Source organism: Chanodichthys erythropterus, chromosome 24, assembly GCF_024489055.1.
Source record: "Chanodichthys erythropterus isolate Z2021 chromosome 24, ASM2448905v1, whole genome shotgun sequence".
Classification (NCBI taxonomy): Eukaryota; Metazoa; Chordata; class Actinopteri; order Cypriniformes; family Xenocyprididae; genus Chanodichthys; species Chanodichthys erythropterus.
In genome coordinates, this window is record NC_090244.1 from 2,362,729 (window position 1) to 2,506,907 (window position 144,179).

Consider the following 144,179-nt stretch of genomic DNA (forward strand, 5'->3'; position numbering starts at 1 on the left):
GCGCGTTACACTTTCTCCCATTCAAAACAATACGAGTGACACGTCTTGTGTTATTCTAGTCTTTGGATTAACCTCGGAGGACTTGAACTTGAAAAACTGTGTATATTTACATCTTTCTGCGTTTTAAACAACATTCCTTCTGATGTTCATTCATGTTTATTTGATGCAATAAATTAACAAGTAGGAAGAGATGATCAGTTCACGAGCCGTTTGAGCTGAGGCGCTACAGCGATCTGTCACGACACTTTAAAGAGCCACAAAATGTTTTTTATTGTTCTAATTTCTTAAAAAATTATACAATTTGAAAGATGGGACTTTGTTTAATATCATAAGTAAGCTGTTCTGTCTTGTCTGTCGACGTGTTGTCAGTGTCCTCTTTTCACTCTGTGTGGCGTGACAGCGGCTTGTCGGACAAAGCAACAGTAACTAAGGGGGGCGGGTCTTTGCGAAGGTTCAATTTCAACTGAAACAGGAAGACAGGGCGATATATCGATGAGCCCCGCCCATTTTTTAAAATAGCCAATAGCGTTTTGTTTATGTTACAGCTTGGCCAGAGCCATTAGACTCTATAAAACCTCAGTTTCCTTCTAATCTCTAACCGTTTCTCCTCATAATGTCCCTTATATCGCTTATATACAGCATTCTGTGCAGAATTCAAATGGGTCCGATACCTTTTGTGGTCTGTGCCGACTTGCGCATATGATTCGCTCTGTGCTCTCGTCTCGTGTCTATGGACCACTGCTCGTGTTGCGGTGGTTCATGTGACCCTAACGCGAAAACTGACTTGTTTAAGCATATTTACACTATCTGAATCGTTCCCTATTCTCTATATAGTGCACTATGTGCCATTCACCATGTAGAAACTAGTAAATGTGTGAGCAATTATGTGCGGCTTCAGCGTCTGTAAGAGTGTAGGAGGAGGCGGGACTTCAGATTCTATAGAGCGTTTGATTGGACAGAAGATTTGATGAGAAGCTGAAGTGCGATGTGATGTCATGAGAATTCGTGATCCATTTTAGCGGAAGTGAGAGACTGTACGTTTTGAATGCTTATCTCTCCTAAATGCAAATTTTGTCATTGTTTTAGAGCGTACCAGCTTATTCATAACATTAAATCATACATATTCATACTAAAAGCTAAAAAACATAATTTTTGATTTCAGGGGGACTTTAAAACAGTATGCGAAAAGTCCCCAGATGACCTACTACTTCCGAGATTCTGACACTTTACTATCCCATGAGGCCACGGGAGGAGATTTATGAATGGCAGTGAAGCGACTCAACTGACTTGGTAGGTCACATGACAGCAACAACATGGCATATGTAGTGCATCTGGATTACATTCATACTATCAGAACACACTTTTTTAACGGTCGTGAAGTAAATTCATATGTAGTGATGTTCTGTTGATGTTACTGGAGGAATATAACTTTGAGAGAACCTATCCAGAACGTTCTGAGAACGTTAGCTGGGTGTGTACAGCAGGGCCACATGCTTTTACACCATCGTCCGATGAAATGTCAAGATGTGGCGAGCAGCTGCTTCTGGCTAAAAATGTATTTTACAGCTCCTGCGGGACCCAGTATGTGTCTTCCCCTAATGCAGTCATCTATTCATGGATTTTATGATAATGAGACTCCATAAAGAACCGAAATATCAGGCTCAGAGTTTACTTTGGACCAGTGAAACAGAAAAGTTAATTATAAGAAATTATAATTAGACATTTACTCAGTTTTTTATCAGCATGCAGGGCAAATGACAGGACATGTCCGATTCAAAGGTCATGATCTATCAAAGGCTATTGTGGGAGATTATTTTAGTTTTATGGTGGTACTTTTGTGATCTTCAGGGTAATTTGGGTTACTTACTTTGATCAAACCACAAACATTAAGTCTTAAAAGTTTAACCTGCCACAGTAGATGATGAAACAGGTGAAAAAATCCCACAGATGCACATTGAAGGAGAGAGAAACGTCCAACCAACCCGTGTGTCTACATCTGTAACGAATCCACAACTTTAAATTCTTTACAAAATGATGTTCCTTCCCATTTGCCAAACAATTTTTCTCTGTTTTTTTCCTCTTCTATTTTTTGTCTCGACAACAGCTCGCGTGCTGTGTGAGCTAACCAAGATGTTGAAAATGCAAATATTTTCCAAATGTCTGGGGATTTTGTCTATGAAGTATCGAGTTTTGTGGTCTCAGCTGCGCTGCACATTGATGTTTTATCAATGACATTGGGATCGTGGCATTCGGGGGCCTGAATGAGTCGGGACGCACAGCCTCCGTGTGTTTCCAGCCTTAATGAGAAGATGTTTGGACACGACTATCCGTGTTTGAAGTCGGCTTATAATGGCGCCCTGTTGTTTGAAAACAAAGCGCCTGTAAGTCAAACAACAGTTGAGTATTGCGCTGTAAATTATTGCTTTGTAAACCCATGGTAACTATTTGTGTGCAAACAGCTTCACAAACATTACAAATCAGAAGCCGGTGGTCAGACTTAAAACAGATTTCTCTTCAAAGACGTGTTTGCGTGTGCATTTAAAGCTGAGAAAATGTCATTCTTTATACTGAGAAACATGAATGTGAGTTATATGAGCAGATGCTGGACTCTCACAGCAACCCAGTTAACAGGGAATGTTCTGGCAAGGTTCTCTCAAAGTTATGAGCAAACATTAACAGAGCGTTCGTTCAAAGTTGTCACATTTATATTCTATATATACTTTTTTTAACGGTCGCAAAGTAACTTTCAAACCAAATGTAGTACCTACTAGGCTATATAGTATGCGATTTCGGACGCAGCATGTCTCAATAGCGCAGTATACTGTATACATAGACAGCTGCCTTCTAAGTATGCATTGGAAGTCTTTTAGTACTTGAATAAAATAAGATCCGCTCCAACTGATTCAATCAAAGAGTGAGTCATTATACTGATTCAAACTGAGACTTTTTGACCACTTCAGTAAAAAGAATCAGTTAAGATTTGTTCATTTTGCTTGTTTGTTTTTTTCTATGAACAATTATATTGTAAAGCAAACATTTTCTTCTACAACAGCTCCTTTACCATTCACAAATAAACGTTTTATATATATATGCATCACAAAAATAGTGAATACTTGTGGAAAATAGTGAATCATGCAAACACTGTGATACTTGTATATGGATAAAAATGCACAACAAATATTAGGTAAAATAATTTTTAATTCGATTGAACTACTTTTGTCAGTACTCTACATATTACTATTTGTACTGATACTTTACTGTATAGAACCCAATTTACATACAATATATCAGTTCTGTTGACTTGTTCACCATCTTGATGAATTTTATACATTTTACAGTTTACAAATTTACATACAATTATCATCTACAAAGCCTGAAATGTTTTAGACAAATTTGTTCTTTAAAAAAATAAATAAATAAATATATTTATGACAAAAAATAGTGTAAAAAAGCTCTGGAAGGAATTTTTTTTTATTTATAATTTATTAAGATTTTTCTATGATACATACAGGGTGGGAAAAACAATGACAAATAAATAATAAATTAAATAAAAACAAATATTTAATAAATAATATTAGTAAATAACATAAATGCAGCACACACACACACACACATATATTTAAGTAAAAATATATGTATTTAAATAAATAACTTCAGACAAAATCGAGATGTTGTAAATAAAAATAGAAAATATATTTAGCTTAGATAAGGGGGAAAAAACAAGCAAAAATAAAAATATATACATTTATAAATTAAAAAACAAATTAAATAAATGTATTTAAACAAACATTAATTAAAACTAAATGGAGATAAATAAAATAAAAACAGAAAACAAATAATCAGTGAAAATATAAAAGAGAAAAGAAACTCATCTGACATTTTCAGATGGTCCTGATGGCCTCACAGAGCATCACGTTAATCAGAGCCGCGTCAAGCGCACAGAGAAGGAGACACGCACGCACACGCGTCCCGCCCTCTCAGACTGCTGATGCTGCCGCTCACGGTGTGAGGTTGGAGGGCGGTGCTGTTCACCCATTAACCCTACTCCAGTTTTACGAGCGCCGCGGCCTCGTCCACGCCAACATAAATACACGCGCTGGCCAAGCGCAGGATAATTATTTAGTGCTCGACGGCCTCATCTCTCCCCCTCCCAGCGCGCATATCCACGGCCCTATCTGTTGATCTGACATTATTTACGGTTTACTGTTATTGTCCAGAACAGAAACTTATTAAAGTGCAGTTATTAAACTTCTCGCAGGGGCAAGATCTGCCGTAAATCTAATGTTTCCCAGAGTCCGTCGGACCCTAATGGATGGTTATGGTTATCTAGTTGAGTTGTTTGCGCAAAAATGCTGTTCCCCACCAGAAAGAGACGATGTAATCGGGTTTTATAAGAATTATTAAGCGTCTTCGACATGCGCTGCAGTAAAGATGATTTGGATTAAGGGGTTTTTATGTGATGAACTGTGTTTTTGTGGCCTCCCTTTAAACCACCTAGTCATCTCTTGCGCCTTCTCAAGTCATCAACTTTAAAAGAATACGGCAACATTAGGCTCAGCATACTTCCATAATACTCAGTGTACTATTTTAGTAGTTTTCAGTATTCTAGTTAACTAAAACTAAAAACAAAACAAAAAAACATTTCTATTTTCTACGGAGCCCTGCACATGACAATTGTATATGTATTATGGTGACCATACAGTACGTCCTCTTTTTCCCGGACATGTCCAGGCCAGGATTTCTAAATAGCCTAAAATGGCTTGAGCCCCTGCCCCTTTAATCATGAAAGTGAAAGTACCCTTTTCGGTCATTTCGAGGTGCCCCCGGAACGTGATTTCTACACGGAGGTCTGTGCATGCCACTGTTCCTGTTGACAGTCCTCATGCATTAAAATGTTGTCATATTTGCAGTGCTTTGACTGTTCTCTGTAGATCCCGCCTTCTCGCAAACCACGATCGGTCGATTATGTACACTGTACCTGCATGCTATTGGCCAAATTACTTTTCAGTCAATACTTTCAGCAAGTATGAATACAAAGCCAAAACTGGGACATTTTAGGCAATTTAGAAATCCTGGCCAGGACATGTCCGGGAAAAGAGGACGTATGGTTACCCTAGTGTATATCGTGGCCACGAATTAAAGGGATAGTTCACCCAAAAATGAAAATTTGATGTTTATCTGCTTACCCCCAGGGCATCCAAGATGTAGATGACTTTTTTCTTCAGTCGAACGCAAATTATGATTTTTTAACTGCAACCGATGCCGTTTGTCAGTCAAATAATAGCAGTGATTGGGAACTTGAACAATAAGAGTCGAAAAAACTTCCATAGACAAATCCAAATGAAACCCTGCGGCTCGTGACGGCACATTGATGTCTTAAGACACGAAACGATCGGTTTGTGTGAGAAACCGAACAGTATTTACATCATTTTTTACTTCTAATACACCACTATGTCCAACTTGGTTCAGCTTCCGGCTAGTGAGGTCTGATCGCGCTCTGACAACGGAAGTGATGTCTCGCGCTCATTGAAGTATATGGCCGAGACATCACTTCCGTCTTCACAACGCGTTTTTTGACCTCACTAACAGGAAGCTGAACGAAGTTGGACATAGTGGTGTATTAGAGGTAAAAATTATATAAATAATGTTCGGTTTCTCGCACAAACCGATCGTTTCGTGTCTTAGGACATTAATGTGTCATCACGAGCCGCAGGTTTTAATTTTGATTTGTCTAAGCAAGTTTTATTTACTGTTATAGTTGAAGTTCCCATCCACTGCTATTATTTGACTGACAGACGGCAGCGGTTGCAGTTAAAAATCATAATTTGCGTTCGACTGAAGAAAAAGAGTCACCTACATCTTGGATGCACTGGGGGTAAGCAGATAAACATCAGATTTTCATTTTTGGGTGAACTATCCCTTTATCAAAAAGGTTCCCACAACTTACTAATACGTCATCCCGTTTTACTAATTTTTTCCATCGTTTTAAATAAATCGTGCGCATTAAATAATAATTTGTTCCATTGTTTTACTAAATTGTGCGCGTAATATAATTTGTTCCCTCCTTTTACAAAATTGTGAGCACGATATATGTTCCCTTGTTTTACTAAAATGTGCGCACTATATAATTTGTTCCCTAGTTTTATTACATTGTGTGCAAAATATAATTCATTCCCTTGTTTTACTAAATCATGCGCGCATTGTTGTACAAAATTTTGCATACAATATAATAATTTGTTCCCTTGTTTTACTAAATTGTGTATACATTTTAGTTCATTCAAAACGAGGGAACAAATTCTTAATTCGTGGCCACGATATATACAGTATCTCACAGAAGTGAGTACACCCCTCACATTTTTGTAAATATTTTTTTTCAATATCTTTTCATGTGACAACACTGAAGAAATTACACTTTGCTACAATGTAAAGTAGTTAGTGTACAGCTTGTATAAAAGTGTAAACACACAGCCATTAATGTCTAAACTGCTGGCCACAAAATTGAGTAGACCCATAAGTGAAAATGTCCAAATTGGGCCCAAAGTGTCAATATTTTGTTTGGCCACCATTAATTTCCAGCACTGCCTTAACACTCTTGGGCATGGAGTTCACCGGAGCCTCACAGATTGCCACTGGGGTCATCACTGATGACATCACGGAGCTGGTGGATGTCAGAGACCTTGCGCTCCTCCAATTTCAGTTTGAGGATGCCCCACAGTTGCTCAATAGGGTTTAGGTACCCTCAGCTTCTTTAGCAAGTCAGTGGTCGTCTTGGAGGTGTGTTTGGGGTCGTTATCATGTTGGAATACTGCCCTGCTGCCCAGTCTCCGAAGGGAGGGGATCATGCTCTTCTCATTCATGGTTCCCTCAATGAACTGTCTCTCCCCAGTGCCGGCAGCACGCATGCAGCCCCAGACCATGACACTCCCACCACCATGCTTGACTGTAGGCAATACACGCTTGTCTTTGTACTCCTCACCTGGTTGCCGCCACACACGCTTGACACCTTCTGAACCGAATAAGTTTATCTTGGTCTCAGACCACAGGACATTGTTCCAGTAATCCGTGTCCTTAGTCTGCTTGTCTTCAGCAAACTGTTTGCGGTCTTTCTTGTGCATCATCTTTAGAAGAGGCTTCCTTCTGGGACGACAGCCATGCAGACCAATTTGATGCAGTGTGTGGCGTATGGTCTGAGCACTGACAGGCTGACCTCCCACCCCTTCAACCTCTGCAGCAACGCTGGCAGCACTCATAGGTCTATTTTAGCCTATGCCATCTTTATGTAAAGCAACAATTCTTTTTTTCAGATCCTCAGAGGGTTCTTTGCCATGAGGTGCCATGTTGAACTTCCAGTGAAACAGTATGAGAGAGTGAGAGCGATAACACCAAATTTAACACACCTGCTCCCCATTCACACCTGAGACCTGCTCCATATATTTCAACTAGTTGCCAAGACAAAATTTCTTATTTAATTTATTTTAAAATAACTAAAATGCGACAAAGTTGAGATATATTTAACTTTTTGCAAATGAAGAAAGACTTCAGGGAGCGTCAGTGGATAATTCACAAGAATGTTTAAAGTGTCAACTCAGTGTGAACAATCAAGTGTTCATGATTGTTTCAGTCACTCAGTTTGTATTTTTAATAATGTTAAAAAGGTGTTATATTTATTAATTTGATAATGTACTTATCCATTTGGTTGTGGGTGCAGTGTGCTTGCAGAGAAACTCCGCCCACACGCTCTTCTGATTGGCTGTGAATTTTGATTAATTTTGTCATGTCTAATTGTAGTGCTTGTACAGATATCGCTTGTCGCTGGAATCTTATCACATCGCGTCTGGTTAGTTAGTCACGTACACTTTGAATAGCACATCTGGAAACTCATGCAATTCCGTTGCGCTTACACTGCCAAAAAATAAAAACATTTTAATCAAGAATATTCTTTTGCATTGCAAGATTATTGTTTTGCATTGCAGTAATGATATCCCTGAAACATAAATTTACATGACAAACAAGGTTCACGAAATTTTATGTGAGATTTATGTTAACAGTCAAGGGGATCATAAAAATAAACATGAAAACAATTAATTTCTCATGCAATTCTGTGTCCAAAGTAAACCTCATTTTAAGGATGTTTAGACATTAGTACTGGAGAACAAGACAAAAATCCTGACTAAGAAAATATTTTTTGCATTGCATCCAGCTTTTATGAATGCAAGAACGCCCTGACTCTTCTTCTGGGGGGTTGACATTCATCATTCTGTTGTTGCGTGTTGAAGATCGTAGCAGGACACGTCGCGGGTTCCTCCTCCTCGGGCCGTCCAGTACCCAGCAGTAGATGAGCTCAGCGGGGTCTGTTCCTTTGAATCCACCATGTGTTCCTCACCACTAATATCAACCAGATGACAGAGAACCTCACAGTGATTGTCTCTCAATGAGACAAGTAGTCAAAATAACATAAAGGAGATGATGAGCTGCGCTACTCAACAGACAAAGCGGCTCATTTGTCTCTGGAGTGAAAATCTGCCGCGTTTACATCTGGAGTACGGTGGGCGAACCGCTATAGAGTGCCTGCTTTATGGCATGAACTTCATATGAGAGCCTTTTCATCATTTTGTTTATTAAGAGAAACAGACTTTGTCCATAAACACTAAATTATCTATTATCTGTTAAATAGGTTTTTTTTAAATAAATTGACTCTCATCATCAATACTTTAAAAATACAGAAACTCTCTGTTTAAATACACTAAATACTTCTATCGCACCTTCATACAGGTCAAAGGTCAATGCCAACATGGCAGATGTAGTCCGTAGTCTCCATAACTTTGGGAATGTGTTCACAATACATTGATGTCACTTACGACTGCTGTGGCTCACTGACTTAGATCCAGAGGCAGGAATATTGAATATCCATTAGTATGTGTTGAAAAGTTTTAAACAGCTCAGCAGCTCAAATTCTCATTGTTTCGTAACAGCTTCGACATAATAATTCCAGTCCAGCCACAATGATGTGTGACATCAACAGCAAGACAAATATGAACAGCGCTTTTCACGACGTCTCCTGCCAATATCTCACTGAGCAATAACTGCCGCGACCATTAATCATCATGACGCAAACGCCGCTGGTGAGAAATCACTGTTTAGAAATCTGCGGGCATGATCCAGTCACCCCACACTGATGCTCGGACATCTCGTGTGAGATTCTGTGTTCGGTCTGAAGGGCCCTACAAACAGCACTGAGAACAAATGTACAAGAATGCATCACTTCACAGTAAATAGGAATTTTTATAATTAATTATAAAAACTATTTATTACAAGATGGATAAATTTGTCACCCAAAAAGTCATTCGGTTTAACCAAAATTTTGGTTTCACCGAATGACACTTTTGGTTATACTTAATGACGGTATTTTCAAACAATGATAACAGACTGATATCTAAAAGGACAATCAAACATTTTATATTTAGTACAAGTTTTTAAAATGTCAACATTTTCCATGTTTTATAGCGGTTGCACCGAATGACATGATGTTTTGGGACATGCGTATGATCAAGTGAAAACATGAATTTTCAAATAGTTAAGAGAGAGTTTGCTACTTTGCTTCACGACCATGTGGTCCTTTGCAGGTGTCTGAATGATGTCACATCCTGTCACATGATATTGACCGCATGACTTCATCCAAAATGGTCCCTTTATATTGGTTACTCCGAATGACATCAATGAAATTCATTTTTCCAGACATTCTTTCTCATAACAAACGACTTCTACACATAATTTTAATAGCATTTTGCACTATGTTGATATATGATGTTATAAAATCATGCCAGAATAAAAAATATATACATTTATTACATTTTTAAGATATTTTAAATCACAAATGAAATGGCTGTATTGGAGTCCAGTTAAACCGAATGACCTTTTGACGCTTTAAAATCTTTAAAATACCTTTATATGGAGCAAAATATAATAAAACCTTTTGGATTCAATAAAAGAGATCTAGTTGTACTACCTTACATACTTTGAATGTCATATCTTTGGTTTTTTATTATTATTAAGACTTTGGACAAAAATATGATGTTGAGTCACGTCATTGAATTATATATATATAATAATAATATATATATATACATATAAATATACACAGTGCTGTCAATAGATTACAGAAATTAACTAATTAATTGCACATTTTTCTGTAATTAATCACGATTAATCACACCTAATGTTAAAGTTTTTAATATATTTATGTAATAATTTCATATTTAATCTTTTTAAATGAATGCAGAAACAACATGAAGACAGTATATTTTAAATATTTGATCGAACATTTAAGAAATATCCAGAAATTGAATATCAAACATTTCAGTCTTCACTGCATAATTTATAAATTACATTTTGATTATTTTTTATTAAAGCTTTAAGACCTGCCGCACATGACGCGTTCACACGTTCATTTAAGACTTTATTTAACTCATTTATGTGTTAATTGCGTTAAATATTTGTAAGGTGTTAAACTGAAAAAATTAATTGCATGCGTTAACTTGACAGCACACACACACTTATATATATATATATAAATTGCATTTATATTTAGTTTTCATAAAACTTGTGTCAGTGTGCTATTACTCATCTCTGAGGTCTGAGCAGGCTGTTGGGAGTCGGTTCGTCTCAGGGTGGGGTGGTCCGCTATCTTTCACTCCCCTAGTATGAAAACAAGACTAACAGACATAAAACATTTCTGTGTTTTCACACTGAAGTCACGTTACAAGCTGCCAAAACTGATGCTCAGATTCAGGAGCATCGCTAACAGTAGTACACCAATGCTTCACTCTATCACCCATCAGATGCACAGTAACAAACGTTATCCCTCCTCCAGCTGCGTCCGGCTGCATTGCTGGGAAGGTCCTGCAGAGCGTTGTAATGGATGACGGTGTGTGCAGGACAGCAGTTCCCTTCTATCTCCACCGTACGTTCTGGAAGATCTCAAACGTCAGTTGAAAGCATCCCGTTACTCTTTTGTCTTCACCCTCCACCCTCCTTCCATTCCTTCTCCTCGTTTTTCTGAAAGATAATTTATTCTTTACGACTGTCATGTCTCTCCCACTCACAGCTGCACGCTATCCTTAAGCTCATCCCGCGCTAACTGATTGCTAGTCTGAGATTTGTGTCTCCACCCGGTAGGTCTCGTGAAATCCCCCACAATGCTCAGCGCGTGCTGCTTTGAAATAGCATGAAATAAGTGGACTACACCATTACCTGCAATCAAAAGTCAAAGATCTCATGAATTCATGTGGATTCAGTCTGAGCTGTTCTACATTCATTTTATAACTCTAGACTTTTAGGATAAATATTTGAGACTTAATCATAAGTGGGAACTCTATAAAAGAGCAACATTTGAGCAATAAAATTAGGGAACAGTCTTCATTGTGTGTTTTATTAGTCACTAATCACTGTTAGGAAGTTAAACAAACAGCAATCTATTAAACACAGTTGTTCTCTCTCACCCGCGTGAGATAGTGTCCGTTGCTGTCTAGCGCTGCTCTCGATCGCTCGTTTCTGTGTGAATAAGGCCGCCGGCATTTGTTCAACTCGCATTGAACAAACGATCTTGACACCAGAACAAAAGCCGCTTTAGAGGAGAGCACACACACTGCGGACTCTGTTTTTCTCTCTCATATTTTTTAATGACAAAATGTTTGCCAGAAACAGGTGGATTTATTTTGGGCAATCCGGGGTATAGTGATGGAGCTTAGATGGTTCCGGGCCCCAGGGCTTCAGACGACTAACAAAACACATCTTACTTCTGCTTTGCTGCCTGTCTGTAATGCCTTTCAGCCGAGGGCATGACGGTCCCAGGGCTTTCCCTCCAACTCCAAAATACTGCCGTACCGACAAAAGAACAGTTCAGCTTGGGTATATATTCAATAAAGCATATTTCAGTTAAACATACATTAAGGTCAAGAAATTACTTTGACACTTTCAAGACAATATTCATTGGAAACTAGAATGAGGATAGTGTAGATTTACATAAAATGTGAATTATGTTTAGATTTTCCAAGTTTACCACCAGTATCTTGCTTCTCAGATGTTTCTCCTGAGAAAAATACCTTACATTGCTAAGATGCCAAAGTCTGCAGTCAAAAATAAATTGATTTATAAGGTTTTAAAATGGAGGAGAAACCACTTCACTGTCAAATATATATATATATATATATATATATATATATATATATATATATATATATATATATATATATATATATATATAACCTAATCAAAATAGTTTAAGCAATTTCAACTTTTTTAGTTGATGAGATTTAACTAAATTTTTTAAGTCCGTTTAATATAATTGAAGTTGAAATGACTTGTAGTGCAAATTTGATTATTTCAGTTGCTGCCTTAAATTTTTAAGTTGAAATCGGTGGAGATTTTTTTAGTGTATGAAATATATAAAAAATATCTGGTATCAGGGTCATTTACGTAGCTTTTAAATGTGCCTTAGAAAAAAAACAAAAAAACATTGTTTAAACAAAAAACTTATCTGTGAAACCAGGCATATATATTATATAATAGGGCTGGGCATTGACACAAATTTCACAATTTCGATTTCCTCAAAGAAAGAAAAAATCTCTCAACTAATGCTGTAAACTATACAGGGAACCCCAGTTGGTACATTACTATAATATTAGGAGGTAGGAAGTTATAACAACATTATAATAATACATTTTTAATGACATAATTATGTTTCTACTTGTATATAAACATTTGAATGGTGGCTGTCATGAACATATGACGTATTTATTCAAACATACATTAAATATTGAAGAACAGGTTAAGTAAAAATACAATGAATATGCAATATAGTGCATATATTTAGCAAAATATTTCTCTCTAGAGTTATTTTTTCTAGCGGACTAACAAGGTTTTTGACGTTTAGAAGTTGTTTTATTGACGTCTTTCCGAGGTTGATGGAGCGATTATATGATTATATTTCAGTAAGTTGTACTGTATCTTTCAACATACCTTCTGATGTTCATTCACGTTTATTTCATGCTATAGCTAGTAGTAAAGCAGAAGAGATGAACGGTTCACGTACCGCTTGAACTGAGGCACTACAGCGATCTGTCACGCCACATTTAAGAGTGCCAAGACGATATTTATTGTTTGAATTTCATAATAAAATGGATAGAATTTGAAAGCTGAGACTTTGTTTCATATCAGAAGTAACAATGCACATTCATCAGCTGTAAACAACATAGACTAAAAGAACAATTCTTGGAATTTAAGAATCAATATTGCTTCTTCAAATTGAGAATTTAGTAAAATCGAGAAATCAATATCTTCAACCCAGCCCTATTATATAACAATTTAAAAAATATTTTATTATATAATATTCCATATATTATATAGCACATAATATGTATTGTATAATGTTTTGCCTTTAAAGCCTTTCAGAAGAGTTATTTTCCCCTGCATTAACATCACAAATGTCAGTCAACGTAGATCTCAATTTCATCTCTAAAGTCTATATATTTTAGGAGAAACATGACTGAAACGCTATGAAGGAGCAAAATATCTACCGCAGTTCGAGACCGAATCAACCTAAACTCATTTTTTTTTTCCCCTTTAATTCCAAAGATAACTCCACACATGCCACAATCAAGCGAATGGACCGCAAGATATTATAAACATGTGTTTTCCTCAGAAATGTAAAGAAAGGCTGGATCAGCGAGCTGCTCGCTTGATTTAACTATGATATCTAATGATGTATGTTTCCTCCTCATGCCCTATTAAGATTAAGAGTGACTGGAACTGCGCAATAGGGGCACAATTTCCGGCCTTTGGGAGCGCGGCCTCAAATATGAGTCACAGTGAATATCACTGCCTCATTTTAGGCAACATTCCCAAATGGGGTTCGAAGACATGGAAGTGGAAAGCTGTCGCTGACATGGCCAGGAAACAAGTATAAAAAGCCACCAGTGCAATTCATCTTGTCATTTATAATGGGGAAATGGCGACGAGTCTATTCTTTTCGGGTTTAACATTCATTATGTTGAGAGGTGATGTGTGTTTAATGGTTTTTCAGGCTTCTGAAATACAGGAAACTGGAGTTGGGATTGTTATGTGCACTTGAAAACACCAATGTTTGGGTCCAAACTCAGTCGACATCTTTTCATAAATGGATTCATTTAGAAGCAATCAACCACAAGGGAAAGAAACAATGCTAAATGCAAAAAATGAAATGCAGTTAATCATATAATTATGCATACTTAGCATAGAAAATAGATTTGTCAACTTTTAAAATGGAGAAACCAATATATATATAATAATTATATTCATATATTATATAATTCATATATTTTAATATATTAATTATATAATATATTAATATAATGCTGTATTATATTTAATTATTATATATTAATATACCTTTTGTAACTTTATTTTTTTTAAATATATATTTTATGTAATGTATATGAATTATATATAGTACATGAATATAATTATATGTAATTATTTATTTATTAATATTATATATAATAGCTTTTGTCATTTTTATAATATTTTATATAATTTATATTATATACAAATTATTATTGATATATATATATATAATAATTAAATATAATACATATAATTATATTCATATATTATATAATTCATATATTAAAATATTATATGAAATTATTATATATTAATATACCTTTGTAATTTTTTATATTTTATTTTATAATTTATTTTATATACTATATATGTATTATATATAATATAATACATTAATATAATTATGTAGTTATTTATTTATATTATATATAATAACTTTTGTAATTTTTATATCATATAATTTTGATTACATAATTTTTTTATATATATATATATATATAATAATATATTTTTTGCATTTTTGTTTAATTTGTGTACAATTGTACAATTCGGAGTAACAGCATTTCATAACCCAGACTACAGAAGTGTTAATTTTCCCCTGCAATAAGATCGCAAATGTCAGTCAACTTGATATTTATTTTACTTTTAATTGCATCTTATCTGAATAGAAAAAATATCAGTGCAGCACTCTGTAACATATCCAGAAATATACTCGTTCCACATTTCATGAACTGAGGAAGGATCTTTGAATCGTAGACACTGGTTTAGCTAAGTTGGAAAAAGAAAAAAGTGTCCCAGATGTCTATCGCATACCTTAATGAGAACTACGGCTAGATTTCAGCAAAGATGAACCGATGATAACATGCATCAGCCGAGCAAAAAAAAAAAAAAATGACAGTGGTTTCGGAAGTCAACACATCATTAGCCATTAAACGTTTCTGTCGGAAAATGCGGGGCCTTTTCGCTTCCCTCTGTAAGACATCTTTAGTCACGAGTTTCTACAAAGTCTTTGTTTCCATTTCTCTTTTTTTACACTTAGTACAAAATAAGACATTTCTACCCGTTAGCACTTCGGTTCCTTAGGAGACTATAACATATAATATATATAATAATTTATTTTCAGTGTTCAAACAGACAGATCCAGTGTGACTGGATAACTAACATACTCTACCAGGTTCCAGTTGGCATTTAGGAGGCTTTTATACATCCTCGATTTGCACTGAGCTCCTTAAACACAACTCAACGAGTTCCTCTGTGCCGCCCAACGCGGCGTCTCCAGACGAGACAATGTCTTATGCCGAATCCCTAGATGAGTGAAACGAGCACACTACAAATCCCAGAATGCACTGGTATCCTGCAGTCCTTCAGCGTGAGTCAGTGCATGTACTTCTGGGCTCGTACCTACTGATAGAGTTTAGTATTTTAACTCTGTGTTAAAGCAAATATACATTCTGCTGTGCAAAACTGGCTTCCTCCCGTCCGTTCATTTGCAGGTAAAAACCTCCGTCCTCTCGCTACAGGTGTTGCATTTCACAAAACAGCACCACTGGAATTTACAGTTGCATTGCCACACCTTGGTGTACTGATGCGTGTTGTAGCCCCGCCCACAGCACATGAGGTCACAGCCGTCCGTGTGCGGCGACGTCCGGTTGCACAGGCGCCCCTGCGTCCCCACGCTGCCCGTTTTGGCGTCCTCTTCGCAGTAATTGGGCGAGCGCTCGATGTAGACCAAGTCCGACTCTAAGGGCTTCTGGTAACCGTGCGTCTTCTTCACCTTGAGGAAGGTGGGCTGCCGCAGGCGGTTGGCGCGCACCGCCTCCACGTGCACCGCTTTGTTGTACTTGTCCTTCAGGACGTAGCCGATCTCGCGGAACTTCGGTAACGTGGTCCAACATGTTTTGGTGGTGCAGGAGCCCGACACACCGTGACATTTACACTCCAGCTTCATTCGCTCTTCCAGAACCTGCGGAGAATCACAACAGCACGAGTCTCGGTGAAAGTGTCATTTACAAACAGTGATTGTGTCACAACTTATAAAAAGACAAACAACGGCATAAAAGTCTTCCGGAGTCACATGATGCAAATTTGAGGGTGACAAAACTTGATGAATATTTGAGACATCCAGCTGAGCTGGTTGCATTTTTATGAACCAGTGTTTTGTACATCGTCTTAAATAACACAGAACTTCTTGGTTTTGTCTGTAATGTAAAGTTAAACAGCTCTCATGGATGCAAACATACCTGAGATATTTTAGAAAAAATACACATTTTAATTCAATTCAAAGAAAAGAGTCTTTGCATGCGCATTTTCTTTGTGTCATGAGCATATTCAGAATGGAATTATAGCTATACAGCCTAATATTTTTTAAAAATATAATATTTAAGTAATATTTTATAAAATATAATATACATTGTAATATGCATTATAATATAATATAATTAATATAACATCGGAATGGAACAATAGCTATACAGCCTAATGTTAAAAAAATATTTATATATTATATAATACTTTATGTCATAATACTATAATAAATAATATTTTATTATAAAATATACTATTTTATTATATGCATTTACATTATTAAATCATATTTGATATAAAATAATATAGTATAATATAATATCCAAAATGGAATAATAGCTATATAGCCTAATGTTAAAAAATAGTTATATATTGTATAATATTTTGTCATAATACTATAATAAATAATATTTTATTATAAAATATAATATTTTATTATATGCATTTACATTATTAAATCATATTTGATATAATATAATATAATATCTGAAATGGAATAATAGCTATATAGCCTAATGTTAAAAAATAGTTATATATTGTATAATACTTTATGTCATAATAGTATAATAAATAATATTTTATTATAAAATATACTATTTTATTATATGCATTTACATTATTAAATCATATTTGATATAATATAATATAATACCTGAAATGGAATAATAGCTATATAGCCTAATGTTAAAAAATAGTTATATATTGTATAATATAGCATATGTATTATTATTTCATTTTTGATATAATTTTATGTAATATAATATATATATATGTTCCATGTGTTAGTGTCATGTTATTTTTCATTTAGTTTTTGTTTTAAAAGATTTAAATATATATAATATTTCATACAATGCTTTATTATATAATAAAACTTTTAAGTAAGATTTTATTATAAAGTAAAATATTTTATATTATAGTCTGCAATATGTATTATTTAATATATATGTTCCATGTGTTAGTCAGTGTCTTGTTAATTTTTTTAGTTTTATACTTTTTAAAAATTATTTATTATTATTTTAAATTAGCTTAATTTTTTGCATAATTGTATTTCTAATGAAATTCAATCATTTTAATGAAACTGAATTTAAAAAATGCAAGCCAATGACATATATATATATATAGTACAACAAAGTTACAAATAAAGTAAGGTCTAACTGTAGTGTTTTCAGGTACAGACATGTAATAATTAGACCTAAATGTAAAATAACACTCAAATATACATTAATCTTTGTTAAAGCTGTGTTTTGTTGTTTGATTAACATTAATTCCTCAGCAGCAGGTATTTATAGGCTGCTGTCACTTTAAGAGCCAGCGCAAATAAATAGAGCCAATGTAAATAAAACACTGCATGTAAAATGGAATAAATAATGCAGTGTTCAGCGTGTTAAGTGACAGCCACATCTTGAACATAAAACAATTATTTTGCATTTTTAAACTAGTTTTGTGTCAAGAAGGGCTTAAATGACCATTATCTACAGTTCGTTCAAGTCAACTGCACTGCATTGTGGGACACAGTATCTCTCACGTACTCCAAGCATACAGAAAATTCACAAACGTTCTGCATACTTCAGAAATAGTGTGCTATTCTGAACACTCAAACACAGCACATACTAACAGCTTTCGGAAGTCAGCCTTTTCATGGTTTGCATTGAGCTGTTTGGAGAACAAGCGATGTACATGCAGTGGAAAAACCATACGCTGGCATACCGACGATCTAATGTGCTACATTAATACAGCCGGAGACTTCAGACGGCTCGCCGCTGATCCGTACGAGCAGCTCTCTGCCAGTTACCCATCAAACCTACTCTGTAATTCTCTCTACCTTCCTGCACACCACATCTGTAGCAGGAAAAATAAATATAAATCTCCTACAACCAAACACCATGATACTCCACGTTAGAAGTGGATTATTGAGCTTTTTAATGCATTGCAGATCTTCTGCAACGACGAAGCTACAGAACGACCATCAGCAAACGGATAGTGGAAGAAACCGATGGAGAAAGGGTTGAAATCACCGAGCAAAAACGTATCTGCATGTACAGTACATTGCAAAGAAAAGGAAATGTTTTATTTTTAGATTTATTCTGGATATCAATACTGTATGAAACGATGAAAGACTTTTTCCAGACCCTTTTCTCTGTCTGGCATGACTCCTCACCAGAAGCAATTATCATTTCCCTGGAAAACACATGTAAACTAATCGATCAATCCCACAAAACCATCCTGACCCACGCAAGGACATTGACAGTAAAAGCCGATTGGGAGCTCTCCATTTCAACCGGTTCTGTGCAATAACAAAAGAGGTCGGAGGGATTGTTCTGGCAAGACATTTATAAACGTCTACATTCAAGTTTTGTACTTCCTAGCCTTTCCCTATGACTCTATGCTTCCCTATGCTGCCAGGTTTCCATTTTAAATAAAAAATGGTTCCTAATTGGGCACTGATTGAATTATGCTAAAAATGAACTGAATAAATATGTTTTTGCAATATGATTTTACAATTTAAAAATGGACTTGTTCCAAAACCTAGTGAGCTGCCAATATAGACAGCATTTTAAGGCATATATATATATAATATATTATTTATGTTATATAAAAAAAATACATATGCATAATTCTTTTCATTTTACATCATACATTGATTTCATGTTATATATATATATATATATATATATATATATATATATATATATACACACACACACACACAGTACATATATATACAGTATATTTAAAAGTTATATATAAATTTATTTTTAGTACTTTTTTTTTCATTTTACATAATATATTTATATTTCATGTTTTATTTTTATTTCACTATATATAATCGTGTTTCTGTAAAATATCTAAATATAATTTAAATATATATATATATATATATGTGTGTGTGTGTATATAAAAAATATATTAAATATATATAAAAAAAAAAATAATAATAAAATATATATAATAATGAAAAATACAGTGTATATATATATATATATATATATATATATATATATATGTATATATATATATATATATATATATATTTACAGTACATATATAATATTAAATATGTAAATCTAGATATATGAAAATTTAATTTGAAATAATATATAAAAATTTTAAATAAAATAGTATATGTGTGTGTGTGTGTGTGTGTGTGTGTGTGGGTGTGTGTGTGTGTGTGTATATATATATATATATATATATATATATATATATATATATATATATATATATGTTATTTTACACAATAATGTAAAATATAAACAGAAAAAATATATATCTTGTAATATACTATATATATTCTAAGCAAGGCGGGTTTTATGACCTTTAACACAGAGTAGAATGTTTCATCAATTCTGCCAAGCAGTAATTTTATTTCATAAAATGGGATTCATAAACTGTATTTTCAGCCATTACTTAACCAATTAACTTATCGTCCCCTTGTAAAACATTGATTATCTTAACACCCGTAACACTATTGAAATCAGTTCCACGTGGCTTCAATACATCAATGTTGAATCTGCAGAGAAATACGTTCATGACTAATGTTGATTCAACATACACCGAGCCAATGTGTGCCCGCAGGCAACGGCATTTCAAAATGAACGATGTGTTACTTCACAAGCCGTCCGAAGGCCCGCAGCGCTGTTTACATTTGCCTGGATACGCTTACATCCACAGCGCTAATGTGGACCAGTTTTGGCCCCGGCTCGCTCCAACCACATACACGTATGATAGCAATTGAAATTCCAGAGCAGCAACTTCCATCTTCCCCCATCCAGAGTCATATGGTACATCCCGTCCCCCCTTACCCTATGATGCTATGGCTCCATGAATGCCATTGTGGGTCCTCTATAAAAGCCTGACTCAATGGAGCGAGGGTTGTGTTTTCAGTGCTGCAGAAAGACTCGCAATAATATCCTGTTACAGGCTTTAGACTTGATGATTCCATACAGCGGCCCGCGATGGGATTGGACGGGCTCCAACTGGCAACCGCGGACCTGGGGCTCAATCCCGGCTCGGCTCAGGCTCGCTCACACCATAAAGCCTTGTGTTATTAATTAGATCCATTTGTCACCGGAGTGCATGCGGTTCTGCTGTTTCAGTGCATGTTGTTTTGTGTTCTTGGATGACTAACAGCTATCAAACAAACAAACATGGCCAAAGCGGCGAGCGGCCAAACCGAGCTTGAACCGGCATCAAGGCGCGAACCGAGAAAGCACACAGTAATTGGCTGAAGCAAAACGAGTTGCTGAAAATGGCTAACTGTTCAAGCACTCGTCTGGCGAACGAATCCACGGCTTGCCACCCGAAACATATACATATACATCTTTGATTTTATATATATACGAAAAACGAACTATGCTCGAGTGAACTGTACTGGAGGACTGTGAAGACGAATCACGCCGCATGCCAATTGCTAAAACGCTCTAAACGCATTTGTCTTTTCAACAAGAATTAATGGATAATTTTTTTTCCGAAAGAATTCGTTATTTGTTTCTTCAACTAAATGTCGGCCAAAAAGTGCTTCCAAGCTAAAGCCTCTGACATCTAAACCAGATTAATCCACATTGTCTGGAAGATTTTCCCAACCGTACAGTCAAACAAAATGGATAAATGTTTCTGCAAGACGACCACGACCAGTGTTGGTAAATTGTCAAATTAAAATGCTCTTGAGAAATAACAAATGAAAACTTTTCTCCAAAGATTTCATTTGTTTCTTCAAGTCAGTATTGGCCAAAAAACTCTTTGGAGCTTCAAAGTTTTTAGAAAAGCTTCTGAAGTCTAAACAGATTAAGAAGCATTGTCTGGACAATTTTCCCTACCATCCAGTCAAACAAAACATTGGATGAATGATCTTGCAGAAACAAGGTCGCTAAATGTTGAATCAAAATGTTATGAATAAAGCCTCACCTTTCGCCCAGCTTCGTTGTTATGAAGGTTCATCAGCCGTCTGGCATTTTTTTTAATCTCCCGGGCGTCCACAAACTTTCGGGAGAACTCGATGCCATATTTGATGTCTGCCGAGCATCCGCCCCATTTCCAGCCCTCCTCCTGGTTGTAGTAGCCCTGTTTCTCCCTGTCGCAGCCGCAGTGGCTCATGTTTCCCTGGCTGCATGCGGCCGTCACGGCGTGGGCGACCCCAGCGGCGGTGATGGCGTAGGTGAATGCCGCCTCCCTGCTGCCTGGGGGGAAGAGGGAACAAGCTGTGTTATCTGCTCAACAGGACTCGAACACCAACACATTTGCATGCACAAACTAGCAAAATCAATATTTTGTGGTAAATAGTGGTAGGAGTAAAGCTAGCATCACTTTTACTGTTGCTCATAGGACGGCTTAGAGATTTAAGCAAACCCAAGTATATATGTATATTAAACCATCATACCGTGTGTCTTGCCGAGAGGCATGCTGTTACTTTACTAAGTGATTAACTTTACTTAGTTACTAAGTGATTTTCACATGCTGGACGAAGAAAAAACAGCGTAGTAACACCCTAGCAACCAGCCAAAACACCCTAGCAATCACACAACATTGTATGTACTAAAAACAAATTAGAACACCTTAGCAACAGCCTAGCAACCAGCTAAAATACACTGGGCAACCACATAATATTGTGCCAAACACTGATTAGAACACCCTAGCAACCAGCAAAAACAGAACACCCAGGCAATTACATAAAGTGCTAAAATCCAATACAAAAATACCTTAGTAACTGCATAGCAACATCCTAGCAACCAGACAGAACATTGTACTAAAACAAATTAGAGCACCAAATTAGAACAACATAACAAATTAGAACAACAGCCTAGCAACCAAATAGCATTGTTCTAAAAAAACAAAAACAAATTAGAACTCATATAAAACAGCATAGCAACACCCTAGAAACCAGCCAAAATACACTGAGCAACCACATAACATTGTGCTTAAAACTGATTAGAACAGCTTAGCAACTGCATAGCAACACCTTAGCAACCAGCCAGAACACCCAGGCAATCACATAACTGCTAAAAACCAATAAAAAAGAACACCTTAGTAACTACAGAGCAACATCGTAGCAACCAGACAGAACGCCCTGGTAATCACAAAACTGTGCTAAAAAACAAACAAAAAAGAACACATTGGCAACTGCATAGCAACATCTAAGCAACCAACCAGAACGTCCTGGCAGCCACCTAACAGTGTACAAAAAACAAATTACGTCACATAAAATTGTTCTAAAAAAAACTGAATGCAGAAGAAACAGCATAGCAGCATCCTAGCAACCACATAACAATTTGCTAAGAAACGATTAGCAACTGCATGGCAACACCCTAGCAATCAGCCAGAACACCCAGGCGATCACATAAATGCTAAAAAACAATAAAAGAACACCTTAACAAGTGCAAAGCAACAGCCTAGCAACCACATAACATTGTTCTAAAAAAACAAAAAAAACAAATTAGAACACAGAAGAAACAGCACAGCAACACCCTAGCAACCACATAATATTGCGCTAAAAACAATTATACCACCTCTACACCCTAGCAAAACATTGCACTGTGCTAAATAACAATTAGAACACCTTAGCAACTGCATAGCAACACCCTAGCAACCAGTCAGAACACCTAATATGATGCCAGCAACCTTTGCATGTGCAAACACCACTCGTGTTTACTCATAATTAACATAATTAACATGAGCAACAAAATCAGTTGAAAACATGATTCGGTATCTTTACATAATGGATAAAAATGAGAATGGACTGTAGTGTATGGAATATAAAAACATGAAGTAATTTCAAATGAGAATTCATGATTAGCTTCCAAAGATGAAAGATATGTGATGAGGTTTCATCCCAGCCTCTGAATAGTGTTTCTGTACACCTTTGGCGAGACGACTGCAGCTGTTGAACAGCGGCCACAGATGTTGAGCTGGAGGATTCTCAGAGTGTGAGAAAGCAAAGCCAAGGTGCTGTCCAAAGTGCTGAATTCTCCTGCCAGAGCACCTTACAAACCCACCACATGAAACACTGCGAGGTCGATCTGGCCCTCCACTGCTCCACACACACATCTGGAGCTTTATTTCACATGACGTGTGGAGCAAACACGGCATATCAGCTGAACAATCTGGGAAATGAATTCACTGATAAAAGCAAACTTTGATCATCTCAGAAGAGCCAAACACTGCTCACTAATGGGAATGGGAATTGGAGGAGAAATGTTAAAAGTGGCATGAAAATAAATGTTACAATGAAAAAAGAAAAAAAAATGGTTCTAAAATATAATTTTGGATGAGATTCATCCATCAAAATTTGTTTGTGCAAAATGTCACATGTAGACCATAATAATCAATCTCTCCTTTCTGATTTTGTTTATTAAATACAACCAATCATGCGTCATTCTGGTGAATATAAACAGTCTGTTTCAGGCATCCAAGACCAAAAGTCCTATCTACTTGAATGACAGAATCTGTCATAAACTATCCAATAAACATTGTTTCTTATGCTCAAATAGCATTAAAAAGCATATTTTTCAGCATCTGCAGTGATGCAATGACTTAACCAATCACCGATTGGCTCTTTTATTTAGAAGGCAGGACTTATTCCATCATATTGCACATTGCAGTTTCACCCATTCATATGTAATATGAGTGCACCATCTTTGTATATCTATAGACTGCTATAAACCAGCCAACTTGTGATGGCAGAAAAGACTTGCACTCCACACACACACACACACACACACACACACACACACACACACACACTGGCATGTTCAAATCTCTGACTCAAACACATATACACACAGTGCCAGTGTAATGGCAAAAGCAGAAAAAAAAGATCATTGCCAAGAAGAAAAGTGGCTGCCATGGACCAGCGTGCAGCACACACACACACACACACACACACACACACACACACACACAAACACACACTCTTCATAGAGAAAATGGCTGCTGATGAACTGTCCCCCCCCCCCATTAATGTGAGTAAATTATACAGAGTAGATGCAAGGGATAGTTCACCAAAAAATTAAAATTATCCCATGATTTACTCACCCGAAAGCCATCCTAGGTGTATATGACTATCTTCTTTCAGACAAACACAATCAGAGAAATATTTTAAAATATCCTGACTCTTCCAAGCTTTATAATGGGAGAGAAGGGGCAGATTTTGAAGGCCAAAAAAAATCATCCATCCATCATAAAATAATCCATACAGCTCCAGGGGTTTAATAAAGGCCTTCTTCTATCCATATTTAAACGTTTTTAAATTCAAATAACTAGCTTCCAGTGAATGACCGTATTATTTTAATTTGTAAAGTTTTAAATATGTATATTTTTCTTACAAAAATCCAATTTTCCTTGAATAAAATCTTCAGAAAATCTCATCCCCATTCACTGCCATTATAAAGCTTGGAAGAGCCAGGATATATTTTAATATAACTCTGAATATGTTCATCAGAAAGAAGAAAGCCAAAAATATTTATATGTAAAATAATATAAAATAAAATAATAACATTATGTAAATCTGTTTAAGTTTAAACAATCACTATATATATATATATATACACACACACACAAAATATAACTATTTATAATATAAAAATAGTATAATATTTAAAATAGTATAATAATCTAAAAATAATATGAAAGAGTAATATAATAAAAAAAATGTACATGAATAAATAAACGAATAATCTCACCATGTGCATGATGAGCACAACACTACTCTACCGTTCAAAAGCAAGCTCACAAACAAAACTTTCAATTTCCAGAATTTTCCTAAAATATAGTCTTGCCCTGCCTCACAATCTTTCTCATCCATCGCGCAGACGGTACCCAATCAGGCCGCTGTCCACATCGGGTTAACGGTGCGCGAGGGCCATATACTCACAAACGCCAAAGTGAATAAAGCACATCTGAGGAGGCCAGAACCAAAGCCCTGACTCCACTCCAGCTAGAAGCACCCTGGGATAGCCTCGAACCCTGCCAGTGGAAAACTGGACTGACCAGAAAACCCTCAAAGAACTTGGAAGGGAAGAACAGAGGAATATTAAAACAGATGTCTAATAGAGTTTAGTGGCAAGTGTCTGCGACAGAATCCAAGATCGCTGTGGAAGAGCAGCACTCTGTCTCTGTTTACCCTCGTTTTACGTAGATATCCGCTGACCTTACGTAGAGACGGTGGGCGGAAGACTGCGACCGCTTTGGCTCGGACGGACGACAGCAAACCACTAAACAAATCACGTTTGACACGGCTGAGGAGATTTACAACCTCAGAGCGGACAAACAATCTCGCTGAACCCTGGGATGGCCTGGGCAGCACCGACTGCTCCGTTCATGCTGCCGAAGGGACGCGGAGAGCTTGAAGGACGCGCTAAATCTGACCACTGCTTCAACCTGCCAATCATCTGAGGTCAGAGAGAGCATCGGGAAGAGTTCAAACTAACGACCTCTGGATCAAACTCATTACACTCTTCTCAACTTAACATTACTGCAAATATCACGTTTTGGCATTATTCCTTATAATATATAATATTTAAAAAAATAGATAATTGAAAACAAATAAAAAAAACTACACACACATGCTCACACACACACAAACACTCACATGCTCACACACACACAAACACTCACATGCTCACACACACACAAACACTCACATGCTCACACACACACAAACACTCACATGCTCACACACACACAAACACTCACATGCTCACACACACACAAACACTCACATGCTCACACACACACAAACACACACATGCTCACACACACACAAACACTCACATGCTCATACACACACACAAACACTCACATGCTCACACACACACAAACACTCACATGCTCACACACACACAAACACTCACATGCTCACACACACACAAACACTCACATGCTCACACACACACAAACACTCACATGCTCACACACACACAAACACACACATGCTCACACACACACAAACACTCACATGCTCACACACACAAACACTCACATGCTCATACACACACAAACACACACATGCTCACACACACACAAACACTCACATGCTCACACACACACAAACACACACATGCTCACACACACACAAACACACACATGCTCACACACACACAAACACTCACATGCTCACACACACAAACACTCACATGCTCATACACACACAAACACTCACATGCTCACACACACACAAACACTCACATGCTCACACACACACAAACACACACATGCTCACACACACACAAACACTCACATGCTCACACACACACAAACACTCACATGCTCACACACAAACACTCACATGCTCACACACACACAAACACTCACATGCTCACACACAAACACTCACATGCTCACACACACAAACACTCACATGCTCATACACACACAAACACACACATGCTCACACACACACAAACACTCACATGCTCACACACACACAAACACACACATGCTCACACACACACAAACACTCACATGCTCACACACACACAAACACTCACATGCTCACACACAAACACTCACATGCTCACACACACAAACACTCACATGCTCACACACACACAAACACACACATGCTCACACACACACAAACACTCACATGCTCACACACACACAAACACTCACATGCTCACACACACAAACACTCACATGCTCACACACAAACACTCACATGCTCACACACACACAAACACTCACATGCTCACACACAAACACTCACATGCTCACACACACAAACACTCACATGCTCATACACACACAAACACACACATGCTCACACACACACAAACACTCACATGCTCACACACACACAAACACACACATGCTCACACACACACAAACACACACATGCTCACACACACACAAACACTCACATGCTCACACACACACAAACACTCACATGCTCACACACACACAAACACTCACATGCTCACACACACACAAACACTCACATGCTCACACACACACAAACACTCACATGCTCACACACACACAAACACTCACATGCTCACACACACACAAACACTCACATGCTCACACACACAAACACTCACATGCTCACACACACACAAACACTCACATGCTCACACACACACAAACACTCACATGCTCACACACACACAAACACTCACATGCTCACACACACACAAACACTCACATGCTCACACACACACAAACACTCACATGCTCACACACACACAAACACTCACATGCTCACACACACAAACACTCACATGCTCACACACACACAAACACTCACATGCTCACACACACACAAACACTCACATGCTCATACACACACAAACACTCACATGCTCACACACACACAAACACTCACATGCTCATACACACACAAACACTCACATGCTCACACACACACAAACACTCACATGCTCACACACACACAAACACTCACATGCTCACACACACACAAACACTCACATGCTCACACACACACAAACACTCACATGCTCACACACACACAAACACTCACATGCTCACACACACACAAACACTCACATGCTCACACACACACAAACACTCACATGCTCATACACACACAAACACTCACATGCTCACACACACACAAACACTCACATGCTCACACACACACAAACACTCACATGCTCACACACACACAAACACTCACATGCTCACACACACACAAACACTCACATGCTCATACACACACAAACACTCACATGCTCACACACACACAAACACTCACATGCTCACACACACACAAACACTCACATGCTCACACACACACAAACACTCACATGCTCACACACACACAAACACTCACATGCTCACACACACACAAACACTCACATGCTCACACACACACAAACACTCACATGCTCACACACACACAAACACTCACATGCTCACACACACACAAACACTCACATGCTCACACACACACAAACACTCACATGCTCACACACACACAAACACTCACATGCTCACACACACAAACACTCACATGCTCACACACACACAAACACTCACATGCTCACACACACACAAACACTCACATGCTCACACACACACAAACACTCACATGCTCACACACACACAAACACTCACATGCTCACACAGACAAAAACACTCACATGCTCACACACACACAAACACTCACATGCTCACACACACACAAACACTCACATGCTCACACACACACAAACACTCACATGCTCACACACACACAAACACTCACATGCTCACACACACACAAACACTCACATGCTCACACACACACAAACACTCACATGCTCACACACACACAAACACTCACATGCTCACACACACACAAACACTCACATGCTCACACACACACAAACACTCACATGCTCACACACACACAAACACTCACATGCTCACACACACACAAACACTCACATGCTCACACACACACAAACACTCACATGCTCACACACACACAAACACTCACATGCTCACACACACACAAACACTCACATGCTCACACACACACAAACACTCACATGCTCACACACACACAAACACTCACATGCTCACACACACAAACACTCACATGCTCACACACACACAAACACTCACATGCTCACACACACACAAACACTCACATGCTCACACACACACAAACACTCACATGCTCACACACACACAAACACTCACATGCTCACACACACACAAACACTCACATGCTCACACACACACAAACACTCACATGCTCACACACACACAAACACTCACATGCTCACACACACACAAACACTCACATGCTCACACACACACAAACACTCACATGCACACACACACACAAACACTCACATGCTCACACACACACAAACACTCACATGCTCACACACACACAAACACTCACATGCTCACACACACACAAACACTCACATGCTCACACACACACAAACACTCACATGCTCACACACACACAAACACTCACATGCTCACACACACACAAACACTCACATGCTCACACACACACAAACACTCACATGCTCACACACACACAAACACTCACATGCTCACACACACACACAAACACTCACAGGCTCACACACACACAAACACTCACATGCTCACACACACACAAACACTCACATGCTCACACACACACAAACACTCACATGCTCACACACACACAAACACTCACATGCTCACACACACACAAACACTCACATGCTCACACACACACAAACACTCACATGCTCACACACACACAAACACTCACATGCTCACACACACACAAACACTCACATGCTCACACACACACAAACACTCACATGCTCACACACACACAAACACTCACATGCTCACACACACACAAACACTCACATGCTCACACTAACTGAAACACTCACATTCTCACACACACACAAACACTCACATGCTCACACACACACAAACACTCACATGCTCACACACACACAAACACTCACATGCTCACACACACACAAACACTCACATGCTCACACACACACAAACACTCACATGCTCACACACACACAAACACTCACATGCTCACACACACACAAACACTCACATGCTCACACACACACAAACACTCACATGCTCACACACACACAAACACTCACATGCTCACACACACACAAACACTCACATGCTCACACACACACAAACACTCACATGCTCACACACACACAAACACTCACATGCTCACACACACACAAACACTCACATGCTCACACACACACAAACACTCACATGCTCACACACACACAAACACTCACATGCTCACACACACACAAACACTCACATGCTCACACACACACACACACTCACATGCTCACACACACACAAACACTCACATGCTCACACACACACAAACACTCACATGCTCACACACACACAAACACTCTCATGCTCACACACACACAAACACTCACATGCTCACACACACACAAACACTCACATGCTCACACACACACAAACACTCACATGCTCACACACACACAAACACTCACATGCTCACACACACACAAACACTCACATGCTCACACACACACAAACACTCACATGCTCACACACACACAAACACTCACATGCTCACACACACACAAACACTCACATGCTCACACACACACAAACACTCACATGCTCACACACACACAAACACTCACATGCTCACACACACACAAACACTCACATGCTCACACACACACAAACACTCACATGCTCACACACACACAAACACTCACATGCTCACACACACACAAACACTCACATGCTCACACACACACAAACACTCACATGCTCACACACACACAAACACTCACATGCTCACACACACACAAACACTCACATGCTCACACACACACAAACACTCACATGCTCACACACACACAAACACTCACATGCTCACACACACACAAACACTCACATGCTCACACACACACAAACACTCACATGCTCACACACACACAAACACTCACATGCTCACACACACACAAACACTCACATGCTCACACACACACAAACACTCACATGCTCACACACAAACACTCACATGCTCACACACACACAAACACTCACATGCTCACACACACACAAACACTCACATGCTCACACACACACAAACACTCACAAGCTCACACACACACAAACACACACAAGCTCACACACACACAAACACTCACATGCTCACACACACACAAACACTCACATGCTCACACACACACAAACACTCACATGCTCACACACACACAAACACTCACATGCTCACACACACACAAACACTCACATGCTCACACACACACAAACACTCACATGCTCACACACACACAAACACTCACATGCTCACACACACACAAACACTCACATGCTCACACACACACAAACACTCACATGCTCACACACACACAAACACTCACATGCTCACACACACACAAACACTCACATGCTCACACACACACAAACACTCACATGCTCACACACACACAAACACTCACATGCTCACACACACACAAACACTCACATGCTCACACACACACAAACACTCACATGCTCACACACACACAAACACTCACATGCTCACACACACACAAACACTCACATGCTCACAAACACACAAACACTCACATGATCACACACAAACAAAAACTCACATGCTCACACACACACAAACACTCACATGCTCACACACACACAAACACTCACATGCTCACACACACACAAACACTCACATGCTCACACACACACAAACACTCACATGCTCACACACACACAAACACTCACATGCTCACACACACACAAACACTCACATGCTCACACACACACAAACACTCACATGCTCACACACACACAAACACTCACATGCTCACACACACACAAACACTCACATGCTCACACACACACAAACACTCACATGCTCACACACACACAAACACTCACATGCTCACACACACACAAACACTCACATGCTCACACACACACAAACACTCACATGCTCACACACACACAAACACTCACATGCTCACACACACACAAACACTCACATGCTCACACACACACAAACACTCACATGCTCACACACACACAAACACTCACATGCTCATACACACACAAACACTCACATGCTCACACACACACAAACACTCACATGCTCATACACACACAAACACTCACATGCTCACACACACACAAACACTCACATGCTCACACACACACAAACACTCACATGCTCACACACACACAAACACTCACATGCTCACACACACACAAACACTCACATGCTCACACACACACAAACACTCACATGCTCACACACACACAAACACTCACATGCTCACACACACACAAACACTCACATGCTCACACACACACAAACACTCACATGCTCACACACACACAAACACTCACATGCTCACACACACACAAACACTCACATGCTCACACACACACAAACACTCACATGCTCACACACACACAAACACTCACATGCTCACACACACACAAACACTCACATGCTCACACACACACAAACACTCACATGCTCACACACACACAAACACTCACATGCTCACACACACACAAACACTCACATGCTCACACACACACAAACACTCACATGCTCACACACACACAAACACTCACATGCTCACACACACACAAACACTCACATGCTCACACACACACAAACACTCACATGCTCACACACACACAAACACTCACATGCTCACACACACACAAACACTCTCATGCTCACACACACACAAACACTCACATGCTCACACACACACAAACACTCACATTCTCACACACACACACACACTCACATGCTCACACACACACAAACACTCACATGCTCACACACACACAAACACTCACATGCTCACACACACACAAACACTCACATGCTCACACACACACAAACACTCACATGCTCACACACACACAAACGCTCACATGCTCACACACACACAAACACTCACATGCTCACACACACACAAACACTCACATGCTCACACACACACAAACACTCACATGCTCACACACACACAAACACTCACATGCTCACACACACACAAACACTCACATGCTCACACACACACAAACACTCACATGCTCACACACACACAAACACTCACATGCTCACACACACACAAACACTCACATGCTCACACACACACAAACACTCACATGCTCACACACACACAAACACTCACATGCTCACACACACACAAACACTCACATGCTCACACACACACAAACACTCACATGCTCACACACACACAAACACTCACATGCTCACACACACACAAACACTCACATGCTCACACACACACAAACACTCACATGCTCACACACACACAAACACTCACATGCTCACACACACACAAACACTCACATGCTCACACACACACAAACACTCACATGCTCACACACACACAAACACTCACATGCTCACACACACACAAACACTCACATGCTCACACACACACAAACGCTCACATGCTCATACACACACAAACGCTCACATGCTCACACACACACAAACGCTCACATGCTCACACACACACAAACACTCACATGCTCACACACACACAAACACTCACATGCTCACACACACACAAACACTCACATGCTCACACACACAAACACTCACATGCTCATACACACACAAACACTCACATGCTCATACACACACAAACACTCACATGCTCACACACACACAAACGCTCACATGCTCATACACACACAAACGCTCACATGCGCACACACACACAAACACTCACATGCTCATACACACACAAACACTCACATGCTCACACACACACAAACACTCACATGCTCACACACACACAAACACTCACATGCTCACACACACAAACACTCACATGCTCACACACACACAAACACTCACATGCTCACACACACAAACACTCACATGCTCACACACACACAAACACTCACATGCTCACACACAAACGCTCACATGCTCATACACACACAAACACTCACATGCTCATACACACACAAACACTCACATGCTCACACACACACAAACGCTCACATGCTCACACACAAACGCTCACATGCTCACACACACACAAACACTCACATGCTCACACACACACAAACACTCACATGCTCACACACACAAACACTCACATGCTCACACACACACAAACGCTCACATGCTCACACACACACAAACGCTCACATGCTCACACACACACAAACACTCACATGCTCACACACAAACACTCACAAGCTCACACACACACAAACACTCACATGCTCACACACACACAAACACTCACATGCTCACACACACACAAACACTCACATGCTCACACACACACAAACACTCACATGCTCACACACACACAAACACTCACATGCTCACACACACACAAACACTCACATGCTCACACACACACAAACACTCACATGCTCACACACACACAAACACTCACATGCTCATACACACACAAACACTCACATGCTCATACACACACAAACACTCACATGCTCATACACACACAAACACTCACATGCTCACACACACACAAACACTCACATGCTCACACACACACAAACACTCACATGCTCACACACACACAAACACTCACATGCTCACACACACACAAACACTCACATGCTCACACACACACAAACACTCACATGCTCACACACACACAAACACTCACATGCTCATACACACACAAACACTCACATGCTCATACACACACAAACACTCACATGCTCATACACACACAAACACTCACATGCTCACACACACACAAACACTCACATGCTCACACACACACAAACACTCACATGCTCACACACACAAACACTCACATGCTCACACACACACAAACACTCACATGCTCACACACACACAAACACACACATGCTCATACACACACAAACACTCACATGCTCACACACACACACAAACACTCACATGCTCACACACACACAAACACTCACATGCTCATACACACACAAACACTCACATGCTCATACACACACAAACACTCACATGCTCATACACACACAAACACTCACATGCTCACACACACACAAACACTCACATGCTCACACACACACAAACACTCACATGCTCACACACACACAAACACTCACATGCTCACACACACACAAACACTCACATGCTCACACACACACAAACGCTCACATGCTCACACACACACAAACACTCACATGCTCACACACACACAAACACTCACATGCTCACACACACACAAACACTCACATGCTCACACACACACAAACACTCACATGCTCACACACAAACACTCACATGCTCATACACACACAAACACTCACATGCTCAAACACACACAAACGCTCACATGCTCACACACAAACACTCACATGCTCACACACACACAAACACTCACATGCTCACACACAAACACTCACATGCTCACACACACACAAACACTCACATGCTCATACACACACAAACACTCACATGCTCACACACACACAAACGCTCACATGCTCACACACAAACGCTCACATGCTCACACACACAAACACTCACATGCTCACACACACACAAACACTCACATGCTCACACACACACAAACACTCACATGCTCACACACACACAAACACTCACATGCTCACACACACACAAACACTCACATGCTCACACACACAAACACTCACATGCTCACACACACAAACACTCACATGCTCACACACACAAACACTCACATGCTCACACACACAAACACTCACATGCTCACACACACAAACACTCACATGCTCACACACACAAACACTCACATGCTCACACACACACAAACACTCACATGCTCACACACACACAAACACTCACATGCTCACACACACACAAACACTCACATGCTCACACACACACAAACACTCACATGCTCACACACACACAAACACTCACATGCTCACACACACACAAACACTCACATGCTCACACACACACAAACACTCACATGCTCACACACACACAAACACTCACATGCTCACACACACACAAACACTCACATGCTCACACACACACAAACACTCACATGCTCACACACACACAAACACTCACATGCTCACACACACACAAACACTCACATGCTCACACACACACAAACACACACATGCTCACACACAAACACTCACATGCTCACACACACACAAACACTCACATGCTCACACACACACAAACACACACATGCTCACACACACACAAACACTCACATGCTCACACACACAAACACTCACATGCTCACACACACACAAACACTCACATGCTCACACACACAAACACTCACATGCTCACACACACACACAAACACTCACATGCTCACACACACACAAACACTCACATGCTCACACACACACAAACACTCACATGCTCACACACACACAAACACACACATGCTCATACACACACAAACACTCACATGCTCACACACACACACAAACACTCACATGCTCACACACACACAAACACTCACATGCTCACACACACACAAACACTCACATGCTCACACACACACAAACACTCACATGCTCACACACACACAAACACTCACATGCTCACACACACACAAACACTCACATGCTCATACACACACAAACACTCACATGCTCATACACACACAAACACTCACATGCTCACACACACACAAACACACACATGCTCACACACACACAAACACTCACATGCTCACACACACACAAACACTCACATGCTCACACACACACAAACACTCACATGCTCACACACACACAAACACTCACATGCTCACACACACACAAACACTCACATGCTCACACACACACAAACACTCACATGCTCACACACACACAAACACTCACATGCTCACACACACACAAACACTCACATGCTCACACACACACAAACACTCACATGCTCACACACACACAAACACTCACATGCTCACACACACACAAACACTCACATGCTCACACACACACAAACACACATGCTCATACACACACAAACACACACATGCTCACACACACACAAACACTCACATGCTCACACACACACAAACACTCACATGCTCATACACACACAAACACTCACATGCTCACACACACACAAACACTCACATGCTCACACACACACAAACACTCACATGCTCACACACACACAAACACACACATGCTCACACACACACAAACACTCACATGCTCACACACACACAAACACTCACATGCTCATACACACACAAACACACACATGCTCACACACACACAAACACTCACATGCTCACACACACACAAACACTCACATGCTCACACACACACAAACACACACATGCTCACACACACACAAACACTCACATGCTCACACACACACAAACACTCACATGCTCACACACACACAAACACACACATGCTCACACACACACAAACACTCACATGCTCACACACACACAAACACTCACATGCTCACACACACACAAACACTCATGCTCACACACACACAAACACTCACATGCTCACACACACACAAACTCTCACATGCTCACACACACACAAACTCTCACATGCTCACACACACACAAACACTCACATGCTCACACACACACAAACACTCACATGCTCACACACACACAAACACTCACATGCTCATACACACACAAACACTCACATGCTCACACACACACAAACGCTCACATGCTCACACACACACAAACGCTCACATGCTCATACACACACAAACACTCACATGCTCACACACACACAAACACTCACATGCTCACACACACACAAACACTCACATGCTCACACACACACAAACACACATGCTCATACACACACAAACACACACATGCTCATACACACACAAACACTCACATGCTCACACACAAACAAACACTCACATGCTCACACACACACAAACACACATGCTCATACACACACAAACACACACATGCTCACACACACACAAACACTCACATGCTCACACACACACAAACACTCACATGCTCACACACACACAAACACTCACATGCTCACACACACACAAACACTCACATGCTCACACACACACAAACACTCACATGCTCACACACACACAAACGCTCACATGCTCACACACACACAAACGCTCACATGCTCACACACACACAAACACTCACATGCTCACACACACACAAACACTCACATGCTCACACACACACAAACACTCACATGCTCACACACACACAAACACTCACATGCTCATACACACACAAACACTCACATGCTCATACACACACAAACACTCACATGCTCATACACACACAAACACTCACATGCTCACACATACACAAACACACACATGCTCACACACACACAAACACTCACATGCTCATACACACACAAACACTCACATGCTCACACACAAACACTCACATGCTCATACACACACAAACACTCACATGCTCATACACACACAAACACTCACATGCTCACACACAAACACTCACATGCTCATACACACACAAACACTCACATGCTCATACACACACAAACACTCACATGCTCATACACACACAAACACTCACATGCTCACACACACACAAACACTCACATGCTCATACACACACAAACACTCACATGCTCACACACACACAAACACTCACATGCTCATACACACACAAACACTCACATGCTCACACACACACAAACACTCACATGCTCACACACACACAAACACTCACATGCTCACACACACACAAACACACACAAGCTCACACACACAAACACTCACATGCTCAAACACACACAAACACTCACATGCTCATACACACACAAACACTCACATGCTCACACACACACAAACACTCACATGCTCACACACACACAAACGCTCACATGCTCATACACACACAAACGCACACATGCTCACACACACACAAACACTCACATGCTCATACACACACAAACACTCACATGCTCACACACACAAACACTCACATGCTCACACACACACAAACACTCACATGCTCACACACACAAACACTCACATGCTCACACACACACAAACACTCACATGCTCACACACACAAACACTCACATGCTCACACACACACAAACACTCACATGCTCACACACAAACGCTCACATGCTCATACACAAACGCTCACATGCTCACACACACACAAACGCTCACATGCTCACACACACACAAACACTCACATGCTCACACACACACAAACACTCACATGCTCACACACACACAAACACTCACATGCTCACACACACAAACACTCACATGCTCACACACACACAAACACTCACATGCTCACACACACACAAACGCTCACATGCTCACACACACACAAACTCTCACATGCTCACACACACACAAACGCTCACATGCTCACACACACACAAACACTCACATGCTCATACACACACAAACACTCACATGCTCATACACACACAAACACTCACATGCTCATACACACACAAACACTCACATGCTCACACACACACAAACACTCACATGCTCACACACACACAAACACTCACATGCTCACACACACACAAACACTCACATGCTCACACACACACAAACACTCACATGCTCACACACACACAAACACTCACATGCTCACACACACACAAACGCTCACATGCTCACACACACACAAACGCTAACATGCTCACACACAAACACTCACATGCTCACACACACACAAACACTCACATGCTCACACACAAACTATCACATTCTCACACACACACAAACACTCACATGCTCATACACACACAAACACTCACATGCTCATACACAAACACTCACATGCTCACACACACACAAACACTCACATGCTCACACACACACAAACACTCACATGCTCATACACAAACACTCACATGCTCACACACACACAAACACTCACATGCTCACACACACACAAACTCTCACATGCTCACACACACACAAACACTCACATGCTCACACACACAAACACTCACATGCTCACACACACACAAACGCTCACATGCTCACACACACACAAACGCTCACATGCTCACACACACACAAACACTCACATGCTCACACACAAACACTCACATGCTCACACACACACAAACACTCACATGCTCACACACACACAAACACTCACATGCTCACACACACACAAACACTCACATGCTCACACACACACAAACACTCACATGCTCACACACACACAAACACTCACATGCTCATACACACAAACACTCACATGCTCACACACACACAAACACTCACATGCTCACACACACACAAACACTCACATGCTCATACACACACAAACACTCACATGCTCATACACACACAAACGCTCACATGCTCACACACACACAAACACTCACATGCTCACACACAAACGCTCACATGCTCACACACACACAAACACTCACATGCTCACACACACACAAACACTCACATGCTCACACACACACAAACGCTCACATGCTCACACACACACAAACACTCACATGCTCACACACAAACGCTCACATGCTCACACACACACAAACACTCACATGCTCACACACAAACGCTCACATGCTCACACACACACAAACACTCACATGCTCACACACAAACACTCACATGCTCACACACAAACACTCACATGCTCACACACACACAAACACTCACATGCTCACACACACACAAACACTCACATGCTCATACACACACAAACACTCACATGCTCATACACACACAAACACTCACATGCTCACACACACACAAACGCTCACATGCTCACACACAAACACTCACATGCTCACACACAAACACTCACATGCTCATACACACACAAACACTCACATGCTCATACACACACAAACACTCACATGCTCACACACACACAAACGCTCACATGCTCACACACAAACACTCACATGCTCACACACACACAAACACTCACATGCTCACACACACACAAACGCTCACATGCTCACACACAAACACTCACATGCTCACACACACACAAACACTCACATGCTCACACACACACAAACGCTCACATGCTCACACACAAACACTCACATGCTCATACACACACAAACACTCACATGCTCATACACACACAAACACTCACATGCTCACACACACACAAACGCTCACATGCTCACACACACACAAACGCTCACATGCTCACACACAAACACTCACATGCACACACACACACAAACACTCACATGCTCACACACAAACACTCACATGCTCATACACACACAAACACTCACATGCTCACACACACACAAACGCTCACATGCTCACACACAAACGCTCACATGCTCACACACACAAACACTCACATGCTCACACACACAAACACTCACATGCTCACACACACACAAACACTCACATGCTCACACACACACAAACACTCACATGCTCATACACACACAAACACTCACATGCTCACACACACAAACACTCACATGCTCACACACACAAACACTCACATGCTCACACACACACAAACACTCACATGCTCACACACACACAAACACTCACATGCTCACACACACACAAACACTCACATGCTCACACACAAACGCTCACATGCTCACACACACACAAACACTCACATGCTCACACACAAACACTCACATGCTCACACACAAACACTCACATGCTCACACACACACAAACACTCACATGCTCACACACACACAAACACTCACATGCTCACACACACACAAACACTCACATGCTCATACACACACAAACACTCACATGCTCACACACACACAAACGCTCACATGCTCACACACAAACACTCACATGCTCACACACAAACACTCACATGCTCATACACACACAAACACTCACATGCTCATACACACACAAACACTCACATGCTCACACACACACAAACGCTCACATGCTCACACACAAACACTCACATGCTCACACACACACAAACACTCACATGCTCACACACACACAAACGCTCACATGCTCACACACAAACACTCACATGCTCATACACACACAAACACTCACATGCTCATACACACACAAACACTCACATGCTCACACACACACAAACGCTCACATGCTCACACACACACAAACGCTCACATGCTCACACACAAACACTCACATGCACACACACACACAAACACTCACATGCTCACACACAAACACACACATGCTCATACACACACAAACACTCACATGCTCACACACACACAAACGCTCACATGCTCACACACAAACGCTCACATGCTCACACACACAAACACTCACATGCTCACACACACAAACACTCACATGCTCACACACACAAACACTCACATGCTCACACACACACAAACACTCACATGCTCACACACACAAACACTCACATGCTCACACACACAAACACTCACATGCTCACACACACACAAACACTCACATGCTCACACACACAAACACTCACATGCTCACACACACACAAACACTCACATGCTCACACACACACAAACACTCACATGCTCACACACACACAAACACTCACATGCTCACACACACACAAACACTCACATGCTCACACACACAAACACTCACATGCTCACACACACAAACACTCACATGCTCACACACAAACACTCACATGCTCACACACACAAACACTCACATGCTCACACACAAACACTCACATGCTCACACACACACAAACACTCACATGCTCACACACACACAAACACTCACATGCTCACACACACACAAACACTCACATGCTCACACACACACAAACACTCACATGCTCACACACACACAAACACTCACATGCTCACACACACACAAACACTCACATGCTCACACACACACAAACACTCACATGCTCACACACACACAAACACTCACATGCTCACACACACACAAACACTCACATGCTCACACACACACAAACACTCACATGCTCACACACACACAAACACTCACATGCTCACACACACACAAACACTCACATGCTCACACACACACAAACACTCACATGCTCACACACACACAAACACTCACATGCTCACACACACACAAACACTCACATGCTCACACACACACAAACACTCACATGCTCACACACACACAAACACTCACATGCTCATACACACACAAACACTCACATGCTCACACACACACAAACACTCACATGCTCACACACACACAAACGCTCACATGCTCACACACACACAAACGCTCACATGCTCACACACACACAAACGCTCACATGCTCACACACACACAAACGCTCACATGCTCACACACACACAAACGCTCACATGCTCACACACACACAAACACTCACATGCTCACACACACAAACACTCACATGCTCATACACACACAAACGCTCACATGCTCACACACACACAAACGCTCACATGCTCACACACACACAAACACTCACATGCTCACACACACACAAACACTCACATGCTCACACACACACAAACACTCACATGCTCACACACACACAAACACTCACATGCTCACACACACACAAACACTCACATGCTCATACACAAACACTCACATGCTCACACACACACAAACACTCACATGCTCACACACACACAAACACTCACATGCTCACACACACACAAACACTCACATGCTCACACACACACAAACGCTCACATGCTCACACACACACAAACACTCACATGCTCACACACACAAACACTCACATGCTCACACACACACAAACACTCACATGCTCACACACACACAAACACTCACATGCTCACACACACAAACACTCACATGCTCACACACACACAAACACTCACATGCTCACACACACACAAACACTCACATGCTCACACACACACAAACACTCACATGCTCATACACACACAAACACTCACATGCTCACACACACACAAACACTCACATGCTCACACACACACAAACACTCACATGCTCACACACACACAAACACTCACATGCTCATACACACACAAACACTCACATGCTCACACACACACAAACACTCACATGCTCATACACACACAAACACTCACATGCTCACACACACACAAACACTCACATGCTCACACACACACAAACACTCACATGTACACACACACTCTCACACACACACTCACGCACTCACACGCTCGCACACACGCAAACACGCTTGCACACACACACTCATGCTCACACACACTCAGACGCTTGCACACACACAATCATGCTCACACACTCTTGCACACACACTCGCACATGCTCACGCTTGCACACACTCGCAGTCTTGCACACACACACTTATGCTCACACACGCTTGCACACACACTCACGCAATCACAGGCTTGCACACACACTCACACAAACTCACACACACACAGACTCACACAAACATGCTGGGAAACATGGGCAGTTCTGGTTTGACACACACTACAACATGACAGTTTACAATCATAATGTTGTCAATCAATGACTTCTGACTGAATGTAAAAGGATTTGAGCAAGTTCACAATCTGTTCTCCAGCACTGACAGCAGTTTTGCATCGTGAGCGTCTGTGTTTCTAGATCATTCTTGTTGTATGTAAAGCAGCTCTTTAATCACGACTCTATCCAGATAAGCTCTCACTCTGCTCTATTGTTCAGAAGCGCTCAGATGTGAACAATCTTTAAGATCAGACATCAAAGAGCCAACCACAGATCGTTTATCACACGTGTTCAGAACACATGGAAATCTAAGCTCTTTATATTTAAAGTGTCCATGATAAGAGTTAAAGTCTGTCCACCTGTCCGGTTCCGCCCGCGTCCAATCAGAAAAGAGCGATGATGATCTGATAGTGACAGACAGAGCTTTCATCGGATGTTCTCACATCCTGTTTCCATCATCCACACAGGAGGAGGTTTCGCTGAATCAGCACTGTCTTCTATTCACACACACACACACACAGGCCCTGCGCCACAACACACACACACACACAAAAACACAATATAAAAATAAATTTATATACATATATATACACTCACACACACACACACATATATATATATATATATATATATATATATATATATAAATTATAATGAAAAATGTAAAATATATATGTATATTACATATAATCTACCATATAAAATTGTTTTTTTTAAATAGATAATAAAAACACATTTTAAAAATAAATAAAAAATGATGAGACAATAATAAAATAATAGAAATAGTATACATAATAAATAAATATTACACAATATAAATATTTAATACAAATATATATAGTTTTTATTATATATGTTTATTTATACTTTTCTTTTAATTTATTATATAAAAAATGTAAATATTATAAATATAATATATATATTCACATAAACAATCAAATAAAAATAAATAAGAATTATAAGACAATTAAAGTATAAATACAGTAGTATACATTAAATACATATTAAACCATAAATACTAAACAAAATTATGTTTTTATTATTATATATGTTTTTGTATACTATTTATGCTTTTGTTGTTTCTTATATTTTTTATATTGAATTTTTATTTATTATATTATAAATGTAAATATTATAAATATATTATATATACATACATTATACATATAAATAAACAATTAAAAATAAATAAAAATGATAAGACAATAAAAGTATACATAAAATAAAAAGTATGAAACAAAAATATTGTTTTTATTATTATACATGTTTATGTATACTTTTATTGTTGTTTCTTATAATTTGTATTTATTATATTATAAATGTAAATATTATATACATATATAAATAAATTAAAAATATTTGAAAATAATAATAAAACTATAAATAATATACATAAAAAAATTGAATTCATATATATCTGACTATTACAATTAATTAAAATATATAAAATGTCTCTCATATCTCGCCCTGTCTCTGCTTCGCTTTCCTGTCATAACAAAGTGGGGAAAATATATAAATTAAAAAGAATAAATAAACATTTAAAATAACTATATAGTTATAAAATATCCATTTGTCAACTACCCATATTCATTTATTTAAAACATTTATGAGTTCACATGGTACAGCATAAAATAGCTGACCTCTTATCTCTTCATTATTTTCCTTCATTTCTGCTCTCACTCAATCCCTGATGAGAACATCTAATCCCTGACCTGCACTAAACGCACACATTTCCATACGGATATACTGGCCATCCCACTCATTCCTCTAACAGGAATCCCTCCAGAGGAGATGTCTATCTCTTTCCTGTGGCTTCAAGGAGATTTGACTAATCTGCACTTCATCAATGACAGACGGTCGAGTGTCAGCCGTGAACACCTGTCGAGACGTCGACCCTTCAACAACTGCTGCATGCTAGAAAAAGCAGGAGGATTGGCTGCAACTCACGACATGTTCCATGATTTAATGCAAGCTTATGATTCCAGGGAGCTCCTGACATTATATTCCATGTAAGAAGTTTAGGAGTTGGATGTCATGCTTAAATGCATGTGCTTGAGATTTCCTTGTGATAACTTTGAAGAGCGCTTCCTTCTCATTCTGCTACACTGGGGAAAAAAGGTGTTTTTCACTAAGAAATTGCTAGTGAATTTCACAATTAATTACAATTAAAAGACAAGTAACACATTAATTAATGAAATTCTGAAGTAGAATGACTGAAATAGTATTTTCTTGTAAAACTTACAACAATAATCTTTGTTTTAACTTTTAAATTACAGTGTACAAAAGTGCATGTCACATCATACATCATAAAAAATACAATAAAAAGTTTTAATGAAAATTATATATATATATATATATATATATATATATATATATATATATATATATATATATATATAAAATTAATTTTTATATAATTATTTTTAAAAAATTATATAAGAATTAGATTTTAAATAGTATACATAAAGCATTATATTAAATATTAACATTAAATATATACACATATATAAATACAGAATTTATATAAAAAACATGTCATTACACTCATTTATACTCTATATATATATTAAAATAATTAATTTTTATGTAAATTTTAATATTACTATATACAAATGATATATATTATAACTTAAAATGTTTAAGTGCATGTCGCCATATATAATAAAAATAAACAAAATTATAATTAAAATATATATATAAATATATAATAATTAATTTTAAATTAGATTTATAAGAATTAGATTTTAACTAGTATACATAAATAAGTATTACATTAAATATTAGCATTAAATATATATACATATATAAATATTATTATATATAAATATAATACATACATACGGTATATATATATATATATATATATATATATATATATATATATATATATATATATATATATATATATATATATAAATAATTAATTTTAGATAAATTTTTATATTATATTAAAGGTATATATATTTTCTTGTAAAATGTACTACAATAATCTTTGTTTTAACTTAGAAAATTGCATATCACGTCATATATATATATATATATATATATATATATATATATATATATATATATAATAAAAAATAATAACAATAACAAAATTATATAAAATAAGAATTAATTTTAAATTAATTTTTATATTATTTTAAAATTCTAAATTAATTTTTAAATAGTATACATAAAATAAGTGTTACAATAAATATTTTATATATATATATATATTTTTTATTTATATATATATATATATATATATATATATAAATAAAAGCACATGTGATTCACATTATGAGGTGCTGTTGCATTAAATCTAATCAAATATTTATGCAAATTCTAGGACACAACAGCGACTCGGTGTCTACATGATATTTTGTGGAAGAGGCTCAAATGCTGTTTCATGAAATCAAAAAGCATTCTAGAGAATATTGCATGTTCTGTCATAAATCAGACCTCATGGTTTGCTTCTCTGCAAAAGTCTGTGTCAGTATATTGTTGGGCTTTACTGGAGAGTAATTTGCAATTAGGTTCAGATTTTGCAAAATTCTGCCTTGTGTGTTCCAGGAGGATATGATTTCACCACAAATGAAGAAAGAGAAAGATGTCCGTTTAACCAGAACTCATCTTATGCACTGGCGATCGAACAACAACGAGCAGCCGAGAAACATCCACCAGAGCTTCATACTGTGAACACGACGAACACGAGTGATTCATGAAGGATCTCAGGCATGAGTTTACTTTGGAAACACACACAGACCGTCCAGAACAACGCTGTGGTCTGATACACAATACTGAAATTCAGGCAAAATTAAAAAAAGAACGCTGAGGCCTAAAATTATTGAGACGAACCTTAATAAGCAAATAAAATAATTGCGTAATTGTAACTCAGGAGACAGAGACGGATCACTCTCCAATCCAGTTCTTTTGTTGTTTAGTGAAACATCTAATCATCCTTAAATCAAGATGAGATTGAATTCTTCTGTTTCTCGCATGTTTCTCCTCGAAAAGATCTCAATATGAACTCAAATATTTCTCATCTGAACTGATCTCAGCTGCTCCACATTCATAATCTTACTGGATTTATTGCCTATTAATTTTAAAATTTGAAAAATGTAACAATGAGATTATGTGGTTTTCTAAATCAATTAACACTTCTTTTATCATTTATTACAAGATGGACAAATTTGTCACCAAAAAGTTATTCGGTTAAACCAAAATTTCGGTTTCACCGAATGATACTTTTGGTTATACCGAATGACGATATTTTCAAACAATGCTAACAGGCTGATATCTAAAAGGACAATCAAACATTTTTATATTTAGTTCAAGTTTTTAAAATATTACAACATTTTCCATGTTTTATAGCGGTTGCACCGAATGACGTGATGGTTCGGGACACGCGTATGAGTAAAAACATGAATTTATCAAATTTAGTAACTTTGCTTCATGACCATGTGGTCCTTTGCAGGTGTCTGAATGATGTCACATCCTGTCACATGATATTGACTGCATGACCAAAATGGTCCCTTTATATTGGTTACTCCGAATGACATCAATAACATTTGTTTTTCCGGACATTCAACGACTTCTACACATAATTTTAATAGCATTTTGTTGATATATGATGTTATAAAATCATGCCAGAATTAAAAAAAAAAAAAACATTTATTACATTTTAACAAATGAAAATGAAATGGCTGTATTGGAGTCCAGTTAAACCGAATGACCTTTTGACACTTTAAAATACCTTTATATGAAGCAAAATATAATTAAAACCTTTCTAGTTATCAATCAAAAATGTCCCTTTGAGGACAGTGATTGACTTATTTGTGTCTGTTGTTATAGAATCATCTGAGAAAACATTAATACGTCAATGAAACATAACTGAGAACTCCATAAAAGAGCAACTTCTGAGTCATGAAGGTTGGCTGTAGGTTCGTCTGTGACCTGCAGCGACTCGGATACGGAAGAAGAAAGCGAGTGTAAATCGTCTGCTGCCATCGGCACGCTCTGACGGCGCTCTTCTGGATTCCGGCAGCCGTATTAATCTTCTCCGGGGCTTTTAGTGTGGTTTGGGGAATGACTGGGAATTCTTCATGCGGTTAAGAGGCTCACCTGCCCGAGAGCAAAGCGTCTTGTGAAACGAGGAAGGGCAAGAGAGGTCGAACTCTGCTAATATTTCTCTGAAACTGCCGACAAACTCCTTTCACACGAACGCCATGAATCACCTGGATGACACACACGCCGTGAGAGGAAAAGGTGTGTGAGAGAGCGAGCGCTTCATTCTGTCAGCACCTCCACACACACACACACACTGTGTACACACACTCAACAGACACTTAATTCCACTAAAAACTAACAGATATTATCAGTTTCTTCGTTTTAAAACAACTTTTGTGATCTTAGATAAGATATGCATGTACAATTAAAGAAAAATTCTCTACAAGATTATTAATAAGAAGAAAAATAGTTAACTTTTCAAGCAACTTTTTGGTACTTATATATATATATATATATATATATATATATGTGTGTGTGTGTGTGTGTGTGTGTGTATGTGAATAAAAAAAATTATAAAGAAATAAAATTGTATATAATTATATATAATTTTAATATATATATATATATATATATATATATATATATATATATATATATATATATATATATATATATATATATATATATATTGTTATTAATTAAAATGATATATATTTATTATTATCATATATTAATTATATTAATATATTTGTTTGAGTTTTTTGTATTGACTGAATATATTTATAATATATAATAATATATAAAAATATATAAATTAATCTATAAAAATAAATGTGAAATAATTTTATATATATATATATATATATATATACACATATACATGTATAATAATAAATATAATACATAAATAAAATTATAAATGTTTACATTTATTTTAATATAGCATTACTATAAAATTTGTTTTTAAACTATATATATATATATATATATATATATATATATATATATATATATATATATATATATATATATATATATGTGTGTGTGTTTTAATAAAAATATAAAATATATAATATTATAAAATAGATAAAAATATCATAATATATATAATAAATGTATAAATGTTTACATTTATTTTAATGTAGTATATTATACTATAGAATTTGTTTTATACTATTTGTATAAAATTAACACATTTATAATATTTATAAATAATATATATAATAATTAATCTATAAAAATAAATTTAAAATAATTATGTGTGTTTTTAATAAAAAATATATTGTAAAATAAATATAAAATGTATATAATAAAACAGCATATAAAGTTATAAATGTTTACATTTATTTTTAATTTGCATTACTGAAGAATTTGTTTAGAGAATTTATAAATCATTATTATTATTAATTTATAATATTATTATCGGTATATAATTATATACAATTCTTGATGTTTTTGTATTGAAAGAAATGTACTTTTATAAATACATTACAAAAATAATAATTATAAAAATACAATAAAATGATATTTTCTAAAATATATTCCATGTTGGATAGATTTTTTTTGTCACTGAGCACGTTGCAATGCATTCTGGAACTGTCTCCTCTATGAAGGACACATGCAGTGCTTCATTATTATACGTCTTCTACTTCATGTTGGACTATGACGCCTAGATAGGCAGCTCATGGGTTTTGGACCCATCTCTGTCATTCTCAGTGTACATGTGCCCTGCCAGCTCCACATTTCTTTACAGACCGTTTTTGAAATTGAGGATCCACTTTGGCCCTTTCCTTTTGACTGAAACCGAATCCTTCCTTAAGTCAATTCTTCGGGCGCTCAATAACCCAGCTATTAATGTGCGCCGCAGAGAAGAGCCAAACGTACCCAAACTGACCAGAGAGAGAGAGAGAGAATTAACTCTGCGGTCTGTTGATCATCATCTCTTCGAAAACAACGGAATCTAGCGGCCGCCCCGACGCTCCTTACGAGCAGGAACAATTTAGTGGTTACAATCTGGAGGATTTACAATTAGAAAAAGTCCTGGAGTCTCAGTGTATGAGGCGTTTCATACAGCCATTATGAATGGATTGAGATATTCCTGGAATCGACTTCATCCTCAGACGAAGAGCGACTTCTAAACGTCGTTTACCAACAGACCATACAAAATCAGCTCTCAAAGGGCTTTTACTTGCAAAAACGCTCCACGTCGCAAGCAGACAACGTCGAAAAACCGTCACAACACAATATAACCATTGAAACTGCTGTCATTTTCAGTTTCGGCTGAACTATTGCTACGACTGCAACACAAACGGACACTTCACAGGCTCCACGCACAGAACCACATGAGCCACATATGCATGACGTTACTAACATTTCAAAGACCTCCGTTAGTTCAGAGATGCTCTACACTCTTAAAAACGTTTTTTTAGCAGCACTTGGGCTTCAGTAAAGAACCATATTGTCTATAAAGGGTTCTCAAGCTGCGATACTGTTCAGTATATTGGTTTCCGGGTTCATTAAAACACTACGATATAGCTGTCTTTTACATTTTAGGATGAGGGTTCCTTCTCAGGCTGTAACCTTCATTTTTAAGAGTTTATTGTGAAGTTCTGCTGGCCATTTACATAATCAATAAAGCATAAAATCATGATAAAATAAATACAGAGACATGCAAAACATTAATAAATGCACCAAAGTCAACATTAAAACAGTTCTCAGCTGATTTTGCTGCAACTGCACATGTTCAAGTAAAACCAAAGCGTACAATGGGATTTGATTTAATCAATCAAAAATGGATTGGACTGTGAAAAGTGGGTGTGGCATACAAGAATGATGTCAGGTGGTTGGAGGGGAGGGGTTTAAAGTACTGATGTCAGTTGAAAAAAATACATTTTGATTAAAGATTACACTAAAAAAAAACACTGAAAAATTCTACACAAAAAATAGCCATTATAATGTTCAAATCGACACCATGTTGCAAAAAAAAATCTATTTATTTTGCATTTAATGGATAAAATAATTGTATCATAAATGTATGAAGAAATGTCATGAGCATAATATGGAATAAAATAATGACAGAATTATATTTTTTTGGGAAAGTATCCATTTAAGAGAACTTTTGATCAACATGTTTTGAAAATGCATTTAACAGGTTAGTGAAATACTGTTTTGTAAACATTGCATTACATTTATTTATGTTAAAATTGTCTCAGTTTTAGTTTCCAGTCATAACGTAATATTACTTAGTACCAATTTCCAATAGCATTTTTATTCACTCAACTTAATAAATTTAGGTTCTACGGAAAAAGACATTTAAAACGATTTGTGATATAATAGTTGCACCAATTAGGAAAACTAAAAGTCTTGAGTTAACCTTACTAAATATTTTTTGCATCATTGAGAACAACTTTTCAGTCATTTACAAAAGTTTTACAAAAGCTAGGAAAAGTTATTATTAAGATTTTGTTTTGTTGTGCAGGCTTAAAATATGGATTCAGGACAATGAAAACAACACAATTTAACATTTTACTGCATGCATCGCTGCTTGAGAACAGGGCCGTAACCACCATAAGCACCCCCCAATATTTGATATTTCTTAATGCTGCTCTCCATCACGCAACGCTCTGTTTGTTGTTAGGATGATAGACGGTTTAAAAAGTTACATTTTTAGGCTGGTCTGCCTCAGCGCTTTAACAGTGCTCATCAATTATTACATTATTTGCTAACGGCATTCTTTAAATTGTGATGTTGACATGCATTCTCTGTAAAGCTGCTTTGAAATGATGAAATGATGTATCGTGAAAAGCACTATATAAATAATTGTGAATTGAATTGAATCAATGTCAAAATGATGGCCAATCAGATTGAAGAAGGCGGGGCTTAATTGTCACTGAAGATGAGTGTGAACACAACGCTTTTAGTTTTTACATTGAAAGAGAGTGTGTGTGGTAAGATATAAGTAGCTAAACGTTTAATATTTGACAACTGTTTTACAATCGATATGTTTAAAGACCCACAGTAAGATACAGTGATGCAAACTACTCAACTTTTTTAATGGAATTTCTCCATTTTGATATGAAAATATGCATTCGTTAAATGATGTCATTCATTACTGAATGTGACGAGACAATTTACATTTATGACATATATAAGACTTACAAATAAGAGTGAATATGTGCATATTTTTAAATAAAATATTATTCTCAAAGAGCTTAAATTGACTACTTCACAACTAAGCTACAGTTAGACCTATAACTTCTTTCCCTTAAATCCCTTTTAATCCTTTAATTATTTATTTCTTTAAAGAGGACCTATAATGTCCCTTTTCACAAGATGTAATATAAGTCTCTGTTGTCCGCAGAATGTGTGTGTGAAGTTTCAGTTCAAAATACCCCACAGATCATTTATTATAGCTTGTCAAATTTGCCCCTATTTGGGTGTGAGCAAAAATATGCCATTTTTGTGTGTGTCCCTTTAAATGCAAATGAGCTGCTGCTCCAGAAGAGGGCGGAGCTTTAACAGCTCAACAACAACAAAGCTGGAGAATCTCACGCAGCCAAAATGAGGAAAGTGTTCAGCCTTACATTGTTCAAACCGGAGTCGACACTGATGGAGAGACTCAGGAAGAAGTTACAACTTTTAGACGTTTCTGAATGGTTAGTGAATAAATTTATGTAGTTGCTGTGGAGTTGATTCAACTCATCCACTAGCATGTGCCGTCATGTTCATCTTTTGTGTTGAATTGATCCTCGTTTGTGAAGCAGTCCGGTGTAAAATGACGGCATGACAACAACACTCGACTACAACAACTCTTCCTCTCCTCTAAAGCAGCCCAACATGGCCCCGCCCCCTTTGATGTGTGTTCTCCGGGGCGGAGTTTATGTAAATGTTATGGTTAGTGATGTCACAAACCGGGAAGAAGCTCCTGTCAGCGATTTGTTGTAGTCCTTAAACAGAGAATTCTTTAAAGAAAATATCTCCTTTTGCATTGAACTATAAAAAAAAATACCCACCAACCCCCCCCCCCCCCTCAGTGTTCAAGACATGGTTATGACCTTGCTTTAGACTAGAGGCGCACTGCAAAATCCAATAAAAGTAGTTCATAAATGAGAATTCCATCAGTTCATATTTTGGACAAGAGTAAACAAACCCTTCAGCGAAGTTCAAAGATTCACCACAGGAGTGTAAAATTTCAAACGAACTGCGATGCATTTTGTGGGGCTGAAGTGATGGAAGTTTACAGAGCGTTTGGAGTGAAGTCAGTCTGACCACAGTTTAACAGCGACAAAACACTTTCAAATGAGGGGAAATGTATAAACGACAGTGTAAAAGAGCAAAGCACCCTGCAACCCACTCAGGAATGCCTCTTCACACAAAAGCCATGAAAATGCAAATGTTTGCCTGGTTGTAACTCATTTCGACTGTATAAATACAACAGAGAGAGAGAGAGAGACAGTGTGTGTGTGTGTGTGTGTGTGTGTGTGTGTGTGTGTGTGTGTGTGTGTGTGTGTGTGTGTGTGTGTGTGTGTGTGTGTGTGTGAAAAAGAGAGCAACAGAACTATTGTGGTAGAGTATTCAACATGGCCAATGCATTCACAATTTCACATTTGGTGGTGTTTTCTAAAGCTAGAATTGCTCACTAAAAGTATTAAACTCCAGTGCAAAACTAATTCTGCATGCACACAATTGCATACTATATACTGCAGAAATAGTTAGTATGCTCAAATTTTTGTGCCGTAAGCCGTAGCTGATAGCATCTTTTTAACTTATACGGTCAATGTGTAATCAAATGAATAGAGGTGAATCAGCACTATATTAATCACAGCAACACAAACATGCTTTCGCAAGCCTTCAAGGGTCAAGTGTGTGCATGCAAACCGTGTTGTGTGTAACCAGGGTTTGCCCACAGCACAAAGACAACCTTCTTTCATATCAGCACATTTGCCCGTTTCTGAGTTCAGAGTTTTTGTCACAGTAAAAGAATGAATCCCCTGTAATCAAAGCAGCATTTATACTAGAAGCTTATCTTCACAACATTGTTTCTAGTTCATGCAGGACTGAAGCCACAAAACATGCTACACGCATCCCAAAATACTTCAACAACATCTACATTTACAGCAAATCAGCATTTAGCTGATCATATTCATCCCATTAGTCACATTCCCCCCTCAAAATCAAAGGAAAGTTTTTAAGACCACGAAATTAGGAATTTTTTTGATCCTCTTCTGCTCTAATTAAATGTGGGGTTCCCCAAGGATCGATATTCGGTCCAGTTTTGTTTTCTATTTACAAGCTTCCATTGGCTGATATTTGTCAGAAACATAATGTATATTATCATCTTTATGATCTTAATGATAGTCGGCTTGAACTACCTATAAAAATGGGTGATAATTCGGCCTTACAGTCTCTATTTGATTGTTTTAATAATATTAAGGAGTGGAAGGCAGTCAGTTTTCTCCACCTGAATGAATGTAAGGCTGGAGTGACAGTGTTTGGCCCTCCGAGTACTTCCAAATATATAATAAATCAAATTAGGCCTTTTTAAATCCAAGGTATATAAGGAGTCTTGGAGTTCTTTTTTATGCAAAGTTCAAATTTGATAAGCATATCAATTCTGTGGTTAAAGGATGGAATATAGCGAAATTGAAACCTTTTTTGTCTTTTAATGATTCGGAAGTTGTTATGCATGCATGTCCAGACTGGACTATTATAATTAATTGTATTACACTGTGTCCTAATAAGACGCGACGCGACGCCACAATACACGATAAAATCGGAGTTAAAGGGATAGTTCATCCAAAAATGAAAATTTGATGTTCATCTGTTTACCCCCAGGGCATCTAAGATGTGGCTTTGTTTCTTCAGTAGAACACAAATGATGATTTTTAACTCCAACCGTTGATGTCTGTCAGTCAAATAATGCATTCAAACGGTAACACCATCTATAAGAGTCAAATAAACACAACAGACAAATCCAATGATCAGTTTGTGCGAGAAACCGAACAGTATTTATAATTTTTTTTTTTCTCTAATAGACCACTATGTCCAACTGCATTCAGCATCCAGTTAGTGAGGTCAAAAAATGCGTTATGACGACGGAAGTGATGTCTCGCGCTTTGCTTCAATGAGTGCGAGACATCACTGCCATTGTCAGAGCGCGATCAGACCTCACTAAGCGAATGCTGAATGCAGTTGGACATAGTGGTGTATCAGAGGTCAAAAAAAGTTTCTCGCACAAACCGATCGTTTCACGTCTTAGGACATCAATGTGTCGTCACAAGCCGCAGGGTTTAATTTGGATTTGTCTGTGCATGTTTTTTTGACTCTTATTGATAGAGTTCCCATTGACATGCATTATACGACTGACAGACTGCAACGGTTGGAGCTAAAAATCATCATTTGTGTTCTACTGAAGAAACAAAATCACCTACATCTTGGATGCGCTGGGGGTAAACAGATAAACATCACATTTTCATTTTTGGGTGAACTATCCCTTTAATCAGAGTTTTTGTCCTAACTAGCCATGACACAATGATTCTATTTTAGTTTCTATTTTTCTGCCACGTTGCAGCTGGAACAACAACACAAAGTATGGTAATGATAATCTCAGGTACTGTTTATGTGCTTTATTTAATGTTAAAACCTTCTAATGTGAGTTTGAATATCATTTTGTGTGTTTTTTATAGCCATACTGAAAGCAACGATGTACCTCAAATCTTCAAAATAAATAAAAGGAAACAAGAACATTCAAACTGTCAGCTCATCGTGAACAGACAAGTGTATTCTATGACAAAGATTGTTTCAGTAATTCAGTATTTTTAATCATGTTAAAATGCTGAAATATTCATGTATTTGATTATGTACTTATCCAATTCGTTGCGAGTGCCGGGAGCTTCCTGAGAGAGTCTGCCCACACACTCTTCTGATTATTTTTGGTCTCATAATCGCGTTGCGTCTGGTGTGGACAGACAAATTGTTTGTTGCTGGAATCTTATCGCGTCGCGTCTGGTTAGGACACGGTGTTATGGTGGTTCTCATGCATCACTTTTACATCTGCAGTTGGTTGAAAATGCTGCTGCTAGGCTTTTAACCAGGACTAGGAAATATGTTTAAGTATGACATATATATATTATATATTTACAAACTTGTATGTTAGATGCAATTAATTGTGATTAATCGATTTGACAGCACTAATTAATAGTATGATCACCATCACCATTTAGTTTTATGTGAATTAAAAAAGTATTATGGGTATTAAAAAGGCACAAAAGAAAAAATAACTTGACTCTGGAAATGAAAATAATGTCAAAATGCAAAAGATCTTAATGGTCCAAAAAAAAAAAACTGGCTAAACTGTCTTCATGCAAAATATAATTTCTTCTTGATTTCGAGATTAATTATCCATGAATTGTCTTGTGAAATTCACAAAATGACAGTTTCAGGATCAACCTGAGGTTAAAGCACCCATCACTGACATGAATGGGAATGCTAACAGATATTTGCAAGTCTCATTGCTAATATTGTTTGAATGCAGATCTTGGTCCACACCACCCCGAAAACAAACTAAGCGTGACAAAGAGCTGCGACGACCACTGACCTACTCGCAGCTCCTGTCCGAAGACCGTACGTTCACCCAGCGCCGAGCAGTTCCAGCGGCCGTATCGAAACTGGTACTGGCATTCGTTGATGCCCAGCTGTGCCCCCTCTCCGATCACGATGATGGCGTCGGGCCGGCTCTGGCAGATGGCACGCTGGCGGGGTGCGAGACCGGGGATCTTATTGCAGATGATGTTCGCACCAAGGGCCACCACAGAGGAAAGAGCCCTGTGGGACAGAAGAGACACAAAACCAAACAGTAAAGAAAGGGGATGGACATTGATGAGATACTTACAACGTAAACACACACCAGCCTTAAAGTCACCACGAAAATAAAATTGACAATTCTTATTTTATTATGGAATATTTCAGTATTTATTATAAATGATTTATCCATGCACATCTTATTTTTTGTGCCTCGTAATCTTTAATCAAAATAACTTCTCCCTCCTGCAGTGACATCTCTCTTCTCTGATGGGGCAACCTGTCACTCACATGAGATCCACCAATAGCAAACCACAATCATTCAATCAATTAATCCACAAGCAAAAACAGGCATTAAAAGATCCGACCACTACAAAGAATAGATTATATTAGAATAGCATATAACAACACAAGAACAAAAATTAATAAAACAGACATAAAAAAACATATCTGAACAATAATGAATAAAATAGAACTGAAGATACCAGAACAGCATAACTAAACATAATATAGAATAGAAGTGATTCGAATGTATTTGATCAAAATAGAATAGAATTGAACGGAAGTGAATAGGCCAATGAAAAACTTTAATTTTGAATAGAATCAACAGGACAAAATAGAATGGACCAAGCAAAATAGAGCAAAAAACAAATAGAACAGAAAAAGAAAACGTAACTGAATATGAATTAATAAAATAGAATTGAAAAGACCAGCACAGCATAACTGAACATGATAGAATAAAAGTGAGTAGAATGTAAATGAACATAACAAAATAGAATTGAAAACAAGTCAATATGCAAAAGCATAACTGTAACATAGAAAAGAATCAGAATAGAATAGACCAAGACATAACTATAGAGCAGAATAGGACAAAAACAACTGAACATGAATGAATAAAATAGACCAGAACAGCAATAGTTGAACATGAGATTTAATAAAAGAATGTAACTGAACAAAACAGAATAGAACTGAACAGAAGTGAATAGACCAAGACATAAATGTACAGCAAAATGGGACAAAAACAAATAGAAAAGAAAACATAACTGAATGTGAACAAATAAAATAGAATTGAATAGACAAGAACAGCATAACTGAACATAGCAGAATGTAATTGAACAAAACAGAATAGAATTGAACAGAAGTGGATATACAAAAGCATAAGTGTAACAGAATAGAATAAACCAAGACATAACTGAAGAGCAGAATAGTACAAAAACAAACAGAATAGAAAAAAAACAACTGAACTTGAATGAAAAAAATACAAGAGAACGGAAAAGACCAGAACAGCAATAACTTAACTTGACATTTAATAAAAGTTAGTAGAATGTAACTGAACAAAATAGAATACAATTGAACAGAAGTGAATAGGCCAACAAAAAACTTTAGAATAGAATAGAATAAAATCAATAAGACAGAATAGAATTGACAGAGACATAACCATACTCCAAAATAGGACAAAAACAAATATAATAGACAAGAAAAGCATAACTGAATGTGAATGAATACAATATAACTGAATAGACCAGAATAGCATAACTGAACATGACAGAATAAAAGTGAGCAAAATGGAATTGAACAAAACAGAACAGAATGGAACAGTTACAGAAGTGAATAGGAAAAAGGATAAATGTAACATAGAATCAGAATAGAATAGACCAAGACATAACTGTAGAGCAGAATAGGACAAAAACAATTAGAGTAGACAAAGAAAAATATAGCTGAATGTGAATGAATAAAATACAATAGAATTGAATAGAACAGCATAAATTAACATGACAGAATAAAAGTGAGCAGAACTGAACAGAATTGAATATGCAAATGCATTACTGTAATTTAGAATAGAATCAAAATAGAATAATCCAAGATGTTACAGTTGAGCAGAACAGGACAAAGACAAATAGAACAGAAAAGAAAACCATAATTGTGTGTGAATGAATAAAATCGAATAGAATTAAACAGATCAGAACAGCATAGATGACATGACATGAATCATCAAGATAATATAAAAACTAAAAAACAGAATATAATTGAACAAAACAGAATAGAATCGAACACCACCACTGAATGTGACATTGAATAAAATTGAGTAGAATGTAAAACAGAACAAAATAGAATAGAACTGAACAGAAGTGAATAGGCCAACAGAAAACTTTGAAATAGAATCAACAGAATAGAAAAGAATAGACCAAGACATAAACATACAGCAAAATGGGACAAAGACAAATAGAATAGAAAAGAAAAACATAAATGAATGTGAATGAATAAAATAGAATTGAATATACTTGGGCTGAGTTTCCCAAAGGCATCATAAGCCTAAGTTGATCGTAGAACCATTGCCACCAATACGATCAACTTAGGCTTACAATTCTTTTGGGAAACGCTACCCAGAACAGCATAATTGAACACAGCAGAATGTAATTGAACAAAACAGAATATAATTGAATAGAAGTGAATATGCAAAAGCATAACTATAACATAGTATAGAATCAATAGAATTGAATAGACCAGAACAGCAATAACTGAACTTGACATTCAATAAAAGTGAGTAGAATGTAATTTAACAAAATAGAATAGAATTAAACAGAAGTGAATAGGCCAACGATAAACTTTAATACAGAATAGAATCAACAGAACAGAATAGAATAGACCAAGACATAACTGTTAAGCAAAGTTAGAAAATAGAAAAAAACTACTGAATGTGAATGAATAAATTAGAAATGAATAGACCACAACAGCATAATCGAACATGACAGAATAAAAAAAAAGTAGAATGTGATTGAACAAAACAGAATAGAACAGAAGTGAATAGGCCATTGATTTTTTTTTAATATAGAATAGAATCAACAGGACAGAATAGAATAGACCAAGACATAACTGTAAAGCAAAGTTAGACAAAAACAAATAGAAAAAAACAACTGAACGTGAATGAATAAAATAGAATTGAATAGACCACAACAGCGTAATCGAACAAGACAGAATAAAAATGAGTAGAATGTGATTGAACAGAATAGAATTGAACAGAAGTGAATAGGCCAACGATTTTTTTTATATAGAATAGAATCAACAGGACAGAATAGAATAGACCAAGACATAACTGTAAAGCAAAGTTAGACAAAAACATTAGAAAAAAACAACTGAACGTGAATGAATAAAATAGAATTGAAAAGACCACAACAGCATAATCGAACATGACAGATTAAAAATGAGTAGAATGTGATTGAACAAAACAGAATAGAACAGAAGTGAATCGGTCAACACATTTTTTTAATATAGAATAGAATCAACAGAACAGAATAGAATAGACCAAGACAAAACTGTAAAGCAAAATTAGACCAAAACAAATAGAATAGAAAAAAATAACTGAACGTGAATGAATAAAATAGAATTGAATAGACCACACAGCGTAATCGAACATGACAGAATAAAAATTAGTAGAATGTGATTGAACAAAACAGAATAGAATTGAACAGAAGTGAATAGGCCAATGAATTTTTTTAAATATAGAATAGAATCAACAGGACAGAATATAGTAGACCAAGACATAACTGTAAAGCAAAGTTAGACAAAAACAAATAGAAAAAAACAACTGAACGTGAATGAATAAAATAGAATTGAATAGACCACAACAGCATAATCGAACAAGACAGAAAAAAAATTAGTAGAATGTGATTGAACAAAACAGAATAGAACTGAATAGAAGTGAATATGCAAAAGCATAGATGTAACATAAAATAGAATCATAACAGAATAAACCAACACATAACTGTAGAGCAAAACAGAACAAAAACAAATAGAATAGAAAAAACAACTGAACATGAATGAATAAAATACAATAGAATTGAATAGACCAGAACAGCATAAATGTACATGACAGAATAAAAGTGAGCAGAATGTAAGAATAGAAATGAATATGCAGAAGTGAATATGCAAATCCATAACTGTAATTTAGAATAGAATCAAAATAGAGTGGACCAAGACGTAACAGTAGAGCAGAACAAGACAAAGAGAACAGAAAAGAAAACCATAAGTGTATGTGCATTAATAAAACTGAATAGAATTAAACAGACCAGAACGGCATAACTGAATATGACATGAGTCATGATAGAATAAAACGGAACAGAACATAACTGAAGAAAACAGAATAGAATTGAACACCACCACTGAACATGACATTGAATAAAATAAAATAGAACCACCACTGAACACAATAAAACACAACTGAATTGAAAAGAAAAGAAGAGAACTGGAATTCTATACACAGAACAGAAGAGAACAATGTGTTACTGGTTATAAAGATCAGATTTTTCATGCCCCTTTTTTGATTCAAGTCATATTTTCATGCAACTGTGACCACACAAAATGGGTCATGTTCCAAACGCACACATCTCTGTCATCATAAGGCTTTTCGTGTTGATACAGCGCTCTTAAAATGCATGCTGAGTATTTTCACCACTCTGTGTTCGCATGAACCCGCGCGGCTAAACAAGCGGGCTTCTATGTTTACGAGCACTGAAACTCGTTCAGATATGTGCCTTTCAAACATGTCAGAGACGAGCGCTGTAAAAACTCGGCAAGACGCATGCCAACTTTGAAGAATGACGTCACAGGCCGCAGAGGACTCCACCGCAAGCGAGGCAAGTTGCAACGAGCAATGCGTGTGTCAGCAAAAAAAAAAAAGGCACGCAGGAGTGGACGGGTCGGTGTCGCTGCTGGGAGAATAGCTGCGACTTATGGATTCCATGTCAAAATAGATCAAACAATGCGGAACAAAGACAAGGAATGTTCATTGGAAATCGGATACGGCTGGTTTGATTCTTTTCTGGTTGTGTTTCCATGTCCACAAAGGCTTAAGAATTACTCTTAAATACAAAAGCACATGTGTGAGGGACCCCTCTCGCTCTGTGTTTAAGAAACATCTCCTGTTTCTGCATATAATCGAGGGGCGAGCAGCTAAAAGTGTGTGTTTATTTAAACCCCTCTGTGAACACAAACTAACACTCGACCACACGTTAAAATAGCGGCACAATGCAGCGCCTCCAAAGCCTTCCAAACCCGTGTGTTTGGGCATTAGGTGAGCCGCTATGAGGACTATGAAGTTTCCCTGCCAATCCATAGATCTGTTCCAAACCTAGTGAGCTGCCTACCTAGAGAGCATCATAGGCACGTTCAAAAACGTACCTAATTATGGCCAAATTCTAAAGGCAGCATCCCACGTCCCATACTTGGTAATCTCAGAATGCAATGCAAAATGCTTCTAAATGGCAGACAAAGTGAGATAAATATTGATTGTAAATATAGTTACAATACTGGGGTTTGGGGTCATTTTTCATTCAGTAAGGATGCATTTAAAGTGATCAAAAGTGACAGTACAGACATTTATATTTATAATGTTGCAAAATATTGTGTTGCCGTTCATTAATCGATATATAAAGCAGTGCATCTGTTTTCAGCATACCAGCATATTAGAATGATTTCCGAAGGATCACGTGACAATGAAGACTGGAGTAATTGATGCTGAAAATTCAGCTTTGATCACAGGAATAAATTACATTTTAAAATACTTTCAATTTAGCAACTGCATAACAAAACCCTGGCAACCACATAACAAAATTCAAAACACTCAAAGCACCTTTGCAACTGCGTAACAACACCCTGGCAACCACATAATGAGATACAAAACACCTTTGCAACTGCATAACAACACCCTGGCAACCACATAACAAAATTCAAAACACTCAAAGCACCTTTGCAACTGCATAACAACACCCTGGCAACCACATAATGAGATACAAAACACTCAAAGCACCTTCGCAACTGCATAACAACACCCTGGCAACCACATAATGAGATACAAAACACTCAAAGCACCTTCGCAACTGCATAACAACACCCTGGCAACCACATAATGAGATACAAAACACCTTCGCAACTGCATAACAACACCCTGGCAACCACATAACAAAATACAAAACGCTCAAAGCCCCTTTGCAACGGCATAACAACACCCTGGCAACCAGATAACGAGCTACAAAACACACAAAACACCTTCGCAACTGCATAACAACACCCTGGCAACCACATAACAAACCTCAAAACACTCAAAGCACCTTCGAAACTGAATAACAACACCCTGGCAACCACATAATGAGATACAAAACACTCAAAGCACCTTCGCAACTGCATAACAACACCCTGGCAACCACATAACAAGCTACAAAACACCTTCGCAACTGCATAACGACACCCTGGCAACCACAAAACAAACCTCAAAACACTCAAAGCACCTTCGCAACTGCATAACACACTGGCAACCACATAACAAAATACAAAACGCTCAAAGCCCCTTTGCAACGGCATAACACCCTGGCAACCAGATAACGAGCTACAAAACACACAAAACACCTTCGCAACTGAATAACAACACCCTGGCAACCACATAACAAAATAAAAAATGCTCAAAGCCCCTTTGCAACGGCATAACAACACCCTGGCAACCACATAACAAACCTCAAATCACACAAAGCACCTTCGCAACTGAATAACAACACCCTGGCAACCACATAATGAGATACAAAACACACAAAACACCTTCGCAACTGCATATATATGAAGCAGTGCATCTGTTTTCAGCATACCAGCATATTAGAATGATTTCCGAAGGATCACGTGACAATGAAGACTGGAGTAATTGATGCTGAAAATTCAGCTTTGATCACAGGAATAAATTACATTTTAAAATACTTTCAATTTAGCAACTGCATAAAACCCTGGCAACCACATAACAAAATACAAAACACTCAAAGCACCTTCGCAACTGCATAACACACTGGCAACCACATAACAAAATACAAAACGCTCAAAGCCCCTTTGCAACGGCATAACACCCTGGCAACCAGATAACGAGCTACAAAACACACAAAACACCTTCGCAACTGCATAACAACACCCTGGCAACCACATAATGAGATACAAAACACTCAAAGCACCTTCGCAACTGCATAACAACACCCTGGCAACCACATAACAAGCTACAAAACACCTTCGCAACTGCATATATATGAAGCAGTGCATCTGTTTTCAGCATACCAGAATATTAGAATGATTTCCGAAGGATCACGTGACAATGAAGACTGGAGTAATTGATGCTGAAAATTCAGCTTTGATCACAGGAATAAATTACATTTTAAAATACTTTCAATTTAGCAACTGCATAACAAAACCCTGGCAACCACATAACAAAATACAAAACACTCAAAGCACCTTCGTAACTGCATAACAACATCCTGGCAACCACATAATGAACTCAAATCACACAAACTCCGTAGCATCTGCATAATAACAGCCTAGCAACCACATATTGAGCTACAAAACACTCAAAGCACCTTAACAACTGCATAACAACACCTGCAAGCACATAACGAACCACAAAACACCCAAAAACCTTAGCAACTGCATAGCAACACCCTGGCAACCACATAACGAGATACAAAACACCTTCGCAACTGCATATATATGAAGCAGTGCATCTGTTTTCAGCATACCAGAATATTAGAATGATTTCCGAAGGATCACGTGACAATGAAGACTGGAGTAATTGATGCTGAAAATTCAGCTTTGATCACAGGAATAAATTACATTTTAAAATACTTTCAATTTAGCAACTGCATAACAAAACCCTGGCAACCACATAACAAAATACAAAACACTCAAAGCACCTTCGTAACTGCATAACAACATCCTGGCAACCACATAATGAACTTTAAAACTCCGTAGCATCTGCATAATAACAGCCTAGCAACCACATATTGAGCTACAAAACACTCAAAGCACCTTAACAACTGCATAACAACACCTGCAAGCACATAACGAACCACAAAACACCCAAAAACCTTAGCAACTGCATAGCAACACCCTGGCAACCACATAACGAGATACAAAACACCTTAGTAACTGCATAACAACACCCTAGTAATCACATAACAGGCTACAAAACACCTTAGCAACTGCATAACACCACCCTGGAAACCACATAATGAGCTATAATGTGCAAAACACAAATGCCAAAATACACATATGCATACACACACACACACACATAAAACGTATTTTTTGCCATGTGCATTTAGTATGATGACTACACGCTTTGCAAAACTAATGATATGATATGATATAGTCATCACATAGTTTCATCTGCAAATGTTTTTTCCCATAGCTCCATAAATCAGATTTTGGGCCGCAGAACATGCTGCTCTAGAAACAAATGAAATGCTCCACCCTTTTTTTTTGTATTTATTTGGCTTTCATTTAAAACCTCTTATTATGGCTGTCCTGCTCATCCACAGTCATAAAGTACCAAATGACGTTGTTTCTGGTTAAACAAGTGATGTCTTTGATTAAACAAGTTGAATATAGACCGTATCCTTCAGAGCAGGTTATTGTGATGTAAAGTGTAACTCGATGACCTGAAGAAAAGTCAAACATTGAGATTTAATATCTCAAATGAACATCAATAAGAGTGCATTATTGCTTGTCTTCTGACACTCTGCATGAGAAAAAAAGACCTGTTTGACCTGGAGCTCCATAATAGATCTCAACAATGTCTCAAAGTCTGCAATCAAAAGTCACAGATCTCAAAATGAATTTCTCAAATGATCTGACACATTCACTTATAGCTCTGAAATGAGGAATACTTTTAAAAAGATTGTTTAAGAGTGTAATATGAAGTTGCACATCAACCACAACCTCGTAAAATACAAATTGCAACCTGCTAGCTGCATGTTTAACGGCTTCTTAACTAGTCCTCGTGTTTTCTGACCACACAGGTAATAAGTCCAGCAAAACACGCACGGTATTTTCCCATCTGAAAATAACCATGTTTTTACCAAACGACCCTACACTTAAATAGCCCCAAATGTAAGTTTAATTGTGGTCCATATAAAATATGACAAAATAAATCAGTTCTGTCTCACAAGGAAGATTTCAAACACGAGTAGGATTTCCTGGTAAATGAGGAATAAATAATCCCCAGGATGAGTAAATGCACTCTACTTTTAAACACAAGAAAATAAATGTTCCCTGTGCGCTTGGCTCCAGCTATCACCCAGTCCATTCTACTTAAAACAAATCCTGCTAAAACAAACTCTAAACTACCAACATGGATGAACTGGCACCAGAAAACTCTCAAACCTCAGACTACATCTCTGAGCATTCAGAAAAAAGAGGAAATGTGACTTTTATGGGCCTATTTATACGTCTAAAACGGCAATTTATTAAAACTACGTCTCTTTCAGAATAGCAAAGCATCTTTCATACTAATAATGGGACATAATGAATTGATATTTCTCACAAAATAAGATTTTTTATTATCTGAGATTAAATTTTTATGCTGCTATGATGGCGGGTGGTTTAGAGGAGGTTAAATTATGGGTTTTGATTGAAAATAAACTGTAATATCTGGGAAAGTCCAAGTTCTTCTTGTTTTCCAGTACAAATATCTAAACATTCTTAAATCAAGATACATTTACTGGAGATGCAAAATGACTTCAGATATTAAGTCTGAAAAATGGTGAAGAAAAAAATCTGCTAGTGGAAAACAGAAAAACTACAACTAAATTCAAAGGGAAAACATTGATTTTTCTGACTCTAATGTCAGACATTTTTCTTATTTTCGGCAAAATTTTTAAAATATATTTTTCAGAAAACAAGAATAACTATATTATGCCATTTTTTAGCATCTCAAGTAAAAGTATCTCGATATTTGTACTTGAAAACAAGACAAAATACTGAGGAACAACACTTTTTTTGCAGTGCAATGTTTTATTTTACATATCAGTATGCAACTATTAACGCAGAATTGGAGGGAACCAAATGTAAAACTTTAAGACCTTTCCACACACCAAATTTTCCTCATAAAACTATTAAAAACATCCAGATGAAGTAGATGAGAGATTCCCTGATTCATTTGCTCTTACCACGGCCTTCAAAAAAAACTCAAACATGCCCATAACTATTAGCGAGAGCCACGTACTTCCTTTTTAACCTCCTTTAAAAGCCATTATTTCCACAAAATGTATCACATTTGCAATGTGCCACATAAAGGCGGTTTAAAATGTAAAAGCAAACAATAGTGGCGTTTGTGATGTCAAAACCAATGCTATACATAGACTCACCCGCTTAAATGGCAACAAAAACCCACATCTATTTAAAAAATTGAGTTTGGGGTCTCCCGCTGCTAAATTAAGACCTTGGTCTGGAGGTCATTTAACAAAGAGACACAACAAGGCTTTCGGAAGAAAGTAATTTGACAGAACAAATGCATCGCTGTCAGTCAAACGTGCTGCTCAGAAGTTCACTTGGAGAAGATCAATGTTCACATTCGTTTTTTATTTAAGTGAATTAACTACATGGACTTAAATGCATATTTTGCACAAGTTGTCATAAGGGCTTTATCTCAAAAGCTTTGCGTTAAAAGACCACTTGTTTTCTCCGGCAATGCTTTTTCTTTTCTGTTATTTTTGCGAATTCTGTCAGCCAAAGTAAAATTCCAGTATGTTTAACACAATAAACCCACAAAGACAACTATATATCTGAAAGGTTGTACAAGGGTATTTTTTTAATGTATTAAAATTCAGCTCAGGGCAACTTGTCACATGCATTTTAGTTAATTTGTTGATTAATAATATCTGCACTCTAAAAAAATCCAAGTTGGGTTGAAAATGGACAAACCCAGCGGTTGGGTTAAATGTTTGCCCAACCTTCTGGGTAGTTTTATTCAACTCAACTATTGTTGAAAAATGACTGTATTGTATGCAAGTATGTTGGAAATGAACATATATGTTTAATAAATGAACAATAAGTTTAATGAATAATATTTAAACAATAAATATTTCATTGCTTATTAATAAATGTTCACCAATGTTATTATTGTTGTTATAAGTCTGACTTTTAATTTCGAACCAATTTTTGGGTTCATTTTAAGCCAGACATACAGTAACTTTTAAACAATAGTTTTGTTAAATAAAACTGCACACTGGACAAACATTTAACCCAACCGCTGGGTTAAAACAACCAGCAAAATTGCTGGGTTTGTCCATTTTCAACCCAGCATTTTTTAGAGTGTGTTGGTCAAATGCATGCATGTTAACTTCTGCTGTTTCATGATTTTTTTCATTCACTGCTGAAAAGTCTTTAAATAGCCTATTATATGAATAGTATACCCTTTATATTGTGACAACTTACCCCTAGCAATAACAGAATTGCTTGTTTATAGTCAAGACTTTGAGGTTTGTGACTACACAGAAATAAACATGAACTATTCACTCAAGTGTGACAACTAGCCCCACAACTTCATTAGAATTATTGTAATCAATTGCATTTGCATGCAAAAGGTGTAAGATGGATGCTCGCGGTGTTCAGAGCAGGTGAAGGTTAAACTGAGAAACCGTCTGTCTGTAAAACCAAAGTAACTCATAATTGAACACACACAGTTTATATATGAATCTTACTGAACTTCTCTGCCACTCAGTGGCCAAATGAAATTTGCTTCCATTCAACTTCAACACTGAACAGCACTTACATTTCCCAACCAGAACCAGATTTGCACTTCAATATCCTCTTAACAAACGATGTTTCATAAATAATTCTTCCTGTTCTGACTCTAAAAATGACTACCAGTGGTGTAACCCAATGCAGTCATATTAAATAATCTGTAATCGTAGATGAAGCACATCTCAAGGTCACCTGACAAAACAAACAGTATTTACATTGTAGCTTCATGAACTTATCTTTACCCTAAGATTCACACGAGATCAAACAATCTATCAAAATACAGTCCGAATCTTGCATTTGAACGCTTGTGGAGGTTCCTAAGAATCTCAACACCATCAACATCACATCATTCATTAAGCTTATCTAAATATTAACTACCATATTTACTCAATCTGTCATGAGTTCATTCAATAAAAACCCCCTCCAGATGCAGAAGTCTCCCTACAGATCAATACTAAAGGTTAATGTTTTATTAATCCATCCTTGTACACAATCACTCAAAGGTTTGGACACGTCTAGAACATTACAGTATAATAGTACAACTCTGGAATAACACAAATGGAAGTTTGGGAATGATGTAGTGACTAATATATATTACACAAATGAAAAGCGATTGAAGCTCACTCCATATCAATCCCAAAGATCTTTATTGTAATTTTTTTTAGCATGAATGTTCTTGATGGTTTCAAGCTCTTCTAAAACATGCAATTCCCAACTAAGCTATGATAGTTAATAAGACTCAAATAAGATTTTTTCCCAATGGAGTCTATACGATCGAATTTTCCATAAAGTTTCAAATTGGAATCTTGGAATTCCAAATTGGAATGCATGTTCCTTTGGCATTTTGTGAGGGATGCGTTTTAAAACAGCATTGGAGGAGTTCCCATGCATGCTAGACACTTGTTAGTGAGGTTTTCCATCAACTGTCCAACTATTCCACTTCATAACATGCATTTAAATGCTAGTTTTGTTAAGGAATTCAACGCATTGTCTGTGAAACTAATTTAAAGCATCTATGCCGAAGCCATCGTAAGACACAGTAAAGTGCGTCCAAACTTCAGACTGGTTTTGTATGAACATGAAATCAACAGTTTTAGACGTTTGTAAACTTACAGGTAGCTCCCGCTGGTGAGGATGAGGAAGATCTGCGGATAATAGACAGACAGCAGCACACTGCGCGATGAGAAGAGGATCATGGTGACATATGGAGCGAACGGACGCTTTTCTGACGGACTGAGAGAAAGAAACGCGTTTAGTTCCAGTTGCGCGTCCGTGATGTTCGGTAACGGAGCTTCCTTTACGCCGCGCGTAACTCCCAGACGCGTGTGTGTGCGGAGGAGACGCGCTGTGTCATCGCGTAGTTCGTTCGGTCGGAGCGGGCTGATGGTTTGGGGGGGATTTGGGGATGGAAACAGAAGTGGCTCTCTCCTCTCCGGAGACTCCGGGCTGCCATTGGGCAGAGGACGGCACCATCACACCACCATCCGCCCACTTTTGGATAAAGGGGCCACACTGACATCGCGTCCGTGCCCGCTGGAGAGGTAACGAGGCTCCCTAATGCACAGCTTCACTTTAAAGGTTTAAATATTATCTCACAAGTCCTTCATATATGTATTCAACGAAAATATACATTTTGTTTACTTCTAGCCGTGTGCGAATGCTTCCTGGATTTTTGGCGCAAAATCGGTTAGGTGCTTTAGCGGCCCTCATACTATCCAAACTTTATTTACTATTCAAAACAAAATATTAAGTTGGGAATACACGTAAACGTCTATAATAATGTGATAAACGATAGCGGTTGCTTGTCTATTTAGCGATGTGACACGTGTTCGTGAATATTTAGCTACTATATGCTAAGTGAAAATAGCTATGCCTTTTTGCTATCATTTTTTTGTGGTAACTCAACCATCCTAAAACTTGTATACAAGTAAATATGTAGGTTATTTTGACAGAAATAGACCCTTTTCACATTTCCGTGTTTCTCAGTAGTGGAAAATTTGATAGCAGATGAATGAGAGACGACATTAAATATATATTTGCGCACATAGCAAAAGAAAACTCTTTAATAGTGTTTTCACAACTTTCAAAAAGAGGGAAAAAATCAGAAGAGAGAAAGATGCCATTTTTACCGTACTAGAAACAGTTTACGATAGGGTTTACGATATTGATGACCATTAAAACGCGTCATCACAGTCTTTCCGCGGAAGTCACCATAGAAACAGCAGAAGCTTGCTGTCATTTTTTGTGGTAACTCAACCATCTAAAACGTGTATACAAGTAAATATGTAGTTTATTTTGACAGAAATATACCCTTTTCACATTTCCGTGTTTTCAGTAGCGGAAATTTTAATAGCAGTTGAATGAGAGACAACGTTAAATATATATTTGCGCAAATAGCAAAAGAAAACTCCTTAATAGTGTTTTTACAACTTTCAAAAAGGAAAAAAATCAGAAGAGAGAAAGATGCCATTTTTACCGTACTAGAAACATTTTACGATATTGATGACCGTTAAAACGCGTCATCACAGTCACCATAGCAACAGCAGAAGCTGGCTATCATTTTTTTGTGGTAACTAAACCATCTAAAACGTGTATATAAGTAAATATGTAGGTTATTTTGACAGAAATATACCCTTTTCACATTTCCGTGTTTCTCATTGGCGGAAAATTTGATAGCGGTTGAATGAGAGACATCTTTTTTGTGTTTCCATTTGCGCAAATAGCAAAAGAAAACTCCATAATAGTGTTTTCACAACTTTCAAAAAGAGGAAAAAAATAGAGAGCGATTGATAACGGCAATCAAAAGAGAGAAAGATGTCATTTTTACCGTACTAGAAACACCCTCATATCGTTAACTAGTTTTTGTAATTTAATGAAAATGTAATATAATACTAAATGTAGTATTATATTTGTACATATTTTTTAAAAAAAGGAAAAATGAAAATATAAAAAAACTGCAGGATTTACAATTTTGATGACCGTTAAAACGCGTCCTCGCGGTCTTTCTGCGAAAGTCACCATTAGGGATGGGCGATACCACTTATTTTTGTTTACACATGGTTAAAATGTTTACTTGGTAAACCATGGAAAATCTACAAATAAGCCTATGCCTAGCTGAACTATGGTCACTGTAGCAATGGTTCATTTTCAGAATATAATTGCACAAACTATGTAGGCTAACAATTTCATTTTGTTTATTATGAAATAACATAATAATAATATACATTTTTTTCTGTCTTCTGTTAAGCATTGTTCTGGGCTGCGTTTCCCAAAAGCATCAATAGTTTCTTACGATACTAAACGCAGCTCTGTTTGAATGTCGTGTCGGCAGTGAGCGAACACTCTGTGATTGATTGGTTCTGACAGCATTTACGTGTTCAGATAAGCAGGAAAATACTTCTACTACAAATTATTCGCTAACACATAGGGAATTTTTATCCAATTCAATGCATATAGTATGCATTAAATTTATTTTTAAATAAACAAAATACAAAACACCTTAGTATCAATATTTTAATTTGAGTATCAGTACTTTAAATACTCAGCGTCAATATCGATACTTCATATCGATCTGCCCATCCCTAGTCACCATAGCAACAGCAGAAGCTCGAGAGCTTTCTGTTAGAATCTTCGAATTGACAGAACATAAATTCTTTTCACTGTTACTTTCACACTAGTTTGTGGCTTTTAACAACAACAGAACCATTTTTGGTAATAGGCTACTAAACTTTTTTTTGTTTTTAGGTCCTTAATTGAACCATTAAGGAACCTTTTTAGAAGATAAAAAATGAGTACAGTTAATTTAACATACACTAGTCCAAGGATAACCCATAAATCTGTAGGTCGGCTTTATTAATGCTCTGAGTGAAATGCAATGCTTGTACCTGCATGTGCTGTATATCTTAGAGAGGGTGAAGGGGGTATAGTGACAGATATCAAGCCTGAGGGGTGACAAAACAGGTTTGACCTGATGAGACCCCACATTATCTGAAGATCTCAAAGCATGCTTTCAGTCATATGAGGTCTTGGGAGCAATCTTCTGCCTTCTTAAGATTGCATGATTAATCTTAGAGCTTTGACATAATGACAAATGTGCTTGCAAGAGTCCAAAAATGAGGAGAAAAAAGAGGTTTTCTATTTTATAAGTCACTGTAAGCTGCGTATAATCACCTGTTTTGGATAAATAACAGCGGCATGAATGGATTTCCACTTCAAAAGATGGATAAAGCTATGATCCTTTATCTGTTTGTGCATGCAGAAAGGCATAGATCTAGATATGATATAGTAATTCCATTTTGCATTGCCGAGAGTATAATTTCTCAAATGTACAGCAGTTAAATATAAAAGTAAATCATGAATAGACTAGATGACAGGCGACCCTCTGTTGGAATACGAACAAATCCCTAAAGAATTCAGGTGAGGTCTTGCAAAACTCGAGGGTAAAGGAATGTGGAAATACAACTCGGCATGCTGTTATTACTGAGGCTATAGAGAGGTGAAAGCAAGAGAAAGAGAGTAAACCACAGATGAATCTTCCTTTAAACTAGTTAACTAAGGTGGAAAAAGAGCTGTAAAGATCAAAATCACTCAAAAGAAGACCTTAAACTCCTCAAATAGCTGCAGCAGGTGTACTGATCTGAAAATCAATTGCATGTATTTATAATGGCAATAAATGCGATGCAAATCAATATATTAAAAAGCGCAGGACAGGACGTAACAAAAAGGTTATAGCTTCATGATTTTACTCAACAAGCGTGATCCGAAATTAATCAAAATGTCACGTTTGGTAAATTTACGGTTAGTGTTTTGAAGCAAAATGCATAAATATATGCATTAAAGTGCATATATGTACTTTTTCCCATTAGAAAGCAGAGGTAAGTTGACAAGATCATGCTATAATTCACCAAAAACGGCATTTTGCTAATGATCTCATACTAATTGGGATAATAAAAATGCATTATCACGCTGCACACTGTAAAAAAGAAATGTTGGTTTAACTTAAAAAAGAAAGTTGCCTTAAAATTTTGAGTTCATTGAAATTAAAAATTGAGTTGATACAATGGTTCAATCAACAGAAACTCGAAATATTATGCTGTATGAACCACATTAATTATTGATTTATTTTTTTACAGTTCAGAATCATTTAAAAAGAACTAGTGAAGGCAAAATAGATTCAAAAGTGCTTTAATTTGAACTTAAAATCATGTAGATTTTGATGTTATGCATCAACTACCCAAATGTAAACATCAAGTTTCAGAGCAAGCATTGCCAGGCACGTTCTGTACGTTTGCATTGCATTTAAAGCGCATTTACGTAGCATAATGCATCTCCTCCACTCACCCGAGCCTAGAATAAATGATGCCGAAACACAGGAGCACGTTAAAGATCCACAAGCGTAGGGGTCTGACCATGGTGTCCAGTCAGTGCAGAAATCACTCCGTTCCACCTGCGCAGGTAAACACGCTGTTTCTGTCTCTCCGACGGGTCTTTCTGATTCCCTGTAAAGTTAGAAATCTGAGAGCCATAGTCAGGGTTCAGATCGAGGATGCTTTGCTGTCTCGTTCTCGGGTTTGAAAGCAAATTGAGGGTTACAAACGCTGTGTTTTCAAGGAGGAGCGAGTCGAATGTTTTCAGGTGAACCTGCCGTGAGTGTCAAGTTCCTCCTCCTCTCTCTCTCTCTCTCTCTCTCTCTCTCTCTCTCTCTCTCTCTCTCTATCATCGACTGCTGCTGCTGCTGGTGGTGGTTTGTTAAATTCTTTCCATTTCTCCGCAGGTGAAAGTCTAGGGCAGGTAACACAAGCCTTTATCCACGCCCCTTCGGCTTTACACTCACAGATGAGAGCATTTTACAGGCATGAAACACGTGCTTCGGCTGCACAGACCACAAATGAAAGGCATCAAGGCTCAACCCTCTCTTTTCATAATGAAATTGGCTGTAAGTCTGTTGCACAATCAAGTGATCATTCCATGCATACGTTTCATGGTTGATAATTCATGACTCGGGGGAGGCGGGAACGAGATTATCTCAGTTGATTTGATCCCTTTAAACATTCAAAGATATTTTGTGGGTGCTAACATCATATTAAGCAATGCATTTGAATCAGAGGTTGTTTTTTTGGATGCATTCCCATAAAATGTTTAATATCGCAGTTGTTTCAGGTTAAAAGGGCAGCAAAGAAACTCCTGCATCTCAGATGTTTCTCCTGATAAAAAGACCTCAGTAATCTCACATGTGTCTCCTTTAGAGCTTCAGAAGAGATCTCAACAATTTTCTCAAGATCAAAAAGTCTTCAAAATGCATTCATTTTATTGCTCTGAAAACTTACTGTACATCAGCAACTGAGTTGATTGAATTTTGTTTGTATTTAAATCCTCTAAGGAACTTTAGGAGACAAATAAGCAACAAAAATCACCAAATCTGCTTTTAAGAGGTTAAAAAAAGATGCATATTTGGCAGTTATAGATTTAATATATCAGCAGTTACACATGCTCTCCATTTAAAAAAAAAAAAAAAAAAAAAACATTTAAAATAGTGAGCATTTAAAATAAGTGAACTACACAAAAGCTAAAAGTTGATTAGATTAAAAACAAACATCTAAAATATACACTTTTCCATATGCAGTTTCAGTACAGGTTCAGTTAGAGACTGTTTGTATCTGAGCAATGAGAAAACAACACTCCCCCTTGTGGTAAAGAGCAAACATCTCACTGCAACCGCCCAGGATTACACATATGATTTCACTGGATTATATGGAGTACATTTAATAAGCATATTCTGAGAAACTAATACTTTAAAGCTTATAATTAATACTCTGCATTCTTAGTAGAAAAACGTTGCTGTGGTAACTCAAGATATTTTCTATTCTACATGCGTTCATATGGTTTTGGGTGGTATTGTGTGTGTGTGTGTGTGTGGTACGGCAGTGCCTGTCGATGGTTAATTCTAGCTGGCATAACTACAACTCCTGGTAACCAACAATTGAATCAGTTAACAGGAGTTTTTAGTTGTATGACTTAGTCTAAATTCAGGGGTTAGTGGTAATGTAGTAATCTAAGCAAAGCAGTGAATTTCTAGTAGTCATGCAGTTTTCTTTGAGGGCACTATTTTAAATAAAATTTTAAGAAACAAGCCTTGGAACAGAAATTATTTTCTTCAGTATTTTCGTCTTTTACTTGAGAAGCAAAATTTACTAAAGACATTAAGTCTTGTTTTCTGAAAAAAATGTATCAAAATTAAGTGAGTTTATGCTTAAAACAAGAATAAAATTAGTTTTCCCTTTAAATTTGGCCTTTTCTTACCCCATTTTATTTTTAAGCATAAAGTTACTTGATTTTAATATATTTTTAAGAAAACAAGACTTAATGTCTCAAGTAAAAGCATCTTGATTTAAGAATGCTTAGATATTTGTAATGGAAAACAAGACAGGAATACTGAGTAAAGGCCCGTTCACACCAAGAACGATAACGATATAGTTCTAAAAATCCTTCTAAATGTTCTAAATCCACATCACAGCTGCAACACTAACAGCACAAAGGAATCATATTGTTTGAATAACTTTCAGAACCGTTTTTTTTTTCCAGACGATGAATGCTAAAAACAGCAACAATCCATCAACAGAGCGAAATCGTCCACTGGTGTGTATAATATAGTTATTGATATAGTTATAGTTATCATTCTTGGTGTGAACAGGCTTTAAGAAAATATTTTTTTGCAGTGGCAACATGAACTGAACTAGATAGGCCTAACAATATGAAAAATTGCAATCAAATTAAAAGGATAGTTCACCCAAAAATAAATATTATCCCATGATTTACTTGCCCTCAAACCATCCTATGTGTATGACTATCTACATTTAGACAAGCACAATCGGAGTTATATTAAAAATAGCCTGGCTCTTCCAAGCTTTATAATGGGAGTGAATGGGGCTCAAGATTTTGAAGCCCAAAAAAAGTGCGTTCATCCATCATAAAAGTAATCCATACGGCTTCAGGGGGTTAATAAAGACCTTCTGAAGCGAAGCGATGAGTTTTTGTAAGAAAAAAATCCATATTTATAACTCGAATACGGCCGTTAACGGATACAAGTGATTATAGGTTATAAAGTTATAAATATGGATATTTTTCTTTCAAAAACCCATCGCTTCGCTTTAGAAGGCCTTTATTAACCCTCTGGAGTCATATGGACCACTTTTAAGATGGAATGATTCACTTTTTTCGGCTTCAAAATCTCACTTACAATTCACTCCCATTATAAAGCATGGAAGAGCCAAGATATTTTTTAATATAACTCCAAAAAAATTAAATTGTCTGAAAGAAGAAGTCATATACAACTAGTATGGCTTGAGGGTGAGTAAATCATGGGATAATCTTCATTTTTGGGTGAACTGTCCCTTTAATTGCAATGCTCTCAAATAATGGTAATTCAAAGACATTAGCGATGTGCACAGCATATAATTAGACCAAAAAGAAATGGCTTTATAAGTAAATTGCATATTTTTATATCATTAAAAACACATCACTGACCCACAGCAACCGTCCAGCTGATTTTAAATGAGAAACATCTGACCTGAGCTAAAATCTCCATTTGCTCCCCTTTGAATCACCTTCCCAGGAGAAACAACTGAGATTGTGATATTTTGTCCAACGAGACAAAAACCGAGGCCTACAAATGTAAACGTGGCGGCACACAGATGGACGCACACACACTTATGAAGTAATGATTCTCCAGTACTTCCTGTTAATGGCACTAGTATGTCACTCATCTGTTCAGATGGTTCATTTTTGTTGACAGAGAAACCCAACAAACCACAGAAATGCTTTGTTCCTTGACATCCCTTCTTTTACAGTTTTAAGAGCGCACTTCAAAACAAGCTCACTGTTACACCAGATGGTCGCTTGACGGATTGAAACTCAATATAAAGTTGCTCAGGGGGTGATTGTTGCGGCGTGGCGGTGTTTGAAGCGTCTGCATAAAACCATGCTCTTGTTTGTCACCATGGCCATAATTTTTTGATTTAGCTTCATTAAAATGTTTAAAGGACAACCAATCTGCTGCTTTTATGGAGTCCAATTGTCAGGACGGCATGTGTCAGTGCATTTTCACGCCACATCTTTGTGTGCGTGCAGACGGGTTTTGTGCTTTATTTGAGTCAAATGTGTTTCCAAACGAACTTCAAAAAAGACAAAGGATGATGTCATGTAAGACAAACAGGTCGAATGCACACAGATTGCTTCTCCATGAATGGCTAGCTTAGCTTACACTAGCTTTGTGAGGCAGTGGACCTAATTGTCTATTCATTAAGTGATTTATTTTAAGTATAATTCATCAAAATATTGTATCACTGAAACGAAGTAGGTCGTTGCGAGATGTGAAATTCCCCTACGCAACATAAACAGCTATTAAAAACAAACACACGGTTAACTAGCACTTACTCTCATACTCTGGCTCTGTTTCAAAACCTTAATGTGGGCAGAAATTTAAAGCACGCTCGAATTCATTCATTTTTCCCAATATTGTATTTTTTTCTTATTAGAATATGAATTGCATTCCTTGCAACATTCTAATTCCAAACTATTGAAATCAAAGGTCAAATCTCTGCGTTTTGCACAATTTGCGGCCTATAAACTATTGATCACTTATGAGGTTTCATTTCTGATGCTTGTGATCCATTCCAGTTATGATGCAGTCTTAGAAGGTAGCTGCCTATGTAGACAACAAAACTAGGTTTTGATAAAAAGTCAGCATGAAAAAGGAAGGTGCACTAGTGTTTTCTTCCCTGTTGTGACGAATATCCAAGTAAAATGGCTTCTCAAACAAGAACAAATGTAGGGCTGTGGGGAATTGATTGGATGGTTGTGTTTTGCTATTGGTGGATCTCACCCTCGCCAGAGGAGAAGAGATGTCGCTGCAAGAAGGAGGGGAAGTTATTTTAATTAAAGATTATGAGGCACGTGATTTTTTTTTTTTTTTTAAATAGAAGATGTTCACAGATAAAGACGCAAATAAACACTTAAATGAACACTTAAAACCACCTAGAACATCCTGGAAAGACTGACATAGTATTTTCTTGTAAAACGTACTCCAATAATACATTTTAATTACATAATTTTTTAATGTAAATCATTTTTATGGTGTACTTAGTGTTAGGAGTAACATACACCACTAATAAACGACAAGATGCATAAAAATTGTCCTGAATACCAAACCGTGCGAGTCAGTGAAATGATCAACCTCTATTTACTGTAAACGCTAATGGCTGAGTTTACACAAAAGTCCTGTGGAAAACCACACTTTGACTCATTTCATTTGTCTTAGATAATTTATGTGTTTCTAGCACAGGCAGATGACACAACTGACTTGTGTAAAGCAGAGGAGTAAAGATGGTGATTTACCCCAGACTGTCATTATAGGTCAGGGTTTGGCTGGTTAACTGTTCCAGTTAGCCTCAGCATGTATATGTGCCGCAAAAGTGCTGTTTTGCAATTATACAGATGCTTCACCAGTGACCAAACAACTGCCATTAGGATGAATGGCAATGATTTTCTTACTTTGTGTTTTTGTCTGGTTTTCCAGTTCAAATATCTTAACATTCCTAAATCAAAATGCATTTAGTTGAGAAGCTAAATTACATAACCTTAGAAACCATCTAGCAATGTCCTATCAACTACATAAAGGGCTGACACACACCAAAATGACAGCCATCAGCCAACGTCTGTCAGGCTAGTAAAGAGCTGTGCAGGTAAACCTCACACCCCTGGCGCACTACTTACTGCCTGCCACTAGAGGCTGCAGTCTTTAGAGTACTTATAAGTGCGGCTGCTTCCCATGCCAGGTTCGAATCTCGGCCCTTGCAGTGCTAGTAGGACCGGTCACACATGATTGATATTCAGAATGGTAAGCAAGCGCTGTTTTGTTTGCGGTTTGTATATCTGCAGTGAAGTCCTAGTTTCGATTTCCCTTTTTGAATGGCGAATATAGACTAATGATACCTGCTGACATAGACAGTTATTTCCTTACACACAAGGCGCAGAACGAACATGCTAGTTGGCAGTCAGATGTGTTGTGTTCAAGTGCAGGTTTTTGGCCCAGATGCAGCCAACGCAAGGTGACAACACAGTCACCCTAGCAACCATCTAGCAATTCTCTAACAACTACTTAGAACACCTCAGCACCAATATAGCAACACCTTAGCAACCATCTAGCAATTATCTAACAACTACTTAGAACACCCCAGCACCAATATAGCAACACCCTAGCAACCATCTAGCAATTTTCTAGCTACTACTTAGAACACCCCAGCACCAATGTAGCAACACCCTAGCAACCATCTAGCAATTTTCTAGCAACTACTTAGAACACCCCAGCACCAATATAGCAACACCCTAGCAACCATCTAGCAATTCTCTAACAACTACTTAGAACACCCCAGCACCAATATAGCAACACCCTACTGACAATCTAGCCATTCTCTAACAACTATAGCAACACCCTAGTACCAATCTAGCAATTCTCTAGCAACTACTTAGAACAGCCCAGCACCAATATAGCAACACCCTAGCGACCATTTAGAAAATCCTCTAAGAACTAATTAAAACACCCCAGCACCAATATAGCAACACCCTAGCGACCAAGTAGCAATTCTCTAACAACTACTTAGAACACCCCAGCACCAATATAGCAACACCCTAGCAACCATCAAGCAATTCATTAATAACTACTTAGAACACCCCAGCACCAATGTAGTAACACCCTAGCAACCATCAAGCAATTCACTAATAACTACTTAGAACACCCCAGCACCAATGTAGCAACACCTTAGCGACCATCTAGCAAATTCTCTAACAACTACTTAGAACACCAAAGCACCAATATAGCAACACCCTAGCAACCATCTAGCAATTCTCTAACAACTACTTAGAACACCCCAGCACCAATATAGCAACCATCTAGCAATTCTCTAACAACTACTTAGAACAGCCCAGCACCAATATAGCAACACCCTAGCAACCATCAAGCAATTCATTAATAACTACTTAGAACAGCCCAGCACCAATATAGCAACACCCTAGCGACCATTTAGCAATTCTCTAAGAACTAATTAGAACACCCCAGCATCAATATAGCAACACCCTAGCAACCATCTAGCAATTCTCTAACAACTACTTAGAACACCCCAGCACCAATATAGCAACACCCTAGCAACCAAGTAGCAATTCTCTAACAACTACTTAGAACACCCCAGCACCAATGTAGTAACACCCTAGCAACCATCAAGCAATTCACTAATAACTACTTAGAACACCCCAGCACCAATGTAGCAACACCTTAGCGACCATCTAGCAAATTCTCTAACAACTACTTAGAACACCAAAGCACCAATATAGCAACACCCTAGCAACAATCAAGCAGTTCACTAATAACTACTTAGAACACCCCAGCACCAATGTAGCAACACCCTAGCAACCATCTAGCAATTCTCTAGCAACTACTTAGAACACCCCAGCACCAATGTAGCAACACCTTAGCGACCATCTAGCAAATTCTCTAACAACTACTTAGAACACCAAAGCACCAATATAGCAACACCCTAGCAACAATCAAGCAGTTCACTAATAACTACTTAGAACACCCCAGCACCAATGTAGCAACACCCTAGCAACCATCTAGCAATTCTCTAGCAACTACTTAGAACACCCCAGCACCAATATAGCAACACCCTACTGACAATCTAGCCATTCTCTAACAACTATAGCAACACCTTAGCAACCATCTAGCAATTCTCTAGCAACTACTTAGAACACCCCAGCATCAATATAGCAACACCCTAGCAACCATCTAGCAATCCTCTAACAACTACTTAGAACACCCCAGCACCAATATGGAAACACCCTAGCAATCATCTATCAATTCCTTAGCAACTGCCTAGAACTGAAAACAAGAAAAAATATCTGCCAATGAAGTAAGAAAAATAAACTTTTAAGTTTTAATTTTTCTTACAACACTGGGGTATATTTTTCTTGTTTTAAGCATAAACACACATAATTTTGATACATTTTTCAGAAAACAAGACTTAATATATTTGGTCATTTCGCATCACAAGTAAATGTGTATTGATTTAAGAATGTTTAGACTAAAATTTTTAATTTATTTTGCAGTGTAACAGATACTTTCTCCAGAACTTCTCGAGTTAAATGTATTTTTTATCTGTAATCGGGTTCGTCATAATAACCCAGTACAGGCCTGAAAAATAACACACATATACTGGAGTTCTGGGTATTTAAGTCTGTCATTGCCAGTAACTAGACTCTCTGATTTTTGACCACTAGATCGCCATCTGCGCTAACCTGACGTAATTCTCATTCTCCTTCTGAGCTTCATAACCAGCTGAACGCTCCCAATATAATCTGTTTCCTTGCATTTCCCTCATTCTCTACTGGGAATCCTGAAGGACAGAGAAGTGAACTAAGCTTTTTCTGTTTTGGCGAAGCAACGTCTTTCTGTCTCTTTAAATATTATTAAGTACTCTTGACCAATGGCTAAATAAAATCAGCCAGTGGGCAAGGTTGTGTTTGTGTAGGAGCTGGTTCAGCTGGAAGCCCCTCTCCTGGCCAGGGAAACAGATTTATCCGACATGCCAAACCCGAGAGAGGCGTCTAGGTTTGCCTCTGGTTGTCCGCGGCTTGAGCCCTTACAGGCCTCCTACAGCTATGATGTGCTTCAGGACGCACACAGTTGCTGACGTAGGTTCTGCAAACAATTATAACAAAAACTGCATCACTATTAATAATTCTCATATTTAGGGCTGGAGATCTGAACAACTAACTTTAAGTTTTAAACATAATTGTGTAACTCGTCCCGCTGGCACGAATGATTCTTCATATCTAGCGTGCTATTTATTTACTAAATTATCAGACTAACAAATTTCACCTGATAAAACAGTTGGAGGAAGCAAACTTGGAGAGAGAGAGAGAGAGAGGGGACGGGATCGGGAAAGGTCCACGAGTCAGGACTCAAACTCAGAATGCGCAACTGCGCTATATGTCGCCGCGCTGCCCACGAGGCTATTGGCACAGACTCTTATTCATTCTAAATAGTCTATTAATAAATGCATTCTATCTGCCACTATCCATGCTTTCAATCGCAAATAAAAACAAAGTCAACATTCAATCTTCGTCACTCTCTCAGCCCCTCAGAGAGCACTGTAATGACCAGGCCATGAGAGCAAATAAATAAAAATGAGAGAACAGGGATTAGGTAAGTGTTTTAATACAATGTGAATACGACATGTTTTACACTTAGACTACTCCGATTTTGACGTTTTGAACTTGGCTTTCCGATAAGGGAGCGCTGCAAAAGCTCTGACAAGTTTATCCTTGCGATCTCATAACGTTATCTTCATTTGACATCTTCAGATTTTGAAACGATGGGAAAAAAATGTAATGAAGCTAAAACTGCCAGTAGGTGGCAGCAAATCATTGTCTTAATGAGTCATTCAATCATTCAGTCAAATGATTCCTTCAAAACGCGGACTTATTAGGGCTCGGGCACCGATGGTATGAGGACCCTATTGTAATTGCTCAATCAATTATTCTTCATTGCATTTTTGAGGGCCTAAACATGCTCAAAATCTCATGAAAATTTGAAAACTCGTGAAAATTTACGTCTGATATGGGTTTCAGAATTAGGTGTGGTAAAATGGCTCGATAGAACCACCTAAATTTCAATTAAGCATCCTTCGCGCTGCGTTTCATGAACAAGTATGAAATTTGGTAGACAGATGTAACAGCCCGATACCTACAAAAAGTCCTGGGTGCAAAACCTGAAAACCCAACAGGAAGTGAGATATTTAGAATTTTCTTTGCAAAAATGTTTGCAGTTTTTGCCATTTCCAGATGTTGTACTGTAATGAACTCCTCCTAGAGAATGTCATATTTGGTCAGTCTAATCTAAAGGCCTTTGTGACATTAAATTGCGAAGATCTAGAGTTTTCACTGAAGGGCGTGTCCGTGGCGGCCTGACAAAATTCAATGTTTTGCCATGAAACAAGAAGTTGTTGTAACTCAGGCATACATGTCCGATCTGCCCCAAACTTCCCATGTTTGATAAGAGTCCTAGCCTGAAAACATTTACATGGCAATATTCAGTTACAGTCATAGCACCACCTGCAGGCAACAGGAAATAACATGTTTTACACTGTGATTAACTCCTCCTAGAGATTTAATCAGATCAACATCATATGTTGTCAGTCTAATCTTAAGGACTTAGTGATGTTAAATTGCGAAGATGTTGAGTTTTTGCTAAAGGGCCTTACAAAGTCTGATGTTGAGGAAGCTGTTGTAACTCAGGCATACAATGTCCGATCTGCTCCAAACAATATGACAATATTCAGTAATAGTCAAAGCACCACCTGTTGGCAGCAGGAAGTGTGACACGTTGAAATGACTTTGCCATATTTCTTCTCTATTTACTCGCTTACATGCATGTTGCCCACTATTCACTGTTTTCCTAAGGCCACCAGGTGGCAGTGGCCCGGGTGCGAGGGCCCTTTCATCGCTGCTTGCAGCTTTAATTCTGCTGTGGATTTGTTGTGAAATAGAGCAAAAACAGACAAGGTTCTAAGTCTAAAATGAAAGTCACCAAACATTAACTTCTTGTTTATTAAACTGTTCAATAAAATCAGTCACATTTGCAATTGTGCTGATATTCGAGAAAACATCACTCTATATCCTGTTATAAATATTAAACTCATACAGGTACTTTTTTTAAGTTATATTCATGGGCTTTTTGTGCCTTTATTCAGAGAGGACAGTGGAGAGCAGACAGGAAAGCATTGGGCGGAGAGAGGGGGGCAGGAACGGCAAAGGACCTCGAGACGGGAATCGAAGTCGGGTCACCGTCAACGCATTTGCGCTGTATTTCGATGCACTAACCACTAGGCTGATGGCTATGGGTGGTATTTTTTTCATTTCCGTGAGGGCGGGGAGCAGGGCTCTTTTTTGAGGCCCGTTTCAAGTGAAACTGAATATGTAAATTTTACTCCACCCAAAATGTTAAAAAATAAACGTTTGAAGATCGGATTTATATTCCTTTTCCGGAGACACATTTATGTTCCCAAGTGTAAATGGAACCGTTTTAATAAATCGGCTAGCTATCCGATCAATAAAAACGCATGAAGTGACCAGGTGTAAATTTAGTTTCATTTTCTAATTGCAAAAAAAGCAGCGCTTACATCAGCTGCCGTGCCGTCAGCCACCTTTGACAATGAACGCTACTGTAATGGAAAGTGTTTGGTTAGACTTGACTGACCTCAAATTGGACCATCAAGACGATCTTTACTAGACTTGCACAACATAAAATCAGCAACCTGGAGCAATATAAATCCCAAACTCTCTTCCATTCAGGCACAGTTTGGTATGGATAATGAATGCCGAGTCATGTTCGTTTTCAATCCAGGACCAGTGTATGCAGATACACCGGGCCGAATCCGCAGTCTGGCTTCTTTTCTCAGCATGATTACCTCGAGTCTGAATGCTGGGACATGTCTTTAGTGGAAAGCAGGCTTTTTTTGAGGTTGTGGTGCTGCTCGCCAAAGCCTGAATGCCACATTTTGAGCGTTTGGATAAGGATCCGAAAGAAGTCAATAAGGAGCTATGTTCCCCTCATGTAAAAACCCTCAGAAGCTAATTTTCTGTTTGCAGATGAGGTTCACTTTGCATCAGGGTCTGACTCCAAAAGCCTGCTACGCCATGTTTCTGATCAGGCAACTAGTCTATATCAATACTGCCTTCACATGCTATCGAAAATTTGTGGAAAAAGTTGTGATTTCAAGTGTTTTGTTGTCAGAAAGAATAGAAATCATGGAGGACACCGGGTTTATTCTTGATTAATTCTTGAGGAAATCTTATTAAAGCCAAAATGTACTGAAGATATTTAATTTTGAATAAAATGTAGCATAAAACCATATAAACATTCACAGCGCTATCTAGACAGTCAGCTTGCTGTCGATTCTGGACTTTTGGTTAAATGCATGCTATTTTTGCTGTGTATAAAACAGACAATATGCTTCATATATGTAAATATGCAGTAATTTTAACGAAAATACAAGGCGATGTAGCTGTTGTGTAGCAGTAGTAAATAGGACTTGAGAGGGCATTCATGTCCAGTTTCAGACTAGGAAACTCGTATTTACAATAATTCTGATAATATGTGAAGGCTCTGTGGTTTCAGAGCCAACATGTTTTTATTTAGACCGCATTGGCATAAACTCAATTAATTTGATCCAACTCATTTGATCCATTTTTCAGACTTAAGATCTTCTCAAAGTAAATGTATCTTGATTTTAGAATGTTTAGATATTTGTACTGGAAAACCAGACAGAAATACTCAGTAAGTATTTTTTTGTAGTGTGATGAGATCACTTTGATACCGGACACAATGCGAGCCACTCACGCCATAAGCATCTGACCTCTCTGAAGAATGATGCCTGTGAAGGAAAAGCAAATTCTCAATTACACATTGCATGCACATGGACCCAACAATGCAGCTGCCAAACGGGGCATAACGGGAATGTGGTTTGAACTCCTGGTTGAAATATGATGTGGAGTCTAGAGTAGTTTTACATACTGCCGCTGTCGGTGTAAGAGAATATTGATTTATCACCTCTCCCTTAATTCCCCATTATCTAGTGTATAATTACCTTGTGGTGTCACGCACCTGTTTATGAAATCATTTGTCTTACTACACTTCTGGAAAACCCTAGTTAAAGCTGTCGGATCAAATCAACAAAACTTACATCAGTTGGTGATTTGCTGCACACTGCAAGAAAAAAAGCAAGTTTTTGTCCTTTTTTTAAAAATATTTAAACATTCTTAAATCAAGATGCATTTACTTGAGAAGCAAAATGACTTAAGATATTAAAGGATTAGTTCACTTCAGAATTCAAATTTCCTGATAATTTACTCACCCCCATGTCATCCAAGATGTTCATGTCTTCCTTTCTTCAGTGGAAAAGAAATGAAGGTTTTTGAGGAAAACATTCCAGGATTTTTCTCCATATAATGGACTTCAACGGTTATCAACGGGTTGAAGGTCCAAATGTCAGTTTCAGGGCAGCTTCAAAGAGCTCTACATGATCCCAGACGAGGAATAAGAGTCTTGTCTAGAGAAACCATCGCTCATTTTCTAAAAAAATATATATACTTTTTAACCACAAATGCTCATCTTACACTGCTCTGTGATCCACCACACATTACATAATCATGTTGAAAAGGTCACGGCGGAAGTACCGCGGTAGGGCGAAAAACTCCATCTCATATTCTTCTCCAACTTCAAAAGCATCTGACATTGTTGTTTTACCTTATTTTTGTAAAGCCTGTTTGACTTAGTCTTTGCACGACTGCTTTTAAAACACTTGCATTGGTGCATCGCAGAGCTAAACAACAAAGAAATACCACAATTTATCAAGACCTCAAAGTAGATAACTGGGAGAAACACCCAGAAACTCCACACACATGGCCGCTTCCTTGTATAAGGGGCTTTCCTCGCCATTAATGCTTGGATAACACGCCCCTATGTCTCCTTCGATTAAAAATAATGGTTAGTTCGGTGACTGCAATATACTTAAACCTGCTAACATCCGTTGCCATGATTTTAGGAATGACTTGAAAAGATTTCAATAACTATGATTCCATTTACCTATTTTTATGTGAATTTTGGGATAAAAAAAAAAAAAAGCTGGTTGTAAACGCCAAGATGCACATAAATTGTAAAATTGTGCACAAAAAAAAGATAAGAAGATGCGCAATAAACTACAGTTTACCAATTAAATCCCTTGTGCAACAAAAAACTCATGTGACTCTGCCTCAGCAGAGGATGTGATTGGATAACTGGACTAACCAGTGGACCAATCGCATCGCAGCATCTCAAACGTTGGTTTAGATGTTCTGAAATGCCTGAGCCAAAGTCTGTCATCAGAATGATTTGATTTAATTCCCTCCAGAAGCGCCTCGCACCATTGCGTTCCCAAACACCAGCATCCGAACGCAAGAGAACATGGCGGCATAATTTACTAGTTAACCAAGTAGCTGAGTCAAATGTTTATGTATTGTACTAGTCTGCATTAACTCATTTCTGCTCATTTCCACGTTTAAAATGACATCAATCATTTTGAGAGTTTTCAAGACAGAAAACCATTTAAGTGCATTGATAGCATAGTACATAGGATGCTATTTTCCAATTATTAAATTAAATATGAATGCATTAATTGTAACAGACATTTTGTTTACAGCTGACCGACCATGAAGTGCAAATTTACATATTTTATGCCATGCAAAATGTCCCCATGAGAAACAATTACTGTTCAAATAGGGCACTGAACATTAAACTGGGATGCAAGAAAGTAATTACATCACCTTAAACAGAGAACTGCTTTCACGAATGCCATTTTTTCCTCAGATGTCCATCGACGCTGCTGAAATCAGTCTTACAACACACACACACGTCATTATTCATTATTGTTTATACAATATTAGATTTTGCCGCCTTACATTCAGCACAAAATCTGCTGTAAATGTAGACGGGTGTATTAAATTGTGGCTTGGAGATCTTGGCGATCACACAGATTTCTTTCGCACGAAATCCAAACATGGTACAACTGTTGGTCAGCCTTCGGCCTGGCTGCTAATGTGATACGAGTGCAAGACTGAAACGCCGCAAAGAGAGTTGGTCACCTTAAATCATTCATCATCAAGGGCGAGAAAAGCTGCGATGCTGTTTTAGATCAGAATGTTTTCAGCGGCCTTGTGGGATTATTCGCACCCCTGGGTTTGGGTTAGCGTGGCGTGAGGATTGAAATGGAAGCTAGTGCTCCTTGTCAAAGAAAATATAATCATTTGTGACTTTTCCATTATCACACGAAGCACTCACGCAATCAATCAAGCTGCGTACACATTAAACTGGCTACCGTGTGACATCTTAATAACATGATCTCTCCTCGGATAATGACAGCTTACCTGGCCTCTGTAGCGGTAGCCTAATTTCTGTGTGTGAGCTAATATAATCTCTTTTATATGCATGAGAAGATCATCTTCATTTATCCACCAGGACAGGTGTAATTGCATTTTGCATGCTAAACAAACTTTTTAAAGGTTGATTTCTACACAAGAAGATCTACTTACAGGTTCATCTGTGAGCTTAAGTCTGGTGTTTGCCGACTGCAAGATGGAAAAGACAACCGTTAGCATTTTATGAATGTGTGTGTGCATTCTGGGACTCATCTTCAAGCAGACGCTGTGTAAACATGACCTCATTGTTAATGTGGATGTCAATGGCATTCTCAGACCTGTTAATAAAGTTGTGTTTTTCAAATGCTAGCATTTCATTTTCCACATTAGGCTGGTTTTAAATTCGCCATATGCAAAATGAGCTCAGCTCTCAATTTTAAACTCAAACAGGACTGGCTGATGGATTATAAACAATTATTCCACGTTGACTTGTGAAAGTCATTAGGTGCTGTTTTCTGGGCTGATGAGTGACAGATGACTGGAAAAGCTGGAGTGGAAACAGAATTCCACATTTACTAAAGCTATGAAAACTATGGGTACGTGGCATACGATTGAGGAAGATTTTACCATGTTGCTGTGATCGAATGGGTCACTAAAATGTGTTTTCCAAAAAATTGTTTGATAATACCTGGAGAAATGATGCCGCAGGATTTCTTTGCTCTCGGAGAACACAGAACTTTCTGAGCCACAAATGTCATGTGACTAATCGCTTTGGAAACAGAAACATTTGATTTGATATGTTACTTAAAAACATGTTTGTGCATGTTTTTTTATTAAATTTTCAAAACAAAGAAACAAAACCAGCAACTTGCCAAGCGCTTGAATGACCATCAATGGAGAATCAATGGACGTTCAGAAAAATTGTTTTCATAACTTAGTGGGAACATAATCAAAACATGTTGTTAGCAGAATAATGACCTCATCTAGCATGCCTCGAGCTGATTGGACTGATTCTGCAGCCAATGAGCTCGCTGCTTAACTTGTAAATCGTTTGGTTCTGCGTTTGCTGTAATCAGAAACCCTCCACCTCCCCCAGCTCCACCTACTGTATATAGATCTGCTACAGGTATTTTCAGCAGCAGCATGTATTGGAAGTCTCTGGACTCGCAGCATAGCAGATCTATTCCACCAAGATAAAATACATTAACAGTGTCATATCCATCACCATGCCAAACCCTCCGAGAGTTGTCATGACTGAAATATACACTGATGAGCCAAAACATTATGACCAGTCAACAGGTGAAGCAATGATAATCAAGGCCACATATGAAGGTCTCCTACTTGTCTCTCGTAATCAAGCTGTTGGATGGACAGGAATAAAGCTCTGAGCGATATGGCATGGAAACTTGATCAGAGTATCTCTGAAAAGGCAAGGCTTGTGTTTTTCCCAGTCTGCAGTGGTGAGAATTTACCAATAGTGTCCGAGGAGGGACGAACCGGCGACGTGGTGTTGGGTGCCCAAGGCTCATCGATGCACAATCTCGCCTGGTCTGAGCCAAAAGAAGGTCTGCTGTGGCATCAGTCACACAAAATTGCAGTGATGGTTATGTGTCACAACACAGTGCATCTGCGTTTTGGGCTACAGACCAGTCAGAGTGCTTATGATGAGCCCTGTCCACCGCCTACAATGAGCGTCAGAACTGGACTTTGGAGCAATGGTCCGATGAGTCCCGTCTCGTGTGCATCATTAACCTGGGGAAGTGATGGTACCAGGATGCATTGTGGAAAGACGGGAGTGTGATGCTCTGCTGGGAAACCCTGGGTCAAGCCATTCATGTGGACGTAAATTTGACACGTGCCTCCTACCTAAACATTGTTGCAGACCAGGTCCACTCCTTCATGACAATGGTGTTCTCTGGTGGCTCTTTCAGCAGGATAATGTACCCTGCCACATATTGTTCAGGAATGGTTTGAGGAAGTTGAGGAGTTCAAGGTGTTGCCCTGGCCTCCAAATTCCCCAGATCTCAATATAATTTAGCATCAGTGGGATGTGCTGGACCAACATGTTTGATCCATGGCGGCTCCACCTCGCAACCTACAGGACCTTAAAAGATTAGTTCGAATAAATTTTTCCTGATAATTTACTCACCCCCATGTCATCCAAGATGTTCATGTCTTTCTTTCTTCAGTCGAAAAGAAATGAAGGTTTTTGATGAAAACATTCCAGGATTTTCTCCTTATAGTGGACTTCAATGGGCACCAAACGGTTGAAGGTCAAAATTACAGTTTCAGTGCAGCTTCAAAGGGCTTTAAATGATACCAGACGAGGAATAAGGGTCTTATCTAGAGAAACCATCACTCATTTTCTAAAAAAATGTAAATGTATATGCTTTATGTAAACAAATTTTTTCCGTAAGTAGAATAGGGAAGGTGTAGGACATACAGCGTAAGCTTTTTGAATGTGGTTTTGGTGGAAGCACTTGGAAGGTGATCATTTGTTTATTGATCATTTCAATAATGTACTTAAAGTGCTCTATTTTGGCGCACTAATTTTGTACTTAATATACTAAAAATTCTTCTTTAATACTTCTTAAGATGACTTCTTAAACTGTGCTATTTTGAGACACCATGAAATATTAACTAAAACTTGCTTTTAATATACTATCTCTGTATTTGAAAAATATATTTAGTTACCACTTGGGTTCAAATGTACTATAAGTGGTATCTAAATACATTTTTTTAAATACAGAGATAGTAGGGTGAATTCGGGTTGATTGGGACACTTGCTATTGAAATGACTGGGAAAAAGTACCCCAATCAACCTGAATTCACCCTATATTAAAAGCACATTGTAGTTCATATTTCATGGTGTCTCAAAATAGCACAGTTGAGTACACTTAGATGTTCTTAAGATTATCTTAAGAAGTACTAAAGAAGAATTTTTAGTATATGAAGTACAAAATTAATGCGCCAAAATAGAGCACTTTAAGTACATTGTAGAAATTTACTTTTTTTCACCTGGGAATGGGAGTGAATGGGGCTCAAGTCCAAAAAAGCACGTTCATCCATCATAAAAGTAATCCATACGGCTCCAGGGGGTTAATAAAGGCCTTCTGAAGAGAAGCGATGGGATTTGTAAGGAATTAGAAGTCTAAAACGAGAATTTTTAAAGAGAAATATCAGAAGATTTCAATTTAAGAGAAGAGGAGCTTGAGTTTGTTGCACTGCCATATTTGTTTGAACGTGAGAGGCGTCTAAGCTTATGCTACTCCTACATCCTTCGTCATGTGTCAGGTCAGAGGTCACTCTTCCATCGAAACTAGACTTGTGTACGGCTGTTGCCGGAAGCCAGTTATTGTAATTTACAAAGTTATAAATATCCATTTTGTTCTTACAAAAACCCATCCGAAGGCCTTTATTAACCCCCTGGATTACTTTTATGATAGATGGATGGGCTTTTTGGTCTTCAAAATCATGCCTCCCCTGGACTCCCATTATAAAGCTTGGATATTTTTTAATATAACTCTGTTTGTCTGAAAGTAGATAGTCATATACGTACATCTAGGATGGTTTTAGGGTGAGTAAATCAGGATAATTTTCATCTTTGGGTGAACTATCCCTTTAAAATGGTTATAATAAAAAACAAATGCAGGTTTAGGCTTTTTCTTGCCATTTTATTTTAGCTAAGTGGTACAGAAAATTTAACTTGCATTCAAATACAACTTTATAATTTTGTTAACAGACTTGAATGAGAATGGACTGCATTTTTTTGTTCTGCTCGAATGTTCTCGCTCATTTTCGCTGAATTTATTTGCTTTTGGTCAAACTCTGTCAATGGGACGTGGCTGAAGACGGCAGAAAGTTTCTGTTGACCAGATGAGGCCCACAGCGGCCTGACCATCGAGTGCTTTCCCGTCAACCAAACTAAAACTCATCAGTTGTACTTACGGGAACTCGATCGAATCATGCTATAAATTGTCGGACAGGAAGAAATGAGGACAGTTCGGTTAATATTGGAGTTGTGCAGTTCTCCCTCGATGCAAAAGACAATAAACTTCAGTTGCGTTTAGCATAATTAGGCCTGGAAACCATGCAATTACAGACACATCTCCAGGGCCAAATCACAGAGAAACGTTACGTTCAAGACTATTAAGTGGAGCAATGCTAGGAAAATATAATTCAACATCAACCTAGTTAATAATGGTTTTAGAGACCACAACTACAGCTAATTACTTTTTCTCAGAAATATTATGTTGTAAAACACAGAATATTCCCGAACTTAATGTGGGAAAGCAAGATTGTTTGCATCCCAAAACAAAGATGCATCAGTGTGGAGTTGGAATACTGCTTCACTGCACGCCTCACACTGGAATGATGCAGTACTCAACGCTGCCAGTTGATGTCGCTGCAGCGCATCAGATTGTGGACAACTGCCGCTGGGAATTTTCCACTGAGTAAGGTATTTGTTGCTTTTCAATTTTTTTGTGCACTTAATTGCAGAGCATTGCTCCTAGGCTGTTCGTTTTCAGTATATTAGATACCCAAGACACAACTAATATCCTACCAAAATGCCAATGAGAAACATGGCAGCACTTGGAAACAGCTGGATCATCTTGCAATGTCACACAAGGTTCAGAAATTATAAACAAGAAAGGCAGTTAATCAATTCTTGTAGAAAAACTTTAGAAAACCAGAAGAATTGCTTATAGTTTCATACCTCAGCTTGGTATAACATTTTATACTTGTTAAGTGTTCCCATATCAAGAATTAAATTCACTTAACTAACCTATCCTCTCTTACAAAACAAGTAGTTGCAATGCCAATTATATGCAGATGTTGTGCATTGATATAAATCATAGAATGATAGTAGTATGGTCTGTACTATGGTAATTTTGTAGTTTCTGAGGTAACCAGTAGAGGGCACAGCATGTGCAGTCAATATTACAGTAAATGTCATGTTGTTACTTCACTTTGATATTAAACAAACCAATGTGCATGCTAAAAAATGCTCAAATTACCACACACAAAGATTTAAAATGCATTTACAGCAGTATCATATTAAGTAAATAACACTCAGGGCTTGCTTTTTGATGCATTTGCAAGACATTTCTATGACCTTTCCAGACATTTATGATGAATACTAAACAATGACTTTTAAAAATCCTTTATAATACGAAAAAGAATGATTCACAAATATTGGATATCGGCATCAAAAAAGCACCAGTATCTAGCTGATAATATATATAATATATAAAATATGTAGTGTTTCATAACAACAAAATATATATAATGCATTTTTCACACCAAAAACCCAAAAATCAAAATTATTCCATGATTTACTCACCCTCAAGCCATCCTAGGTGTATTTGACTATCTTCTTTCAGACGAACACAATCAGAGATATTTTTAAAATATCTTTAGTCCTGCAAGGATTATAAGTAAAAAAAAATAATGCATCCATCCATAAAAAAAAAAAATCCAAACGACTCCAGGGGGTTAATAAAGGACTTCTGAGGCGAAGCGATGCATTTTTGTAAGAACAATATCCCTTAGTACATTTAAAATAACTAGCTTCCGGCGGACGACTGTACGCAGAATGCGTAAGTCATATACTATATAGCTTGAGGTTGAGTAAATCATGGGATAATTTCATTTTTGGGTGAACTATCCCTTTAAGCGCCCTCTAAAAAAAACTGGTGAAATGTTTTTTCACCAGTAACCGTCAATGAGATTACTGACAATATCATTATCCACCAGCAGGTGGCGCGGTATCCTCAGTAACCTGAACTTCGTGCATACTGTAGTGTTGTGTCAGATTCTCAGATTGTCGCAGGGCCCCTCGTTCCCAGGGACAGATTCCATTCAAACGACACACCAAACATACTGAATCACGAGCAGCTTTCCCAAGCGCTTGCCAACTGCTGCAGTGCAAAATGAAACGCGGTTACAGCGGCCGGATCGGTGGCAAACACCTGCACATCATTAGTCATTAGATTTGTTAGCGCTTTCCGAGAGCCATCGGCTCGGATTGCACGCACGGATGAAAGTGCACGAGAGAACTCGAGGAACCCGGTGATTGCGCGTGCAAACGGTCACATCTCCTCCAATTGAGCTGCGTTATATTGACGAGAACAACGCGGCACTTCACATGCTCAGGGTTCAAAGTGCTGGTAATTAAAGCAGGCCTTTGCGAGAAATCTTTTGTTTTAATTCGCTTTTTATAAGATAAGACAAGCTTCCGTGATGAGCCGTTGAAAAGACACTCGAGAGAGCTAATGAAAGAAACAGAAAGCAAAGGAAAGGCTGAATTAGGAAAACAAAGAGCTGATTATCATAAGAAAATAAGCTCCGAGGACTTAAAGGAAAAATTGACCCAAAAATGAAATGAAAAACTCATCATTTACTCACGCTCATGTCGTTCCAAACCTGTGATGTGAAACAATTTACATTATTACAGTGAAAGGGCTGTTAAGCATCAAAAAAAAGCACCCAATTGACCATTGCTGTGCATATGAAAGTTATTGAAGTTATCATCAATTACAAGGTGCACAAAAACCAGTGCTGCTGAGATGTCAAACCATCTCAAATCTCAATTGCGCAGACGTTCGACTTAAATGTGGTGCGTTGAGACCAAAATTTAATTGTTTGTTGCAAAAACTTTCCTTTTGGTGTAGCTCTCAAATTTTAATCATTTATTTAAAAAAAAAAACGTAAGTAATGTAAGATGCTACGGAACCCCTAAAGGGGTATGGAGAGGAAAAAATATATTCCTGTGCTTTCATGGAATATAAGCGTTTTTCGAAGGTATGCAACGTTTCTCTGGGAAATGCAAAAGTTTTTCAAGCGAACACAGTGTTTTTGGGGGGAAATGTAAAAGTTTTGCGAGTGAAAGCAGCAGCGTTTTTTGGAGGAGCACAAAAATTTTGGCAAGTGAATGCAGCGTTTCTCGGGGGAACGCAAAAGTTTTTACAAGTGAACGCAATGTTTTTTTGTTGTAAAAGGCAAAAGTTTTGCCAGCAAATGCAAAGTTTCTCAACAGAATGTGGATGCAAATGTGAGCAAATGCAATAGTTCTCGAGCAATGCAAACGTTTTTTCATGCATTTTCATTCACGGAGGGATGTGAAAGTTTTGTGAGCAAATGCAGCGTTTTTCAGAGCAACGCAAAAGTATTGTGAGCAAATGCAAACGTTCAAGGAATGCAAAAGTTTTGCGAGTGAATTCAACGTTTTTCAGAGGAACGCAAAAGTTTTGCGAGTGAATGCAGTGTTTTTCAGGGGAACGCAAAAGTTTTGTCATCAAAAGCAAACTTTCTCAGCAGAAATCGAAAGCTTTGCGAACAAATGCAAAGTTTCTTGGGAGAAATGCAAAGTTTTGCGAGGGAATGCAACCTTTTTCGGAGGAGCACAAGTTTTGCCAGCAAACTCAATCTTTATTGGCGAAATGTGAAAAATTTGAGAGCGAATGCAGCGTTTTTCAGAGGAATGCAAACATTTTGTCAGCAAATGCAAATGTTCTCAAGGAATGTACAAGTTTTGTGAGCGAACGCAGCGTTTTACGGAGGAACGCAAAAGTTTTGCAAGCGAATGCAGCGTTTTTCAGAGGAACGCCAAATTTTTGCGAGTGAATGCAGCGTTTTTCAGAGGAATGCAAAAGTTTTGCAAGTGAATGCAGCGTTTTTCAGAGGAATGCAAAAGTTTTGCAAGTGAATGCAGCGTTTTTCAGAGGAACGCAAAAGTTTTGCAAGTGAATGCAGCGTTTTTCAGAGGAACGCAAAAGTTTTGCGAGTGAATGCAGCGTTTTTCAGAGGAACGCAAAAGTTTTGCGAGTGAATGCAGCGTTTTTCAGGGGAACGCAAAAGTTTTGCAAGTGAATGCAGCGTTTTACGGAGGAACGCAAAAGTTTTGCAAGTGAATGCAGCGTTTTTCAGAGGAATGCAAAAGTTTTGCGAGTGAATGCAGCGTTTTTCGGAGGAACGCAAAAGTTTTGCGAGTGAATGCAGCGTTTTTCAGAGGAATGCAAAAGTTTTGCGAGTGAATGCAGCGTTTTTCGGAGGAACGCAAAAGTTTTGCGAGTGAATGCAGCGTTTTTCAGAGGAACGCAAAAGTTTTGCGAGTGAATGCAGCGTTTTTCAGAGGAATGCAAAAGTTTTGCAAGTGAATGCAGCGTTTTTCAGAGGAATGCAAAAGTTTTGCAAGTGAATGCAGCGTTTTTCAGAGGAATGCAAAAGTTTTGCAAGTGAATGCAGCGTTTTTCAGAGGAATGCAAAAGTTTTGCGAGTGAATGCAACGTTTTACGGAGGAACGCAAAAGTTTTGCAAGTGAATGCAGCGTTTTACGGAGGAACGCAAAAGTTTTGCAAGTGAATGCAGCGTTTTTCAGGGGAACGCAAAAGTTTTGCAAGTGAATGCAGCGTTTTACGGAGGAACGCAAAAGTTTTGCAAGTGAATGCAGCGTTTTACGGAGGAACGCAAAAGTTTTGCAAGTGAATGCAGCGTTTTACGGAGGAACGCAAAAGTTTTGCAAGTGAATGCAGCGTTTTACGGAGGAACGCAAAAGTTTTGCGAGTGAATGCAGCGTTTTACGGAGGAACGCAAAAGTTTTGCGAGTGAATGCAGCATTTTACGGAGGAACGCAAAAGTTTTGCGAGTGAATGCAGCGTTTTACGGAGGAACGCAAAAGTTTTGCAAGTGAATGCAGCGTTTTACGGAGGAACGCAAAAGTTTTGCGAGTGAATGCAGCGTTTTTCGGAGGAACGCAAAAGTTTTGCAAGTGAATGCAGCGTTTTACGGAGGAACGCAAAAGTTTTGCAAGTGAATGCAGCGTTTTACGGAGGAACGCAAAAGTTTTGCGAGTGAATGCAGCATTTTACATAGGAACGCAAAAGTTTTGCAAGTGAATGCAGCGTTTTACGGAGGAACGCAAAAGTTTTGCAAGTGAATGCAGCGTTTTTCAGGGGAACGCAAAAGTTTTGCAAGTGAATGCAGCGTTTTACGGAGGAACGCAAAAGTTTTGCAAGTGAATGCAGCGTTTTTCAGAGGAATGCAAAAGTTTTGCGAGTGAATGCAGCGTTTTTCGGAGGAACGCAAAAGTTTTGCGAGTGAATGCAGCGTTTTTCAGAGGAATGCAAAAGTTTTGCGAGTGACTGCAGCGTTTTTGAGGAACGCAAAGTTTTGCGAGGAACGCAAAAGTTTTGCGAGTGAATGCAGCGTTTTTCGGAGGAACGCAAAAGTTTTGCGAGTGAATGCAGCGTTTTTCAGAGGAACGCAAAAGTTTTGCGAGTGAATGCAGCGTTTTCAGAGGAACGCAAAAGTTTTGCAAGTGAATGCAGCGTTTTTCAGAGGAATGCAAAAGTTTTGCAAGTGAATGCAACGTTTTTCGGAGGAACGCAAAAGTTTTGCAAGTGAATGCAGCGTTTTTCAGAGGAATGCAAAAGTTTTGCAAGTGAATGCAGCGTTTTTCAGAGGAACGCAAAAGTTTTGCAAGTGAATGCAGCGTTTTTCAGAAGAATGCAAAAGTTTTGCAAGTGAATGCAGCGTTTTTCAGAGGAACGCAAAAGTTTTGCAAGTGAATGCAGCGTTTTTCAGAGGAACGCAAAAGTTTTGCGAGTGAATGCAGCGTTTTTCAGAGGAATGCAAAAGTTTTGCGAGTGAATGCAGCGTTTTTCAGAAGAATGCAAAAGTTTTGCAAGTGAATGCAGCGTTTTTCAGAGGAACGCAAAAGTTTTGCAAGTGAATGCAGCGTTTTTCAGAGGAACGCAAAAGTTTTGCGAGTGAATGCAACGTTTTACGGAGGAACGCAAAAGTTTTGCAAGTGAATGCAGCGTTTTACGGAGGAACGCAAAAGTTTTGCAAGTGAATGCAGCGTTTTTCAGGGGAACGCAAAAGTTTTGCAAGTGAATGCAGCGTTTTACGGAGGAACGCAAAAGTTTTGCAAGTGAATGCAGCGTTTTACGGAGGAACGCAAAAGTTTTGCAAGTGAATGCAGCGTTTTACGGAGGAACGCAAAAGTTTTGCAAGTGAATGCAGCGTTTTACGGAGGAACGCAAAAGTTTTGCGAGTGAATGCAGCGTTTTACGGAGGAACGCAAAAGTTTTGCGAGTGAATGCAGCATTTTACGGAGGAACGCAAAAGTTTTGCGAGTGAATGCAGCGTTTTACGGAGGAACGCAAAAGTTTTGCAAGTGAATGCAGCGTTTTACGGAGGAACGCAAAAGTTTTGCAAGTGAATGCAGCGTTTTACGGAGGAACGCAAAAGTTTTGCGAGTGAATGCAGCATTTTACATAGGAACGCAAAAGTTTTGCAAGTGAATGCAGCGTTTTACGGAGGAACGCAAAAGTTTTGCAAGTGAATGCAGCGTTTTTCAGGGGAACGCAAAAGTTTTGCAAGTGAATGCAGCGTTTTACGGAGGAACGCAAAAGTTTTGCAAGTGAATGCAGCGTTTTTCAGAGGAATGCAAAAGTTTTGCGAGTGAATGCAGCGTTTTTCGGAGGAACGCAAAAGTTTTGCGAGTGAATGCAGCGTTTTTCAGAGGAATGCAAAAGTTTTGCGAGTGAATGCAGCGTTTTTCGGAGGAACGCAAAAGTTTTGCGAGTGAATGCAGCGTTTTTCAGAGGAACGCAAAAGTTTTGCGAGTGAATGCAGCGTTTTTCAGAGGAATGCAAAAGTTTTGCAAGTGAATGCAGCGTTTTTCAGAGGAATGCAAAAGTTTTGCAAGTGAATGCAACGTTTTTCGGAGGAACGCAAAAGTTTTGCAAGTGAATGCAGCGTTTTTCAGAGGAATGCAAAAGTTTTGCAAGTGAATGCAGCGTTTTTCAGAGGAACGCAAAAGTTTTGCAAGTGAATGCAGCGTTTTTCAGAAGAATGCAAAAGTTTTGCAAGTGAATGCAGCGTTTTTCAGAGGAACGCAAAAGTTTTGCAAGTGAATGCAGCGTTTTTCAGAGGAACGCAAAAGTTTTGCGAGTGAATGCAGCGTTTTTCAGAGGAATGCAAAAGTTTTGCGAGTGAATGCAGCGTTTTTCAGAAGAATGCAAAAGTTTTGCAAGTGAATGCAGCGTTTTTCAGAGGAACGCAAAAGTTTTGCAAGTGAATGCAGCGTTTTTCAGAGGAACGCAAAAGTTTTGCAAGTGAATGCAGCGTTTTTCAGAAGAATGCAAAAGTTTTGCAAGTGAATGCAGCGTTTTTCAGAGGAACGCAAAAGTTTTGCAAGTGAATGCAGCGTTTTTCAGAGGAACGCAAAAGTTTTGCAAGTGAATGCAGCGTTTTTCAGAGGAACGCAAAAGTTTTGCAAGTGAATGCAGCGTTTTTCAGAAGAATGCAAAAGTTTTGCAAGTGAATGCAGCGTTTTTCAGAGGAATGCAAAAGTTTTGCAAGTGAATGCAGCGTTTTTCAGAAGAATGCAAAAGTTTTGCAAGTGAATGCAGCGTTTTTCAGAGGAATGCAAAAGTTTTGCAAGTGAATGCAGCGTTTTTCAGAAGAATGCAAAAGTTTTGCAAGTGAATGCAGCGTTTTTCAGAGGAACGCAAAAGTTTTGCAAGTGAATGCAGCGTTTTTCAGAGGAACGCAAAAGTTTTGCAAGTGAATGCAGCGTTTTTCAGAGGAACGCAAAAGTTTTGCAAGTGAATGCAGCGTTTTTCAGAAGAATGCAAAAGTTTTGCAAGTGAATGCAGCGTTTTTCAGAGGAATGCAAAAGTTTTGCAAGTGAATGCAGCGTTTTTCAGAGGAATGCAAAAGTTTTGCAAGTGAATGCAGCGTTTTTCAGAGGAATGCAAAAGTTTTGCGAGTGAATGCAACGTTTTACGGAGGAACGCAAAAGTTTTGCAAGTGAATGCAGCGTTTTACGGAGGAACGCAAAAGTTTTGCAAGTGAATGCAGTGTTTTTCGGAGGAACGCAAAAGTTTTGCAAGTGAATGCAGCGTTTTTCAGAGGAATGCAAAAGTTTTGCGAGTGAATGCAGCGTTTTTCAGAGGAACGCAAAAGTTTTGCAAGTGAATGCAGCGTTTTTCGGAGGAACGCAAAAGTTTTGCGAGTGAATGCAGCGTTTTTCAGAGGAACGCAAAAGTTTTTGCGAGTGAATGCAGCGTTTTTCAGAGGAATGCAAAAGTTTTGCAAGTGAATGCAGCGTTTTTCGGAGGAACGCAAAAGTTTTGCGAGTGAATGCAGCGTTTTTCAGAGGAACGCAAAAGTTTTGCGAGTGAATGCAGCGTTTTTCAGAGGAACGCAAAAGTTTTGCAAGTGAATGCAGCGTTTTTCAGAAGAATGCAAAAGTTTTGCAAGTGAATGCAGCGTTTTTCAGAGGAATGCAAAAGTTTTGCAAGTGAATGCAGCGTTTTTCAGAGGAATGCAAAAGTTTTGCAAGTGAATGCAGCGTTTTTCAGAGGAATGCAAAAGTTTTGCGAGTGAATGCAACGTTTTACGGAGGAACGCAAAAGTTTTGCAAGTGAATGCAGCGTTTTACGGAGGAACGCAAAAGTTTTGCAAGTGAATGCAACGTTTTACGGAGGAACGCAAAAGTTTTGCAAGTGAATGCAGCGTTTTACGGAGGAACGCAAAAGTTTTGCAAGTGAATGCAGCGTTTTACGGAGGAACGCAAAAGTTTTGCAAGTGAATGCAGCGTTTTACGGAGGAACGCAAAAGTTTTGCAAGTGAATGCAGCGTTTTACGGAGGAACGCAAAAGTTTTGCGAGTGAATGCAGCATTTTACATAGGAACGCAAAAGTTTTGCAAGTGAATGCAGCGTTTTACGGAGGAACGCAAAAGTTTTGCAAGTGAATGCAGCGTTTTACGGAGGAACGCAAAAGTTTTGCAAGTGAATGCAGCGTTTTTCAGGGGAACGCAAAAGTTTTGCAAGTGAATGCAGCGTTTTACGGAGGAACGCAAAAGTTTTGCGAGTGAATGCAGCGTTTTACGGAGGAACGCAAAAGTTTTGCGAGTGAATGCAGCATTTTACGGAGGAACGCAAAAGTTTTGCGAGTGAATGCAGCGTTTTACGGAGGAACGCAAAAGTTTTGCAAGTGAATGCAGCGTTTTACGGAGGAACGCAAAAGTTTTGCGAGTGAATGCAGCGTTTTTCGGAGGAACGCAAAAGTTTTGCAAGTGAATGCAGCGTTTTACGGAGGAACGCAAAAGTTTTGCAAGTGAATGCAGCGTTTTACGGAGGAACGCAAAAGTTTTGCGAGTGAATGCAGCATTTTACATAGGAACGCAAAAGTTTTGCAAGTGAATGCAGCGTTTTACGGAGGAACGCAAAAGTTTTGCAAGTGAATGCAGCGTTTTTCAGGGGAACGCAAAAGTTTTGCAAGTGAATGCAGCGTTTTACGGAGGAACGCAAAAGTTTTGCAAGTGAATGCAGCGTTTTTCAGAGGAATGCAAAAGTTTTGCGAGTGAATGCAGCGTTTTTCGGAGGAACGCAAAAGTTTTGCGAGTGAATGCAGCGTTTTTCAGAGGAATGCAAAAGTTTTGCGAGTGAATGCAGCGTTTTTCGGAGGAACGCAAAAGTTTTGCGAGTGAATGCAGCGTTTTTCAGAGGAACGCAAAAGTTTTGCGAGTGAATGCAGCGTTTTTCAGAGGAATGCAAAAGTTTTGCAAGTGAATGCAGCGTTTTTCAGAGGAATGCAAAAGTTTTGCAAGTGAATGCAACGTTTTTCGGAGGAACGCAAAAGTTTTGCAAGTGAATGCAGCGTTTTTCAGAGGAATGCAAAAGTTTTGCAAGTGAATGCAGCGTTTTTCAGAGGAACGCAAAAGTTTTGCAAGTGAATGCAGCGTTTTTCAGAAGAATGCAAAAGTTTTGCAAGTGAATGCAGCGTTTTTCAGAGGAACGCAAAAGTTTTGCAAGTGAATGCAGCGTTTTTCAGAGGAACGCAAAAGTTTTGCGAGTGAATGCAGCGTTTTTCAGAGGAATGCAAAAGTTTTGCGAGTGAATGCAGCGTTTTTCAGAAGAATGCAAAAGTTTTGCAAGTGAATGCAGCGTTTTTCAGAGGAACGCAAAAGTTTTGCAAGTGAATGCAGCGTTTTTCAGAGGAACGCAAAAGTTTTGCAAGTGAATGCAGCGTTTTTCAGAAGAATGCAAAAGTTTTGCAAGTGAATGCAGCGTTTTTCAGAGGAACGCAAAAGTTTTGCAAGTGAATGCAGCGTTTTTCAGAGGAACGCAAAAGTTTTGCAAGTGAATGCAGCGTTTTTCAGAGGAACGCAAAAGTTTTGCAAGTGAATGCAGCGTTTTTCAGAAGAATGCAAAAGTTTTGCAAGTGAATGCAGCGTTTTTCAGAGGAATGCAAAAGTTTTGCAAGTGAATGCAGCGTTTTTCAGAGGAATGCAAAAGTTTTGCAAGTGAATGCAGCGTTTTTCAGAGGAATGCAAAAGTTTTGCGAGTGAATGCAACGTTTTACGGAGGAACGCAAAAGTTTTGCAAGTGAATGCAGCGTTTTACGGAGGAACGCAAAAGTTTTGCAAGTGAATGCAGTGTTTTTCGGAGGAACGCAAAAGTTTTGCAAGTGAATGCAGCGTTTTTCAGAGGAATGCAAAAGTTTTGCGAGTGAATGCAGCGTTTTTCAGAGGAACGCAAAAGTTTTGCAAGTGAATGCAGCGTTTTTCGGAGGAACGCAAAAGTTTTGCGAGTGAATGCAGCGTTTTTCAGAGGAACGCAAAAGTTTTTGCGAGTGAATGCAGCGTTTTTCAGAGGAATGCAAAAGTTTTGCAAGTGAATGCAGCGTTTTTCGGAGGAACGCAAAAGTTTTGCGAGTGAATGCAGCGTTTTTCAGAGGAACGCAAAAGTTTTGCGAGTGAATGCAGCGTTTTTCAGAGGAACGCAAAAGTTTTGCAAGTGAATGCAGCGTTTTTCAGAAGAATGCAAAAGTTTTGCAAGTGAATGCAGCGTTTTTCAGAGGAATGCAAAAGTTTTGCAAGTGAATGCAGCGTTTTTCAGAGGAATGCAAAAGTTTTGCAAGTGAATGCAGCGTTTTTCAGAGGAATGCAAAAGTTTTGCGAGTGAATGCAACGTTTTACGGAGGAACGCAAAAGTTTTGCAAGTGAATGCAGCGTTTTACGGAGGAACGCAAAAGTTTTGCAAGTGAATGCAACGTTTTACGGAGGAACGCAAAAGTTTTGCAAGTGAATGCAGCGTTTTACGGAGGAACGCAAAAGTTTTGCGAGTGAATGCAGCGTTTTACGGAGGAACGCAAAAGTTTTGCAAGTGAATGCAGCGTTTTACGGAGGAACGCAAAAGTTTTGCAAGTGAATGCAGCGTTTTACGGAGGAACGCAAAAGTTTTGCGAGTGAATGCAGCATTTTACATAGGAACGCAAAAGTTTTGCAAGTGAATGCAGCGTTTTACGGAGGAACGCAAAAGTTTTGCAAGTGAATGCAGCGTTTTTCGGAGGAACGCAAAAGTTTTGCAAGTGAATGCAGCGTTTTTCGGAGGAACGCAAAAGTTTTGCAAGTGAATGCAGCGTTTTACGGAGGAACGCAAAAGTTTTGCAAGTGAATGCAGCGTTTTTCAGGGGAACGCAAAAGTTTTGCAAGTGAATGCAGCGTTTTACGGAGGAACGCAAAAGTTTTGCAAGTGAATGCAGTGTTTTTCGGAGGAACGCAAAAGTTTTGCAAGTGAATGCAGCGTTTTTCAGAGGAACGCAAAAGTTTTGCGAGTGAATGCAGCGTTTTTCAGAGGAACGCAAAAGTTTTGCAAGTGAATGCAGCGTTTTTCGGAGGAACGCAAAAGTTTTGCGAGTGAATGCAGCGTTTTTCAGAGGAACGCAAAAGTTTTTGCGAGTGAATGCAGCGTTTTTCGGAGGAACGCAAAAGTTTTGCAAGTGAATGCAGCGTTTTTCGGAGGAACGCAAAAGTTTTGCGAGTGAATGCAGCGTTTTTCAGAGGAACGCAAAAGTTTTGCGAGTGAATGCAGCGTTTTTCAGAGGAACGCAAAAGTTTTGCAAGTGAATGCAGCGTTTTTCGGAGGAACGCAAAAGTTTTGCAAGTGAATGCAGCGTTTTTCAGAGGAACACAAAAGTTTTGCAAGTGAATGCAGCGTTTTTCAGAAGAATGCAAAAGTTTTGCAAGTGAATGCAGCGTTTTACGGAGGAACGCAAAAGTTTTGCGAGTGAATGCAGCGTTTTTCAGAGGAATGCAAAAGTTTTGCAAGTGAATGCAGCATTTTTCAGAGGAATGCAAAAGTTTTGCAAGTGAATGCAGTGTTTTTCAGGGGAACGCAAAAGTTTTGCGAGTGAATGCAGCGTTTTCGGAGGAACGCAAAAGTTTTGCGAGTGAATGCAGTGTTTTTCAGGGGAACGCAAAAGTTTTGCGAGTGAATGCAGCATTTTACATAGGAACGCAAAAGTTTTGCAAGTGAATGCAGCGTTTTACGGAGGAACGCAAAAGTTTTGCAAGTGAATGCAGTGTTTTTCGGAGGAACGCAAAAGTTTTGCGAATGAATGCAGCGTTTTTCGGAGGAACGCAAAAGTTTTGCAAGTGAATGCAACGTTTTTCAGAGGAACGCAAAAGTTTTGCAAGTGAATGCAACGTTTTTCAGAGGAACGCAAAAGTTTTGCGAGTGAATGCAGCGTTTTACGGAGGAACGCAAAAGTTTTGCAAGTGAATGCAGCGTTTTACGGAGGAACGCAAAAGTTTTGCAAGTGAATGCAGCGTTTTTCGGAGGAACGCAAAAGTTTTGCGAGTGAATGCAGCGATTTTCAGAGGAACGCAAAAGTTTTGCGAGTGAATGCAGTGTTTTTCGGAGGAACGCAAAAGTTTTGCGAGTGAATGCAGCGTTTTTCAGAGGAACACAAAAGTTTTGCAAGTGAATGCAGCGTTTTTCGGAGGAACGCAAAAGTTTTGCAAGTGAAAGCAGCGTTTTTGCATTCACTTGCAAAACTTTTGCGTTCCTCCGTAAAACGTTGCATTCACTCGCAAAACTTTTGCATTCCTCTGAAAAACGCTGCATTCACTCGCAAAACTTTTGCATTCCTCTGAAAAACGCTGCATTCACTTGCAAAACTTTTGCATTCCTCTGAAAAACGCTGCATTCACTTGCAAAACTTTTGCATTCTTCTGAAAAATGCTGCATTCACTTGCAAAACTTTTGCGTTCCTCTGAAAAACGCTGCATTCACTTGCAAAACTTTGCGTTCCTCTGAACAACGCGGCATTCACTTGGAAAACTATTGAGTTCCTATGTAAAAGGCTGCATTCACTCGCAAAACTTTTGCATTCCTCTGAAAAACGCTGCATTCACTTGCAAAACTTTTGCATTCCTCTGAAAAACGTTGCATTCACTTGCAAAACTTTTGCATTCCTCTGAAAAACGCTGCATTCACTTGCAAAACTTTTGCGTTCCTCCGAAAAACGGTGCATTCACTCGCAAAACTTTTGCATTCCTCTGAAAACGCTGCATTCACTTGCAAAACTTTGCGTTCCTCTGAAAAACGCTGCATTCACTCGCAAAACTTTGCGTTCCTCTGAAAAACGCTGCATTCACTCGCAAAACTTTTATGCGTTCCTCCGAAAACGCTGCATTCACTCGCAAAACTTTTGCATTCCTCAGAAAAACGCTGCATTCACTCGCAAAACTATTGCGTTCCTCCGAAAAACGCTGCATTCACTCGCAAAACTTTTGCATTCCTCTGAAAAACGCTGCATTCACTCGCAAAACTTTTGCATTCCTCTGAAAAACGCTGCATTCACTTGCAAAACTTTGCGTTCCTCCGTAAAACGCTGCATTCACTTGCAAAACTTTTGCGTTCCCTGAAAAACGCTGCATTCACTCGCAAAACTTTGCGTTCCTCTGAAAACGCTGCATTCACTCGCAAAACTTTTGCGTTCCTCTGAAAAACGCTGCATTCACTTGCAAAACTTTGCGTTCCTCTGAAAAACGCTGCATTCACTTGCAAAACTTTTGCATTCCTCTGAAAACGCTGCATTCACTTGCAAAACTTTTGCATTCCTCTGAAAACGCTGCATTCACTCGCAAAAATTTGGCGTTCCTCTGAAAAACGCTGCATTCGCTTGCAAAACTTTTGCGTTCCTCCGTAAAACGCTGCGTTCGCTCACAAAACTTGTACATTCCTTGAGAACATTTGCATTTGCTGACAAAATGTTTGCATTCCTCTGAAAAACGCTGCATTCGCTCTCAAATTTTTCACATTTCGCCAATAAAGATTGAGTTTGCTGGCAAAACTTGTGCTCCTCCGAAAAAGGTTGCATTCCCTCGCAAAACTTTGCATTTCTCCCAAGAAACTGCAAAAGTTTTGCAAGTGAATGCAGCATTTTTCAGAGGAATGCAAAAGTTTTGCAAGTGAATGCAACGTTTTTCAGAGGAACGCAAAAGTTTTGCGAGTGAATGCAGCGTTTTTCGGAGGAACGCAAAAGTTTTGCGAGTGAATGCAGCATTTTACATAGGAACGCAAAAGTTTTGCAAGTGAATGCAGCGTTTTACGGAGGAACGCAAAAGTTTTGCAAGTGAATGCAGCGTTTTTCGGAGGAACGCAAAAGTTTTGCGAATGAATGCAGCGTTTTTCGGAGGAACGCAAAAGTTTTGCAAGTGAATGCAGCGTTTTTCGGAGGAACGCAAAAGTTTTGCGAGTGAATGCAGCGATTTTCAGAGGAATGCAAAAGTTTTGCAAGTGAATGCAACGTTTTTCAGAGGAACGCAAAAGTTTTGCAAGTGAATGCAGCGTTTTTCAGAGGAATGCAAAAGTTTTGCAAGTGAATGCAGCGTTTTACGGAGGAACGCAAAAGTTTCGCGAGCGAATGCAACGTTTTTCAGAGGAACGCAAAAGTTTTGCGAGTGAATGCAACGTTTTTCAGAGGAACGCAAAAGTTTTGCGAGTGAATGCAACGTTTTTCGGAGGAACGCAAAAGTTTTGCGAGTGAATGCAGCGATTTTCAGAGGAACGCAAAAGTTTTGCGAGTGAATGCAGCGATTTTCAGAGGAATGCAAAAGTTTTGCAAGTGAATGCAACGTTTTTCAGAGGAACGCAAAAGTTTTGCAAGTGAATGCAGCGTTTTTCGGAGGAACGCAAAAGTTTTGCGAGTGAATGCAGCGATTTTCAGAGGAATGCAAAAGTTTTGCAAGTGAATGCAACGTTTTTCAGAGGAACGCAAAAGTTTTGCAAGTGAATGCAGCGTTTTTCAGAGGAATGCAAAAGTTTTGCAAGTGAATGCAGCGTTTTACGGAGGAACGCAAAAGTTTCGCGAGCGAATGCAACGTTTTTCAGAGGAACGCAAAAGTTTTGCGAGTGAATGCAACGTTTTTCAGAGGAACGCAAAAGTTTTGCGAGTGAATGCAACGTTTTTCAGAGGAACGCAAAAGTTTTGCGAGTGAATGCAGCGTTTTACGGAGGAACGCAAAAGTTTTGCAAGTGAATGCAGCGTTTTTCAGAGGAATGCAAAAGTTTTGCGAGTGAATGCAGTGTTTTTCAGAGGAATGCAAAAGTTTTGCGAGTGAATGCAACGTTTTACGGAGGAACGCAAAAGTTTTGCGAGTGAATGCAGCGTTTTTCAGAGGAATGCAAAAGTTTTGCGAGTGAATGCAGTGTTTTTCAGAGGAATGCAAAAGTTTTGCGAGTGAATGCAACGTTTTACGGAGGAACACAAAAGTTTTGCGAGTGAATGCAGCGTTTTTCAGAGGAACGCAAAAGTTTTGCGAGTGAATGCAGCGTTTTTCAGAGGAACGCAAAAGTTTTGCGAGTGAATGCAACGTTTTTCAGAGGAACGCAAAAGTTTTGCGAGTGAATGCAGCGTTTTTCAGAGGAACGCAAAAGTTTTGCGAGTGAATGCAACGTTTTTCAGAGGAACGCAAAAGTTTTGCGAGTGAATGCAGCGTTTTTCAGAGGAACGCAAAAGTTTTGCGAGTGAATGCAACGTTTTTCAGAGGAACGCAAAAGTTTTGCAAGTGAATGCAACGTTTTACGGAGGAACGCAAAAGTTTTGCAAGTGAATGCAACGTTTTTCAGAGGAACGCAAAAGTTTTGCAAGTGAATGCAGCGTTTTACGGAGGAACGCAAAAGTTTTGCAAGTGAATGCAGCGTTTTACGGAGGAACGCAAAAGTTTTGCAAGTGAATGCAGCGTTTTACGGAGGAATGCAAAAGTTTTGCAAGTGAATGCAGCGTTTTACGGAGGAACGCAAAAGTTTTGCGAGTGAATGCAGCGTTTTACGGAGGAACGCAAAAGTTTTGCGAGTGAATGCAGCATTTTACGGAGGAACGCAAAAGTTTTGCGAGTGAATGCAGCGTTTTACGGAGGAACGCAAAAGTTTTGCAAGTGAATGCAGCGTTTTACGGAGGAACGCAAAAGTTTTGCGAGTGAATGCAGCGTTTTTCGGAGGAACGCAAAAGTTTTGCAAGTGAATGCAGCGTTTTACGGAGGAACGCAAAAGTTTTGCAAGTGAATGCAGCGTTTTACGGAGGAACGCAAAAGTTTTGCGAGTGAATGCAGCATTTTACATAGGAACGCAAAAGTTTTGCAAGTGAATGCAGCGTTTTACGGAGGAACGCAAAAGTTTTGCAAGTGAATGCAGCGTTTTTCAGAGGAACGCAAAAGTTTTGCAAGTGAATGCAGCGTTTTACGGAGGAACGCAAAAGTTTTGCAAGTGAATGCAGCGTTTTTCAGAGGAATGCAAAAGTTTTGCGAGTGAATGCAGCGTTTTTCGGAGGAACGCAAAAGTTTTGCGAGTGAATGCAGCGTTTTTCAGAGGAATGCAAAAGTTTTGCGAGTGAATGCAGCGTTTTTCGGAGGAACGCAAAAGTTTTGCGAGTGAATGCAGCGTTTTTCAGAGGAACGCAAAAGTTTTGCGAGTGAATGCAGCGTTTTTCAGAGGAATGCAAAAGTTTTGCAAGTGAATGCAACGTTTTTCGGAGGAACGCAAAAGTTTTGCGAGTGAATGCAACGTTTTACGGAGGAACGCAAAAGTTTTGCAAGTGAATGCAGCGTTTTACGGAGGAACGCAAAAGTTTTGCAAGTGAATGCAGCATTTTACATAGGAATGCAAAAGTTTTGCGAGTGAATGCAGCGTTTTTCGGAGGAACGCAAAAGTTTTGCAAGTGAATGCAGCGTTTTTCAGAGGAATGCAAAAGTTTTGCGAGTGAATGCAGCGTTTTTCGGAGGAACGCAAAAGTTTTGCGAGTGAATGCAGCGTTTTTCAGAGGAACGCAAAAGTTTTGCGAGTGAATGCAGCGTTTTTCAGAGGAATGCAAAAGTTTTGCAAGTGAATGCAACGTTTTTCGGAGGAACGCAAAAGTTTTGCGAGTGAATGCAGCATTTTACATAGGAACGCAAAAGTTTTGCAAGTGAATGCAGCGTTTTACGGAGGAACGCAAAAGTTTTGCAAGTGAATGCAGCGTTTTTCAGGGGAACGCAAAAGTTTTGCAAGTGAATGCAGCGTTTTACGGAGGAACGCAAAAGTTTTGCAAGTGAATGCAGCGTTTTTCAGAGGAATGCAAAAGTTTTGCGAGTGAATGCAGCGTTTTTCGGAGGAACGCAAAAGTTTTGCGAGTGAATGCAGCGTTTTTCAGAGGAATGCAAAAGTTTTGCGAGTGAATGCAGCGTTTTTCGGAGGAACGCAAAAGTTTTGCGAGTGAATGCAGCGTTTTTCAGAGGAACGCAAAAGTTTTGCGAGTGAATGCAGCGTTTTTCAGAGGAATGCAAAAGTTTTGCAAGTGAATGCAACGTTTTTCGGAGGAACGCAAAAGTTTTGCGAGTGAATGCAGCGTTTTTCAGAGGAATGCAAAAGTTTTGCAAGTGAATGCAGCGTTTTTCAGAGGAATGCAAAAGTTTTGCAAGTGAATGCAACGTTTTTCGGAGGAACGCAAAAGTTTTGCAAGTGAATGCAGCGTTTTTCAGAGGAATGCAAAAGTTTTGCAAGTGAATGCAGCGTTTTTCAGAGGAACGCAAAAGTTTTGCAAGTGAATGCAGCGTTTTTCAGAAGAATGCAAAAGTTTTGCAAGTGAATGCAGCGTTTTTCAGAGGAACGCAAAAGTTTTGCAAGTGAATGCAGCGTTTTTCAGAGGAACGCAAAAGTTTTGCGAGTGAATGCAGCGTTTTTCAGAGGAATGCAAAAGTTTTGCGAGTGAATGCAGCGTTTTTCAGAAGAATGCAAAAGTTTTGCAAGTGAATGCAGCGTTTTTCAGAGGAACGCAAAAGTTTTGCAAGTGAATGCAGCGTTTTTCAGAGGAAGGCAAAAGTTTTGCAAGTGAATGCAGCGTTTTTCAGAAGAATGCAAAAGTTTTGCAAGTGAATGCAGCGTTTTTCAGAGGAACGCAAAAGTTTTGCAAGTGAATGCAGCGTTTTTCAGAGGAACGCAAAAGTTTTGCAAGTGAATGCAGCGTTTTTCAGAGGAACGCAAAAGTTTTGCAAGTGAATGCAGCGTTTTTCAGAAGAATGCAAAAGTTTTGCAAGTGAATGCAGCGTTTTTCAGAGGAATGCAAAAGTTTTGCAAGTGAATGCAGCGTTTTTCAGAGGAATGCAAAAGTTTTGCAAGTGAATGCAGCGTTTTTCAGAGGAATGCAAAAGTTTTGCGAGTGAATGCAACGTTTTACGGAGGAACGCAAAAGTTTTGCAAGTGAATGCAGCGTTTTACGGAGGAACGCAAAAGTTTTGCAAGTGAATGCAGTGTTTTTCGGAGGAACGCAAAAGTTTTGCAAGTGAATGCAGCGTTTTTCAGAGGAATGCAAAAGTTTTGCGAGTGAATGCAGCGTTTTTCAGAGGAACGCAAAAGTTTTGCAAGTGAATGCAGCGTTTTTCGGAGGAACGCAAAAGTTTTGCGAGTGAATGCAGCGTTTTTCAGAGGAACGCAAAAGTTTTTGCGAGTGAATGCAGCGTTTTTCAGAGGAATGCAAAAGTTTTGCAAGTGAATGCAGCGTTTTTCGGAGGAACGCAAAAGTTTTGCGAGTGAATGCAGCGTTTTTCAGAGGAACGCAAAAGTTTTGCGAGTGAATGCAGCGTTTTTCAGAGGAACGCAAAAGTTTTGCAAGTGAATGCAGCGTTTTTCAGAAGAATGCAAAAGTTTTGCAAGTGAATGCAGCGTTTTTCAGAGGAATGCAAAAGTTTTGCAAGTGAATGCAGCGTTTTTCAGAGGAATGCAAAAGTTTTGCAAGTGAATGCAGCGTTTTTCAGAGGAATGCAAAAGTTTTGCAAGTGAATGCAACGTTTTACGGAGGAACGCAAAAGTTTTGCAAGTGAATGCAGCGTTTTACGGAGGAACGCAAAAGTTTTGCAAGTGAATGCAACGTTTTACGGAGGAACGCAAAAGTTTTGCAAGTGAATGCAGCGTTTTACGGAGGAACGCAAAAGTTTTGCAAGTGAATGCAGCGTTTTACGGAGGAACGCAAAAGTTTTGCAAGTGAATGCAGCGTTTTACGGAGGAACGCAAAAGTTTTGCAAGTGAATGCAGCGTTTTACGGAGGAACGCAAAAGTTTTGCTAGTGAATGCAGCTTTTTACGTAGGAACGCAAAAGTTTTGCAAGTGAATGCAGCGTTTTACGGAGGAACGCAAAAGTTTTGCAAGTGAATGCAGCGTTTTTCGGAGGAACGCAAAAGTTTTGCAAGTGAATGCAGCGTTTTTCGGAGGAACGCAAAAGTTTTGCAAGTGAATGCAGCGTTTTCAGGAGGAACGCAAAAGTTTTGCAAGTGATTGCAGCGTTTTTCAGGGGAACGCAAAAGTTTTGCAAGTGAATGCAGTGTTTTTACGGAGGAACGCAAAAGTTTTGCAAGTGAATGCAGTGTTTTTCGGAGGAACGCAAAAGTTTTGCGAGTGAATGCAGCGTTTTTCAGAGGAACGCAAAAGTTTTGCAAGTGAATGCAGCGTTTTTCGGAGGAACGCAAAAGTTTTGCGAGTGAATGCAGCGTTTTTCAGAGGAACGCAAAAGTTTTTGCGAGTGAATGCAGCGTTTTTCGGAGGAACGCAAAAGTTTTGCAAGTGAATGCAGCGTTTTTCGGAGGAACGCAAAAGTTTTGCGAGTGAATGCAGCGTTTTTCAGAGGAACGCAAAAGTTTTGCGAGTGAATGCAGCGTTTTTCAGAGGAACGCAAAAGTTTTGCAAGTGAATGCAGCGTTTTTCGGAGGAACGCAAAAGTTTTGCAAGTGAATGCAGCGTTTTTCAGAGGAACACAAAAGTTTTGCAAGTGAATGCAGCGTTTTTCAGAAGAATGCAAAAGTTTTGCAAGTGAATGCAGCGTTTTACGGAGGAACGCAAAAGTTTTGCGAGTGAATGCAGCGTTTTTCAGAGGAATGCAAAAGTTTTGCAAGTGAATGCAGCATTTTTCAGAGGAATGCAAAAGTTTTGCAAGTGAATGCAGTGTTTTTCAGGGGAACGCAAAAGTTTTGCGAGTGAATGCAGCGTTTTTCGGAGGAACGCAAAAGTTTTGCGAGTGAATGCAGTGTTTTTCAGGGGAACGCAAAAGTTTTGCGAGTGAATGCAGCATTTTACATAGGAACGCAAAAGTTTTGCAAGTGAATGCAGCGTTTTACGGAGGAACGCAAAAGTTTTGCAAGTGAATGCAGTGTTTTTCGGAGGAACGCAAAAGTTTTGCGAATGAATGCAGCGTTTTTCGGAGGAACGCAAAAGTTTTGCAAGTGAATGCAACGTTTTTCAGAGGAACGCAAAAGTTTTGCAAGTGAATGCAACGTTTTTCAGAGGAACGCAAAAGTTTTGCGAGTGAATGCAGCGTTTTACGGAGGAACGCAAAAGTTTTGCAAGTGAATGCAGCGTTTTACGGAGGAACGCAAAAGTTTTGCAAGTGAATGCAGCGTTTTTCGGAGGAACGCAAAAGTTTTGCGAGTGAATGCAGCGATTTTCAGAGGAACGCAAAAGTTTTGCGAGTGAATGCAGTGTTTTTCGGAGGAACGCAAAAGTTTTGCGAGTGAATGCAGCGTTTTTCAGAGGAACACAAAAGTTTTGCAAGTGAATGCAGCGTTTTTCGGAGGAACGCAAAAGTTTTGCAAGTGAATGCAGCGTTTTTTTGCATTCACTTGCAAAACTTTTGCGTTCCTCCGTAAAACGTTGCATTCACTCGCAAAACTTTTGCATTCCTCTGAAAAACGCTGCATTCACTCGCAAAACTTTTGCATTCCTCTGAAAAACGCTGCATTCACTTGCAAAACTTTTGCATTCCTCTGAAAAACGCTGCATTCACTTGCAAAACTTTTGCATTCTTCTGAAAAATGCTGCATTCACTTGCAAAACTTTTGCGTTCCTCTGAAAAACGCTGCATTCACTTGCAAAACTTTTGCGTTCCTCTGAAAAACGCTGCATTCACTTGCAAAACTTTTGCGTTCCTATGTAAAATGCTGCATTCACTCGCAAAACTTTTGCATTCCTCTGAAAAACGCTGCATTCACTTGCAAAACTTTTGCATTCCTCTGAAAAACGTTGCATTCACTTGCAAAACTTTTGCATTCCTCTGAAAAACGCTGCATTCACTTGCAAAACTTTTGCGTTCCTCCGAAAAACGTTGCATTCACTCGCAAAACTTTTGCATTCCTCTGAAAAACGCTGCATTCACTTGCAAAACTTTTGCGTTCCTCTGAAAAACGCTGCATTCACTCGCAAAACTTTTGCGTTCCTCTGAAAAACGCTGCATTCACTTGCAAAACTTTTGCGTTCCTCTGAAAAACGCTGCATTCACTTGCAAAACTTTTGCATTCCTCTGAAAAACGCTGCATTCACTTGCAAAACTTTTGCATTCCTCTGAAAAACGTTGCATTCACTTGCAAAACTTTTGCATTCCTCTGAAAAACGCTGCATTCACTTGCAAAACTTTTGCGTTCCTCCGAAAAACGTTGCATTCACTCGCAAAACTTTTGCATTCCTCTGAAAAACGCTGCATTCACTTGCAAAACTTTTGCGTTCCTCTGAAAAACGCTGCATTCACTCGCAAAACTTTGCGTTCCTCTGAAAAACGCTGCATTCACTGCAAAACTTTTATGCGTTCCTCCGAAAAACGCTGCATTCACTCGCAAAACTTTTGCATTCCTCTGAAAAACGCTGCATTCACTCGCAAAACTTTTGTGTTCCTCCGAAAAACGCTGCATTCACTCGCAAAACTTTTGCATTCCTCTGAAAAACGCTGCATTCACTCGCAAAACTTTTGCATTCCTCTGACAAACGCTGCATTCACTTGCAAAACTTTTGCGTTCCTCCGTAAACGCTGCATTCACTTGCAAAACTTTTGCGTTCCCTGAAAAACGCTGCATTCACTCGCAAAACTTTGCGTTCCTCTGAAAAACGCTGCATTCACTCGCAAAACTTTGCGTTCCTCTGAAAAACGCTGCATTCACTTGCAAAACTTTTGCGTTCCTCTGAAAAACGCTGCATTCACTTGCAAAACTTTTGCATTCCTCTGAAAAACGCTGCATTCACTTGCAAAACTTTTGCATTCCTCTGAAAAACGCTGCATTCACTCGCAAAAATTTGGCGTTCCTCTGAAAAACGCTGCATTCGCTTGCAAAACTTTTGCGTTCCTCCGTAAAACGCTGCGTTCGCTCACAAAACTTGTACATTCCTTGAGAACATTTGCATTTGCTGACAAAATGTTTGCATTCCTCTGAAAAACGCTGCATTCGCTCTCAAATTTTTCACATTTCGCCAATAAAGATTGAGTTTGCTGGCAAAACTTGTGCTCCTCCGAAAAAGGTTGCATTCCCTCGCAAAACTTTGCATTTCTCCCAAGAAACTGCAAAAGTTTTGCAAGTGAATGCAGCATTTTTCAGAGGAATGCAAAAGTTTTGCAAGTGAATGCAACGTTTTTCAGAGGAACGCAAAAGTTTTGCGAGTGAATGCAGCGTTTTTCGGAGGAACGCAAAAGTTTTGCGAGTGAATGCAGCATTTTACATAGGAACGCAAAAGTTTTGCAAGTGAATGCAGCGTTTTACGGAGGAACGCAAAAGTTTTGCAAGTGAATGCAGCGTTTTTCGGAGGAACGCAAAAGTTTTGCGAATGAATGCAGCGTTTTTCGGAGGAACGCAAAAGTTTTGCAAGTGAATGCAGCGTTTTTCGGAGGAACGCAAAAGTTTTGCGAGTGAATGCAGCGATTTTCAGAGGAATGCAAAAGTTTTGCAAGTGAATGCAACGTTTTTCAGAGGAACGCAAAAGTTTTGCAAGTGAATGCAGCGTTTTTCAGAGGAATGCAAAAGTTTTGCAAGTGAATGCAGCGTTTTACGGAGGAACGCAAAAGTTTTGCAAGTGAATGCAGCGTTTTTCGGAGGAACGCAAAAGTTTTGCGAGTGAATGCAGCGATTTTCAGAGGAATGCAAAAGTTTTGCAAGTGAATGCAACGTTTTTCAGAGGAACGCAAAAGTTTTGCAAGTGAATGCAGCGTTTTTCAGAGGAATGCAAAAGTTTTGCAACTGAATGCAGCGTTTTACGGAGGAACGCAAAAGTTTCGCGAGCGAATGCAACGTTTTTCAGAGGAACGCAAAAGTTTTGCGAGTGAATGCAACGTTTTTCAGAGGAACGCAAAAGTTTTGCGAGTGAATGCAACGTTTTTCAGAGGAACGCAAAAGTTTTGCGAGTGAATGCAGCGTTTTACGGAGGAACGCAAAAGTTTTGCAAGTGAATGCAGCGTTTTTCAGAGGAATGCAAAAGTTTTGCGAGTGAATGCAGTGTTTTTCAGAGGAATGCAAAAGTTTTGCGAGTGAATGCAACGTTTTACGGAGGAACGCAAAAGTTTTGCGAGTGAATGCAGCGTTTTTCAGAGGAATGCAAAAGTTTTGCGAGTGAATGCAGTGTTTTTCAGAGGAATGCAAAAGTTTTGCGAGTGAATGCAACGTTTTACGGAGGAACACAAAAGTTTTGCGAGTGAATGCAGCGTTTTTCAGAGGAACGCAAAAGTTTTGCGAGTGAATGCAACGTTTTTCAGAGGAACGCAAAAGTTTTGCGAGTGAATGCAGCGTTTTTCAGAGGAACGCAAAAGTTTTGCGAGTGAATGCAACGTTTTTCAGAGGAACGCAAAAGTTTTGCGAGTGAATGCAGCGTTTTTCAGAGGAACGCAAAAGTTTTGCGAGTGAATGCAACGTTTTTCAGAGGAACGCAAAAGTTTTGCAAGTGAATGCAACGTTTTACGGAGGAACGCAAAAGTTTTGCAAGTGAATGCAACGTTTTTCAGAGGAACGCAAAAGTTTTGCGAGTGAATGCAACGTTTTTCAGAGGAACGCAAAAGTTTTGCGAGTGAATGCAACGTTTTTCAGAGGAACGCAAAAGTTTTGCGAGTGAATGCAACGTTTTACGGAGGAACGCAAAAGTTTTGCAAGTGAATGCAACGTTTTACGGAGGAACGCAAAAGTTTTGCGAGTGAATGCAGCGTTTTACGGAGGAACGCAAAAGTTTTGCAAGTGAATGCAACGTTTTACGGAGGAACGCAAAAGTTTTGCAAGTGAATGCAACGTTTTACGGAGGAACGCAAAAGTTTTGCGAGTGAATGCAACGTTTTACGGAGGAACGCAAAAGTTTTGCGAGTGAATGCAACGTTTTACGGAGGAACGCAAAAGTTTTGCGAGTGAATGCAACGTTTTACGGAGGAACGCAAAAGTTTTGCGAGTGAATGCAGCGTTTTACGGAGGAACGCAAAAGTTTTGCGAGTGAATGCAGCGTTTTTCAGAGGAATGCAAAAGTTTTGCAAGTGAATGCAGCGTTTTTCAGAGGAACGCAAAAGTTTTGCGAGTGAATGCAACGTTTTACGGAGGAACGCAAAAGTTTTGCAAGTGAATGCAACGTTTTACGGAGGAACGCAAAAGTTTTGCGAGTGAATGCAACGTTTTACGGAGGAACGCAAAAGTTTTGCGAGTGAATGCAGCGTTTTACGGAGGAACGCAAAAGTTTTGCGAGTGAATGCAGCGTTTTTCAGAGGAATGCAAAAGTTTTGCAAGTGAATGCAGCGTTTTTCAGAGGAATGCAAAAGTTTTGCGAGTGAATGCAGTGTTTTTCAGAGGAACGCAAAAGTTTTGCGAGTGAATGCAGCGTTTTTCAGAGGAATGCAAAAGTTTTGCAAGTGAATGCAGCGTTTTACGGAGGAACGCAAAAGTTTTGCGAGTGAATGCAGCGTTTTTCAGAGGAATGCAAAAGTTTTGCAAGTGAATGCAGCGTTTTTCAGAGGAATGCAAAAGTTTTGCAAGTGAATGCAGCGTTTTACGGAGGAACGCAAAAGTTTTGCGAGTGAATGCAGCGTTTTTCAGAGGAACGCAAAAGTTTTGCAAGTGAATGCAGCGTTTTTCAGAGGAATGCAAAAGTTTTGCAAGTGAATGCAGCGTTTTTCAGAGGTTCACAAGTTCTGCCAGCAAACTTAAACTTTATTGGCGAAATGTGAAATTTGAGAGCGAATGCATCGTTTTTCAGAAGAATGCAAACGTTTTGTCTGCAAATGCAAAGTTTCTCAGCAGAACGTGGAAGCTTTGCAAACAAAAGCTAAGTTTCTTAGGAGAAACGCAAAGTGCGAGTGTAAAATTGCTGAAAAATCTTTTTTCCACCCATCATGCTCCAGGTGCTCACCCACATGCAAAAGTAACGTAGCACGTCATCTGCGTGAATGAGATTTGACAGCTGCTGTGGAATACTGTCAGTGAATAGAGACTTGAATGTGGGTCTTTTCCTCGTACATCAAATGACTTCAGAAGATGAGAATCACATGGACCAATCAGGATGGAAAAGAGGATTCTTCCATCGATCTAACACAATTTAACCCTATGTCACTGCGGTTGTGGCCCAGCAGATCTAGAGTTTCCTTTGTAGAGTCTCTGCACTTTTCATCTGATTGCGTAGGACGAGACAGCCTTGAAAATCCTGCCGTAATCCTGCCGAGCGAGTCGAGGGCCGGCCTCTCTGGGAAACCATGGCCTGAAGAAATAAATTCAAAGGTGTTTTAACAGTAATATATCCAGCACTCACCTCTATCCGTGCGATGTGGGTTTTGGATCAGCTGTGAGAGTGTGTTTATCATTACTGCAACGGCAATGAAACACAGATGTTGCATCTATACTGGGATGACCGGTCGTGTGATAAAAGGAGAAATAAAGGATGAGAGAGTAGAGTGTGAAACGAGAAAATTTTCCAGATCGGTTGATCAGCCAGTGGGCCAAAAGAAGAAGAAATATAAATGTATAATTATTACAAAATAAGGGGAGGTCTAACCCATTATATTGTATAACATGAATAATTTTAAAAGCATATTTGTTCTTTAATGAAGTAACACTTCAAGATGCCATCTGATCCCAGATCAGAGCATTAACCTCTGACAGTCTGATCCGGTCACATGACGATGACGTCATCTCCTGTTCGTCACACTGGGCTAATCTAATTAGGCCCATCCGTGAGCGTCTTTCTGGGTCATCAGGGCTGATCCTCCCTCTTTGTTTCCGAACACAAGAGCCACGCGAGACATGAGCAGGTAGAAGCTCTCAGGGGCACGCGAGAGTTCGCGGCGGGACAGACGCCCTCGGTGAACTCGAGCCGTGGCAGCGTGTTTGTTTATGAGGAGCTGGATTCGGAGTGACACCTGCGACCGCCGGCTTTCTGAAGTACCTCTGATTGCTCACATTACCTGGTGCGCAGCCAAAGAGCAGAGCCATCACCTGTCTGTCTGTCGTCCGCTGGAAACACTGGGCAGCGCCACACTCAAATGATCATTAACATCCAGAGGGAATGAATGCATAGATGCACAATATAAAAAACAGTCAAGAGTTTTTTATATATTTTTGTGCTTTTTTTCTTTGTATGACTTTATATTTAATTAAACTACATATTTTATACATTTATGATTTATAAATGACTTAATATTTATTTACGTTATTAAGTCACAAATGTGTGTGTGTGTGTATATATATATATATATATATTTATACACACACATTTATGACTTAATAAATTAAATATTATTTAATAAAGTATATATATTTACAGCTCCAGAATTCATTTATAATTTCATACAAAGCTAAAATAAATATATTTTTGTTAAATTTTATACCAATAGATTCATCAAGCCAGCTACTATATTAAATAACAAAGGTTTTATTTATATATATATATATATATATATATATATATATATATATATATATATATATATATATATATTTTTTTTTGCTTTCTTCTGACTTCATATTTCAACAATATCGTTTAATTAAATATTTTATAAATGTATGACTTTTATATATACACACGTATATACACACAGTTATGACTTAATATTTATTTAATTTATTAAGTCATAGGTGTGTGTGTTTATATATATGTATATTTATACACACATTTATGATTTAATACATTAAATAGTATTTAATAAATATTATTTAATTAAATCCCTACATGTTTTATGAATGTATGACTTTTATATATACACATATACACACATTTATGACTTAATAATTATTTAATTTATTAAGTCATAAATGTGAGTGTGTGTATTATATATATATATATATATATATATATATATATATATATATATATATATAATACACACACTCACATTTATGACTTAATAAATTAAATAATATTATTTAATAAAGTATATATACACATTTACTGCTCCAGCAAAAGTGAAGCAAAAATATGTTTAATTTTTACACCAATATTCTTTAAACCAGCTACTATATTGAATAACACTTAAACACTTATATATATATTATATATATATAAAATTTAATCAAACTAGTTTACTAATGTAAAATACCACTTATTGCACATTTTGACTTTACACTGTATTTGTATATATAAACCTAACCCAAATACTGTCATAAATATCATTGCATTAGGTGGGGGGGGGGACAAATTACTTAATGTAGCTATGCATTCACAGAATTAGACCTTTGACATGTTCATAAACTGTCAAATATTTTAATCTTAATGAAGCTTCAATAATATTTCCAAATGGATGTAGTTTTTTAAAGTGTAACTTTACCCAATATCCAATGCGGTAAATACGCTCAGCTTTTAGTCAGAGAGATGCAGGTGGGTTTAAAATCAAAGTTTCTTTCAAAGTGATTTATACTCACTTCCTGAAGCAAAAATATAAATTTCCTCAGAGAAATAATGCTTGAACATGTTTTACACGGTGATTTTCCCTCGGCAGGCACGTGAAAATGGGCGTTGATGGAGCAAACAGACACACATCCAAATACCCTCCGTTCCAAACAACCCTTATACCGTTCCGCACACAATCTCAATTTACAGTCTGAGATTTCAGTCAGTGAGCTGAACTTGACCGACACTTAAGTTGCTTTTCCTCTTGTGAAAGTGTGTAAATAAAATGGTGGAGCGCAGAATGCGTGCGCGTAATCAGAGACGCGCGACACAGATGTGATCAAACACGAGCTCATGGAGTTCACAGGGGGATTCGAGTTTGTCCCACAGCACAATAATCCTCACGGGAACACAGACGGATCTCCGACAGAATTGCTCATCTCAACTGATCTCCTGATGTTTGTAAGGTGAGTGTACCTGATTTACTTTAACACCTCATTAAAAATTAACTATCCTAAATTAATCCTAGCATCTTCTGAACACATGCAGAATTTCCCAGTAAGACTGTTATGATGCACAACAGGGTAAAATGCTCTTGAAGTGAAAAGAGATATTTAATGTTGTTTATTTGATCACATTAGGACTGCTTCCAAAGTAGGATTTTCTTTGACTAGGGTATATGAAAAAGTTATAATGGAAGCATTTTTAACATATTAAGTGTACATATATGCTATAATCAGTTTAAATAGAAACTTTGCATGTATAATGCAAATACTGTGAAGGCCTAAAGTAAATCTGTAATGTAGTCACCAATTTTTAATGATGTAAAATTATGAAACTGCATGTTTATACCAGTAGATTTTATATATATATATATATATATATATATATATATATATATATATATATATATATATATATATATAATTGCATAACTGTGCATATTGTAAATAGTAGGCGAAGGCAAGGTTTTCGTCAAATAATTTTAGGTACATGTAGGTTATTATTTTTGTTCTGTACTTGTGTACAATAACATGAACACTGCTGAGTAAGTTTCTACAACAGAAAAATACTCAAACTTTTGTTATTCTGCTCAAAATGATCATGTTTTTGTACGGCTATTATATAAAATGACCTTATTAATCACCTTAGTGTCCTTTTTGTCTTTACAAAGACAAACGAAAAGCTTAATATGCACATTTATTTATAAGGTTTACTAATATCTGATTGCGTTGAAGATCATGTCGTATTAAACACCAGACTGCGAAAGTTGCATAAATCATTATTGTTTCAAACTAGTAGTGCCGTGGTCACATTTCATCATTGTATTCTGTGCAACCTAAAGAAATGTGATTGGTGTAGCTCCACTGTATGACATTCAAACAATAATGATTAATGCAATTTGGTTTTAGCTGCACGTGGAATGCGCTTTCTCATGTAGTTTGATGAATCTGAGGATCTCTTGTTCTGTGCCAGATGCTACAGCTTCTGCTCGCCAGGCAGTTATTGAAAGTGACTCAAGTAAAAGGGATAGTTTTGTGGGTTTTGACTGTGGATTGGTGGTTTTGGCAGCACGCTTGACTCATCTATATCGTCTTAGTCACTGTGGTTTCAGTCTGGTGCCATATCGCTGCTGTAAAAGCTCCTATTAGTGCATCACTAAAGCATTCTGGGTAACTGGCCTCGGTACTCGTGGCTGTAGAAAACTTGTTGGTAAAGTACTAATTTATAATTTGCCATATCATCATTTTCAAAGAATCATAAATGGCTCTAAATCTTGATTTGATGTCCTTTGGGAAACGTTTTGAACGCCGAAATGCTTTTTTCTGTTCAGAAATATGTTCATTTTAATGCTGCCCCCAAAGCCTCAGTAGTTTTGTGTTGTTTTTGCAGTAAAAACACCTAAACATGAGATATATTGGAGATAAATGGAGATATATTTACTTTAGAAGCAAAATTACAAGATAAATTTGAAAAAAAATTAAAGATTAATGCAAAATTAAGTGCTTAAAAAGATAAAACATGCAGGGTATAATAACTGATTGTATGTAATCTGGATCACATAATATGAATTTTATTGTTTTAAAATACTCATAATCAGACATTACATTCTTATTGTTTATAAGATTACTTAATATTCACAGAATGGCAGTAAATTATTCATAAATTATTCTTTTTTATGTCCCTTCATTGATACGCCAGTCAGCGTATCAAATAAAATATTTCATCTTTTTGTGTTATTTTGATTTTTAAAATATTTTTATGGCTTAATTATCTTTTCATTGACTTCAAAAACCCGCTGCAGTTCCTTCAAAAACTCCCTGTTGTGTTTTTTTTGTTGTTGCTGATGACAAACTTTCTACTTTGTATTTTTTTTTAATCACTATAGTACAACATTATCCTATTCAAATCTATGCGATAAGGTCAAAAGTAATCTAAAAGTAGTCAGATTACATTACCTAAAATGTGTAATGTAATGGATTACGGTTTAATCATGCAATTTGTATTAACAGATTCATCACATTTTATTAGTAATCCACCCAGCCCTGAAAACATGTCAGCAAATAGGGTCAGAAAAATAAACTTTTAAGCATAAACGCACTTAATTGCAAAGAGAAAACCAAACAATTTTTGCTTCTCAAGTAAATGTATCTTGATTTAAGAATGTTTTGCAGTGCACCATTGCAATGATTAAATGCAAGCTTTAATAAATATCTGTGTGCTTTTTACAATGTATAATCATCTTTACAGAAAAATAACGCCCACAGTGAGCGATCCAAATGCGACTGACAACTCAAAAAAATCAATGAAATTTAATTTCTCTACAAAGCATATAATATAATGATTCACAGAACAACCTCAGGCCGCTGCACGAGCGCGAGTTGCTGCACGCGCAATCTGTTGAATGCAGTGAGTTCACGCGCAGCTGCAGTGCTGTGTGAGGGTGTTTGCACGGTCGCGCTGCATTGTCACGATAGTTATGGTCTTCTATTGACTCAGAGAGTCTGTATGTGCGACTTTATCTCGGTTTGTTTACCTCTCTCGCTTTTTTTGACTCGTCTGCTTGTGACCTAGTTCCGCGAGCGCGCAAACATGCAGCTTTGTGCACGGGCGCGCGTCCGTCCCCTCCCCCAGCTTTTCCTTGTCGCAGAGCGCGCGGCGAGAGTTCATTTGAGGACAGGGAAGTGCTTTCTTTTCCAGCGTGAATCATGAAGGAAAAATGAACCCCTGGAACTGGTTGCCCCCTTCATTTTGGCATGTTCCTCCCCTTTGCTTTATTGTCTATTTTGGCTGAACTTGCAGTTCTTCCCTCAGCTGCCAAGAAAACTTCAAGTCCTTTAAAGATACAGCGAGCGAAAGCGAGTTCCTGCCTCCGCCGCGTCTTGAAAGCGAATGAAAATAAATCTCGTTAGGATTCGGCCATTTCTTCCTGTTTGGTTGTGAATTGGGTCAGAATCTGTCCCTAAGTGATTTAGACCTCATTGAGAGGTCTAACAGTTTCAAGAGGTCCTTTCTCTGTGCTTTATGCCCCCTACAAAGTGAATTTACAACGTGATCTTATTAGTATTCGTAGCTGTGGTTCTAGTTCTAGAGATTTACATGTACAATATCAATGATATGAAGAACTTCAGAGACATGGCAGTGTTGTTATTGTTAAATTAAACTATTAAAAGTCGTGAACTGAAAGAAAGCATTAGGTGAAAAGCTTAAACTACAAATGTTGCAACTTAAAGGTGCAATATGTAGGATTTTTTGCAGCAAAATATGTGTTATGCATTTAGTTCACTTGAGTACTTAGAAAATCCCAAATGTTTGCAACTATTTGTAAAACCAAGGCTCCGGGACGTGTGAGGAGTCGCCCGTCAATGGCGTCATACCCGCGTTACCCTCGGTTTCCGGTTTTATTTTGTAGAAACCATGGAAACACCAAAGACGCTTTAATATATTACATGTTTTAATAGACAAGGGAACAACTTTTTTGATATATTTATAGACAGAACAGTAATTATTGTTATATAGCTCAACATGTTTATTCTTATTTTTTAAATCTAATTTTCTTTTTTTTTTTTGCGAGTCTCATGCTTTACCATGCCTCAGAGAAAACACTATTTTGTGAAGTAGCTAACATAGCATAATCAGATGCAGCTTTATTTTTAGTAACAGTAATACAGCATTTTCTCCATCATACAATACGTTTTAAAATTAATTGCATGTCATTTATCAACACAATCATCCAGCATTTAATCTGGTATTGTAAAATGGATCTATCTTACTGCAGTGTGTAACAGTGTCTCACAGCAGCCGCCGAGCGAACGCACAGAGTAACGTTATAACATCATTTTCAACACTCTCAAATGTATCTAATATGATAAACAGAGCTGCGTTACCTCATACTCATGACCGGAAAAGCGGAAGCGGTGCCGGTAACTGTGTCATAATAAAAGTCCCGCTGCTCGTGAGGCGTGTGTTGATCAATCGCTCCAGCTCCTCGTTCAGCTCCACAACACTCGCTCCTGCTATGCTTCATACTACAGTAACGTTAATAATCACATCCATGAACATGATTTCTTCCTGAGTCCAATCCCGATTATTTCCATTGGCCTTTGAGGTGGAGACCACATGTCCCAAGATTCCACGCTCAAACTTGCCGTCATCAAGCTACGCCTTTGTTTTGAATAGGCCTCTAGCGACCTCTAGCGGACAGAAAATATTACATAGTGAACCTTTTAAATAAAATAAAGTTGAAGTACTAAATTTAGAAACCTAATAAAATTGACCACTGAAAATATAAAAATAAAAGTTCATTGACAAAATGAGACAAATGTTTGCGACTCCCTTGAGGTTTGTAGAATATTCATTTAATTTATTGGTTGATTTTGTTGTTTTTAAAATAAATTAGGTTCATTAAATATGTTCATGTTTTATTTAAAAAAATGACGTGATTTCTAGTGTTTACATCATCAGTATTTTGCTTATTTCATACTTGTTGAGCTTTGATATTATTAATTTCAGCCATAAAACAGTAAAAATGACTGTATTTTATGTTGATTTCATTTATATATGCATTTGCTATTATAAGGCAAAGTTTCTCCATTATTTACTGGGAAATGAGAGTCCTCATTTGGGTTTATGTTTGAATATTCGCCCACATCCATGTTTTTGATGCTATCAGTATTCTTATTGTACATTTTATGTACAAATACGAATTAAATCTCTCTGGAATCAGCATGAGGATTAGTTGACTAAACCAAGGAAATGAACATGCAAGACAATGCAAACACCACTATCTTCTGCCAGAAAAGCCAGTGTGTTTGTAGATATTACAGTCAGGTACGGAGCCCTCCACAAAACATACAAACTATGAGCAGATATCTCTGTTTACTCGATCTGTGATTTGTGTGTTTGGATACATGCATCTGATGAAGCCAAGCGTCCAAAACAAAGTCTTAATATATTCATTGGAGCTGCCTCGTACCATGTTGTTACAGCTCGAAAGCGTGAAACTTTAGCCATTATTAGAAAAAGAACCAAGCGGGGCGGCCAAGGACAACAGTTAAGCACCTTGGGTTGAGTCACACTTGGCCATTTTAAACATCCGCCATGCTGTTTTGTAACCGAACATGCTCTTCCTCATCGTACTGATGGTTTCCCCAGCGGTGAAAGACTAGAGTCAGCCATTGGTTTTGATTGAAGAGCAACATTCTCAGGTAGCAGCTGGCCGGGACAGACTCGGGAATGGCAAACAGCCTAATTAGAATGAATTACCTCGCTGTTGGCGTTCCTCAAGCCTGTGATCAGCTCCGGCAAAGAGGTGGAACTGGAGTGCAGACTTCCCATTGGCTGGCTTTTGACTGGGTGCGGATGGTAATGGATATTTTGATTGGTGTGCTAGTGATGCATCTCTGACTGCTTAGTAAAAGGCACCATTGTGGTTGCATCCATTTCAGATTTTTGTCTGTTCCAGTGGTGGAGGAAAAGCTTTTGTTTCAAATTTTATTCGATTTGATTCCCTGCATGCAGAATGTAGAACGCCAGGGTCATAGGTTCGATTACCAAGGAATGCATGATAACATGCGATAACACAGTGTAAGTCGATTAGGATAAAAGCGTCTGGCAAATGCGTAAATGTAATACAAAATGAATCACTTGACTCTAGGGCTGTGTGATTAATCGTAATAAAAATGAAATTGGCTGTCATTTAAATAAATTTTAGATTTTATTTAGCTCTTTATTTAGCTATGTTTATTAGTTATTATTATTAGTAATTTTAGAGCCATATTTATATATAAACAGACCTACAAAAAAACGTTTTTTACTTTTTTTTTAAATCCCATTTTTAAAAAAAACTTGCACCCCCCCCCCCCCCAAATTAAGACAGCCATATTATTATTGTAATTTACAGTTGTAAAATAAAATAATTATTATATTATTTTTCCTAAATACTCAATTTTATATTTTTTTCAGTGAAATATTACAATACTTATCTTTTGTTTAGTTTAGTAATTTTTTAAATGACTTTATTTAGCTCGTTATTTAAGTATATTTTATTATTATTAATTTTAGAGCCATATTGATATGTGGGTCATTGACAAATAAGGTTTTTAAAAGTGTAAAAAAAACACAATGGAGATATAATTAATTTTGAAGTTTTATTAAGTGTTAATAAGTGCTTTTTTTTTTTTTTTTACAAGATTCACAAAATTTGTCACCCAAAAAGTCATTCGGTTTAACCACAATTTCGGTTTCACCAAATGACACTTTTGGTTATACCGAATGACGATATTTTCAAACAATGCTAACAGGCTGATATCTAAAAGGACAATCAAACATTTTATATTTAGTACAAGTTTTTAAAATATTACAACATTTTCCATGTTTTATAGCGGTTGCACCGAATGACCTGATGTTTCGGGACATGCGTATGATCAAGTGAAAACATGAATTTATCAAATAGTTAAAAGAGAATTAGTTACTTTGCTTCAAGACCATGTGGTCCTTTGCAGGTGTCTGAATGATGTCACATTCTGTCACATGATATTGACAGCATGACTTGATCCAAAATGGTCCCTTTATATTGGTTACTCCAAATTACATCAATGAAATTCATTTTTCCGGACATTCTTTCACATAACAAAACGACTTCTACACATAATTTTAACACCATTTTGCACTATGTTGATATATGATGTTATAAAATCATGCCTGAATAAAAAAAATATACATTTATTACATTTTAAGATATTTTAATCACAAATGAAATGGCTGTATTGGAGTACATTGGAGACCTTTTGACGCTTCAAGATCTTTAAAATACCTTTATATGGAGCAAAATATAATTAAAACCTTTTGGATTCAATAAAAGAGATCTAGTTGTAAATACTCTGGATGTCATATCTTAGTTTTTTATCATTATTAAGGCAAAAAATGACCTGTCAAATCATAGACCCATATAAGAGTTTATTAAAATCATATAAAAGTTTGTTAAAATTGTGCAGCTTTTAATCCCATTTTAAATCACATTTGCAATTTTTATCAGAAAAATCAAAATTTTTCCCCTCAGCTTCATTGCCAGTCTTTGTTTTTAACTGAATGTGAAATCAATAAATACTCATTTTGTGCATTTTGTTTTGTTGCTTACTGATTAAGTTTTAAACATTTTCTCTGTACTTGTTTTCCAGTTGTGTGCAAATGCTCTTTAGTCTGTCCAGCTTTAGCATGGTGTTTTCTATAAGGAGCCATTCATTCATGACCATTCTTGTGCTCAGAACAGCTAGATTCAGTGCAATGAATCAAAACACATTCTCGAGATGAAGATCACAGGACTCAAAACGCTAGAAAAACATTAACTCTGTCCTGACTCCTAAAAGGTTTTGTGTGTGTCCATTTTGAAGATACAGTCTTGATGGTCTGCACATCTCACTCCGCTTGCTAAGATTTGTGTATGTTCATGCACATGAATGCAACTACGAATGACAAACGAGAGCCGTCTGCTAGCTGCTAAAAATGCCATGTAACCACAAAGGCCCGATGTAGAACACATTAATGCCCTCTCTGCTAAAATAGAGTGGCTAATTTCATGCTACAGTCGCTGCTTTATGTCATTTTAATCACCATAGATGTTTTATTTTTCTCCGGGATCATTTAGAGACTGTCTATTTCTCCCATAGTGCCACATTATTAGCGGTTAGCTTCAATCCCAAACCCGTCCAGCAGTTCAGATTTCTATTTATAAGCTAACTGCTAATGGCAAAAACACTTGCTAACCTAATTTTATGAACACTTTTAATGGGCCAGAAGAAAGTTAAATCAGGAAAAAGCCACTAAAGACAGGGCTTTGAAATGAAAGCTGAGCTGTTCTGCAATAGGCTTTTGGCCGAGGACTTTTCTCTGTGCCGCTTCCATAAGCTATCTGCCAGAGGGAATTTGGATGGAGCGCGGCCCAGAATCGACCGTTACGGCCCGGTTTCATCGGAGGTGTGTTGTGAGCGCATGGCTTCGATTTGGAGCATTGCTGAATTCAGCACTTTTTCAAATTAATTGAACTTTTGTAGCACGTTTCTACACTCTCGGAAGAAAAGGTTCTATATGGAACCTTAAAGGGTTCCGTCAGGTGCTTCATATGTAGAACATTCCCATCATTGGGTCATTTTATAGATTTAGTTTTAATTAAGGGCCAAACACTGATGATTCAAAGGCACCTATTGAAATTTTCTAGTCTATGGCAGTCCATATAACCGTTTGTGGGAAAATTATGGAGTCTCTAACTCAATCCCTCTAGCGCCACCAACTGTCTAAATTTGCACTTGCATTTATGCTAATAACTTTTGAACTAATAAAATACTTTTCCTTGGCTCAAAATGATTTGACTGCCTAGACGGTTCTTCCAATTTTCACCAAAATTGGCACGCATCATCTTCTGACCATGCTGTCAAAAAGTTATTAATAGCATTTTGATAAAATAAACTGTTCTTGAGTAACGCACAAATGAATTTGTCGAAGAGAATGCCATATTGGATTTAAAGCTATATCTGATTCCGAGGCTTTATTTCTGCAACGCTTTGGCATATTTACACCAAACGTTGTGTGTGTCATTGTGTCCTCACACTGACCACACAACATCAATTTGGTAACAGTGCCACCTATTGGTCAAAAGTGATAAGCAATTTAATCCTATTTCAAGTGATTGTATTTGTGATTTTTGTGATTTGTGAATTACTCATTGTTGCAGTTGCTCTGAAGCATTACATTTTATGAATTAAACAGCTCATAAACATACTTTAACCCAATGAAACGTTTTCCTAATAGTGCACATCACTACACTAAAAATTTTTCGAAGTTGTAAATAATACAAAGATTATTGGAATATGTTATTTGGAAAACGTTTTTACAAGACCGTACATACCATTTTAAGTCTTTCTACTTGAACATTTCATGTTCAATTGAAATGCGTTTCTTACCGTTTCTTTTGCAAAATATACAAGCAATCTGAGAGAAAATTGTTTCTACACTAGATCCACTTCAAAGTGATGAAACTCACACTGGAATTGATACTGAAAAAAACAACGAAATTGTTACTGTTTGTATCACTGTGTATCAAGCGCTGAAAAAGATCAGAAGCTGAAATTCAAATATGGTAATGGGTGTTTTTTTTTCTGACACGCACTGTAAGCAGTCAACCAATCACAACAGACTGGGCCATCTGACCAATCAGAGCACAGCAAGCTCATGGAAAGGAAGGGTTTAGAGAGACTAAATCTTCGAACTCAACGTTTTCAGACTTTTTGAGAAATGAGGTGATGTGAAATGTAGAAAATTAATGTGTTTTTTGACCTTGGATGCATATAAACCTATTGTAGGAGATTTTAACTGTAGGCACTTTAAAGCTTGATATCAATGCACTTAAAGAGCCTGAAACGAATGTGGAAAATGGTGATTTGGAAGCGTTGAAGGCTTCAGATTTGCAGAAGCCATTATAACTCCTTGTGTATGAGAGAAAAGACATTTAGATTATACTTGGCAGTTTAGATTTCTTTTATAGGACGGATATTAGGAATCAGATATTGTGTTTCACATATGGAATCTATTTATACTGAACCGTATGCTTTAAATTGTTGGGTCGCATTTATGGGCTTTCAATCCAGAAAAATGAAAATAAACTAGGAATTAGGTTCATTTCATTAATTGATGGATTAAATTAAATGTATGCATTAAAACGAGGGCTTTAATGTATAATCAGTAAAATGGATTCTGGGCTATCTTTCAAATGGCGTCCAGTCAGCTCTTTTCTCGTGTGATATATGACAAAGTCAACACTTTTCGACTGAAACCCAAATCCCTGTCGTTCTGCCGTATGGGATTGCGTGTGCGTGATATTTCAGGTCTAGTCATGGTGATGACATCCTGCTGTACGTACCCTCGGTTTTACTGTGGTGTCTTGGCCCCGCATAGTGTTTTTGTTGCCTGTTTTAAGATTTTAGTGGCAGGGTTTACTGTGAGTTATGAGCTGGGCTGAGTGAGACCGGTGAGATCTCGACAGGTCGGCCCTTCATTTGCACGTTTATGCCATTAATGTGGATTTCTTCTCCGAACGATGGATGGCTTTTGCTCTGGGCTCTGAAAGTAGTGACGTACTACAGATTGATGGGTGTTTTCGGCACATCTGATTTGATTTTTATACCAGTTTGACGACTGTAATATTATGAAATCTTGCCTTTAAAAGTAATTAAACTGGTTTCCTTATAGAAATCTGATGTATGGCAGGTAAAGAATGTAAAACGCATACATTTAATGCACATTTAAAACGGATATTTACAGTCCTGGATGTGTAAATCAACCATATTAGTAACATCAGTATTTTTATTTATTTATTTTTTTGCTTTTTATGTTTTGTTAATAAATAATGAATATTAAAAATTAAAATGGGTAAGAAATATTTTTTTCAAAAGGTTAGACAGATAGACAGAGAGACAGACATACAGACAGACAGATCGATAGATAGACAAACAGGTAGATAGATGGACAGACAGATGATGGATAGACAGATGGATAGACAGATATATAGACAGACAGACAGATGTACAGACAGACGGATAGATCGATATACAGACAGACAGATGGATAGATAGACGGATGGATGGACAGATAGCTAGATAGATAGACAGACGGATAGATAGATGGATAGACAGACAGACGGACGGATAGATGGATATACAGACAGACAGATGGATAGATAGACGGATGGATGGACAGACAGATGTACAGACAGATGGATAGATATAGATAGACAGACGGATTGACAGACGGATTGACAGACAGACGGATAGATAGACAGACAGACATACGAATAGATAGAAGGACAGACAGACGGATAGATAGACAGACAAACGGACAGACAGACAGACAGACAGATAGAAAGACAGACGGACGGACTGATAGATAGATAGACAGACAGACGGACGGATAGATAGATGGATGGATAGATAGACAGACATCCGATAGATAGACGGATGGACGGATAGATATATAGATAGACAGACAGACGGATAGATAGACAGACAGATGTACAGACAGACGGATAGATATAGATAGACAGACAGACATCCGATAGATAGACGGACGGACGGATAGATAGATGGATAGACGGACGGATAGATAGATGGATAGACAGATAGATAGACAGACGGACGGATAGATGGATATACAGACAGACTGATGGATGGACAGATAGCTAGATGGATAGATAGATGGATAGACAGACAGACGGATAGATAGACAGACGGATAGACAGACAGACATACGGATAGATAGATAGACAGACAAACGGACAGACGGATAGATAGATGGATAGACAGACAGACGGACGGATAGATGGATATACAGACAGACAGATGGATAGATAGACGGATGGATGGACAGACAGATGTACAGACAGATGGATAGATATAGATAGACAGACGGATTGACAGACGGATTGACAGACAGACGGATAGATAGACAGACAGACATACGAATAGATAGAAGGACAGACAGACGGATAGATAGACAGACAAACGGACAGACAGACAGACAGACAGATAGAAAGACAGACGGACGGACTGATAGATAGATAGACAGACAGACGGACGGATAGATAGATGGATGGATAGATAGACAGACATCCGATAGATAGACGGATGGACGGATAGATATATAGATAGACAGACAGACGGATAGATAGACAGACAGATGTACAGACAGACGGATAGATATAGATAGACAGACAGACATCCGATAGATAGACGGACGGACGGATAGATAGATGGATAGACGGACGGATAGATAGATGGATAGACAGATAGATAGACAGACGGACGGATAGATGGATATACAGACAGACTGATGGATGGACAGATAGCTAGATGGATAGATAGATGGATAGACAGACAGACGGATAGATAGACAGACGGATAGACAGACAGACATACGGATAGATAGATAGACAGACAAACGGACAGACAGACAGACAGATGGATAGATAGATAGACACAGACAGATAGAAAGACAGACGGACGGACTGATAGTTAGATAGTTAGATAGATAGATAGATAGATAGATAGATAGATAGATAGATAGATAGATAGATAGATAGATAGATAGATAGATAGATAGATAGATAGATAGATAGATAGACAGACAGACAGACGGATAGATAGACAGACAGATGTACAGACAGATGGATAGATATAGATAGACAGACAGATGATAGATAGACAGACATCCGATAGATAGACGGATGGACGGATAGATAGATGGATAGACAGACGGATAGAAAGACGGACGGATAGATGGATATACAGACAGACAGATGGATAGACGGATGGATGGACAGATAGCTAGATAGACAGACAAACGGACAGACAGACAGACAGATGGATAGATAGATAGATAGACTGATAGAAAGACAGACGGACGGACGGATAGATATATAGATAGACAGACAGACGGATAGATAGACGGATAGATAGACAGATAGATACATAGATAGATAGAATTAACATTTGTGTATGTATGCATTGTATACTGTATTGTAAACTGTATTTCTGAATATTACAAAAATGTCACATCAATTTAAAATATGTTCCACATACACTACATTAAATTCTAATATGTAAAAAGACCTTATTTGTCTCACAAATATTTTTGGAAATATATGCTGGGTAGTGATCACTAAATATGATAAAATATATAAATATATCCATGTATTTTACATGCATTTCCTGCTATACGTCACATATCTGCATGTGTTCTCGGATCAACACAGATTTACTGATGGTTGAACTCTGACCTCTGAGCTGTTAGTGCTGCCCATGTGGCCGTGTGGGTTAAAAGGGTCACCGAGCGAGACGGTGTGTGTGTGTGTGTGTGTGTGTTGGAGGGTCACTGTACTGTCTCCAGCTGCCGTGTGTCTTGTGTTACTAACACTATGCATTTGAATTAAAGGCTGTGTATATTTACTCACCTAGCGTCTGGCCGGCAGCGTGTGCACTTATTTACCTCCTGACCCAGACAGCACCTGTCTGTCGTCCTGAGGAAGGGCGCGAGCGTGGACTCGGTGACCCGCGTGCCCATCTACAGCTGTTTCGAAGAGCGCTTTAATGAACAGCGAGTCTCGGTTTAGTTCGTTGGCCTTTCAGGCGGTTCCCTGGACACGGATCAAGGTCAGTCCTGGAATCCATAAACGCTAATGGCAGCTTTGCTTTGATATTGATCCATCGATGACAATGTTTAATATCTGTCTGGAAAACCAGTGGTTAAAGTTTAATCCCACAATGCTTCATTATTTTTATGCAGATGTGGGTTGCTCTTTGCTCTCAGGGTTTGGATCGGCTCCTTGTGCTTTCGGCTTTTATGTATTTCTGTTTTGTGTATGTGCCACATTTAGCCAGAGATGAGCGTTATATGACATGCTGAACCTCATGCAAAACTTATTTTCATCTTAACTAATTAGAATGCTTAGTTTAATTAAATTTTTTTTAAATGAAATTGTTAATTGTTGATAAATTAGTGACCAATTACATCTAAAGTATTGTATTTTAGCCTAAAATGTTCATTTACAAAATAAAAATCACAATTGAGATTTTATATTGAAATACTAAATTATAGTTATTATTATATATTTTAATAATATTATAATAACTATTAAATAAATTATACATTATGGTGTTTCATATTTAAAATATTATTTTAATTTTTTATATTTAAATATTAAATGATAAAATATAGAATTTAATATTTTAATTATAAATTGAATATTTTATATTATAATAAATATTAAATAAATGTTAAATAATTCCATTTAATATTTAAAATGCAATTTGAATATTTTGTTATTTTACATTTAAATATAAAATAATAAGTTATAGTTTTAAAATGTTAAATATCATTTTTTATATTGATTTATATTTAAATATTAATTAAATATTTAACCGATTATAAATTTTAGTATTTAATATTTAAAATATTATAATTTTCATATTTTATATTAAATATTTTAAGTGTGTGTGTTTGTCTGTTTGTGTGTGTGTGCACATGTAAGTGAGTGAGAGAGTGAGTGTGAGTGTGTGTGTGTGTGTGTGTGTGCTTTACTGCTCTGTCTTGTCTCGCTGTGATTGTTCTTTGATTTCTCAGTCTGACGGTGTGACTCACGCCTGTGGGTTTAGTGGGTTCAGTTTCACACACACACACACACACACACACACACACACACACACACACACACACACACACACACACACACACACCTGACCTGCTGAACAATATTACAGCAGTCACTTTTACAGCACTGTATTAATAATCCTCAAACATTCTCTTTAACCTCTGACTCTAAACTTCAGTTCATGAATTCAGTCTGAACTGACACTCGTTCAAACTGTGTTCAGTAGATCATTTCTATTCAGTCTTTCTATTTATCCAACTACATTATTACAGTCAATCTCTAAATTTAGTTATATTAGCTGAATTGTTAAATTATTAATTAGCGTTCAAAAATGTCTCTCTCTCTCTCTCTCTCTCTCTCTCTCTCTCTCTCTCTCTCTCTCTATATATATATATATATATATATATATATATATATATATATATATATATATATATATATATTTGTTTGTATATAAAATGTTTGAATCTACTAGTTGTAGATGTAGTTATGTTATTGTAGTAGTGCCGGAGAAGAACAGATAGTCTTAAAGTAAATCATCTTGTCTGTTATATATTTGGAGACGAACAGTGATTTACACCCTGCAGAACTCTGGGTCAGACACACGTCTCGCTCATCCATGAGGTGGCGCTAGTGTTTCTTCAACAGAAGACCTGCTGATGCCAGTCACACACATTTAATGTATGACTCCAGTTTATTTATTTATTTCTGACTAATTATTCATCAAAGTAAGTTCACAGGTTGTGCTCTCATATTGTTTGAGTTATGCAGTAAAAATATTTCTGGATGTGATTTTTAGGGCTGGACAATATGGATAAAATAATATCTCGATATTTTTCACCTTATTGATATTTATTTTAAAATTATTCCATATTTTTGACCCTTTTGACCATTGTTTGCAAACAGATTCAAACTGTGCAAGAAATAAAACTATACAAATCTAGTTAAATCATGAATAATATACATATTTATATGTTATTATTAAAAAAATTGTGTGTGTGTGTGTCTGTGTGTATGACTGTATATACAGCGGGTACGGAAAGTATTCAGACCACCTTAAATGTTTCACTCTTTGTTATATTGCAGCCATTTGCTAAAATCATTTAAGTTCATTTTATTTCCTCATTAATGTACACACAGCACCCCATATTGACAGAAAAACACAGAATTGTTGACATTTTTGCAGATTTATTAAAAAAGAAAAACTGAAATATCACATGGTCCTAAGTATTCAGACCCTTTGCTGTGACACTCATATATTTAACTCAGGTGCTGTCCATTTCTTCTGATCATCCTTGAGATGGTTCCACACCTTCATTTGAGTCCAGCTGTGTTTGATTATACTGATTGGACTTGATTAGGAAAGCCACACACCTGTCTATATAAGACCTTACAGCTCACAGTGCATGTCAGAGCAAATGAGAATCATGAGGTCAAAGGAACTGCCTGAAGAGCTCAGAGACAGAATTGTGGCAAGGCACAGATCTGGCCAAGGTTACAAAAACATTTCTGCTGCACTTAAGGTTCCTAAGAGCACAGTGGCCTCCATAATCCTTAAATGGAAGACGTTTGGGACGACCAGAACCCTTCCTAGAGCTGGCCGTCCGGCCAAACTGAGCTATCAGGGGAGAAGAGCCTTGGTGAGAGAGGTAAAGAAAAACCCAAAGATCACTGTGGCTGAGCTCCAGAGATGCAGTCGGGAGATGGGAGAAAGTTGTAGAAAGTCAAGCATCACTGCAGCCCTCCACCAGTCGGGGCTTTATGGCAGAGTGGCCCGACGCAAGCCTCTCCTCAGTGCAAGACACATGAAAGCCTGCATGGAGTTTGCCAAGATGGTGAGAAATAAGATTCTCTGGTCTGATGAGACCAAGATAGAACTTTCTGGCCTTAATTCTAAGCGGTATGTGTGGAGAAAACCAAGCACTGCTCATCACCTGTCCAATACAGTCCCAACAGTGAAGCATGGTGGTGGCAGCATCATGCTGTGGGGGTGTTTTTCAGCTGCAGGGACAGGACGACTGGTTGCAATCGAGGGAAAGATGAATGCGGCCAAGTACAGGGATATCCTGGACGAAAACCTTCTCCAGAGTGCTCAGGACCTCAGACTGGGCCGAAGGTTTACCTTCCAACAAGACAATGACACTAAGCACACAGCTAAAATAATGAAGGAATGGCTTCACAACAACTCTGTGACTGTTCTTGAATGGCCCAGCCAGAGCCCTGACTTAAACCCAATTGAGCATCTCTGGAGAGACCTAAAAATGGCTGTCCACCAACATTTACCATCCAACCTGACAGAACTGGAGAGGATCTGCAAGGAGGAATGGCAGAGGATCCCCAAATCCAGGTGTGAAAAACTTGTTGCATCTTTCCCAAAAAGACTCATGGCTGTATTAGATCAAAAGGGTGCTTCTACTAAATACTGAGCAAAGGGTCTGAATACTTAGGACCATGTGATATTTCAGTTTTTCTTTTTTAATAAATCTGCAAAAATGTCAACAATTCTGTGTTTTTCTGTCAATATTGTCTGCTGTGTGTACATTAATGAGGAAAAAAATGAACTTAAATGATTTTAGCAAATGGCTGCAATATAACAAAGAGTGAAAAATTTAAGGGGGTCTGAATACTTTCCGTACCCACTGTGTGTGTGTGTGTGTGTGTGTGTGGTTCTTCAGGCAGTTCTTCTCTGATGATGGTGGTGTTGTTATCAGTTATCAGAGTTGCAGGTGTGGCACAGATGCAGAACGAACAGAAAGCAGTGAACCGGACGACACGGCGTCTCTAGTGACCAGAGAAATATAAAGCAGCTGATCAGAGATCAGGTCAAATGCCTCTGACCGACCAGAGCTGCTCACGCAAAAAATGATTTACTGTCCTAGCAACTAAATATGAGTCTCTTCTTCAAATAAAGCTTGAGAAGACTTCAAATATAAATGCACAAGCTATTTAGACTACTTTTGATCATTTTACTGTAGCTTTTTTAATCCTTATTAAAGCTGCGGTCAATATAAACTTTCCAAACAAGAAATAACATTTTTGTGTGAACTGTTCCTTTAAGAGGCCACATTAAACATCTCCAAATGTGTTTCAGAAGTCATTAAATGATCAGCTGTGTGTTTAACCGTCAGTGTTTTAGCGTTAGAGCCGAACGATCGTGTCGTAGCAGCTCCGATTCCCCAAACAAAAGGAAAAACGGTTGTTTAGAAGGACAAACAGAAGGCTAACCGATGACAGGAGGAAAAGAGAGAGGGAAAAAGGTCCGTCTTGTGTCGCAACAGTTAACTCTCCGAGCTGAACAAGGCTGGGCTTTCGCCAGGCATTCTGGGACTTTTGGCTGTCTGACAAACTGCCTGCGAAGTGACCTGAAATACTTGGTTACGCTGGACGACTGTCAACGAACTCCACTGGACAATGAGACGCATTTCACATCCGTTTTTTAGTCTGTCGGGCTGAATGTGGAGCGTTAAAGCTGTTCAATGAACGCTCAAATCTTCAGCGTTTCATCCCAGATCATGTCAAACTGTTTCAGCTTCATCAGCCGGCGTGCATTTAAAAATAAACTAACTTTCCCTTATTATGCACATGCCGTTCATTAGGAATAATTAAAATTAAGACACTTTTTTTTTCTTTCTTATCGCTCACAAGGAGCAATTGTGAAACTACATGGTATAAAACAATAATGACCAAAAAAAGCACATTAAAATATTTTTTTAAATAAATTTATTAACAAAAAATAAATTATTAAATGTATACATTTATTTAACATTTTTATATTAAATAACTTTATAAATGAATTTATCTAATTAATTTATAAATATAACATAATATAAATTAATATATTTTATAATGCCAGTCTAATCACAATGTGTGTGTAATAATAATTTCAGTTTAATTAGGAATAAACACATTTTCGAACCAATTAAAATACTATTAAATTCAAGCAATCAAAGCCCATTTTATTTCCCTAATGTGACGTATTTACAAGCTGTGTGATGCACCTTGATTTTATCTTTCATAAATTGAAGTGATGGTGTAAACAGGCACGGATGTTTTTGTGGATTGATGAGTCGTTTGTGTGGTTTCGGGACAGTTTTGGCTGTGTGATTTCTGTGCCGTGTCTTTTGAAGAGCGTTTTTAGGGAGTTCGGGTCATTTGCATTCACTGCAGCTGCTGGAGTTTACAGGTCAAGAGCAGATCTTTCTCATTTTTTATTATTCTGTGAGTATTTAGACACATAAAAATGACTGAATGTCACTGCATTATATAGTAACATATCAAAACAAGCTGTATTTCTGATGCATAAGCACACTTTACGAAATAGAAGATTGTCCATCCTGAAAAGCTGAAAGAAAGCAGCACAGCAGCTGACTGACATGTTGAGACTCCAGAAATCTGTTCGTTTGATGCATCTAATGCAATCACATTCTGACATTAACTGTCCACAGGTGTTTTGGGCTCTGAATGTCATTGCATTATATAATAAAATATCAAAGCAATCTGCATTTATATGAAAGAAATATATGTGTGCAAAAGTGTGTGTGCAAGCATGTTTTGCAAGCCTGTGTGTGTGTGTGTGTGTGCATGTGTGTCTGCAAGCGTGTGTGCGCATATGTGTGTGTGTGTGTGCATGTGTGTCTTTTATATGAATGTGTTTGGAAAAATAAGAGGGATTGATGATGTCAGCTGAAATGGGTGAAGCAAGTTATTAAATTTGATGAAAGATTATAAAGAATTTTTTCTTAATTGTTTTTAATGCGCCCTGATGAACTGATAACAGTAAATGCATGTTCACACCAAGAATGATAACTATATTAGCATCACACCAAAACACAATAACATTCTTCATAATACGTGCGCTGCCGCTTTAAATGCTCTGATGGATTCTGATTGGCTGTCAACAATTTTATTGTTCATAAAGTGATTTCTAAGATATTATTCCTCTGTCGTTATCGTTATAGTTGGCAGTTCAGGGTGATCATCATAAAAACTATTAAAAACATTTTTGTTAAATGAAATAAAGCAAAAGTAAAATATAAATATTAAAATAAAAACTTCATGAAAATTAGAAATGTTGCCATGCTCAACTAAATAAGTTTAATTTAAGTTTAATATTAATAAGCAAGCATATATATATATATATATATATATATATATATATATATATATATATATATATATATATGCTTGCTTATTAATATTAATATATTATATTATTAATATATAATTATATAATAATAATAATAATTAATTAATTAAATACCTATATAATACTAATATACTAATAAATACTAATTTTAGTTTAAGTTGAAGCATTAAAATGACTGGAAATAAATACAAATAAACTGACATAAATAAATAAATTAAAGTTACATAGAAATAGAAATATAAAATCACAAAAAAACTAATAAAAATGATAAAATCACAATAAAATTACTAAAAATTCAACTAAAATTAAAACAAAAAATGAAGATATAAGACTAAAAATTCATATATATATATATATATATATATATATATATATATATATATAAAAAAATAAAATAACACTTCAGAACAATTAACAATTATTTATAGTTATTTTTTATAATAGTTATCACCCATGAACAGGCCTTAACACCATTAACATGTACTATTAAGAAACCAACTCATGCTAATCAATTTGCATATTGTTGGTTCTACAGAAATGTTAATGTTTAAGAACATTTTATCGTTATGGGGTCTTTAAAAGACATTTAAATCATTTAGTCACAAACCAGGTTGGAACATGCGAGTGTTTTCCGTGTTTTCACACCAATCTCTCTCTCTCTCGCCCCATCCCTCCTCCAGGCTTGGGGTCGGTGCACAAAAGCAGCAGCTCTATCTGCATACGCTCTACATAAAAGAGGCTTTTGTCATGGGCTTGGCACACGTGACCTTCCAGAGTCCACCAGCCCCCCTCAGTCTAGACCCGAGAGACAGACAGCTCTACCTATTGAAAAAGAAAAAGTTGGGGGTGGGGATTATTAGCGAAAAGCCCCCCGTGAACCGCGTCTCTTTCTGTCGGTGTCTCATTAGGTGAGCGTGCAGCAGTAACCGCAGCCAGACACTCGATCGTATGGATCGTTACGTTCACGAGGGAAAGTCAGGCGACCTTCTCTTGAGCTCGATGTGCCGAGCTCGGGATTTAGATGTCAAACAATTATTTCGAACAGAAAAAAAGTTGGCTGCTTTATTGTAGACATAAAATATAGAGAGATTAGGTTTAATATAGTGTTTTTTTTATTTTATTAAATTGATGAATGTATATTAGCTTATGTCGTTATCGTTAGATGTAGTGCAGGGTGATCATCGTCAACTCATTTTTTGTGTTAAATGAAATAAAACTGAAATTTAAAAAAAAATATATATATATTGGATTAAAAACGTCATGAAAATGAGAAATGTTGCAAGGCATATAGCTAAAATAAGATCGAGTTTATGCACTGAAATCACTGGAAATAAATAAAACATTTAGACACATAAACCCTCCCAAAAAAACAAATAAAAATGAGTAAAGCACATAATAAAATTATTAAAAATTTAACTGAATTTTTAAAATTGCTGCTTTATTGTAAACTCGAAATAAAATAGGTTTGATTGAGTTTTAATTTTTTTAATGATCTGAGTACAGTATATTTGTGATCGTTAGCATTTGTTGTGGCTTTTTAATTATATTCTCTTGAAATATTGTTAAAGTAAATATATAAGTAAATCATTTTTACTTGTATATGTTTTTAAAAGCAGTGCTAGATGTGCATTTTAGTTTAGTAAATTCAGTTTTTTAAGGCTCAATTTTATATTTAAGAATGTAATATGATTGAAGGGTTTGGACAAGAATATTATATACATTTTGTTGCAATTTATTAGCTGTCAAATCTGGTTAAAAAAAATAAAAATCTTTTTCTAAAAGGAAAGCAGCAACTCAAAGTCTATAAAAAGAGTGTGATGATCATTTCTAAATACAGTCCTGCTAAATGAAGAAATATTTTATGATTGAATTGTGCTGTCGACACCTGCATTACATACAAAAAAATCATTGCATTACATATTTCATGTCATTTATTGTAAAGAAAGATGCACAAGCGCAAATCTTTGAGCTGCTAAACCTCTAGATCTAGTGCTGAAAATGAAGACAATCAGTATGATGTTTGATGAACATGTCCTAAACAAGTCACTAAAACACCAGCTGATTCAAAGAGCTGATGAAAATGACGAAGAGAAGTGATGTTTTCTTATAATGCATCCAAATATTTTTGGATGTTACTGTATGAACGATCATTGCGTTTATATTGCCAATTTATATGGTTACCCTTTACTTAGGTGGGCAGTTACATTGTACTTTCTCAAATAAGTACTGAGTTATATTAATTAATTACATGTACTTTCTATATAGTTACAGTTAGGGTTTGTTTTAGGCATAATTTACTGTTATTAGTACGTCACCTTAAAATAAAGTGTTACCAGTTATATTATACACTCTTATAAAAAATAAAAAGGTTCTATATAGAACTCTAGGATTTTTAAAGAACCCTTTATGCCAAAAAGGTTCTAGAAAAGGAGAAACGTCGTAAATGATTACATGTTTAGGGGTTATTTACATTTTTTCAAGTGATCAAGTGTGTTTATTTCTTAAAATTAAGAATGAATTCAAA

General features: G+C 38.0%; 1 protein-coding gene across 1 annotated transcript; it reads right to left on the reverse strand.

Moving 5' to 3' along the window:
* Positions 1 to 14,905: 14,905 nt before the first annotated feature.
* wnt7bb (wingless-type MMTV integration site family, member 7Bb) lies at positions 14,906 to 71,336 on the reverse strand. Its single transcript, XM_067378847.1, is given in 5 exon segments — positions 14,906 to 16,342; positions 21,589 to 21,860; positions 58,134 to 58,360; positions 70,997 to 71,267; positions 71,270 to 71,336. Coding segments are annotated over 5 exon segments (1,317 nt in total). The 3' UTR covers positions 14,906 to 15,862.
* Between the last annotated feature and the right edge of the window lie 72,843 nt (positions 71,337 to 144,179).